This window comes from Vicia villosa, unplaced genomic scaffold (genome assembly GCF_029867415.1).
Source record: "Vicia villosa cultivar HV-30 ecotype Madison, WI unplaced genomic scaffold, Vvil1.0 ctg.000308F_1_1, whole genome shotgun sequence".
NCBI classification, from domain to species: domain Eukaryota; kingdom Viridiplantae; phylum Streptophyta; class Magnoliopsida; order Fabales; family Fabaceae; genus Vicia; species Vicia villosa.
In genome coordinates this window covers 368,761-512,939 of record NW_026705135.1, presented here as the reverse complement: position 1 = coordinate 512,939, position 144,179 = coordinate 368,761, and the positions used below count along the sequence as shown (strand labels likewise).

At 34.8% G+C, this 144,179-nt stretch overlaps 7 protein-coding genes and 1 long non-coding RNA gene across 24 annotated transcripts; 1 reads left to right on the top strand and 7 right to left on the bottom strand.

Annotated features, from left to right (window-relative positions):
- Positions 1-828: 828 nt before the first annotated feature.
- On the bottom strand, positions 829-2,870 carry LOC131626582 (transcription initiation factor TFIID subunit 13-like). The gene is made up of 5 exons (XM_058897402.1): positions 2,732-2,870; positions 2,607-2,644; positions 2,435-2,494; positions 2,262-2,336; positions 829-984 (listed from the first exon to the last, which is right to left on the bottom strand). The coding sequence occupies exons 1-5, from the start codon at positions 2,835-2,837 to the stop codon at positions 859-861; spliced, it is 405 nt and encodes a 134-aa protein (XP_058753385.1). The 5' UTR covers positions 2,838-2,870; the 3' UTR covers positions 829-858.
- A 1,629-nt stretch (positions 2,871-4,499) lies between these two features.
- Positions 4,500-9,195, bottom strand: LOC131626610 (kinetochore-associated protein KNL-2 homolog). 7 transcript variants are annotated; one of them, XR_009291237.1, is made up of 10 exons: positions 8,835-9,194; positions 8,684-8,757; positions 8,422-8,552; positions 8,148-8,330; positions 7,714-8,049; positions 7,007-7,588; positions 6,746-6,804; positions 6,472-6,572; positions 5,359-5,433; positions 4,500-4,957 (listed from the first exon to the last, which is right to left on the bottom strand). XR_009291237.1 is itself a non-coding variant. In XM_058897443.1 (9 exons), exons 1-9 carry the CDS (start codon positions 8,886-8,888, stop codon positions 5,427-5,429), a joined length of 1,524 nt encoding a protein of 507 aa, XP_058753426.1. In that variant the 5' UTR covers positions 8,889-9,195; the 3' UTR covers positions 5,080-5,426. The 7 variants fall into 7 exon arrangements, 6 of the variants coding, with proteins under 6 accessions (XP_058753426.1, XP_058753430.1, XP_058753425.1 ...); XM_058897443.1 differs by lacking the exon at positions 4,500-4,957 and having other exon boundaries at positions 5,080-5,433; positions 7,007-7,585; positions 8,835-9,195; XM_058897447.1 differs by lacking the exon at positions 4,500-4,957 and having other exon boundaries at positions 5,080-5,433; positions 8,684-8,703; positions 8,846-9,195.
- A 16,278-nt stretch (positions 9,196-25,473) lies between these two features.
- LOC131626608 (vesicle-fusing ATPase-like) lies at positions 25,474-38,719 on the bottom strand. 5 transcript variants are annotated; one of them, XM_058897437.1, is made up of 23 exons: positions 38,472-38,719; positions 38,135-38,224; positions 37,699-37,952; positions 37,413-37,509; positions 37,239-37,323; positions 37,082-37,132; positions 36,745-36,915; positions 36,214-36,368; positions 36,021-36,129; positions 35,310-35,409; positions 35,175-35,230; positions 34,056-34,121; positions 33,884-33,966; positions 32,498-32,631; positions 29,784-29,994; positions 28,563-28,694; positions 28,428-28,488; positions 28,262-28,321; positions 27,990-28,048; positions 27,821-27,908; positions 26,567-26,689; positions 26,338-26,403; positions 25,474-25,928 (listed from the first exon to the last, which is right to left on the bottom strand). In XM_058897437.1, the coding sequence occupies exons 3-23, from the start codon at positions 37,883-37,885 to the stop codon at positions 25,782-25,784; spliced, it is 2,241 nt and encodes a 746-aa protein (XP_058753420.1). In that variant the 5' UTR covers positions 37,886-37,952; positions 38,135-38,224; positions 38,472-38,719; the 3' UTR covers positions 25,474-25,781. The 5 variants fall into 5 exon arrangements, with proteins under 5 accessions (XP_058753420.1, XP_058753423.1, XP_058753424.1 ...); XM_058897440.1 differs by having other exon boundaries at positions 37,699-37,937; XM_058897441.1 differs by having other exon boundaries at positions 37,699-37,937; positions 38,135-38,193.
- Positions 38,720-67,530: 28,811 nt separating this feature from the next.
- On the bottom strand, positions 67,531-77,733 carry LOC131626606 (cycloartenol synthase-like). Of its 2 annotated transcripts, XM_058897433.1 has the most exons (19): positions 77,419-77,733; positions 76,896-77,104; positions 76,541-76,726; positions 76,377-76,466; positions 76,117-76,311; positions 75,949-76,033; positions 74,803-74,969; positions 73,974-74,162; positions 73,485-73,598; positions 73,170-73,292; positions 72,972-73,094; positions 72,797-72,895; positions 71,652-71,708; positions 70,842-70,888; positions 70,581-70,724; positions 70,260-70,437; positions 69,365-69,445; positions 68,143-68,226; positions 67,531-68,053 (listed from the first exon to the last, which is right to left on the bottom strand). In XM_058897433.1, exons 2-19 carry the CDS (start codon positions 77,091-77,093, stop codon positions 67,943-67,945), a joined length of 2,271 nt encoding a protein of 756 aa, XP_058753416.1. In that variant the 5' UTR covers positions 77,094-77,104; positions 77,419-77,733; the 3' UTR covers positions 67,531-67,942. The 2 variants fall into 2 exon arrangements, with proteins under 2 accessions (XP_058753416.1, XP_058753417.1); XM_058897434.1 differs by lacking the exon at positions 77,419-77,733 and having other exon boundaries at positions 76,896-77,401.
- A 142-nt stretch (positions 77,734-77,875) lies between these two features.
- LOC131626607 (ankyrin repeat-containing protein At5g02620-like) lies at positions 77,876-81,925 on the bottom strand. Of its 2 annotated transcripts, XM_058897435.1 has the most exons (3): positions 81,783-81,925; positions 80,882-81,695; positions 77,876-79,033 (listed from the first exon to the last, which is right to left on the bottom strand). In XM_058897435.1, the coding sequence occupies exons 2-3, from the start codon at positions 81,680-81,682 to the stop codon at positions 78,191-78,193; spliced, it is 1,644 nt and encodes a 547-aa protein (XP_058753418.1). In that variant the 5' UTR covers positions 81,683-81,695; positions 81,783-81,925; the 3' UTR covers positions 77,876-78,190. The 2 variants fall into 2 exon arrangements, with proteins under 2 accessions (XP_058753418.1, XP_058753419.1); XM_058897436.1 differs by lacking the exon at positions 81,783-81,925 and having other exon boundaries at positions 80,882-81,776.
- Positions 81,926-92,597: 10,672 nt separating this feature from the next.
- LOC131626604 (la-related protein 6B) lies at positions 92,598-97,116 on the bottom strand. Of its 2 annotated transcripts, none has more exons than XM_058897428.1 (10): positions 96,713-97,116; positions 96,549-96,630; positions 96,369-96,463; positions 96,218-96,289; positions 96,032-96,111; positions 95,569-95,668; positions 93,990-94,037; positions 93,818-93,886; positions 93,223-93,369; positions 92,598-92,946 (listed from the first exon to the last, which is right to left on the bottom strand). In XM_058897428.1, exons 1-10 carry the CDS (start codon positions 96,980-96,982, stop codon positions 92,701-92,703), a joined length of 1,209 nt encoding a protein of 402 aa, XP_058753411.1. In that variant the 5' UTR covers positions 96,983-97,116; the 3' UTR covers positions 92,598-92,700. The 2 variants fall into 2 exon arrangements, with proteins under 2 accessions (XP_058753411.1, XP_058753412.1); XM_058897429.1 differs by having other exon boundaries at positions 92,598-92,943.
- A 3,097-nt stretch (positions 97,117-100,213) lies between these two features.
- Positions 100,214-111,763, top strand: LOC131626603 (ion channel CASTOR-like). The gene is made up of 12 exons (XM_058897427.1): positions 100,214-100,639; positions 100,729-100,806; positions 100,884-101,486; positions 101,594-101,776; positions 102,552-102,611; positions 102,692-102,895; positions 103,490-103,738; positions 106,054-106,152; positions 109,777-109,971; positions 110,239-110,331; positions 110,829-111,092; positions 111,285-111,763. The coding sequence occupies exons 1-12, from the start codon at positions 100,358-100,360 to the stop codon at positions 111,501-111,503; spliced, it is 2,529 nt and encodes an 842-aa protein (XP_058753410.1). The 5' UTR covers positions 100,214-100,357; the 3' UTR covers positions 111,504-111,763.
- A 6,313-nt stretch (positions 111,764-118,076) lies between these two features.
- Positions 118,077-126,709, bottom strand: LOC131626605 (uncharacterized). 4 transcript variants are annotated; one of them, XR_009291236.1, is made up of 6 exons: positions 126,538-126,709; positions 126,292-126,463; positions 125,375-125,826; positions 125,220-125,290; positions 125,002-125,090; positions 118,077-124,904 (listed from the first exon to the last, which is right to left on the bottom strand). It is a non-coding gene; the product is annotated as an uncharacterized LOC131626605 (long non-coding RNA). The 4 variants fall into 4 exon arrangements; XR_009291234.1 differs by having other exon boundaries at positions 118,078-124,904; positions 125,163-125,290; positions 126,292-126,420; positions 126,538-126,707; XR_009291233.1 differs by having other exon boundaries at positions 118,079-124,904; positions 125,163-125,290; positions 126,538-126,707.
- Between the last annotated feature and the right edge of the window lie 17,470 nt (positions 126,710-144,179).

Below are 144,179 nucleotides of genomic sequence, written 5' to 3'. Positions count from 1 at the left end.
TATTCCTTTGAGCCATATGATTTGGGGTCTTAAGTTGTCCTAGGGTGTTCAAATTTTGGCTATCAGAATTTGAAAGTGTCACTGATATGCTTTTATCAACACTATTGAACCTAGACTTCTCTTTAGGAAACTCTTCAGAAGGTAGACTATTAACAAATACCCCCAAGACAGTTAGGATTGGTGGTTGTAGTATGTGGCTTAAAAAGACATTTACTAGTATTTGAGAACAAAGATGTGAACCCTTCCTTAAGACAAACTTCCCCATTGGTACGTTGTGACAACAAATCAAATATTGCAGCTTTTGTGGATAAAACATCTTCCTTAATTTTCATGTTTTTCCACTCCAAAGAAAGTGCACGCAGTTTCTGATGTAACTCAACAGATGACTCCGCACACTGCTCAAGATGCTACCGTATCAGGGAAGAGCTGAACAACTCGCCACATAAAAACTTCTCCCTGGAATTTTTTACTACTACGTTTTCGAGTAATCTTTGCAAGTTCCGAGACATATTCTATGGAATGTCTACCACCAATGCAAAATGGACAGTACCAATTTCCTTCAGGGGTCCTTGCAAGTGGAGGACTCAAGCAATATTTATGATTCTCAGCATCACAAGTATCACATAGTAGAACACTGTCATCGTCCCTGTCAACGGAACATACTTTACAAATTCTATCATCCCAAAGGTGGGGCCTTCGGAATATCATTTGTTTTGCAATGAAAACTTCAACTTCTTTTTTCATTTCTGCACTTAAGCATCCCCCATTTAGCATTCTCTGCAAACTTTTGGACATTGGTGACAACCTCATCATCATATAAAAGTTCCAAATTCTGGGATAATTTTTCCGCAAGTTCAACTAAATCTGGTTGATCCCCAAAATCAACACGGACATTGCTCCTCCGCTCACGAACAACCTCAAGAAAAGCTTCATAAGATCCATCATAAGCTCCAAAAGCCAATATTTCCACAGCTCAGGAACATCCTCGAGAAACTTGCGAGTAAATACAAATTTTCCTTTTTTTTTCCTACCATGTTAATTTGATTTTACAAGTGGATTTTGAAGAACTTTTAGCATTTACCAACTTAAAGGCATACTTTCTGCTCTTGGTGATTGTAATTTCTTGCACTGACAGTAAAAAAAAATGTAGCTCAGCCTCCAATTCCCTTTTTGCCCCTTCTAGAATATACTTTCCAAACTCTGGGACCACTAGAAGCATGGTGAGCTAATTGTTCTGGTAACTGTAAATTATTATCATTGTTTCTATCATAATTCCTGGCCACGGGAGGAAAGGTTTAAGCCGAAGTGTATTTGAGCTTTTGAGGAACGAGAAAACAATCCTCTACAAGGAGGCTGTAGCAACATGTTTAATCTTAAAGTGGTAGCACTTGATAACCATCAAGACAAGGTTCACCCCTAACCCCAAGTTTGATCAATGATAAGAGATCTAATGCTAATATGATAAATTGTCCTAGAGCTATAAAACTTATGGAAGAAGGGAGAGAAGTCTCAACAAAAATGTGGAAACAGAACCAAAGATACATGTACAGCATAATTATGGATAGATAAACGGTCCAAAGGAGAACAAGTTTCACATATGCGGACAACAGAAATGTGTCCAGCTATTAGAGTGCTAACAGTGGCCATATTCAATGTTAATGAATAATAATGCAAAGTAGTCAATGGTGGCCAATAGCAGCGCTATCCCGCTATAGTGGATCAGAGTAGAGGTCGGCTGCTATGGGAAGAGCCTTTGTAGCAGTGCATAACACTAGCACCACTATAGGGTAAACAGCGGGTAGTGGGGGCGGAGCGGTTCCCAGACTGAAATTGATTACTCTGTAATAATGTACCGTAGTAGAATACCCTGTTGATCCCACAAGTGAAGTGATTTAAGGCAAGACTATTATAGTTCCTAACCTCGTATTTGACAGATACATCAAATAACCAAATAAACCAAATATTGAACCAAGACAGGTTATTTCCTGGTTTGAAGTTTAAGTCTCATCAATACCAACTATGGCTTACAGAAGTTTACAAGTATAGTATTCTCCGTGTATAGAAGTGTTCATTAAAATTTCAGTTAGCTTCTTAGGTGATTTCAATTTAATTCATTTAATCGGTTTTGCATTTCTCTTCTACTACATGGTTCCCTTATGAATAATGACAACATCATGTATGAATGTTAGCATGTTCCATGTATGTATGTTAGCATGTTCCGCAAGGTCTATATTCGCAAGTTTTATTAAAAAAAACATTACCTTGCGAATCAAATAAAGGAAATCCTCAACTGATACCTTCCCCCTCTGTGATCCGATATCTTGTGCTTTATATACCTTGACAAAAACAATTTTGCACAAATAAGGATAAAAACCAACAGCTCCATGGCAATGAAACTGAGTTCAAAAACCAAACACATTAGAAAGATTCTTACCAGCTCTGTAATATATTCTACAACGATGTCATCCATAAGTGCGACACTTTCAGGAAGTGGCTAATTCAAGTGGAAACCAATAACAAAACCTCAAATTAAATTAGATAACCAAGAACATGAAAACAATGGGATAACCTAGAGAACATAAATTATAGGGGGAAACTAAAATTACATTAGGATCGTCTCCAAAGCCATACATCATGTGCTGCACTGTAGAAACCAGGGAAAAAGATTAGGAAGAGAGAGATGGAAAAATAAGTAGAGTGGAATTGAAAATTTGGGAAGAAAATTAGTTACATTCTCTTTGGAAAACTCCTCTCTTGCGCTTGGATGAAGAAGATTCTGAGGGTTGTGCGGAAGCTGCTTTGGATTTTGAGGAGGTTATTGCCGGGGGATTGCTCATTGTTGTTTAGGTCTGAATGAATCCTTCGGTGTGCTATTTCTCTTCCTTTCAATGGAGTTCCGCGCGGGAATATATATTTTTAATTTGAAAGGGAGGGTTCGAAAACATATTTATTCTGACTCAGAAGGGGGAAATATATTGGAATACCGATGTGTACCATGCATCCGAATTAATGTATAGTAATGTACATATCTTACCAAAAACAAGTCATTTATGGATAGTGTCAGAAAAGTCGTGCAGGTCTAATAGAATCGATTTTTTACTTCGCAAGGATCAAGATCAAGTTACCATGGATTCACTTTCTAATGGAAAAATAAATATTTCGAATCTTTTAGAAAGGAGGAATGATCAAGGAAAACATAAATTCAATACTTTTGGTATCAAAGAAAAGAGGATTAGCGATTCTTCAATATTGAATCAAATCATATATACGCATCATTCTTATTTAATGTATCCTGCTATTTTTCACGTTACTCTTTATTTCTTGGAGAAAAGGCGAAGAAATCAATTTCTTATTCCATTTCCATTCGAATCGATTCAAGAACGAAAGAACGAACTAATGTCCCCTTCCGATTTCTCCATTAAAATACCTATCAATGATATTTTTCATAGAAATAGTATTTTTTGCTTATTTCGATGATCCTCAATATAGAAGACATAGTTCAGGAATTACTAAATATAGAACTATAGGAATTCATTCCCTTAAATATCTTTAAATGAGAATTGAAATGACTTATTGAGACAAGTTTATTAATGGATTCTATTGTCAAAGAAGAAAGGAAGGTTATATTTGGTAAGCTTTCAAAGTCTTTATATTTCAACGCTCTTGGCGTTTCGATAATTGTCATATGTAAATCCAATGAAGATGGGGATATAATTCACCGAATGAAAATAGGAGTTTGAATTGTTCCAATGATTGCTAGTCTCTTTCGAGGGAGAACTGCCTAGACCCTCTTTTGAGGAAGAAATGCCCCGAGGAGGAGTGCTAGCAACACTCTCTTTTCAACACTCTCTCAAACACTCACTTTTTTATTGGTTGAAACATGTATGGGTCCCTCACTTTGAAAATAGGTCCCACATAAAGTGGTAGGACCCACACGTGTTTCAACAATAAGAGAGTGAGTGTTTGAGAGAGTGTTGAAAAAGAGAGTGTTCTTAACATTTCTCATGCCCCAAGACCTGCCCTTGATGTTGAGATTCCTGGTAATATTCGAAGGGGGTTCACATATTCTGGACCCTTCGGCTCCTATCTTCTTGGTTGTGTATTTCAAAAGAGCAACGGGGGGCTTGCATATATCACATTGGCGGGCGAGCCCTAGCCCATAAACTGCTCAGGGCAAGCTACTGTTGGCTCACCCTAATGAAGGACAGTGCGGCATTCTTCGGGAAACGTGGCAAATTATAAAAGCATACCAATTTACATCTTGTGTCGGTTGAGCTCTCGCACTTCGTCACAATGCCTTGACTATTCTGCTAATTTGACATGGACATTTTTGACCTTTTTCCATTGTATCTTGGTCAGCTAAAGGTTTAGATTGTTGGAGGTGACTATTTTACTTAATGGATAAAAGTAGAAGTTGCCTCTAAGATCAAAATAAAATATATAAATATTAAGTGTGTGTCTCTAAAGTACAAGATTGTACACACATTCTAAAACATTCTAAAACTTATTAAATTTTCATTTGTTAAATGCTAGAGGAATTGTGCACATTCTGATCTCGTCCCCTAAATCAAATGGTATACTACATGTACCATTATAAATACAATTTTCAATCAAAGGAACAAAGAGGAAATAAAAGCATTATAAGCACCTACGAATGACATGGAAGATTCAAATTCAAGGTCCCCACTGGACTGCAACTTACATAAAATTAAACTATTGTTATGTTATATGGCTTCTGGGAAACCGGGTGAGTATATTGCGACTTAAGAGAATGAGTGGCATGTTTTTAAAGGTTGTGATAACGCAAGGTTGATATGGAAGTGTCAAGGTTGATATGGAAGTGTGCAGATCTTTGAAACACCATTGCGCTGGAGCTGGGAGGTTTATTGACCTCCTCTCTGATTGATCTCAAATCTACAGCCCCCTCTTCTTCGAAGGAAATCCATGTTTGGGTGTTCTGGTAAAGTCAAAAAGTGGTAGTTATCATTTTTCATGACAACAATCCCAACATAAACTGAATAATAATTGATACATTGAAACATAAAAATAAACAAAAATAGAAAATAAATCTCCTATATAGAATAAATAATTTCATGTCTTCATTATACCGTTGTCATATATTCAATGATGAAATAAAGATAACATAATAAGGATATAAATAAACACCAGCAGCACATGTAAATGCTAATAACTTTAAAAAATAATAATAATGTGCCATTGAGGGGTCTCTAAATTTGATCAAGACATTCTATGTAAACCTAACTAAAGTAGCTGCAGATTTGATATCATAATCCAGGAGACAGAACCAAAACATGAGCAAGGAACAGCTGACCCGTAAATATTTTAAACAATATTTACATTTTTACTCTTCAAAATGTGACTGCTGTGATTTTCCAAACAATATCCAGAACTCCAGAATCAGAAGTTCAAAACCTAATAAAAAACAACAAATCATTAGTATATCCAACTTCACTGTTATGAAACATTTGTAAGGCTCTTGATCACCAAACAAACTTCATAGCCAAGTTAAACAACAATTCAAAGACAAGTCATACAAAAAAGCTAACTGACATTAAAATTTAAAAATAAAAAATCAAATTGGTGTGGTTTTAATATAAGTCGTATATAAAAAGCCATTGAAATCTATTTCATTAAATATTATGAATTTTAAAGTATAAAAGCTCACAAAATAAATCAATTTTAATATCAATGATAAAAGACATGTTTCAGAACTACGGAGCACACACCTGATATCCAAATACCAACATACTACTCCATATAAGATGTTAAAATTATCTTTCAATCCATGTGTAACAATTTTAAAAATTAAAAAAAACGCATCAACGATATTTCAATGTGTTGTTAAAATGCTTTATATTTGTAGGAGATAGAATAGTCAAAATTTAGAGGACGGACTCACTGAACAAAACTAATATTACTCACTGCTTTCTATTACTTTCATATTTTTCAAAAAGAATAGTAATAAGCAGATAGCCTTCACCATGTTTCAAAATAATTAAAAAGATTAAAAATAAAGCATTGAAACAGTATTTTTGAAACATCTGTTGCACCCATCTATACTTGGTCAATAAATATTTATAGAGATATTAAAGAGACTAATGTTTTGTTAGATACAAATTTCCAATTAAAAATATGGATTACACATTCAATTAGATTATAGAAATATACCAAATCATAGTTTATACTTCATATAAACAATGTGAAAAGAGAACAATAAAATCAGAAAAGTAATTCAATATAGGTGTGCACTGTGCATAGCATTATTTCAAAATTATAAGATCATCTATTCAGAAGATTAATTAACGCAGCCTGTGGGTTAAATGTTTGGAAGTGAGAATTATCAATGTTAGCCGGGCTCAGATAATTAAACGAAATAATCAAATGCCATTCCACAGTGAAAGTTCTAATCACATTTAACTAGAAAATGTTTCTCAACATAGAAATATGTACCTGCCCGGTGATGGCGAAAAGCCTCTAAAAGGTAATGGCGAAAAGCATCTAAAAGGTGATGTCAAAGTCGAGTCTTGCTGAATTTCTTTAATCCCACGGTCCTGGATGGTAACATGTAAAAAGAAACAGTTAAGAGAATGTAGGTGGTAAATCTTCGTACTTTATCATATCCTGCCTCAAAGAGAAAAACAAATCCAATGAATGATTGTGGTAGCAGAGTGTTACCAATGGCAACCAAGAAAAATCTGCACAATAAAATGAAGATATCACATACCGCATTATAAATGGGTATTTCATTGCGCCAAAACTCCATGGAAGGTAGAAGTAACCTACCTGCAACATGAACAAAATATAAACAACATAGTCCAAAGTAAATGCTTTTAGAACTACTATACAAAGAGTGCTCACAATAGCATTAGGTGTGAAGTGTTGGATAGCACGAATTAGATTGCATGAAAAATCAAATAGTGTATATTTTATCAGTTACCAAATAAAATTTGCTACTTCACGAATTAGCAATGATTGAAATATTTACCAGATCTGGATTTTTTAAGACTCAATGACTCTGGAGAAACCATGGACAGTCCCTGTTTACTTCCCTTGTTCAAGTGACTTACATCCCTTCCCTGTGGAGATTTTACAGAAGATGGGGGTTTCAAATCTTTTCTCTTGGGATTCACCGCTTCTGTTTCAACTGTCACCTTCTTTTTCTTATGATCCACTTCAGTTTTTGCTGAAGCATCAGTTTTTGCTGAAGAAGTTTTGGATCTGAATTTATTAGTGACCTTCCCAGACGGCGTGTTTACTATTCCACTTTGTGACTGAACGGGTGTCGATAGATTTTCCAGCCCTCCATCACTCTTTTCTATGGTTGCTGAGGCAGAGATCTGGTCTTTACCTCGACGTGTTGCTGGACCTCCAGTAGCAGGTTGCTTCTTCTGGAAGGATTTAACATTATGCAGTCGGGCACTACGTCTATGCCCGCCACTACCATGAACAACATTGGCCTCGTTCGTCTTAATTGACATATCTTCTTCACCTTCAGGGAATAACTTATTGCAATGTCCCATGGCCTTTTCTGGTGTTACCAAAGAAGTAGGAAAAGAATTTTCCACTGCTGCGACAACGATTAAAATATCAAAATATAGAGACTATAGGCATAGGAAATGATAAAAACATCAAACTTATAAGAAACGAGTAAACACACATGCGAATCATTAACAAAAATGTCTAAATATTTACCACGAGATGATATTTCTGGAAAATTTGCTGATACATTATCAAGATGCACAGTATCCGAATCACGATTCTCCACTACCTTGGAGGTAGAGCTTGGCTCTTCATGTGGATGCTTGAGAGGACCTCTATACGTAGGCTGCTGCTTCTCTATCTTCTTCTGCTGACAGACGTTAATACTATGCAACCTGGTACTACGTCTAATTACACCACCACCACAAGCAACATTTACCCCACTCGTCTCCTTTGAGACTTGGCATTCATCTCCAGGGAATGGTGTCTGGTTATTTTTTGGGGCTTCTTCAGGCAATTTCGACAAAACAGAAATTGATTCTTCCTCATCTGCAACAACAACCAAAACAACTACTTAAATGATAAAACAAAAAACAACTTGTTTAAGACATGGACACATCATTTACAGCTATCATCAAAACATTTACCGTCAGACAAAATGTCTTGACAAATTGGAGATACATTATCCATAGCAGCATTGACTGAATCAGTACCAGGTTCTACTTGTTCTTCTCTGATACAATGTAAAACCCAACAAGTTTCCCAGTTTGGAGGAAAGCCAATGTAAAAACTATTGAAAATCTGAGCATAAAGTAGAAAAGAAGGTAGCACTGAAACTCAAGATCATGAAATGAATAACATGTTGCAAGAGCAAGCAGCAAAGACATTGACAGTTATAAGAAGAAACCTGAGGAGTAAAACCTTTTTCGCGGGTGCGTTCCTCATTGATGATACCCCTAATGAAAATGTATATACCCTCGGCATTCTTAAGGGAATACACATCGTATCTTTCGACAATAGGAGAAGAATTAAACACGCGAACGGCTTCTCCCCTGAATCACAATATAAAATGTGAGTTTGTTAAAACATTATAAGTTTTGATATGATTTAAAACAAACCCTAACACAGAAAATAGTTGAATAATCAGACAATATGAAAAGCCAAACGTGATAGTGGAAGTTACTTTCTGGAAGCGTTGCCGGAGATGCATAAACGGTTATCTGGGGATTTAACGAGCCACCAGTCGAATAATGTAACCTAGAGATGGATTGAAAGTGAGATTAGAGAGAAGAAGAAGTATGAGAAGAGAGAATTAAAAGGAAAAGAGAGTAAACCGTTGGTAGGAAATGAGAGCCTGCGTTGGTGGCATTGGAACTCGAGTCTGCCATTGTTGAACTTCGCTCTTCCTTCCAGACGCACTGCGGTGTTGAAGCAAGATGAAGAAGAAGGCTATGTCGAAGCTCGACGAAGTGTCGACGGCGGTGTTGAAGCAAGATGAAGAAGAAGCTATGTCGAAGCTCGACGGCGGTGTTGAAGCAAGATGAAGAAGAAGGCTATGTCGAAGCTCGACGGCGATGTTGAAGCAAGATGATGAAGAAGGTGTTTCGGTTTGGGATAACTTAGTTTTGTTTTTTTATGTTTCATGTTTTTTTAATGTGTTAAGGATGTATATATTGAGAAGTTGAAGTGAGACGTCTGGGACTGAGTTTTCAAGTTTTAATTTTTTTTTACCATTTATTTCCATTTAATCATAATTAGAATTAAGTCAATGATGGGCCTTGGGCCATACATCTTCATTTTACTCCTCTAACTAATTTGTTTGTTTTAGTTTTATTAATTATATAACATATGATTTCTTCTAATAATTTATTTAATTAGGTTTGACATGTAATTAGTTTTATTTAATTATTTTGGTTAAGTTAATTAAAATGTTTACTTTATTATAAAATTAAAAGACCAAAAATATTTGTTCGATTATTATTTTTATTAATATAAAAAAAAGTTGTTTTAATTAGTAGTTGTTTAGAAATTAATATGTTTATTTCTAGATTTTATTTTATTAATTTTTTTAGTCATTATCTGTTCATATTTTTTCATTGTTCATATATCATTTTATGCATTGTTATTTTGCTAACCATTTTCTTGTTTTTGCGAGGTACTACCATCGTGAGCATACATGGATTAATCCAAGCTTCAGAGCCTGCAGTTCCACTGCAGTTCCATGGTGAACCTTCAAGATTCGACCACGCCTGATTCTAGCATTCTAGCATCCAGGTTTATCATCTACTTAATTATTTCTTGTGGTTTTCCCGCAGGCCTTTTTTGCCTTATTATGTAACTGCTCACGGGATGTAATAGTTTAATTAGGGTTTACTTTTTTGCATTTTATTTTATTAATTGCGTGGTTAGTAATTTAGGGAGTGCAACCTTGAATTGAACATATAACCACTAATTACAAGATAATATATCTGAACTTAATCACCTGATTGTGGCACACACACACCTTTAATGGTAACCCTTCTTGTTGCCTGTTGCATGTTACCTCTAATTATACTAAAAAGTAGTCAAGTCCCTCAGATACGAGGGTACCTTAGAAAATGTTGCCCTCAGTTCATTATCATTATTGAAGATCATAAGTCCCTTCGATGTTGCCTCCGGTTATATGATCTTGTCCCTTGAAGTTGCCTACGATATAATGATGATAGTTCGATTGCTAAGGTATCCTCATTGGTTGCCTAAAATGACTATTTTATCCTTCCCTTAGACTACCTGCCTTATTTATCGCAGGGACAGTCTTGTGGCGAATGATAACTTTGATGACCCTTTAAAATCCAATGAAAGGACTATCTGCCCTCTTTATGGCAAGGATATCCCTTTCCTCTTAAAGTCTTAAAGAACAGAACTTTTTAATTTAAGGGTAATTGCTCCTAATTGCTTGCTCTGGTTTAAATTCAAACTTGTCTCTCGTCAAAAACCTTCAAAAAGGCTACGCTTATTTTACAAGCTAAAGTCCTTATTCAAATCCTTTTTCTATCCACTTCAACATTTTTGAAAATTAAAGTGAGCTAAGCAATTAAGAGCCCATGGATAACCATGGATACAAAGGGTGCTTTAAACCTTCCCTTTGTATAACTTACCCCCCGAACTCAAAATCTTTTTTAAAAGGTCTTTTTCTGTTCTTTTAGCCTTTTTATAAATTGGATAAAAAAAAGTCAGTGGCGACTCTTGCTATCCGCAACATTTCTAAAAGTCAGTTCTCCCACTGTATTACAGGTATGATTCACACAAAAGGCTTAGACTGGTCTAAATTAATTTGGATACAACAAGGTTTATCTAAGCAGAATGTCAAGGAGGATGTCAGAACTTTGCCTTGCAACATCACTGGACATCTCTACATCAAATATTTTGTGGAGGACAAAAATATTACAATGAAGCATACAGCCACTGATATAGAGTTTGTGAATACTTTCACAAAGGGCTTAGAGGTGAAGGTTTCCCCAGTTCACAAAAGGATTCTTCAGTTCTCATCCCTCTACAACAACTATCGTTTGATCTCAAATTGCTCTTCCCCTTCAAAGTATTGCTCAAAATTCACTCACTTCATTGAGATGTCTCAACAATCATCTTCCTTCTCTTCCAAGGAAGGATCAAGGTATGTTCACAATGCCATTGCTAAAATTTTCATTCGTATATCGGATGAACACCATCAAGTCCCTGGGATATCCGTCCATCTGAACTCTGTAATTACTGAGTCTTCAAAAGATTCCGGTGTGAATCAAGATGATAGTTCTATGAAGGAGACTGAGGATGCTCCTAAAGATGATGATAATGTATCTAACAATGTTCCTGACAATATCAATGACATTGACACTGAAGGTTGTGGTGTTGATGCTGATAATGGTGGTGGTGGTGGTACAAGTGCGCCTAGTAAAGGTGATAAAGTTAACAACATGTCTGATGATGGCACTAAGACAAAAACTTTTCACTATACAAGCTACGTACCTACGCCTACGCCCCCAAATTCAATTTGAAGATTCCCCTACGTCAAGATTAACTTCCTTCTCAACAAAATTGGTATGCCCAAGGAGAGTCAAAAATCACCCTTTACTTCTACAAGTCAGAGAATTAAGGAGTAAAACAAAGGCATTGTATTAGCAAAGGAGATTGTCCATAGGATCAATAGGTTTTATCATTTCAAATTGTAATTTCTATGATCGCTAAGTGTTGTTTGATACAAACGTTGTACCTTTTGATTAATAATTCTAATAAAATAATCATGCATGTTTTGAAATTAATTCATCCGCTTCTTTATTACTACGATTTTCATTTTTCACCCTTCCATTCCATTTCAACTTGCCATTTCCATTATTAACAAACTTAAAGGGAGAATAACGAAATATAAATAACTGAATTTTGCTAAACATATGCTTTCAATATAAGACCGAGCTGATGATGTTAGGCATTGTTTCAAAATCCTAAACAGTGGAGAAATAAGGAGATAATCCGTAGTCAACCCCCCCTCGAGCCAGGAGTTGGAGTTTGTTTCTATTTTTCAAATAAACCTTAATCTTAACCAGGGGCAGGGTAGATTTAGATTAATTCAATGGTGTATTCTATTCTCAAGAGAATCAGTTAATCCAAGCAAAGGTTCAAGCACACCCATTCTCTCGCACATATCATTCAAGATCGATGAAGCACCAAAGTTGAAGCTCACAAACCAAATTCAATATGGCAGTCACATTATTCAAAATCCAAAAAGCAAAATTTTAAGAAAAGAGAGCTCGCTAAGTCAAATAGAAAATTCCATAAAAAAAATAAACTTGACTTAGGCAAAAGTTAGAGCATCATCCCGATGGACCAAAATTCAAAATAATTGGTCCATGCAAAAAAAAATAAGGGATCAAAAACAAAAAAACAAAAAGTGGAGGATAATCTTGTGACTGCTAAATCATTAAAGCTTCCCATCAACGCTTGGATCTTGATAACATTCTTCATTGGCGCTTGGATATTCACTAATGCTTCTGCTCATCATCAGAATAAACAAAAAAAAACTCTCTTGCAAACTGAATACATTTATTGGATTAATCAGATTTAGGATTGGAGAAAATCAAGGAGAATGGGGTGGGCTAAGTAAATTTTGAGCCATATATCATTTGTTTTCTTAAACCACGATACAACATTCAAAAGCCTTAATTGAAGCAAGGTTAACTTTGAAAGCATACTTGGCGTAAAATTGGTTAAACTAACTCCTATTGTTTGTTAATGACTCTTCACATCTTCCATCTCTAATCACCCATTTTTATTTGATATCAAACTACAATTTCCAAACTGGCATGTGCATAACTAAGAATTACTTTTCAAAGGGTACAACTTTACTTTCAAATCAATACTTAGCATCAAGGAAATTTTGACATTGATGAATTATTTCAAGAAGCTTCTAACTAGGGGAAAACATCTAAGAGGTTCTCCTAATCATGGGAAAAATCCCAATGATCATAGGGTCACATAATTAAAAGATCCTATTGACTAGGGGAAAACATCTAAGAGTTTCTCCTAAATGTGGACAAATCCCAATTATCATAGGAGCATATCACTTGGAGATCCTATTGACTTGGGGCGCGATCTTTCTACAATTCAATCACATTAGGTCACATCTCAATCAGGGGCATATATTTAAAAATATTGGGGCAGTTCAGATCTTAACGGTAGACCCAAGTTCCATTATGAAGCAACTTCGAGTACAAACTTTCAATTGATATCACACAATAGTTAGCCCTCCATATCCTGGAGATCGAGGGAAGACCTCTCAACTATCAAATATTGGGGCAATGCATATCAAATTCGTAAGATAAGTCATTTTAAGTCACACGTGTGGAGTATCTCAAAAATCAAAATAATGGACTAGACATCCCAAATGCATACAACAATAAAACTACGTCCAAGCTCATATCAAGACAAATCTCTGCAAATACCTGATAAACTGGGGCAAGACATACCGCGAAAGGGAAAGCTATCCTCATATTTTTTACAATCCCCAGTAAATCCCTCTCTTACATCTACGATCTTCGAGTTTAAAACGAGTATCAGGAAATCATGCTAGCATAACACCCTACCATCGTATGACAAACAACCTTGTTACATTAGTAACCTCTCTACACCTTCGTTATCCACGACCCATCATTGGGGCATCATTCAAACATACTTCAGTCATGCATTCATCAAAGCACTTCGCCCTTGCGTCAAGTCATACATATCATTTCATTCATCTGATATAGCATAAACCTAACTTCGTAGAGCCCAAAACTTTATCGGCACTTCAATATCCATGCCCAAGTCACGCATTACATACATTGGTTAAAACATTACGTACATCAAAACACAAATACAATTACATACATTGGTTGATACATTACTCCACACCTTTTTTAGGTAGTCTTCTTTAAGACAAATCTTACGATCCTTTCTAGGAACCTTTTCAGGTAGTCTTCTTTAAGACGAATTGTCATCCTTTCCAGGAACCTCTTCAGGTAGTCTTCTTTAAGACATTCTTTTTCTAAGAACCTTTCTAGGTAGTCTTTTCTAAGACATTCATCGTCCTTTCCAAAAACCTTTTTAGGTAGTCTTTTTTAAGACATCTTTCAGCCTTTCCAGGTGGTCTTCTTTAAGACAAATTTTATCCTTTCTAAAGAACCTTTTCAAGTAGTCTTCTTTAAGACAAATTTTCATATCTAATCCAGAAACCTTTTAAGGTAGTCTTATATAAGACGTTATTTCGCTCCACTCATTACATCAATCAACATATACATAAGCGTAAGCATTATCCACATACATAAACATTACCAAGCTGGCATAAGCATAGCCGTGGTATATGGGCAAATCATTACAAAGTCCAGTTCTTGTCCTGACAAATCCTTACAAAGTCCAGTTCTCGTCCTGGTAAATCATTACAATGTCCAGTTCTCACCCAGGCAAATTCTTACAAAGTCCATTTCTCGTCCTGGAAAATTCTTACAAAGTCCAGTTCTCGTCCTGGAAAATCATTGCAAAGTCCAGTTCTCGTCCTGGAAAATCCTTACAAAGTCCAATTCTCGTCCTGGAAAATCATTACACAGTCCAGTTCTCGTCCTGGCAAATCCTTACAAAGTCCAGTTCTCGTCCTGGAAAATCATTACAAAGTCCAGTTCTCGTCCTGGAAAATCCTTACAAAGTCCAGTTCTCGTCCTGGAAAATCCTTACAAAGTCCAGTTCTCGTCCTAGCAAACCATCAAAATCTAATTCTCGTTTAGTAGTCAGTTCTCGTATGACTGCTACGTCAAAGTTCAATTCCCGTTCAGTAACAAGTTCTCATATGGTTCAAGCACCTATTCACAAGTCAAGAGCGCCTATTCACAGGCTAAGCGCCTATCCACAGGCCAAAGATACCTATTCATAGGTAAAAGTACCTATTCACAGGTCAAGAACGTCTATCCACAGGCTAAGTGCATATCCACATGCCAAAAGCACCTATTCACAAGTAAAACGCCTATTCACAGGCTAAGCGCCTATTCACAGGCCAAAAGCACCTATTCACAGGTAAAACGCCTATTCACAGGCTGAGCGCCTATTCACAGGCCAAAAGCACCTATTCATAGGTAAAACGCCTATTCACAGGCCAAAAGCACCTATTCACAGGTAAAACGCCTATTCATAGGCTAAGCGCCTATTCACAGGCCAAAAGCAGCTATTCACATGTTAAACAGGTTAAAACAAAACATACACAACATGCAACTAAACACACGCATCATCGAGCACTTGCTATGTCAGTCTCTAGGATTTAGCAAGTTAATTCTTCATGTTTCCCCAACTCTATTGAACGGATTTCAAATGGAGTTCGGAACCGCGTTCCTTGCCCACTAGGTCGCGGTAAGAATGCAGAATCTTCGTTAACATTCTCGGCTCTATTATAAATATAGGGTCGACATTCATACTCCTTACCTCATAAGTCAGAATGAAGGAGCGAAACATGTGACAAACATATGTCGTGGTTATGATTGTCAATCTTATAGCGAAACGAATATGTCAATTCACAAACCTTGGTATGGATAAGTTAATCGCGTCATCTATGTCTATTTACTAGTCAAATTTTGGGGTCTTCCATTATTTAATTACCCTCCGATCTGAATGTACGAGAACTGCGCACTCTCGCACCCTTCAATTGAAGAATAATTAAATAGGGGCAGCTGGCATACCCCAAATTTGACCCACTAAGATTTGTCTCTTCTTATTGGCACATCGTTTAAAATACGTATGTATTAAAATATATATGTATATAAGTGTGATCAAAATTATAAAATGCATATATAATTCAATTCAATCTCTTAGACTTAGTATCCATAAGATGTGAGGTCATTATATTTTATTGATTAAATGAGGGTATGCATTGATTAAAAGTGTGTATTTAATTAGGCTTATTATTCATAAAATATGAGGCTCAATTTCAAAATTCAAAATTATTTTTAAACTTGGGTTTTATAAACTTCATTGGTTTATTTACAATATTTTGGACTTTTGTAGTTATTTGTTTAAAAATATATTAATTTACTTGTAAATTATTTATACTTTTTAAATAACAAATATTTGTTTGCCTTTCATATGCTTTCAATTGGGTTTTTGTTTCAAATAAACAACATAGCACAATTGGTAAGGAATAAGGCTTGCAAACAAGAAGTCATGGGTTTGAATCCCACAAGTGGCATTTTCACACTTTTTCTCCTATTTTTTTTACTAATTTTCAAAATGGGTTGTTGGACTTTTGGATATGGGTTATTTCCTTTTATGGATTTTAACCTAATTTCTAACTCTATAAAAAAGAGGTCTTAACAACCCTAAAAGGGACCTTTTTCCCACTTTCACGTACAATTTACAAAATTCACAAAAACATACTTTTAAATTTTTTTCTCTACGCTTTTTCTACTCCTCCCACAAACCCTTTCCCCTTTTCAAACTCAATCTCAAATTCAAACCTTTTGGCCGATGATTATCTATGAGGCCTCCCTTTTTGAAACTTTTTTTCAAAACTTTTGGCCAGTGATGATAGCTGAGGCCCCTTTAAAAAATATTTGATTTGGCCGATAATTTAACGTGAGGCCCCCATTTTATAAAAAATATTGTATTAGCCGATGATGATACTTTGAGGTCACTTTTTTATTTTTGCTATATTTGGTTTAGCCATGGTCATTATTGTCTCGATCTTACAATGACCTTATCAAAACCTTTGAGGTTTTGCCCTTTTTGCCATACATGGTCTTTGACCTGTAGTCATTGTTGTCTCAATCTGATAATGACTCTATTAAAACCTTTGAGGTTTTATCCTTTTGGCCAAATGCATTTATTTTTAATTTATTAGTAAACAATTGTTAAAAACCTTTTTTTTATAAAAAAACCTAAAGGCTAAATGGGTCCCCTTGAGTACAAGGGAGGCAAAGGGTGCCTAACACCTTCCCTTTGCCTAAATTACCTACTTACCCAAATCTCTTATTTTTTTAAGGGTTTCTCACTTACCCAAATAAAGTGGGTGGCGGCTCTAATTTTTAGGCAGGTTGCTACAGTATGATGTACTGTATTAGCTCTGAGTATGTATGGTTTTGTGTTTTTTGCTGAAAGTGTTTCTCTGATATGGTGTGACAGGTTGTTTTAGCCAAAAAATTGTCAAAGGGGGAGATTGTAGGTGTTTTCATGTTGGTTGCATTTATGGTAAAACATACCTGGGTGTTTAATGTCTTAACCAATGTCATGACATACTTTATATGGTGTTATGCAGGCTGCATATGTTTAAGCTAATACAGGTTTTGTTAGTGAATGTCATGACCGATGTCATGACATCCATGTCTAACAGCAGGAGTTGTTATGTTTTATTATTATGTTTCTTGATTTATCTCAATCTACAATTTAGCAAACATTTTATTGTGTGCTGAATATTTATCCTAGAAGATTTCGTTAACAACACATTCTGTAACAACCTGATGACGTGTAAATTAGGTTAACTTGGTCAACCCTAATTTGGAAAGCCCGAGGCCCAAGAGCTGCATATAAGAAGACTGCAATCCTAATTTGGAACGGAGAAAGAGATTTGTTAATTGTGAAGAACCGTAGTTCTGTGTCTGTGTGTTTAGTCTTTTATACTCCAAGCAATTGTCTTTTGATGATTGTATTAGAATAGGTTATTTTTGTACTTAATCACTATAAGCTTTTAAGCACGAGTGTGTGTCTCTTGATTGAAGCTTTTAAGCAGATCAAGGTGTGTTTTGAAGTGTGTCTTCTCTCTTATTTGTTTAATGTCTGTTTGTAATCACTGTTGTGATTGAGGGGGAGTTAGTGGAGATACTCAGGTCTAGGATTATATTGGAATTGCATTGGGTAGGTTTTAAGTGAGGAGTTGTAAACGGGGGAGTTTAACTCTGAATTAATACTGCTTATATTGGATTCCCTTCCTGGCTTGGTAGCCCCCATAGTAGGTATTGTTGTATACCGAACTGGGTGAACAATTTGATGTGTTCTTTACTATTTTTATGCACTTCTGTTTTAATGTTTTATTCTGTGAAATTATGGATGTCATAACATCCAGTACGACATCGCGTGTGAGTTACTAGAGTTTTCACAATGGTTTCTGAAGCTTGGGAAACTCTTAGGCTTTTTTTGGTGAATTTTCGCGGCATTCATGCAGGTGTAATGCCAGCTAGTTTTAAGGTTAAACGTGAGCCATGAAAGAATAGTGAGGCCATGGATTCTCATTTTGGTGGAAGTGCAATAGGAAGGGTTGCTCCTGTTGATTTTGGTTTTTGTTGGATTATTTTACTTCGAGCATACACTAAGTCTACAGGAGACACTTCCTAGGCTGATAGTGTTACGTGTTAAGAGAATGGGTCTATATGGTTATCCAATTGAAATTCAAGCACTGATTATACATGGCTTTAAGATGTGCAATGTATTTGCTTAAGCGAGATAAGCAAGGGAAAGAGTTCATGGAAAGAATTGTGTCACACTTGCATGCCTTAAGCTTTCTTTTGAGAAGCTATTTTTGGTTGGATTTAAAGAAACTTAATGATGTATACCGATACAAAACAGAAGAGCACTCACTAAACCACTCTCGTATACATCACTTCAGGTCTTCAAAAACAAGCTCAAAGTTGCACCTTGCTCCAACTATGATCTTGAGGGGGATATATATAGTATTGGTTGTGTATATATAGTATTATTAATTTTTAAACAGTCTTTTATTTTCATTCATCTCAATTTCATCCGGATCAAATTGAAGCAATAAAAAAAATCTCACATATATAAAACACTTCAATTGATTTAAAATTGACGTGAATTCAAAAACACTCAAAATATTAATTGGTTTAAAATTGACATGAATTAAAAAACACTCAAAATATTAAATGTAATTTAAATTCAATATTTATATTTAAATTTTATTTGTATTTGGTTTGCATTTCATTTGAGTGAGTGAACTTCATTTGTAACACAATTTAAGTTTGAGAAGAAGTTAGTTACAATTATCTCTCTCTCTCTCCTCTCTCTATCTTTCTCTATCTCTCTATATCTACCTATCTATCTATCTATCTATCTATCTATCTATCTATCTATCTATCTATCTATCTATCTATCTATCTATCTATCTATCTATCTCTCTCTCTCTCTCTCTCTTCATCTTCATCTTCATCTTCATCTTTTTTGGGTGTGTTTGTTTCAAGGTTACAAAAATTATTCCTTGGAAAGAATTTAGTTTTCAAGGAATAATGATAAAATTTCTTAAATTTAAAATTATAAAAAAAAAGAATAGTAAATGTGAGTGGGAAGCTAGAGTTGGTTGAATTTATTCCCACCATTTAAGCCTTGGAATAAGAATGACAAAATTATGTATAAATAGGAATCCTGGGAATAAAAAGTGTCATGGAATAATTATTTAAAACTTGAAATCAAACATGAGAATTTTGCATTCCCATAGTCTTATTCCCAGACATAATTTTTGTAACCCTGTGTCATACCCCAAAATTTTCCCTCCTATATTCAATCAAAGGTTCCTCATTTCATCTCCAATAACTCAAGGTTGTAAGGTTTTCTCAAGTCACTCTCTCATATCCAAAACTACGGTTTTACACTTTATCAAAGGAATTTGAATTTCTAAGGTCTCAAATGGGACCTCAAGGTGTCTCATATGTCTCAAGGCATCTACATTTCAAAAGTCAAGCTTCTATTCCAAGGACTATTCACTCAATGGCTCAGATGATCAATAATCGACTATGTTGACTTAAAAGTCAACTATAGTCAAAATACAGTCAAACTTCAAGATTTTTGGTCAACATCAAGTATGTGAGGTTATATCCATCATCTGATCAAAGATTGATCATGATCCATTAATAAAAACTCATAAATGAACAAATTCAAAAAGGTTCAAATTAGGGTTTTTTATCGGAGAAAGTCAACTCAACTTTGACTGACCATAACTGCCACATGGAGTATCATAAATTTCTCACTCAAGGCCTATTTTAAAGGAAATTGAATCCTCTACAACTTTGTCTCTCACAAGCCAAGGCCAGAAGTGCTTCATTTGGGAGATATGGTACAAAAGATTATAGGTCATTTTCAAAGGTCAACCAAGAGCAGTTTTTTGTAAAAGGCCATATCATCAAGATAAAATCTCCAAATGCAAAATGTGTTCCAAAGGGGCTTGTAAAGGACATCTTGAGGTTTCCAAAAAGTCCTAGAACTCTCTCATATCCTAAAAATTGAGGGAGATATGCCTTGTCAAAGTTGGGCGATTTTGAAGGAAATATGTGAAACAAAAGTGGTTCAAAATGATTATTTTTACAAATGGGCCTAACTTTTTAAGCTTTAATCTTGGTCCACAAGCTATCTAAGTTATCAAAACCAATTGCCACAAATTAATGAATTTTATTTGATTTTATATGGTTTTTTATTCATTTAAATAACGATTAAAAGTTATATAAATTAATAAAAGTCAAATATTTGGTTAGGGGATTTGTAATTATCATTCTAATCAATATTTATTCCATATTATCAAGCAAATTTCGTGAGCAAATGATTGGCATAAGATTAGTGCAAATTTGGCCAATTTTGGAAAGTTTGGAAGGTGATTTGTAACCAAATGAAATCTCTTGATTCAAGGAGATTTAGTTTAGTTATATTAACCTAATTTAATCTCTATATATACTTGAACATGACCAAATGCAAGGGGTTGGAAAAATAGGTTTGGTAGCCCTGAAAACCGTGAACAAAACTCAAAAATTTCTTGAAGAAAATTCCATTCGGTTTTGGTAGGGGAGCTTATTTCAAAGCGTTTTATGGATCCTATCATGTCCCCAGGTCCTATCTGAAGCTTTCCCAATCACTTCCAGGCCGCGCCACCTCGTGAACCACCACCAATATGCTCACGATTTACTCGATTTAATTTGGTTTCGTTTTCTTGAATTTATCATATATAAATGGTTTTTGCTTGCATATTATGGATTGGTAGGATGTTTAGGTTCTTTCTGGGTCATTAATTCATTGGTTTCAGGCGTATACGAAGAATCACCATTGTTAGGTATTGGAAGCTTTGTTTTGGGGATTTTCGAAAGGGGTAAAATTGGCCCGAATGATAGATGCTATCATGTTTAGAATGCAGTTTACAATTTAACCATGTGATTATTTGGAATTTATATTATGTATTGTGTGAGATTCGAATTTGCAGGTAATGGCTATGGATGGGTTTCGTAGCAAAATAGCAACAGTCTCGTAGCAAAAAAAACCAGGTTAAAGGAAGAAGACGATTGGGTTTGGCGCGGATGGTTTTGTTTGAATATTTCTTTTACCTTTTTTTATTCGTCAAGTCAGTTATTAATCACGAAGCGTGTCTGGTTGGGGTGGTGAAGTGGTCGCTTGGCTCTATGGATGTGGGTTCGATACCCCTTTCTAACATATTTTTTTTAAGTAACATGCTGCAGGATTCTATGTGCTACGCTTATCAAAGATCGTCGTGCACCTGCAAGTACCAACCATTGGATCGTCCCAGGCGCGAATCCAACGCTCTTGAATATGCACGATCAGCGTGGACACTCAGGAAGCACCCACATACAATCAGGCGCCCAGGTTTTATTATATGTTTTTCTATTTTATTATTTAATTATATTATTTGGATTAATTAGTTATGTTTAAGTTAATTTATTTATTTAATTTAATTAGAATATAAATTAGGGTCAAATTATAATTAGGATTAGAATTATTTTCCCGATTTTTTTTTCAATTATTAGATTTAATTTGTTTTAACTTTTAATTATAAATATCATAAAAAACCTAGGAAAGCTTATTAACCATGGCCATTTGGCCACAATATTAAGATTTAATTTATTATTCGCTTTGATTAAATGAATGGATCGCGGTGGGTAATAATCAGTTAATTATTTAATTCTTTAATCAAATATAATTCAAATAAACCTATTTTGCTAAATGGTTTTAACCAAATCTATTGGTTACGATGATTAGCATTTCCGCTTTAAAAATTCGTTATTACTTTTAATCAAAGCTATTGATTATGAGGGATAACGATAAAATTAAATTACTTAAAATACACACATTTGCTATTCGTGATAATTGAATCTATCGATTATAGTGGTTAGGGGTGTTCATGGATTGGGTAAACCCAATAAACCCAGTCAAACCCACCCAAACCGATCAAAAAAATGGGTTGGGTCGGGTTATTGGGTGAATACGGTTTTCAAAAATGAAAACCCATTTAAAATAATTGGGTTATGGGTAAACCCACACCCAACTCACAAAACCCATGGGTTATTGAGTGACTATATTTTTTCTCTTTTTTAATAATTTGACAAGTGATGACTTTGATGTTTTTAATTTTGCTTGCTTCAATTTCAACTTTTTAAACATCTTTTATTTAGTAAGTAATGATTTTAACTTATTTAGGATGCCACATTTTGATTATTTTGATGCTAATTCTAATAAATTACAAGTATTTTATGCAATTCTAGGTTTTACTATAGTGTAACTATGGTTCATACCAATATATGTTTATAATAAATTTCATTATACATTTTGTCATTTGATGTTTAAAAAAATAGTAGTAATAGGTTAAACTATTTATTAAGAAAAAATGTAACATATCATTAATAATTATATAAGGAAAAATAATATTGGGTAACCCAATCCAACCCACAAATTTGTGGTTTTACCCAAACCAACCCAATGATATTGTGGGTGGTTATTTTTCCTCACCCAAACCAGTGTACCATATACGGGTTGGGTTATGGTTTTGACTAAATTCAACCCAAACCGACCCATGAACCCCCCTAATATTGGTTAGCAATCCTCCCTTCAATCTGTTAGCCACGGTAATCAAACCTATTGATCATCGCAACTAATGGTAACAAATTAAAACCAGGGTTGTACGCCAAATTCCAACACATTCAAAATACTTTTCATCCCTTCAATACTGCGATCTTCAAAACTACGATAAGGTAATTCAAAATACCTTGCGAACTTCGCATTTTCAAAACTACGATAGGTAACTCAAAATACCTTCAAACCACCTCATATCAAATCCTAAGGCGTACAACTCTGTGCCCGAACTACGTTGACTCTGATTCTCCCTAAAAAAATACGTAGGCACTTGGTAACAAGGCGAGTCCCCTTCCCCAAAATTCTAATCAGGTTCAAATCTCACTTTTTCCCCTGTTCATTTCCTTAGCTATTAACCTTAATAAATTTAGCCATAAAACCATTGCCTTAGAGAAAACCTTAGGAAAGGGTTAAGGGTGCCTAACACCTTCCCTCGACCTGATTATAATAATCTTACCCCGATCTCTTAACTGCGTAAGGTTTCCTATTTGCCTTGGTAGAATAGGTGGCGACTCTAAATCTTTAATTTTTAGGTCAGGTTGCTACACCCTAAAATAAACACACCCTTTCTCTTGTGCATCAGAGCTTGGTTCTGGTTTAGGAAAACACAAATATACGTGAGGTGTGTGATTGATTTTGTTCCTTAAATTCACACTCAATTAAAGTTCGAAATCGGAGAAGAATCACATTTCTTGATTCTTATGGGAAACATATGTATGTTTTGAGATATTTGAGTGGTTTGCACAATATCGGGGATGAACGGCGAAACAGTAGCTTGATCACAAAGCTTACAGTATTCTATGGAAAGAATTGGACATTGCTCTTATCATCTTTCCTTTTTCCTCCTCTTCCTCTATTGTTCCCACATTGGTTATTGCTTGATCCTCTATTATAGTTGCTTTCACCCTTTTAGAATGTTGAACTGTTGGAATTTTGAGAGTCTCTTCCATTATGATATATTCATCTACCTTTATTCATGGACCACTTCCCTTCACTTTTTGTCTTTCCCAACAGTCCTCTCCTCTATTCTCTACTCACAGGCCTCAAGAAAACTCTGCAGTTCCTTTTTACTCACGGTTGAAATATCCTTGAACTCTTAAATTGCAACCACCACATTATGGAATCTTGGCGTTTAACGATCTCAAGAATTTACCAACTACATACTACTCAGTGATTGTCTCTCCACAAGCTTTCACTTGATTCACCAATCTTATGATTCTTGTAGTAAATTCACTAATGTTCCTTCTCACCAATCTTGTGAGTCTGTAACCTTGTCACCTTTGTTTTATCAGCTCCTACATAACTTTTCTCCAAAATTTTCCAAGCTTGCTTTGAGGATATGCAATCACCAACCTTCTCAAAGTTATCAGCATCAACACATTGATGAATGAGATACAAAACTTTGAAATTTTTCTTCTTTTCCCGGTGCACAATTTTTGTGCAGCCGTTGAACCTTTTACAAATGGATTAACACCATTCTTGATCACTTGAAGAACATTTTGATAATTAAACAACACCTTCATCTGTTTGCACCACTTGTCATTAGGCATGACAACAAAACTCGTACCCGCGGATACTCACCCGAACTCGCCCCGAAGTAGATGGAGAAAACTCGCTTTGATTGAATGGAATTGGGTTTGAATTTTCTCCAATTACAAAATATGAGAACGGGTCGGATAATGGGGATACTAATACCCACTCCAAACCCGCCCCATTTATTTCATATGTGCATTATTATTTATATTTGATAATTTATATTATTAAATATGTGACTAATGTTTTAATAATTTAATATGTCTTTATTATTTAAAATATTTGAAATGTATGTATGAAATTGTTATATTTTATAATTTATAATGTAATTTGATTTTGTCAAAAGTAAATATTTTTATTAAAAAATTAATTTTACTAAATAGATGGTGGTGGGACCGGAATACCCGAACCCAACCTGAACTCATTTGCGACGGGTTTGTATTTTAATTATCCATCCCTATTTGGGTTTGAGGCACGGAACGGAGATTATTTGAAAATTCGAGTTTGGGTTTGGAGAAGATAAAAACCATCTTTTACCTGCCTCATTGAAATGCCTACTAATCATGATTCTTCGCATCGAGAAATGAGATAGTTACAAGGATTCGTTCATTGGAGATGGAAACTATTTTTGCACACTAAGTGTTTGATCAAATAACCAGACTCTTAATGTCGGGACAAAACTCAATTGTGTTTGAGGCATTATTAACAACCCAAATTGGGGTATTTATACATCAATACATAATCATACAACTAACCAACTAAATGAAAAAAAAAACAAACTTTTATAACACATATCTCATTACATAAAACCTATAACCAATTACAAACGCCACTGACTTGATTGTGGCTGATTCTAGTAATGACTTGATTATGGCTGATTCTAGTAATATGGTAACTAGTTACACCATCCCTGTAATCGGTTACACCATACTTGAATTATGTTTTTCTTCAACAATTTTGTCCTACCAACCCCAATTATACTTGACACCCTCCTGAACTAGTAGTGCTCTTTTACCATAATATTCTGCGAATTTCTACCTTTGCAAATTTACAAAAATATTGCAGTGAGTTATCACAATAAGATATTTAGATAATGTTGAATACACAGGTTATGCTTATGCCAATTTTGTACGGCTCAATTCAAACTAAGCCATAACCACGTACAGATAACACCTGTCTCAAAATTACAATCAGCATAACCAAGCAACGGTAATTGATAAAGCCTCCTCAAAACTGAACAGAAGTATTATGCAACGTGATAATTTTATATATACAAAAAAAATGATATTCAATTATCTAAAACAATGATGATACAATGCACTCACTCTACTGTAAAAGCACTTGATGACACACAATTATATTAATCTGACAACATCTCCAAGGCAATCGAAGAAATGAGATATATTAATTTTCTCTTTGCCGGCATAGATAGCTTCTGCTGATCCACCTTGTGCACCTTGCGCTGCCATCTCAATCAACATGTATAGCTTCTTGATAGGCATCTGAGGATAACATTGAGCATGAAATTGGAGTTAGAGCAAGTACAAATATAGCAGCAAATGTTCTTGGACAACCACTAGTTTCCAGTAGGAAATACTATAAGCAGCTATAGCTAGTCAGCAAACAATTTAACTAGTGATTAGAAACATAGTAGGCTAGAAATACTAAGTTGAGCATACCACATTAGCAAAAAGATTAAAAAACTATCAACAAACAGACTACTATCACCTATACTACTAACAATCTGCACATGGACAGTTAAAAATTGACAATAATAACCAAACTATCAGCAATTTTTAACTGTCCACGTGCATATTGATAGCTATAACTAGTGTTTCACAATTAACTATCAGTGTATTACAAATAACCAAACTATCACAAAGAAAAAATAAACGGAGTAATGATACATACATTATCCAATGCCTCTGCGGCAGAATCAATATCGTCATCCGCAAAAACATTCAACTGTTCAAGGACCTGTAATTTTACAAATGAAAAAAAGTTGTTTAATATTTATTTTAAACTACAGTGTTTATAATATAAGCAACAGTAACAACTTGGAAAAAAAACTCCTGAAACAAATTAATTTGTTATTTCAAATATGTCAAATAGCATGTAAAAAGATCGGATATAAGTTTACCTTCTTCGCATCATTTGTGCTCAATGTAGGAACATTGTAAGTTATCGAGAAGTTATTACAAAAACCAATCGAGTCCAAGAAATCTACTTCACTAGTTGTTCCAATTACCATGAGTTTTTTACCCTGAAAACATGGTTAGAAATGCATATTATTAACGAGGTTTACATAACATCAACAAAAAATTACTTGCCATTGATATTTCTATTTTTATTTTGGTGATATTGACAGTCTGGTGATGAACTCTCAAGTCTCAACAGTAAAACATACTTGCATCAATAGCAGAAAAAATATGCATGCACTAAAACTTCAAATACTTAAGGTGTTGCATATTGAAAACCTAGTTACTCAGTTAACACAAAAAAAACTTGAATTCAGTATGTTTTAGGTGGAAAATCTGCCAAAAGAGCAATATGATCATAATTGTGATTTGATGATCTGAAAACCAGTTACTATATTTTGGTTAGTCAACTGGAACAGTAAAATATAGTAAGATCTAATAGCAGTAGATCTGCACTTCACGTGCCCAACTCTCCCTTCGGCTACAAAGAGAAACACCACCAACTCTCCCTTCGGCTACAAAGAGAAACACCAGTTTGCCAACAATAGTGTGTTATGAGTGTCATACGGGTACCAGACAAGATTCAAAGAGTGTCGAACAAATAAAAAAATTTGGGGACACTTGTTTAACTTTTCCGACATTTTTGACTTTCCGACATGTGTCGTGCGGGTGTCATACAATTGTTAGACACCGACACGTGTCATACACCACAATATGCCTACTCCTAAAGGTGTCTGTCTGTGCTTCGAACATATTGGAGTTGATTGGCATGTCATCAAAGAAAAAGTATAATGGCCTAATCAACACTCCATATGCCTACGACCAAGGCAACCTTGCAGATCTTATAAATAAGAGGATGAGCAACAACTTTGAAAGGACTGTTTTCAAGTTAGGACTGATAGATACTCATTCACCATGATAGATACTCATTCACCAGCTTGAGAGAGTGTTGTAAATAGTGTTTATTTGTAACTATTAGTATTAGTTGTATTTGACCCATTTACCAGATCCATTCACCAGCTTGAGGAAGAGTGTTGTAAATAGTGTATATTTTAACTATTAGTAATGGTTGTATTTGACCAATTTACCAGGTCCATTAGGTTAGAATCGCATTGGTGGATGTATTTAATTCATGCTTTTGAAATATATTAAGATATGATTTCTACAAAACTCAAAAGACAAGGACAAACAGAAACCTTTGGAGGAAGTTTCTTGAGCAAAACCAGTAGTGTCTGAGAAATAAGGTTTGAGAATCGAGGACCAATAGGAACATACTCCAATAATCTGGATCAATGTACAATGAAATAATTAATTTCGATGAGGAATTATAGATAAGAATGATAAAAGAACAATTACAAATCGTACCTCTCAATGTCATCAAGAACAATGACGCTCAAAGGTGACTTGTATGCATCCTCAAAAACCTATTAGAAATCATCAAATCTTAACTTTCATGACAAATTAGAAAATGTTAAAATAACACTATTGATGTAGTTGTTAATAGCATATATTTGACTGTCGATTCAATAAAACCTGACTTGCAAAATGTCTGTAATCTAGTCTACACTTTACAGAAAATATTTATACATGCAATTCTCGATAGGTTAAAAAGAATGGTTCAAAATACTATGACATACCTTAATAATCTGGGCACATTTAGAGCTCTCATGTAGACCAATCATTGTTTCAGCTGAAATCTATCCAATTACAGAAGGTCAAAGTTAAAATTTTGGCCATAATTGTTAAGTCAAAAGCATTATAGGTTTTCTAGTGTGTAATGTTCAAGATAAGGACAGAACTTACTATTTTGACATAAGCGAAGTCACTATCGATCCCAATAGTAGCTGCAAGTGCGGTTTTACCACTATAACGACAAAGCAGTTTAGAAACATGTCATCATAAAAGTCCTTTGACTGTGAAAATCAACACAACACATACCTGCCCCGATAACCTTCCAGAAGACAAGTAACAAGAGGGCTTCCTTTACTCACTTTAACTTGCTCCGCGACTAGCATTGCTCTCTGATAAATGTGCTTATGTCGATCACCACACTCCACCATGCCATGGAGTCTACAAATCAAATAACACAAAACCTTATAACGCAGCAAATTTTATTATTTCTATAGTAATTTCAGATAACCACATCATAAAACTAAATAAAAGCTTTTGAAAATAACTAAAACGATGAAAACCAGCAAAGCTGCAAAAACAACTATCCAAGGGAGCCCCGCAAACTACATTTGCAAAAAACTTAAAATACCTTTCAAGCCATCAAATAACTTGGTGTTTTGCATTCAAATGGTGACCAGAGGTAGCAAAAAATCATTCATATAATTTGAAAATTGTACTCTTTGATGTTTTACTTTATTTTTGTCAGATTAAAAGGCTGCACAGTCTTTTTGCTATAATAGCGAAGGAAGGAATAAAATTGAATAATAAACACTCGCATTTGGCAACTGTTAGCTTCTGTTTTAACTGCTTGTAACTATTAGCTGTTATTTGTTAAGAGTCTATTGAAGTAACAGAAGCTAACAGTTGGCAAAATGCTGCAACAGTTTCCTTCCCCTGTACAACAGACTTTGACTTTATGAACTCAATACTAGGTCGAACAAAATATGAATTGCAGAGTTTAGAGATTGCTCTCTGGTTTTTCCTCTCTTTCACTTTCTCAATGTTCCTAAAACTTCCCTTTATTTTCTTGCTTATACTCAAGTGAAGTTTGGGAGAAAAGGAATGCCAAAGAGAGAATCCAAGTTATTATTCTGAAATCCCAACTTTCTATCATTGAGCCTATGATGTTCTTATACGAAGGTATTTATAAGTTCATAACATGCATTGGTGATTCTAAAAGTACAAAGAAGAAATAGAAACTAACTAATAACTAACACAATTAAACTAACAATCAGAATAAGAGAAAACAGAATGGAAGACTCTAGAAAAGTTTATAACATGCGTTCTGAGTCAAACTAGAGAACACATGCATGCTTTGAATATAATCCAATCTGTAATGCAGACACTTTATTTTGGAATATTACTTTATTCGTGAAATCTCTTCTACATAGTACATTTTATGAAATTTCAGAATAACAATGGGCAAGAATAAATAGAATGAAATTGCTTAACCCATATCTAAAAACCATAAAGTTTTGTGACCTATACCTGCATCGCTCAAGATCATCAGTGGAAGCTCCAAATGCAGGAATAACTTCATGAAGTGCATTCAAAAAGTCAGCCATCGTAACCTTAATGTTTTCCTCCTCCACTGGCTTAGTGAGATCTTCAAGGCTCAATTGTCTATTTAAAGCATATGAAACGGCACTTTTCACAACACCTTCAAGTTCCGCACCACTGTAGTTTTTAGTTCGAGCAGCTGCACGAAAAAAAGAAAAGGTAAATCCGGAGTAAATCTTCCATGCTCTTCATAATTCAAAAGCCATGATTCTAATAATTTATTTCCTCTTTTTCAGTAAAATGAAAAACAATATTACCATAAATCATTTGTATCACTTCATACATTTACATGATTGTTAATAAAGAATTAATATGATCAAATAACTGATTACAAATTTTGAATATTTTTGTTATTGATTCATAAGAGACAAAGCAAACACAATCATATAATATTCGGATCAAATCAAAACAGAATGAGCTATCTAAGAAAACTAGGATCCTAACACATAAATCAAATAATAAATACAAAATATATTAACAAACAACATGAATAATGATTTTTCACTATCTTATTATCTTCATATTACTATGTATTTTTATTATCTGATTATCATCAGATTACTAGTTGAATCCATTAACCAAAAGAAACTCCTGGGTACGGAAACATTTAAGTGTCCAATGACAAAAAATACTGTGTTTCATTCAGGCACTATTATACTAACACGGTCAGGACACGGTTCTAGCAAAAGGGACATCTTTTTAAGAAGGTACCTATTTTTAATACCTTTGCTGCAGTAGACTGTAACTTGTGGAAATTTTATATTTGCTTTCGTGCATGTTTCTAATTGGCTGAATTTTTCTTCTAACTTTGATTATGTGAATCAGCAAATGTCACCTCTCTTCGTTCTTCTATAAGAAAAGCTGATAAATTACTGAATCTAATGTGTTTGTGTGTACACCCACATTTATGTGTCAGTATCCTGCATTTTGGAAATAATGATGTCTATGCTTGTGTTTCGTAGTTCATGAAGCATATTAAGGAATTATCTCAAAGCACAAGACTAAATTTAAGTTTTGTAAATAGCTTTGCCTCTTGAGACGATGGTTTTCATACTCAAACACATACATACAACCTATCAAGCACATGCACTGACATTGAAAGACACATTTATAAAGCATAAAATACTAGCAAATGACCACCAAGATGGAACAAAGATGAAGACCATACCAGGGAAGACCGGAGAAGATAAAAACGTGAGTATGCAGAAACACAGGAGAACTTCTCAAATTGTCTAATTAAAATACTACAATACTAATTTTTGATGCAGAGTCCACATTATATAAGATATCACATGAAAAAATGTTTACTAAGACATGGCAGATTTGGTAATGATGAGTTAGGATCAATCCATATGCCTAAGATGGTAATAGAGCTTATCAAAGAAATACGGTTAAGTTTTATTATTATTTGTCAGTTATGGTGTGTTAAGAAACAAATAGGGAAAGACAAAGGAAAAGTTGGAAGGATTATCAATTGGTTACTAGGAAGGAGTGATCAAGCTCTCTAGTTCTTAGAATGGAGAGACCAAAACTCTCAAAGTTCTTGGAAGGGCATAAACTTGTAACATTTCTATCCCTGTCTCTCAAGATTTTCCTTAATAATCTGGTGTGAGGTTGTTTCAGCATTATCAATGGTGGAAATTAACAATACCAGTATTTGATGAAAGTATGGATGGAGAAAATCATCAAGGGCTGGGAGGAGACTTAGGGAATCAAATTGGTTCCAGGAGTAATGAACAACAATGGAGGAAATCGAAAATTTTAGATTTTGAAGCTGCTTGGGAACCGGTTGCAACTACATGGAGCTATCTCCTTTATTTCACCTTGAGGGCGAGGTGATTTTTTTGGAAGGGAGTACTGTTAGACATTGTATCTGAAAAAATACAAAAATAAAATACAAAAATACGAAAGTAGAGGATATGAAATAACTGCAGCAGTTATTGTAGAAGTTATATATTATAGTATGTTAATGTTTGAAACAATAGGGAAAGATAAGGGAAGAGTTAAGTGGGAAATTAACAACTGGTTATTGGGAGGGAGAGACCAAGCTCTCTAATTCCTGGAAGAGAGAGACCAAGACTCACGAATTTCTTGGAAGTGCATAACCTTGTAACTTTACTACTCCTGTCTAGACAAACTAGTATCCAAATTCTAGACAAACTAATTGTGATTCTCAATGAAGCAAAGATAAATCAAGAAAGTCACCATCACCATGCTAGAAATAACGTGAGTGTGACACAAACAAATGTGTTAAGAAGTAATTGGACACCTAAAATCTGTTCCGTCACAAATAGAATGTCCAAGCCTATGTTAGGTGATTTGGAATCAGTTGAGTTAAATATTGCATAGATTTATAAACTGTTTTCAGTGAAAACATCTTTGAACCAATTTTTAATTTGCCAGACTCCACCTCAGTTTGCATGTGATGGATGAAACTAACAAACAAAAACATCTTAACAAATAAATCATGTTATAATACCCTAGTAAGGAAATATTCTGCTAATGCAATTAAGAAGCATAATCATCCAAAAACAACTATTACTTTATTGATGATAGCAGATATATTAAGAAGCATAGTCATCCAAAAATAATTATTACTTTAATGATGATAGTAGATATATTAGGCATCACTAAACACATACCAAGCTCTTGAAGATTCACATCAGAAGCTAGAAAAGAATTCTCTTTCATCTTGTTAGTATGAATTTGAAGAATTTGCAATCGACCATTTTCATCCGGGAGACTTATCTCAACTTGGACTTCCAACCGCCCGGGTCTACAAGACATAATAGTAGGTGATAAATGACAAGATGATATGTGGCATATAAACATAGGCATGTAGCAACTATATAAATCAATTACAAATTTCAGAATTAAGCATCGAGTTAAGCACATGCGTGGTGTTTAGCTTATAGGCTCTAAATTAAGAGATAATTGCTTCCCTTCATAACAAACATATGAACTCGGACCAATTAATTTAATATCTTAAGTTGGAAGGCATATGGAAATCAGTGTTGTTAATACAGATTGCAGAAAGTAGTTGTTCGTTATAATTCTGATATGCAGTGGTGCTATAGTGCTGCTGTAACGGCTATTTGACAACATTTTGTACTAAATAGCATATCATGGAACAATAGCGGTTTGTCCAAATTCCATTTTGCTAAAGAGGTATAACACCGCTATACCGGCTATTTAGCAACATTGATGGAAAAAAAAAATTTTAAACCAAATTGCTTTCAATCAAATCTTTCATGACTGGATCAAACACAGACTTAGCATCACTATGCTAGAGAAAAGGCTTTTTAAAGGAAGAACATTACTAATTTAGTCAACTTCAATGACCAATTAGCATACATACAGAAAAGTTCTACCGGGCCTTGGGTTGACTTTATTTATAACAATCTAAGTGCATAAATTATGACAAGTATGATCCAATTTGAGGGGGTGCATTAAAATAGTTGCATGCATAAAGAGTATTGTTATCTAATACCAACTCATGATTGGTACAGATTAGATTAAATTTAGGTTATTGCTGATGTATATGTGTGCGTAGACTAAAGCAACCAGTCACAATTTTTTTCAAACTGTAATAATTTTATGTTGGAGAATATCAGAACATTGTGAGGGGTTAACTGTACTGTATACTCGTATCATTTGCAACTCTTGACAGTTAGAAAATTTAGTCACGCTATTTGTTATTGAGTTTTGTTGTAAAAAAATTCAAACACCGGTAGCTGTCAGGCAGTTGCAGATCTAATAGATCTGTCACGTGCTCCAAAAATATACTTAGATGTGATCAAATTCACTAGTCTATTTTGAATTCTCACTCTCTGATTTATTTCATTTGCTATTATTTCATGCATTTCCTCATCTGCTCAACTTCTAACATTCTATAAAAAAACACTCAAATTGGAAGTAGATTTGACAAAATTATAGCATATCAATGTTAACTGTTAATATTTTTACTTTCAGGAAAAGAATATGTTAAGATCTAGAACAAGAGATAGAGGTATAATCATATAGATGACCTTAAGAGTGCTTCATCAAGCATGTCCTTTCTGTTAGTCATTCCAATAAGCAAAACATTGTTCAGTGATTCCACACCATCTATCTACACACAAAACAAAATCTCTTAGAATTACTGGTAACTACTATAGATATATATTTAAAAAAATTATAAGATTTAACACTTTCACGGACCTTAGTAAGAAGCTGGTTCACAATGCTATCATGAACCCCTGTACCATCTTTAGTTGAGCCTCTGGACTACACAAGACATGCAAAGAAACATATAGCACAGTGTGGATTAACTTCTGGCATATAGGAACTTCTCCATATAGATAATATTTTTTCTTTACTAACCAAAATTCCTTTATAAGCTTTTTATCAGTGGTTAAGAGATCTTCAAAAATGTTGAGACATAGAAGCTAGTTTCAAAGTATGCAAGCTATTAGTTAAAAGAATCATAATTATTGTAGGATTATTTTGATTTTATTTTTCATTTTTGTGCAAAAGATTATCCAAATTGGTTACAGCCAGTATTTTCATAGCCCCGCATTGAAGTGCGATCACGTTCTGGTACTCGTGTTGGATATTTTGGGAGGCCTCCTTTTCCTTCCCAGATAATTACTCAATATGTTTCTCACTATACGAGGGACGAGCAAAGTTTTCACCCCCATTGCATGTGTGCCAAATCAGAGGTGATGAATAGTTAGGAGACATCTAGGCATGGGTGGCCTCGAATAAACACGGATGGTCCCTCGAGTGGTAATAATCTGTCAGCTGGCTTCAGAGGTGTTATTGGGGTGATAGAGGCTGTTGGGTGTGGGGTATGCTAAGCCTTTTGGCTCAATGTGTACTTACACGGAAGAACTATGGAAGGCTCACAAGGGTTTAGATATAGACCTTCAGTGGTGAAGTTAGATTCATATGTTGTTATTAGAAGCTTGCAAGGTGGTTCTTTGGATAGTGTCCAAGAAAGATTAGGAGACTGCTGAAGGCTGGTTGGAGGCTGATTAGAGTGTTTGCATAAATCATTTATCAAGAGAAAAATACGGCCGTGGATTGTCTTCCCGCTTGAGGGTGCGAGTTTGGAGAATATTTGGTGAATTTTTTAGCATCCTCCTCCTCGGATTAAGCAGTAGGTGGCTGCTGATGCGTTAGGAGTTTGTACTTCTCGTTTGATTCTTTTGTAGTTTCTCTTTTTAGGACTTTATATATTCCACCAGTTAATGCAAATGTTGTGTTACTTATTAATAAATTGACTAGAGCAACACAACAGATAATTGATGTTGAAATAATGTTGGAGAAACCCCGTACCTTACAAATAGCATCGATTTCATCAAATATAATAACATGCAAATCACTTTCATCCCCTGAAAACAGAGAACAAGATAAGTGAATTATCTTATAGATTTGAACTTAAAGAACATGCAATGCATATATATCCATCACCTAGGGTCCTCTGATCCTGTTCGGCATCAGCAAAAAGGTCCCTTACATTCTTTTCAGTTTCTCCCACAAACTTGCTCAACACTTCAGGGCCATTTACAATCTAATACAGGTAAGAAAAGGAAAACTAAGATTCATCAACTACCAAAAATATAGTAACCAGGCATCAACCTATAGAAAGCAAACCATATATTTCCCATCCAATTTTAAAATTATTCAAACATGTCAATCAGTTTTGGAATCTAAAGCAAAGAAAAAATTACAATTTCCAAAAATTATGTTAGTGTATAAGGCATAAATGATAAAAGCATGGAGAGAACTGAAAATATGCCAAGAGAAAGTTACACCCACCAAGACTCGTGCGAGGCATAGTTAAAGAAATCGGCAAATGTTGACTGGAGTTAAAATTCTTAAATCAAGCCTATGTTTATGATGAAAATTAATTTGTGAGAACACATGGAAATGATCATGTTATGCCAAATATTTAGTGAAAAATAGTAGTAGGAAAGGAATAAAGTACCAAATTGTAAAAACATTCGAAAAACATATTCCAAGGCAAATACTCTATGAAAAACAATTAGGAGAGTAAACAGTATTAACTAAATAAAAGATATCACAAATATTCTATCTCTATTAACCATAGCTGATTGCATGTGTAATAAGTAATATAGATGCAAATCTATATTACACAAGTATAAGGAGTGGTTTCCAAACCTTTGGATCCTTGCCGTTCAAAATTTTTCCAATTTGACGTGCCATAAGAGTCTTTCCAGTTCCAGGAGGACCATAAAGCAGCATGCCTTTTACATGCTTGATCCCTAATCTGAAATCTCAAAAGCTTCCAAATGAGAACATGATATATCAAAAAACAGTGGGATTAAATGGACCGTAATATCAGATCTATTACTTAGATGTCACATGGGGAGGGAAAACACGAGATGCAAAAGCTCTTCGAAATATATCTGCAAACTCTGCGCCCAGGCCACCAATACCCAGAGACTCAAGGTTAAATTCTTTCTGCTTAAAAATGTTGCTAGTAGTACCTTCGCGCTGATTGATAATCTGCAAAGCACAACATATAGTAGCGTAGAGTTAGGAAGTTTTCCAAACAAGTGGAAAATACTTGGTTATTGTTTGTAGAGTGAAGTGAAGAAGTTAAAAGAACATGACATTATTTTACATGGCAAAGTGTTAACTATAACCTCACACGGAATACATGAAACAATTATCAAACTAACTTACTGGACTTCGTTACGGAATGATATATAGAAGATATTACCAAAAACTTCTGTATGAATAGTGAAAATCAAGGTTGGATAAACGTTACCCAAATCAGTGAAATTAAGCATCAAGGGATAGTTAAGCTGTGTAAGCATTTGTAATGTGTCGAAAAGAACTGAACAGTAGAGTATATGTCAAAGAAAATTAAGAAACTCACCTTAATTCCACTATCACGTGGCGCATCAAAAACAAAGAATGTGTCTTCTAAAATTATCCCTCTTTCAATAGAGTTGGACTTTCCCCGGCCCTCAACCGTAGCTTCCCGGACTGTAAAGCTATAATTATTTCCCTGAAACTCAAATAACACTTTCTGCCCTGCTGTCATTACCTGAATTAAATAAGACCCGCATTAATTTTTTACAATTGAATTTAGTATATCAAACAAGAGGAAGGTTACATAAGAATAACATGTCTATGTTCAAGTTTGTTACTTAAAAAGTAACCAACAATAGTAGTTAACTGAAGGGCACAAGTAGCCCTGTGAAAGACCCTACCTGGTTATTAAGTCTTCTCCGAAGTTGCTTGGCTAGTACAAGAGCATCAATCTACAAGACAAAGCAGCAACATCAATTTCTATCCCAAACTACTCTAATCAACAGCATATTATTATTGATGACAAGAAAATGAACTTTTTCAATTCACATAAAATACCTGTTCACTCCTGCTTCCAACCCTTTTAACGAAGTCCAATTCAACTGTAAGCATGGCCAGGTTGAAATTTTCAGGCGGCACGAATCTTGAACACCATAGCAAATCAAACAATGAGCAAAATGGAAGGTCAATACTCAATGCTAATCAGCTAAGTACACACTAAAACAAACTAACCGGGTCACATCTACGGATTCAGCTGCAGAAACTTTTGCACATCGACGCTGAATGGAATTCAAAGCAATGTGACCACCACGTATGCTTTCATGAGCTGTATTCTCAAAGTTAAGGCCACAATTACAAAATTAACATATTCGTGTATAAATTGTCACCTTCCAGCATTGCAATTTTCCAGGAATAACATTTTCAAAAATACAAATTAGTTCTACGCTAATGAATTGAACAACGCGATTTACATGAAAAATTAAAGGAAAAGTAATAAATGAAGTGAATGAAGGATATGAGAGAGAGAAAACGAAGACATCGCCGATGGAAGCGAGGTAGAGGTTGCTGTGACCGGGAACGGCGAATTTGGGAAGATCGGAGGCGGAGATGTAGGCGAGGTTGGTTAGGGCGAGTTCTTGGGAAGGCGTATTGGTGACGATCATGGCGATCGAAGCAGCCGAAGATCCGAAAAATCGACCCGCCATTGTTACAATCGGATCTAGCTTTCAGATCACAAGATAATGGAAATGCTGTTGCCTGCGCGGGAGAGTGCTAAGAATAAAAATTGTATATGATTAAATTTTGTTTGGGTTAAAAAAAAAAATAGAAAATGAGAAGTTTGGGTGTGAAATGTGGCGGATTAAAAAGCTATGGGCATATACTTTTATTATGTTATAGATTAAAAAGCTATGGGCATATACTTTTATTATGTTATAGATAGATATGTTATGGACCTGGATCTCATCTGCAGCAGCCTTTTGTCTGCTGCTCACCCTTCTGCTTTAATTTGAGCCTTTGGATTACATCCAATGCATATTAATTTTCTAAAATAATATTTGACACTATCTATCAATCATTGATTTGGAGCAGAATAGTGAACAGAAGATAATATATGTTATATATTAGTAAACCAAAAACTGAGCAGCAGGGAAAAGGTCAAAAAAAAACTAGACTAAATAGCAGAATCGGAAGAAGGGCAAAAGTGATGGTCTTCTGAAAGAATTAGCACCATCTCCGGCGTAATACTCAACGCCCTCACAAATCCCTAGAAGTTTCCTACAACAAACTCACCTGTCCCGGAAGAGCGGCAGCGGAGTCCAGATGTGATTGAATAAGCGATTAAAAGCAACCGTCTCCGGCGAGATGTGATTGAATAAGCGATTAAAAGCAACCGTCTCCGGCGAGATGCGACTGGAATGTAGAAAAAATGTTTCAATCTCGGATGTGCTGATTCACCCTTTTGATTTGATCCGGTTTCATCTTTCGATTGTGATGGAGAGGTTTGTGTAATTTGTAAAAATAGACCCACCGAATATTTTCATTCTTTTGTTATTTATATAAGAAAAAACTTTTTTTATATTTTTTCTGAGTTTAATGGTTATGCACCGACAGTGTAAAAAAGTTTTACACTGTCATCCAATTAGAACATAACGTTTTGTCATGTCATACAAGTTTTTTTAAATTTTCAGTCTGACTTATCTTGATTCATGATTGTCATTGGTTGACAGTGTAAAACTATTTTACACTGTCAGTGCATATCCTTTTTTTCCTTTTTCTATACTCTCCTTCATTTTTCTCTCCTTCCCTCTCCATTCTCTCTATCTCTCTCTCGAGTAATTCTTTCATGCACACGACCATAAATTCACATTCTTAGAAACAGCCAATAAGAGAGAGTATTTTTTAAATTTATTTTAATTTTAATTTTGTTTTTAATTGGATTCATGGGGTGGTTGCAATTACGAGAGAAAAATCAATACTTATTTTTTAATTAATTAAAATTTTGTGATTGATTGTGTGTAAAATAATTTCTTAGGTATGTTTTCACCTAAGAATTTCTCTCTCTCTTAATGTTACTCTCACTCATCATTAAAAAACAAAATATAATCAAGAAAAAATGAAATTAAAGATAGAGAAGATGGAGAGAAAATGAGAGAAAAATGAAGGAGAAAATTCAAAGTAATTTTTTTTCTAATTTTTATCACAACTTTTAAATTATTTATATTTTATTACAGGGTGAATCATAATCATCTTAAATGGTTTTTTTTCCTAAATTTTTATTTATAATTGTAACACTAGGTTTTAATTTATATTATAATAATTATTATACTTTTTTGATAATAATTAAATAGCTAGGCTTAGAAGTCACATAGCTAGGCTTATGTTGCCTTTGTAGGTGCTGTTTGTAACCGTTGTGGCTGGATCTTTTGATCGCCGTTGTTTCTTAACTGTTTTTTGGTTTATGAAATAAAATTATCATTTCCCAAAAAAATTATTATACTTTTTTTATTACAATGGTATTTTAATTTTTTACACATCTTTTTGCATTCTCAAAAATTTAATTTTAAACAATAAAAATTATAATTATATTCAGTATATAAAAATAATATTCAATTAAATAAGACAAAATTTTAATTATATAATTTTTGAGGATTTCTTAACCCATATCATGGCCTACTTATGCATCACTGATTTGACAAAATTGTCCTCGTGCTTCCGTAGATGCATCTTTGGAATGACCTTTTTTTGTATAACGTTGTTTTGTTTTGTAGATGCACTTACGGAAACTTACGGAAGACTTCCGTAAGTGCATCTACGGAAAGGTTTGGCGTTATATCTCGCCCTGACCTTTCTCCTCCCTCATTTTCTTCATTTCAAACTATCAAACTCTTTCAACCCTCATACTCTCTCAACCCCAAACTCTTTTTCCCTACCTCAAAAGCGATGTCAAGTTCGGCTACGTTGTCAACATCAACTTCAAATCTTTATCAAGTTCAAAGCGATATTTTAATCGGTAAGTTTTTGGAATTTTTAGTTATTTTAGAGTAGTTTTGAAATTGAATTAGAATGTGATATTTAGGTGTAGAAATGAATTGATAGGTTTAGCAATAGTGTTTAGAGACAATGTAGGGGTTGTTTGAGGTTTTAAATAGACGATCAAGCTACAAAAATAAAGTTTGTAGTGGCTGGAACAATACTCTGACGTCATTGTTGCGTTTCTGAGTTTTAGTTACTTCCGTAGATCCATCTACGAAAGAGATGTACGTTAGGGCATTCCGTAGATCCATCTATGAAAGCACCCAGTGTTTTTGAAACTAACATGCTTCTGTAGGTGCATCTACGGAAATAGTATTTTTTTAGTTTCTTGTTTATTTATAATTCATTGTTCATGTATAGTTACCTGTTAGCTAAGTAGATGTTTTTACAATGCAGACATTATGACTCACGGGCCGGATAGAGATATACATGGGAGGACTATGCAGCACGCATCTCTGAGTCGTGAAGGAGCGCGTGTAGTATATTAGGTGCTTAATGGAGCTGCTATTCCACCTGATACACCCGCTCCAACCGGGACTTCTACATTTGTCCCAGTTGAGGGGCTCCCAGCTGCTATTCCAGTTCATACACCCACTTCAGTCGGGCATTCTACACCTGTCCCAATTGAGGTGCCTTCCCCGTCTACTACTACTTCACGGAGGCCCCGGGATGATGCTGAGGGTTCCTCACAGATGCCACCACCCTGCAGACGTCGTCATGACACTTCTTCTACTTCTACTCATGTGCCTGTGCCTATGACACTCGATGCAGGATCTATTGTGCAACCTCTGGAGGGACACGAGGATGGGCCGGTGCCAGAGCCTATCTGATACCTTGGGGGTCCTATAGACGGATCCCTTTTGACAGGGTATGACAATCATGCAGCTATGCGTATATGGGATGGAAAGGTAAACTTTCTTTGTTAATTACTTTTTATTTTCGTCAATTCTTACCTTGCTTATTACTAACCGTTTGAATTTTTTATAAATTTCAGAGTAGGGATCCCCAGAGGTTCTACAACCATAGGCGGAAGATTAAGGATATGGCGCAGTCTAACGAGTCGTGGTTTCTGGAGGTACTGACAACTTCAGGCATGAGGGACCTCTGTATGCTCGGCTACCATACTATACATAATGGTATGTGTCATACCCCAAAATTTGCCCACTGTATTTCAAGATAGTTTGGCTCAGGTATTCTCCACGTGCTCAAACAATCTCTAATGGCAAGCATGATCACTCTTTTCCTAAGCAATGAGGACCAAAACTAGGGTTTTGATTCTCTCTAGGTCAAATCAAATTCTAAGACCTCAAATGGATCCCATGGTCTCTCATATGCTTTAAAGTATCCTCATACCAAGTTTCAAACCTTGGTTCATAAGGTTGCTCAGTCAAAAGCTCATATGGTCAACAGTCGACTAGTTTGACCTAAAAGTCAACTATGGTCAACATACAGTCAAAACTCTTGACTTTTGGTCAACATCAACATTATGAAGTCACATTCATCATTTTATCAATAATTGATCATGATTCATCAGGGAAAGCTCAAAAATCATCAAAGGAAAAAGTTTCTAAATTAGGGTTTTAAGGAGAAAAGTCAACCAAACTTTGACCAGCCATAACTTTCACATGGAACATCAGAAATTTCCCAACCAAAGCTCATTCTCAAGGAAATCCAATTCTCTACAACTTTCATGTTGGTCCCAAGGTCAAGAAATGCTTCCGCATAAGAGATATGAGTCAAAACATTACAGGTCCTTTTAAAGGATCGCAAGAAGCTGTTTTTTGCCAGGGCCAATAACTTCAAAATAAAATCTCCAAATGCAAAAAAGCTTCCAAATTGGCTTGTATTGGACATCTTGAGCTTTCCAAAAAGTCCTAGAACACCTTCATAGGATGAAAATTGAGAGAGTTATGACTGTCAGAAGTTGGAGAAATTTGAAGGAGAGCATAAAACCCTAAATGAAGAATCTTGTATTTTCAAGTAATAGGCCATGAGTTTTAGGTTATCCACGTGATTTTAAGATCATGTAAGGCCCAAAGTTCATTTGAAAATTATTTTATGATTTTTATTACATTTATTTTGGGTTTATTCATTTAAATTTAACTTAAATCAAATAAAATCAAAATCAAATAATGTGAAGGATACCATTCATTGAATCTGGACCTATTCCATTCAGCAAAGCCATAACACGTGAAAAAAGGTTTGGAAAATAGATGGAGGATCAAAATAGAAAGATTTGAATCAAAAATCAAATCAATTTTTTTCAATCAAGGCCAATTGATTCTTTCCAATTCTTTCAACCCTAAAATGATCTCCTATATAAGTAACACATCTGCAGCATCTAAGGTCACGAATGGACAACCTCCAAAAGCATCTCAAAGTTCGCAAAAAATATCAAAAAAAAAAAAGAGAAAATCATATTCCTCTTGGCAGCGCAATTCCAAGGCAAATAATCCTTCCAATCGCTTCTCACAGTAGCATAGGATAAGTATGGATCACGTTTGAGGACCCATAACGTGCATTATGATGGTACCATGTTCACATTTTTCATGCATTTATTTAATTCACGTTTATTATGTTTTGATAAGCTCCATTTGAATCTAATGCCTTACATGAGTTCCTGGTAGCATTTAAGACATGTCGGGACTTTTGGGACGAAGCTTGGGCGAAGAACCATGGCATCACCATTGTTAGGGCAAGCTTGAGTTTCTATTCGATTTTATAATTTCAGGACGTTTCAGCCAAAACGAATATCATATTCGTGATCAGGGGGAGTTTTTACATGGGCCTGGGTCAGTTTGATATCCTCATATTACTATTTTTCACGTATTTCAAATTGCAGGAAATTCGAAGGATTTTCCGCAAGTAAATCCGCAGGAAAATCCCTAACAAAATCCGCAGGTGTCTCCAAAGAAGGAGATGAACAGTACTCAGGAATTTGTGACCACACGCGTGGCTATTTTACGCACCACCATTGGCCGGTCAAAGTCAGCCTTTCCTCACTCCACTTCAGATTGGCTGCTAGCAGAACAGGGGCCCCACACGCTGACTGGGCTGGATAAAAGTTGGAACGGTGCATACACGCATACGATGCGTCCTCACATGTTGGTTGTCCGATCATCCTGGCAATTGATCCAACACATCTGGAGGCAACAACCTACCAGGGACCCTCAGAGCGCCTCCACACTGAATCAAACGCCTAGTTTTTTCTAATATTTTTTATTTTCTTATATTGTTTTTATTTTCTATTTTTTTATATTAATAACTAATTATAATTTTTTTATACTAACACATAATTGAATTAGGTTTTTATATAACAAATTAATTTTCATAGTTATTTTAATCAATTAATTTTAATCATAAAAAAATACCATAAAATTTGTTTTTTTAGGATTTAGGCAGAATAATAAATATTTGATTTAATTTAATAGTTAGTTTAGGTTAAATAAATTAGGATTTAGATAATAATTAATTTTTTATTTTATTTTTTCATTATTTAATTTAGTTTAATAATTAATTTAATCTAGGATTTAAGTTTTAATTTAATAATTAATTAGTAATAAGGTTTTAATTAATCACTAACCTAGATTTTTACTAACTTCAAATTTCTTCTCGCGATTCTTTTCTTATCCTAAACTCTATGATTGTCGCATGGTTGCTTGATTTTTATTTACTTATTTATTTATTTATTTAAATATTAGAAATTGATGTATAGGTCTGTCGCACCCCAATTTTTGACCTGCATATTTCATTCATTTTATATTATCGCATTCATATTTCATTTGCATTATATTGTCGCATATTTGAAAATATTGACTTTTCACTAAAGTCAACAAAAAATAACCTGCATTTCATATCTTTACATATTTTATATTCGATTTACCATTGTTACCAAATTGTTTATTTTTAGATGATTAGTTGTTTGTTTATTTTTATCATTTTAAAAATAAAAAAAAAGAATATATAATTAAACATCATTTTCATTTTACATTTTTATTAATATTGCATCTTTGTATTTAAATTCTTAATTAATGTTGCACTTTTTATTAATAAATTATTTTTTATTAACTTTATTATTATTATTAGATAGTTTGTAAAAAAAAAAAGAAGAAGAATATAACACAAAAAAAGAGTTTTTCATAGTTGGGCCCAAATTACACATCTTATTTAAGCCCATGTTTCTATTACATCAAAAATAAAATAAAAAAATATATACAAAAAGTGGATCTTTTTCTTGTCCTCTCTCTCCCAAGTTTGCTGCTCCACACAGAATACCCTGCTCCAAAACTACAAACACGTTTGTCCAAAATCTTGCTCTTTGCTGCACACAATACTCCAAACTTTGCACCGAAATTGCATCAACAATATTCTGCATCAAAAAAGACAGTAAAACAGCTTCCACAAAAGTTCAAACTTCATCCCAAATTTCCCCCCCAATTCTACATCTAAAAACCTAATCTCAGCCTATATAAACAGAGATTCATCACAACAGCAAGGAGGAGCCACGATTCAAAGAAGCTACACGAAAAAAACAGCCACGGGGGGACCGAAAATCAGAGAAGGATTTTTTCACTACAATCTCACAGATTCCAAACCTCTACCAAATTTTCTCTCAACTCTGCCCAGAAATTATGACTTCACAACCAACCTTCACACCTAGCAGCAACACTAAGAACTCAGTGTAAAACACCACCAAAACCATTTCCAGATTCACACCTTCAATGATCCATTAACATGTGATTTCACAACCTCCGAACCATTTCATCATCACCGTAAATCTTCATCAACCTCATATCACATTCCTGCATAAACCAAGCTCAACCTTCGCTTACTTCAAATACCGACGCGAAAACTCGCCAAAGTCAGAAACAACACAACACAACGTCGCAACGACACTCATTCAAACAACATCCACGCCACAGTTCAGGATCCACACAACAACCGAACCCTAATTTGGTTGCGACGACCATCTTATCCTTTCTTTTTATTCTATGGGTTTTATCGATATTTTCCCTTTCCTTTTGGAATAAATAAAGTTCGGTGGTGACTCTGCTGTACTTCGAGCGCGCGATAAACGCGTCGAGTAATTTTTTGCCGCTACAGAAAGTGGCGACTCTGCTGGGGAAATACAATCCTAAGAGGGTCAACCCTAGTTTAGTTTGTTTTATGTTTGAGTGTTTGCTTTTGTTTGTTTATACTTGTGTTTTTTATGCTTATGTTCTTTATATTTATTCTTGTATTATTTATGTTTCTTTACTCCTGTTTTACCGCTTTTATTTATTTCTGTATATACTCAATTGTGGATATGGGAATGATATTTGAGTGAAGCTCTCAACCCGAGCTTTTGAAAAACAAGAGAAAAACATAAGTTAGGAGGTGGTTGTGTAGTGCTAGTCCCCAAGGTGAACACCTTGAATGGCTAATACGAGAACCCCACTTGGAGGAGACTTAGTCATGAAATTTGTCATAAGATGGTTCGCCCATCGCATGGCAGAAATCTGATTTCGTCGCTAACTCCAAGGACCTTTAGAACCCGTTCCATCTATGGTGATGTAGACATCTCTACTATCAAAAACCTTAGAGCTAACCTTGTGAGGGGATTCTTGGGTAAAAGAACCTAGAACTGTCTTATTATAAGAAGCTTTCCTCAGTAAGTTCTGTTATCCATTTACATTTATCATTTTAGTTTAGTATATGTATAGCATCGTGTTGTACTCCATATCATATGACATTGCATCATTCCTGCATGTAAAAATAAAAAAATCATGCATTCATACATTCAAGTTGTCAATAAAAGACTCATTTCATTTGTCGTCACCCTCAAGTGGTCTGTCTACCGAAATGTTGATTCCTCAACACATTGAACTGGAGGCATGAATCTGAAGACTATGGAAGAACTTCAACGAGGCCAAGAATTGCTAAGAGTAGAAGTTATCCAATTGAAGAGCCAATATATCAGTCATGACATATCATCCTCGTCACTGATTATTCACTAGGCCTTGTTTCCTTCTGTTTGCAAATTCCTTGATTTGTATTGTGTACTGCATTGAACTTCGTTTGTTTCAGAATGTTAATTTTAATGAAATGAGCATTGCATATTTGAATCAATTCATTTACATCCACTATGTTTATCTTTATGCTTTATCTTTCTAAAAATTAAAAATATATCTCTTTTTCACTTTCTTTATCAAGCTTTTGTTTATGCAAAGATTGGAGGGAGGATGATGACAACAAAATACCCAAGTTGTTGAATTGTATGCTTTCAAATAGAACTTTGTTGATGATGTACAGGCATTGTTTCAATCCCCAAACACTGGAGATGTAAGGAAGTTAATCCCTAGTCAACCCCTTTGAGCCTTCGAAGTTGGAGTTTCTTTTTAAACGAAAAAACCCTAATCTTAACCTGGGGCAGGGTAGTTCTCAGTTAATTTATTTATGCATTCAATTCCAAGAAAATCATTAAGTACACCTTCCAATAAGGGTTTCAATCAAAAGTGACCAAGATGGTTATCGTTAATCATTATCAAGGCAGTCACTATCTTTCCAAATACAAAAAAAATATTTCAAAAAAAAAGGCCAGCTAAGTCAAAACCTACGAAGGAGACTTAGGCAAAAGTAGGGATATAAAAAAAAAAGGAGAAGTCAATAAATTCTTTGAACAACAATAAAACGTTGTGACTATCGAAAGGAAGAGGTGACTACCATCTCGAATATTCCCTTGGTCCTTAAACCATCATAGTTATCATAGATGCAAATCCGAAAGCCTCTTGGTGCCTGAATACATAATTTGAATTAACTGAGCGTAGGATTGGAGATCATCACGAAGAATGGGGTGGGTACAAATATACTTTTGAGCCTATATCTTTGTTTCTGAAACCGTGAACCAAGCCACGTTACAACCTTCAAAAGACCTAATTGAAGCAAGGTTTATTTTGAAAGCATACTACAACAAGGTTGCGTTAACCTGACTCCTAAAGATCTTTGCAAATCGTTTGTTTTACCTTTTGCTTTACCCGTCACTTTGAATGTCTGGACTATTTTGTTTGGACCTTTGATTCATTTTCTTTACATCATTCCAATAAATGATTTTGATTTCAAAATATGCTTTGAGCGTTGCATTAAAATTACCGTTTTTGAATGAACATTTTATTCGCAAGTACTAATCTTTCAAGGAAATTCAAACAGTTGAGAAACTTGATCAGTGGTCCTATCAGAGGCATGTTACTTCAAGATCCTGTTGTTCAAAATTTATGTTGGGGCAAGCATTCCCAACATTTATTTCAAGAACTGAAGCAAAAATCAGGTAACAATCAGCCAGTCAGGGGCATTCTTCAGCGATCCCCAAGCAGTTTAGCAGTCCTTCCCAAAAGGATTATCAGTGTGAACAAACAGAGTTGGCAATGTTCTTGTGTTGAGGAATCAGAGTCTCAATCTTCCCTCACAAAAGAGTCTACCTCAGTTGTCGTAATCAATTGCATTACATTCATCATTCACATATCATGCATAGAAAATTCAAAAAGAATCATGCATCTAAACAAAATTCATACTCATTTACGTCTTTACCTTGAGATCAAAGCCCAACTTACTTGGCATCTACCAAAACATTGTTTGTCCCTTCATCCAAAGCTAGTCGTTGGATTTATAACCTCTCTTTCATCTGAAGCCTGTTATCGGATGTCATGCTTCCTTCGTTGTCATCCGAAGCCTGTTATCGGATGTCATTTTTTCTTTCTTCCATCCGAAGCCTGTTATCGGATGTCATGCTTCCTTCGTTGTCATCCGAAGCCTGTTATCAGATGTCATGTCATTCTTTCCTTCATCTGAAGCCTGTTATCGGATGTTATATCCTTGTTGCCCTCCAAAGCCTGTTATTGGATGTCATAATCTCTCCTTCATCTGAAGCCTGTTATCGGATTCATAATCTTTCATTGCCATCTGAAGCCTGTTATCAGATGTCATAAATCTCCATTGTCATCCAAAGCCTGTTATCGGGTGTCATTGCCATCTAAAGCCTGTTATCAGATGTCATAACCTTTCTTTCATCCAAAGCCTGTTATTGGATGTCATTGCCATCTGAAGCCTGTTATCAGATGTCATAACCTTTCTTTCATCCAAAGCCTGTTATTGGATGTCATAATCTTTCATTGCCATCTGAGGCCTGTCATAAATCTTCATTGTCATCCAAAGCCTGTTATCGGATGTCATAACCTTTCACCGCCATTCAAAGTCAGTCATCTAATGTCATGTTTTTGTTGTCATCCAAAAGCGAGTAATTGGATGCCACGATCCCTAGTAAAGTGTTTTCACCTCATTCAATGCCACTCTCGAATTTATCTGATTATTGATGTCGTCTAATGCCACCCTTAGACGTTCCTACTATCTTTCTACCCAAAGTTTTATCCCCCCTTTCCAAGTTTCTCCATCAACAGTTTGCCACCAGTGGCACTAGTTCCCCACAAAGTTCAACATATGTCTCATATCATATTGCATTCAAAATAACAAAAAAAAGAGTCCATGCATTGCATTCCATTGGCATAGGAAGGACAAAAATTGTGTACTTTGTATTTAAGTCTCTTCACATCTTCGATAAAAGAAACTTAAATAGGGGCATCTGTCGCACCCCAATTTTTGACCTGCATATTTCATTCATTTTATATTATCGCATTCATATTTCATTTGCATTATATTGTCGCATATTTGAAAATATTGACTTTTCACTAAAGTCAACAAAAAATAACCTGCATTTCATATCTTTACATATTTTATATTCGATTTACCATTGTTACCAAATTGTTTATTTTTAGATGATTAGTTGTTTGTTTATTTTTATCATTTTAAAAATAAAAAAAAGAATATATAATTAAACATCATTTTCATTTTACATTTTTATTAATATTGCATCTTTGTATTTAAATTCTTAATTAATGTTGCACTTTTTATTAATAAATTATTTTTTATTAACTTTATTATTATTATTAGATAGTTTGTAAAAAAAAAAAGAAGAAGAATATAACACAAAAAAAGAGTTTTTCATAGTTGGGCCCAAATTACACATCTTATTTAAGCCCATGTTTCTATTACATCAAAAATAAAATAAAAAAATATATACAAAAAGTGGATCTTTTTCTTGTCCTCTCTCTCCCAAGTTTGCTGCTCCACACAGAATACCCTGCTCCAAAACTACAAACACGTTTGTCCAAAATCCTGCTCTTTGCTGCACACAATACTCCAAACTTTGCACCGAAATTGCATCAACAATATTCTGCATCAAAAAAGACAGTAAAACAGCTTCCACAAAAGTTCAAACTTCATCCCAAATTTCCCCCCCAATTCTACATCTAAAAACCTAATCTCAGCCTATATAAACAGAGATTCATCACAACAGCAAGGAGGAGCCACGATTCAAAGAAGCTACACGAAAAAAACAGCCACGGGGGGACCGAAAATCAGAGAAGGATTTTTTCACTACAATCTCACAGATTCCAAACCTCTACCAAATTTTCTCTCAACTCTGCCCAGAAATTATGACTTCACAACCAACCTTCACACCTAGCAGCAACACTAAGAACTCAGTGTAAAACACCACCAAAACCATTTCCAGATTCACACCTTCAATGATCCATTAACATGTGATTTCACAACCTCCGAACCATTTCATCATCACCGTAAATCTTCATCAACCTCATATCACATTCCTGCATAAACCAAGCTCAACCTTCACTTACTTCAAATACCGACGCGAAAACTCGCCAAAGTCAGAAACAACACAACACAACGTCGCAACGACACTCATTCAGACAACATCCACGCCACAGTTCAGGATCCACACAACAACCGAACCCTAATTTGGTTGCGACGACCATCTTATCCTTTCTTTTTATTCTGTGGGTTTTATCGATATTTTCCCTTTCCTTTTGGAATAAATAAAGTTCGGTGGCGACTCTGCTGTACTTCGAGCGCGCGATAAACGCGTCGAGTAATTTTTTGCCGCTACAAGGTCGCAAGGTTTTTTTGTAATAGCCTAGTTTTTTATTTTCTCGCACTTTTAATTTCCGCACTCCCCTCGATTTTTGGTTATGTACCCCCTAATCCCGAAGCCCTGTATTAACGTAGGAACTTTATTTTTCCGCATTTTAAATTCTTGTAAATATTAATTGCGTGGTTAGTAAATAGGGAGTGACAAGATAATAAATCAACTGTTAGCTCACTAACTTCAAGATAAATAAATACTCGAATCTAACACACTCGCACTCACTCACCTTTAGGATACTCCCTCTTGGTTGCCTTTCGGAAAATAACAGTCAAGTCCCTCAAAGCGTAAGGATACCTTAGCACATGCTGCCTACGATTCAAAATCATCATTGTCCCTTCGGAATAAAGATCATAGTCCCTTCGAGTTGCCTACAATGAAATGATCTCGTCCCTCGAGTTGCCTTCGATTAAATGGTGATCGTCCCTTCGAACGCTAAGGTATCCCTACATGTTGCCTTTATGACTATTCACTATTCACATATCATAGGACTTCCTACCCTCTTTATGGTATGGATAGTCTTTATGACGATTCGATGACCCTTCGATGACCCGCACATCCAATGTATAGGACTACCTACACTCAAATGGTATGGATAGTACTATCGCCCAAGGAAAACTTTAAAGTATGGGAAAGACCTTACGAACTTAGGGTAGGTAACTCTTAAGTACTTGCTCACAACAACTCGAATCAAATGCTTTTCACACCTCGTTTTCTAACATTGTCTTTTTAGACATTTTCAAAATCAAATATTTTCTAAACACACACGACACTTCAAACATTTCAAACAAACAAAGTGAGCTAAGCAAATTAAGAGCCCATGGATAACCATGGATGCAAAGGGTGCTTACACCTTCCCTTTGCATAACCTACCCCCCGAGCCCATCTCTTTTTAAAGAAGGTCTTTCCTGTTCTTTTATATCTTTCCTAATTGGATAAAATAAAAGTCGGTGGCGACTCTTGCTCACCGTAACATTGTTTGCGAAATAAAATATAAAGTCAGTTCTCCCACCGTATTACAGTATGCTTGCGGCCTTTGCGGAGATATGACATCCTGAGACATCCTCATTTCATCTACCCCACAGTGAGATTACCATCACCCTATATGATGTGGCATGCCTACTTCATCTACCTATCAGGAATACCCTCCTTTGTCACAGTAGGCTGAAGAAGGCGGAAGCTCAGAAAATGCTGATTGTTGAGCTGGGGGATGATCCCAATGACGCTCTTGAGGAGGTGGAGAGACGCGAATGGTCCATGTCTAGTTTAGCTTCCTGCATAGATAGTATGCTGCGGAGGTCGTTGTGGCACGGCAAACTGAGGGGATGAGTTGGAGCAGGCTACACACAGAGAGCGGGCGCTGAGATGTTACTTCCTATATTAGATAGGCACTCAGCTCTTTGTGGACACGAGCTCGTAGTGCACAGACGTCGTCTACCTGACATACTTATCGAATATAGCATGTATTCATGAGTACAACTAGGGAGCGGCTGTACTGGCGTACAGTTACCACAGACCTGGAGAGGGATGCATGTGGAAGGCAAGCTCAGTTGTGGGAAGCTGTACCATTTTTGTACCGTCGACATCGGGCCAGGATCCGTGGGACATTTAACGCTAAGGGTAGAGTCAGCAAAGCCCTTGGTGGACTCGGAGGCGGAGGTAGAGGAGATGCGCAGGATGGTATGCAGGATGACACCCCGCATACTCAGTAGTTATATTAGATGATGTATTTATATTTCATTTTTGTATGTATTTGATGATGTACTCGACACTTTGACCGACATTATTTATATATTGTATTTTTATTGGTCTACATAATGTTGTATTTTTGTATGTATTTGATTCTTTGTGCGCACCTACGGAACACTTCTATCTGTCTATTGGTTCCATGGTGTAACTCGGTGAACTGACTTTATCGAAATGTCGCGGTAAGCAAGAGTCGCCACCGACTTTTATTTTATCCAAATTAACAGAAAGGCTAAAAGAACAGGAAAAACCTTTTTAAATAAATTTTGAGTTCGGGGGGTAATTTATGCAAAAGGAAGGTGTAAGGCACCCTTTGCATCCATGGTTTTCTATGGGCTCTTAATTGCTTTGCTCTTTAGTTTTGAAGCCAAAAGTTTTAGAAATGTAGAAGAAGAGAAATAAGGACTTTAGCTCGTAAATGAGCGTAGCCTTATTGAAGTTTTTAAGAAGAAGTGTAATAAAAGATTTTTAAACCAGAGCAAAGCAATTAGGGGCAAATTACCTGGTTAGATGAAAAATGTTCTTTTAGCCTTTTAGGGCTATCCATACCATAGGAGGGTAAGGAAGTCCTTTTATTTGGAGGTTGAAGGGTCGTCGAATTATCGTTCGCCATAAGACTGTCCCATGCCATAAAGGGGCAGGTAGTCTAAGGGAAGGATCAAAATAGCCATTGTTTTTAGGCAACGGAGGATACCTCAGCACTTCGTAGGCAACTTCGAGGGACGAGATCATATTAGCGAATCGAAGGCATCATCATTGGGATCTATGATCTTGAGAATGAACTGAGGGCAACATTGCTGAGGTATCCTCGTATTCGAGGGACTTGGGTATTCTGCACTGAAAAACACAAGGCAACAGGCAACAAGAGGGGTACCATAAAAGGTGTGTGGGTGCAACAATCATGTGATTAGATTCAGAATAAATTATCTTGTAATTAAGTGATTCTAATTCAATTCGAGGTTTGCACTCCCTAAGATTACTAACCACGCAAATAGCAAACAAATAGTTATAGCGTGCGGAACATAAATGTGGAATTTAAAGTGAGGGAAATTAAAAGGTCCTAATTACTATTACATCAAAAAACTGAATAAGCGACCTATACACCTTCTAGAATTTTAAAAGGCAGAAATTAAATAATTAAATAAAGACAGAAACTTAAATAAATAAGTAAATTGACAAATGAGTAAAATAAAAAGGAAAGATTAAAATGAAGGCAGAATTTAAAAAAAAAAGCAAAATTAAATAGCGAGCATTCGACAATCAATGGAGTATGGGATGAGAAGAGAATGCGCGTTTGAAGAAATTTAATGTTTAATTACAAAAGAGCAAACCTAAACCTTAAAGGTTAATGGCTAAAAAAACCTTAATGGGTAAAATAAGCCTACAGTTAATAAACAACTCTTACATTGTTGATATTAAAAACCTATGATTTATTAATTAAGGCTAAACTTACAAACCTAATTATTTAGTTATTTAACCTAATTAGTTAAAAATTAAACCTAAGATTAAATCCTAATTTACCTAATTAATTAATTAATTAATTAATCCTAAATTATTAAATTAATTGACTAAATAGAAATTGATATTAAATTAGACTAATTAATAAATCAAAAGCAAATTAAAAAAAAGTAAATCCTAATTATGCCAGTTAAATTATCCTAAGTGTGTAATTCACTAATCCTATTTTTAATCATTAAAAAAACCTAATTATTAGTTAATTAAACTAAAAAAAAACAAAGAAAAAGAACAAAAAACAAAGCTGAAGGAGAAAAAGATACCTGGGGCGCTGGATTTAATGAGGCAGGTCTGTGAAGGTCCACGATGGAGTTGCGCTTCCCGGGCCATTAGATTGGTCTTCCTGAGGATCTTGTGGTGGACGTCAGGGGATGCATGGTGTATACCTGCGTGTGAGACGCACCAGATCTGCAAATTAGGAAAATCAAAGAAAAAAACTGTAGAATGCCTGGGTTCGAACCCAGGTCATTGAAGTCACAAACCAACACTTTCCTCTAACTGCGCTAGAATGATGAACCGTTAGTTATATGGTTGAAAATTATTAAATATAAAACTAAGTCACTTTTAAAAGCAGTCAAAGAATCAACGCTAGGGCCCATGTTGTCACGGACTACCAATGGGAAGAGGAGAGAGATGTTGCCACTGTTGACCAGCGAATAGCACAGCGCCGCGTCATGGTCTCCCTTTCAACGTTGTTGTTCATCATCTTCTCTCTTAGTTACCTGTGGATTTTGTTTTGAAATTTGCTGCGATTTTTCTTGCGAAAAATCCTTCAAATTTCCTGCAGTTATAAAAACACGAAAAAGCATAGAAGCAAAACATTAGAGAGACCTTATCCCCCTAAATCGAGGTCCCTGAATCCATTGGTGCAATCCTTTTGGCCATTAAACACCTGTAGATGGGAGAACGAAAGCATAACTTTCATAAACCCTAGCCATGGTGCTTTTCATCCCACACGTTCGAACTTCATTCTAATGATCTTAATCCTCTACAAACATCAGCAGGAACTCAACCATGTGATTAAATCACGTTAGGATACATTAACATAAGAGATACGGAATTTTTGAAGCTTACATGAATATGCCAAGCATGGTATGTGAATCCTAGGCACTTTCACGCGTTGGGACTTACCTGGACTTACCTTATCTTACCTCAGGAAGAAGATTGGAAGGTTTGTTTGGATTAAAAGTTGTTGCAACGAGTAATACAAATTTCACATGATTCTTTGATTTTTTGCAATATCCAAACCCTAGTCCTTGGTCTAGTTTTTTCGTCCCCTTCATGCTGCACATGTAGTATCCTTTTATAAGAATGTATTAGGGTTTAAAACTTGGGCTTGGACCTTTTATTTTTAAAGAAAAGAAATTAGTTAAAAATTAAACTATTTTTCTTCTATTTTAGGATAAATTCCTTCCATAGCCATGAAAACGAAATTTGGATTTCCTTGGAGTATTGTATGGGCCCTTGAATGATTAAAAATAAAACCATATGATTTAATCACATTATCTTCATATTTTATTCAATAAATTTGGTTTTTTTAAATAAAAAAAAAACAGATAAATTAAATAATAATTATAAAAATAACTGATAGGACTTATGGGTCTTTATTCATGCAATGGAAGTGTTTGTAACTCAAATCTTGGACCCATTAATCTAAAAACACAAAATTACTCAACTAGGGTTTTATACTTTTCTTGAAATCTGACCAACTTCTGAGCCTCATATCTCCTTCATTTTTTGTCATATGACCAAGTTCTAGGACTTTTTGGAAACCTCAAGATGTCCCCTACAAGCTAAATTGGAAGCTTTTTTTCATTTGGAGATTTTATCTTGAAGATATGGCCCCTGAAAGAAAACAGCTTTTTGCGAGCTTCTAGAAGGACCTATAATGTTTTGGCTCATATCTCTTATGCGGAAGCATTTCTTGACCTTGGGCCCAACATTAAAGTTGTAGAGAATAAAATTTCATTGAGAATGAGCTTTGGTTGAGGAATTTCTAACAAAGTATGAGAGAGATAAGACTGGTCAAAGTTCAGTTGACTTTTACCTAGAAACCCCAATTTAGAAATTTTGAGTTTTGTTGATTTCTGATCTTTTCTTAATGGATAATTGATGAATGATACTTCAAAATATGGATGTTTTCCAAAAATCAGGAATTTTGACTGTACTTTGACCATAGTTGACTTTTAGGTCTAACCAGTCGCCTATTGATCATTTGAGCAGTTGACTGAGCAATCCTATGCATCAGAGCTTGAAACTTGGCATGAGGACCCTTTGAAGCATATGAGAAGCCATGGGATCCATTTGAGGTCTTAGAACTTGATTTTACTTTGAGAAATACAAAACCCTAGTTTAGAGGCTGTTGTTTAGGAGAGAGACTGCATGCTTCCTTCTTGTGTATCTTTGAGCATTTGAAAGTCAGATGGACTGAAATATGAATAAATATGATTGGCAAATTTTGGGGTATGACACATGGCTTCATATATCTAATCATGGAAGATAATATTGCCACTTCTATCTGTCTCTTGGTTGTTTACTGGAAAGAGACGAGTGTGATGTCTCTTTTGGACCACTACAAAAGTAACTTTAAGTAGATACCCTTCCTCTATTGAGTTACAAGTCTGATAAACATATATAGAATTTAGTGGGGTATTTTTATGAATAATAAAATAACAAGAAAACATCTTTGAAAAGTCCTTAATTCCATCTACAATACATTTAAAAAATAGCAGACTGTTCCGTAGATGCACCTACGGAATACTCTATTTTCACCATATTACGTAGATGCATATACGGAAGTATTGCTAAACTGAAAATAAGGTGAAATTAACTGTGTTTTCTTTTGTTTTATACGCTTCCGTAGATGTATCTACGGAAGGAATCAAATTTTTTCAAAATATGGGGTGCTTCCCCATGTGCATCTATGGAAGTTGGAAGCAAAAATGGAATTTTGTGTGGTGTTTAAGAGATCCATGGAGTTGGTTGAGAAATGGTCTTAAAAGAATTTAGTATTAGAATTTTATTTTATTTCAAAACAAAAATATTGTTATCGTTGAATTTTGATTTTTGATTGAGAATTCACTTTTAAACGTTAAAATTTCAGATAAACTAAATTTTCGGTATGTTTCAATTTTTTGTTTTTTAAACGGTTGAGATTTTGCCGACACTTTGGGAGGGTCCTGATTGCACCGACACATTTGTATACCTCCGAAAACACCTTTCATATACCTTTTCCCTCCTTCATTATTTCATTCATTTTCCTCCAAACAAAAACTTAAACCCTCTCCAAAACCTCCATCATTTTTAATCCATTTTTTATCTCCAAATCAAGTTTCAAGTGGTTGATCATACCAAAGAGGGCATACAAAGCTACAATTTGAGGTAAATAATCTTCATTTTAGCTCTTACTCCACTACATTGTTACTGATTTGTTGTTGAAGAAAACTGCGTCATTTCGGAAATGCACTTCCGAAATACACCACCTAACAATTTTTGGAAGTGCACTTCCGAAATAAGCTCTAATGCATAATTTTAAAAAACTATTTTAACAGCATTAATGTTTTTTTTTCATATGTTAGGTATGGTGCATCCGGACAACATTGTCACTGGTGAGTTAGTAGTCCCGGAAGAGGTCAACGTAAATGATAAGCCTAATGAGTCGGTTAACGATGTTAAAATCATTACCGGTGCAGTGGATGTTCAACCACAATTTACAAATGATATGACTTTCGCTTGTCGTGAACATTTGCTAGATTGGGTCCGAAACGTAGCTAGTAAATTTTGATTTGGCATTGTGATATTAAGGTCCGACAATGGAAGTAGTCGAAGGAAAGTTTTTGTTGTGTTGAATTGCGAGAAGGGTGAGAAGTATGTATCTACAAACCGGGTGTTAAAACACGATGACACGGATCAAGAAAGTGTGTGTGTGTCCGTTTAAGTTGCGCGTAACTCGTAGGATTGATGATTTGTGGCGTTTTAGCGTCATATGTGGAGTTCATAATCATGCATTTGAAACTAAGCTACACGGGCATCCAATTGCGTGTCGGTTGTCTCGCGAAGAGAAGGATGTTATTTCAGAATTATCGACAATCAAAGTTGCGCCGAGAAACATACATGGATTTGAAGCGAAAAAATCCAGATAGTGTTTCAAATATCAAGCAAGTATATAATGAACGACACAACCTTAAAGTCATGAAAATGGGCCTGAGGTCAGAAATGCAACACCTTTTGAATCTTTTGGGTGATAACCAATACGTTTCAAGCTTCAAAACTTGTGAGGACAAAGTTACGGTGCGCGACATATATTGGGCTCATCCCGAAAGTATCAAGTTGTTCAACACATTTCCAACCGTACAAGACCAACAAGTATAGGCTTCCACTTCTAGAAATTGTTGGTGTGACCTCCACGGACAAGACATATTCGGTTGGATTTGCTTTTTTGGAATGTGAAAAGAAGATAATTTTACATGGACTTTGAGAATATGTAAGACTTTGTTGGTTGATAAAAAGAATATGCCTAGTGTCATCGTTACCGACCGAGATAATGCTCTAATGAATGCGATCGGTACCGTCTTCCCGATATCAAACTCGCGGTTGGCACGAAAGAAAGACAGGATGACAAAGGAAACATCATCAAAGCCGGTGTTATGGTGGATAAGATAATGGCCGTATGGAGAGAGATTTTAGAAACATCCACTGATTGCAAGATAAGGTTTGTTAGGTCATTATTACTCCAAGAAGTCTAAAAATAATGCACCTATACACTTTTCATCAATATCAAGCCACAAACAACAATGACACAAACCTACCCCCACCTTGCTTTTATATACTTCAGCAGTGGTTACCCGATGCCGTTCCAATTTAGGTTCTCGCGCGACACGCCATTTACGGAATTGATATCGTCGCTTAACTCTCTTTTGTAATACCCGGAAAATCAGAAGGTTGTCAAGCTTGAGTACTACTCGCCTTCACTTGACGACGAGGGAGACGTCCAGTTCACCCCATTTGAAGTCAAGAATGACAGAGATTTAGCGGTTATGTGGACAATTTTTGACAGATTTTCTTCGAAGGGTCCGATCGAGTTGGATGCGAAAGTTCAAAGATCGGGAGCCGATGTTATCAAAATGTTGACCCATCCTCAACTACCCGTGTTTAACAATATGTAACTTTAATTTCATGTTTATCTATCTTTGTAATTTCAATTATTTATAATAAATCGAAGCTTTGTTCGTTTGTTTTTTATTTTCTGCATCAGACAATATTTCAGAAGTGCATCTCCGAAATAAGTGTTTTCGAAAATGCAACTTCAAAGACACATTTTTTTCTATAAAAAAAAAAGTGTTTTCGGAAGTGCACATCCGAAATCAGATTTTTTTCTGAAAAAAATACATTCGGAGATGCACTTCTGAAATATAGGAATGTTTTTGGAATTTCGTTGCGGGTTCCTAAGAAGGTATGGGGTCCATAAAGAAATTGTCATAAATTAATTTATTTTATTCACTCATTCATGTTTTTAAATGCCTAAAGTTACAAAGTTACAATAATAGCAAAGTTACTGAATCCTTACCCTTTGAATTGGGATCGTGAGGCTTTGAAATATTAGTAAACTCATCAATTTCAAAATTGAACATATTATGAAGTTAGAACAAAACATGGAGTTCAAAAAGCTGATAAGTTTAAAATATATTGCAAGCTATCTAAGTTACATTTCTTTTCTTCCAAATATGAACTTTAATATCGGTATCTGAAATTGCCTATATATCTATACATGATATTAATCTACTTTACATATCCAATACCCATATATTTTCCCTACAACAAGGAAGTACTACTCATAGGATTGGCCAAGAAATGCTCTGCGCAAATCCACTTGTGTTGACTCAATTTGCTTCCAATAAGATTCTTTAACATGGAGGGGCCTCCGCCAAATTTTCTTTGGTACATTTTCCTCACAATTGGGTGCTTATCCAAAGCTATCAATTCCAGAAGAGTTGTGTTAGAATTTTTTAGGGTGATACATGTAATAAATTAATGTGTTAGGACCATTATTTAATTAGCCAATTTAAAGTGATCTATGTAATGTAAAGTTTATGGCTAATGATGTAATTGTCATGAAAAATATTGTGTAGATACCAAAAGTCTTATTTCTATTATTTGTGATGGGTAAAATTGGAATAAGAAACCTTGAATAATCATGACCCTTCATGGAAGGGCATGAGATTCTAAACTTGAATAAACATGACTCTTCATGAAAGGGCATGTAATTCATATAAATAAGGGGTTATGGTCCCCAATTGTAGACAACTAGAAAAATATGATAGAATATTTATTCTCTTTATCCCATTGAAAGAGAAACTAAGGAATTGAGGAATCTACAATTGGAAGGTCATTTTCCTATCAAGATCATCTTCTTCTCATCAAAATTTCATGGATCTTAAAGGTACGCTTCCGCTTAATATTTCATCGTGAATTAAGTATGGGTTCATAAAGTTTTAATTAATTAAGAAGATTTCCAACAAGTGGTATGAGAGCCTCCCATACTTGATTATGTGTGAATTTTAATAATTATTGATTTTCAGCATTTTAAAATTGGGTTATTAGAAATTATAATTCATCACACAATTTTGTTTTTTGTTTTTATGATATAAATGATTTTACGGATGATTATTATATATATGATATATACCATCATGGATGTATACTTGGATAGCACTGTTTCGTACAAGGCAACGTTCTTATCCTTTAAATTGATGTAGATGGTCTTCCACTTTCAAGTGACAGTGGCGATGCTAGTCCTTAAGGCTATGTTTGGATTGATGGAACACAGTGGAGCGGAGCGGAATGGAACATGACGGAGCGGAATGGAACGGAGCGGAATGGAATATAAATCCCACTCAATTGTTTGGTTATTTTATTTAAAATATCTCATTCCATCCCATACACCCCAAATTGGATGGAACAAAAAATGGGGAATTGGATGGAATAGGATGGAATGCATTCCATCATGTTCCGCTCCATTCCATTCTCTTTTTATCAATCCAAACAATGGAACATTATATTATTCCATTCCATTCCGCTCCACTCCGTCGTGTTCCATCAATCCAAACATAGTAATTGAATATATCATTAGAAATTTATTCTAACCTATGGTATTTTAGAATTTTGCTTTCATGATAATATATATGAAATTTAATGCTTGTCTCTATCAAAGAAAGTTTAGAATCGTACAGAAAATTGTTTCTAGTGTTACTGTTTCTCTTACTTATTGATTTGTTTAATCTTTTTTGGACCATTATCATAATTGCGATTTTCATTTTTTCTTAAAGAAAATAACACGGGTAAGTTGTGTTGGTTTGCACGACTGTGTGGCACACAATTATATGATCCATAAAATTTATGTTCAAATTTTGGTTGTGGTTTATATTTTATAATTACATATATAATCTCGCTAAATGATATGTAGTTTTTGGTGTATAAAGCAACACGTAGTGCCACTTCTTCAATTTTAGTAGATGAAACATATTCATCTCTTTGGTGCCTGATATGTGAATGGGTGTGGAAGTACATCATAGGTTATAACGTTACGTTCCTTTCTTTTTATTTTTATTTTTTTAAAAAAAATTATTAATAATAATAAAGGGAAATAATATATCTCAATTTCAGAAATTAATTTGATTCAACTTGTCATAATTTTAAATTAAAGTTATTTGACATTTTAAATGATTCTATTGAGATTAGAAATCACCAAAGTGACTCTTCTTTTATGGATTTGATCATGAGAAATGTTGAATGTTAGTATGCGTTTCTATGTAAGTATTAGTTGGCCCAAAGGAAAACTGATATTTGACATAATTATATACACACCTGTAATGACAAACATGTGATAATTTTAAGGCTTCACATGTGAATGATAAATCAATCCAAAGAGGGGTTTATTATTTGACATGTTTTATTATCAATGTTGGATTGTTATAACAAGAGTATCACTAGCAATTAATATTATTGTCCAAAGACTTGATATTGATGGTGCACTAGATATCTTGAGATGAGTTATGACATTATTTGAGCATATATTATTTAAGTTTATTTATGATTTATTTCAAATTGTTAGTTCTAGTTTTTAATGGTGCCAAGTTTAAGGACCGGAAGGAAAACATTTTAATTGTTTTTTTGGCTGCATGGATCTTGACCTTGTATTAATGATAAATCGACCCCTTCTCCTATAGACTTCAGTACCTTTAATGAAAGGAAAATTATGAGAAGCGGGATCACTCTAATCGCATGAGTCTTATGATCATAAAGTGCAGCGTTCCAGAGGCATTCAAGAACACTATATTTAAAGAAATAACAAATGCTAAAGATTTCCTTGCTAAAATTAAAAAGCGCTTTGCTAAAAGCGATAAAGTGGAAACAAGCACACTTCTTCAAAGCTTGATTTCTATAAAGTATAAAGGCAAAGGAAACATAAGAAAGTATATTATGGAAATGTCTAATATTTCTTCCATAAAATTTATGGCACAAAAGCTTGAGTTGTCGGATAATTTACTCGTGCATTTGGTATTAATATCTCTTCCTGCACAATTTGGTCAATTTAAGATAAACCATAATTGACAAAAGGAGAGAGTACAAAGTGGACAATTTTTTATAGAATATTTAAGGACAAACTCCATGATAGCGGATCCTATGACAAAGGGGCTTCCACCCAAGGTCTTTCATGAGCAGACTGCTCACATGGGTGTTATAGAATTAGAGGATTCTTTGGTTTAGTGGGAGTTAGTCATTGTTATCAATTATGTTCTATGTTTGATAGTATATTCATATTACGTTCTGATCAGAAATAAAGTTTAGTTATTCAGTTTATTGCACTTTGTATGATAATATGGATTTCATTAAAGTAAGGTGGACAAGTTGAAAATTGACATGTATTGATCACCTTCATGTGATTTTCATGCTACATATTTCATGATTAATCTATGTCATTTAGTTGTGTTTATATTTGTGATCATTGATGGGTTTAATTATGACTGATATAATGAAAACCGCTTTGATCCTATATATTGATGTAATTAATGGACGAGATGGAGATATGTCCAATGTTTATAATGGAAATTTTTGAGCTCATAAAGCCTAACACATTCATAAGGATACATATATGACCAGTGGGATTAAGTATTTCATCGTGAATTAAGTATGGGTTCATAAAGTTTTAATTAATTAAGAAAATTTCCAACAAGTTGTACAGCTGTGTGAGAAAACAAAGAAAATGCATAAGTAACAACAACGATAGTGTATCGAAATCGAGGTTCACAATTGAATCAGCATAACAAAACAATCAATAGAGTACACAAATTGAAAACTAGAAGGGTGTAGTGGCAACTGATAAGTTAGTGGTAACACTAGAAGTGAAGATGAATATAATACCCCAAACCAGATCATCGAACAGATTGCAGGTGGTAACCACTATTTCTCAAAATATAATGTGAAATGAATGGCCAAAATTTCATAATAGAAAGGATACCTGTGGATTTAACACATGCATCTGACGTAGAATATCCTCCTAGCAGAAAGAAAATGAAATTGTCAGTAAACTTTTTCTTTTCTTATTGGGTAGCTGACCACCAGACTTATTTTCAATTGCCAGCCTCTGCAGTTGATTCAATATTTTCTCACTTTACTAGATCAAAATTGCCAGCCTCTGCAGTTCATTCAATATTTTCTCACTTTACTAGATCAAAATTGGAAAAAGGAGGCTTGAAGAGCATCAACAATCAATTAGGTATTTCAAAGCATCAATTAGCTTGGGAAATTTCTCCCATGCTTAATCCTTGGTCACCAGCCTTTCTGAACCACGAAGACCTCATCACACACAACGCATTCTTGTTCTTGATTGGAAGGTCCCGTCATCAAACGACGTACATACTCTGCCCAGGGTGATTCAATGTGATTTTTATTCTCAACTAATTGGATTTTTATATTGACATGAAACATTCATAAATATCAATCAATCAATCAATCATTTAGTATTTAAAAAACATTCAATTATTTAACATGATCTAAAATTCAGTTTAACAACCACTTTTTAATTTTCCCCTTGTGTTTATGCTTTTGCTAGAACCCTATGGAGTCATAGATTAACAAACTATCAATTTCCTCTTCTATAAAATAATTATAAGAGAATCTCTTATCTCACCCATCTCATTCCTTTGTAGCTTCATTTGTGCCTATGCGTCATATTCTCCAAAAACTATAGTGTGTAGATTCAATGCACCTATGTGGTCGTATTCTCCATTGTCATATCCATCAACACCATCTTTTAGGATAAGTGTTTCTCTGAAAGAAAAAACGCAAAACACCTTTATTCAACTTGTTTTCGAATTTAATTTTCACATCAGCGCCATGTGAATAATATGTGACCGTAAAATTTGACGTTGACTGACAAAGCTAACAAAAAGGATAAATGTTACTACATAATTTGAAAAAATAAGGGACAAAAGCAGTAATTTTAAAATTTAAAAGATCAACTAAATTTCGAATCAAACATAAAAGACCGAAAAAGTATATTAACCTTAAATTCTAATAGTTATATTTTTTATAATTCTTGGTGAATTTTAATTAATGAATAATGTATTGAAAGAAAACTCTTAATGCATATTAATATAGTTTTTCTTTATTGTCAGTTTGATTCTGATGTAGGAGGATTGTGCATATCAAAGAAGAAACCGCGCGTCGGAAAGCATTTTAATATTTAATTTTAATATTTAAGCAATTTCTGTTTTATTTGTTTTATTTAATCTTGTTTTGGATTAAAGGCCCATAAGGCCCAATAGGATTTATTTGTTTTATTTAATCTTGTTTTGGATTAAAGGTCCAATAGGGTTTATTTGTTTTCAATATTTAAAGACCTTTGGCATGGCCATAAGGATTATCTCTTTTATTACAATAGAATCCAAAGTTTTCTTTATCCCTGGTGGACTCTAGAGCTTATCTATAGGGTTTGCGCTTGCAACCCTGTTTTCATTCAAGGTTTAGCGCTTGCTATTCCTTTGAGCGGCTTCCGACTGCGTTAGTTGGCATCAGAGCAGGTTTTCTCCTGTTCTTTTCATAGCTTGACAACTATGGCGGATCAACCGGTGACCAAAGAAGATCTTGAGGGAATTACCACGGCTTTTACCGCGGCTCTAACTGCTTTGACTGAACAGATGGCGAATTTAGCAAATCAGGCGAATTTAGCAAATCAGGCGAACAACGCCAACAACAATGGGAATCGGCGAAGAGACAGGAGAAAGGAACCGATTAGAGTTCTGCGGGGTGGAAACTGTGTCGAAGATTCGAGTTCTGATGAGGAAGAAATTTATGATGAAGAGGTTAATCGTAGGAATCTACAGAACAACTATGACTATCGAGTGAAGGCTGATATTCCATTGTTCTACGGAACTATGGGAGTGGAGGAGTTTCTTGATTGGCAGATCGACGTCGACAGGTTCTTCGACGTTATGGGTGTCCCTGAGAACAAACAAGTCAAGATGGTTGCGACCAGGCTTAAAAGTACTGCAGTTGTCTGGTGGGATAAACTTGTTGTTCAAAGGCAGAGACAAAGGAAGGGGCCAATCAGAATTTGGAGAAGAATGAAACAATTGATGCTGGAGCGGTTTTTACCAGAGGATTATAAGCAGATTCTTTATAAGATGTACATCGAGTGTGTTCAGGGCAAGATAACCGTGACTGAATACACAGCTGAGTTCCTGCGGTTTTCTGAGCGCAATGAATTGGGAGAATCAGAAAGCCAGAAAGTGGCTCGATACATCAGTGGCCTAAAGGGATCCTTGCAGGAGAAGGTGGGTTTACATACTGTATGGACCGTAGCTGAAGCATCCAGTTTGGCTTTAAAGGCAGAATTGATGGAGAAATCCCCTCGAAATTTCTCGTCTAGTGAAAGGTACTCACCCAAAAGTAACTGTGAATCAGCAGGTGATAAGAAAAAGAATGCAACATCCCGAGATTCCAACTTTGGGAATAAGGGGACTAGCAGCTCTAGCAGTGTGCAATAGGGTAAAACACCAATTCAGAGGCCGAATAATCCATATGCTAGACCCGCTATAGACACATGTTATCGTTGTAATGGAACAGGCCACAAATCGAATGTTTGTCCAACAAGGAGAGTCGCTGCTGTTGTGGAAGAAAGGGAGGAAGATGAAAAAAGAGAAGATCCTAAAGTTAAGAACGATGAGTATGCCGATGTTGAGTTTGCGGTGGAAGAATCTGATGAGAGGGTAAATTTTGTGTTGCAGCGAATGTTACTAGCATCCAAAGACGAAGGGCAGCGCAAGAATTTGTTCAAGACACATTGTTCTATCAAGAACAAAGTGTGTAATCTAATTATGGATAGTGGCAGCATGGAGAATCTGGTGTAAAAAAAATTGGTAGACTATTTGAAGTTGTCCACAAAACCACATGAGAAGCCATACAACCTCAGTTGGGTAAGTAAGGGCTCCCAAGTTCGACTAACACTAACCTGCAGAGTTCCTATCTTCAACGGAAAATGTTATAGAGAAGAGGTACTTTGTGATGTTCTTGACATGGATGTTTGTCATATTTTACTTGGTAGGCCTTGGCAGTTTGATAATGATATCACTTATCGAAGACAGGATAACGTGATGATGTTTGCATGTGGCACACATAAAATTGCTATGGCTCCTGTTTTGCACTTTGATACGAATCCAGAAGGAAAGAAGTCTAGATTTTTGATGATGATGCAGATTGAAAAGGAGCTTGATGAGGCTGTAAAAGAAATTGAATGTTTCTGTCCAGTGGTGATCAAAGGGTTGATGAATGTTGTAAAGGAGGAAACAACAATTCCAGAAGAACTGCTAGGGATCCTAAAGGATTTCAAGGAGTTAACCGCAGATGAGCTGGCAAACAAATTGCCTCTTATGCGAGATAAACGCATGGAAGTTAAAGTTTTCAATGTGGGAGAAGATGTGATGACATTTCGGCGTAAGGAGAGGTTTTCAGTGGGTACTTACAATTATAGCAAGCTGCCAGATGAAGTTCTTTATCAAGAAGAGAACTCGGGGTCGAGTTCTTCAGAAATGAAGGAGACTGATGTAGGAGGATTGTGCATATCAACGAAGAAACCGCGCGTCGGAAAGCATTTTAATATTTAATTTTAATATTTAAGCAATTTCTGTTTTATTTGTTTTATTTAATCTTGTTTTGGATTAAAGGCCCATAAGACCCAATAGAGTTTATTTGTTTTCTGTATTTAAAGACCTTTGGCATGGCCATAAGGATTATCTCTTTTATTATAATAGAATCCAAAATTTTCTTTATTCCTGGTGAACTCCAGAGCTTATCTATAGGGTTTGCGCTTGCAACCCTGTTTTCATTCAAGTTTAGCGCTTGCTATTCCTTTGGGCGGCTTCTGACTGCGTCAGATTCTGTGAGCAACCCTTCCAAGAGTGCATGAATTTTTTGTTTTTAAATGAAAACCACCATCAAATTAGACCAACCAACTTATGACTATGAATGTGTATTAATGTATTTAGAATAGAATCACATTGTTTTTATAAAGGTAAAATTTAAATAAGTTATTTTTAACAAAAATTATTTATATAGATAGTAGACAAAGTTTATTTATTATCCTGTTATAATTTATGATAGAAAAAAACACAATTTATGAGTATATAAATCTAAATTATAGATAATTGATTTTATAATCCCTATTTTTTTAGTAAAATAAATAATAGCAATCCTTTTTTCAGAAATTAAACAATCTAAGTTTTGATAAAGCATAAACTAAAAATAATTATAAATATTTTTTTAATCTTAACAAGTTATTTCCATCAAAATTGTTAATAATATAACTTTAAATATCAAATATATGTATATAAAGATAGTGAACAAACTCTACTATCCCAATACAATTTATGAAGATTTTTTTTTATAAATATATAAATTTCGAATTATGAATAATGAGTTATGTAGTCCCTACTTTTTTAATAAAAAAATGACAATAATCCTTTTGTAGAAGCTAGAAATAATTATAATTTGTAATTTACCTTCTCTTTTTAAAATAATTACAATACCTATAACTTATTCCATGCAATCTTGTACATCGCACATATAGATGGACTAGTTTCCAAGAAATGAAGATAAACAATAAATTTAAATAAAGTAGAAAGAACATATAATTTTCCTTTAGACCTCCCACATATTTCTCAGAAATTGATTCGTAAACAACTATATGAACATGACAGAGAATGCATAACCGTGCTCCTTGTTCTAAAAAAAGGGCGACACGAGAAAATTCACTGTAAATTTAATTGCTCTCTGTTTAGCCGGATGCCAAACTCAGAAGTTATAAATCTTTTCGAGAAGAAAACCGTGGAGGATGATAAAAGGTCGAAATAAGTCTAATGGTGTCCTAACTAAAGCGATATTAGCAGGCCTGCAATACACGACGGTATTCTCCCAACGCCCATATGGGGAATATGCATCTGTATCCAGCATAAGTGATCATGCAATTCTTGTTGAAGACTCCCATTATTTCCTGAAATGATAAAATAGTAACATGATTTAAAATACATGCATGTGTAAAAAGAGGGAGTAAAAGAAGAGTTATATGGTCTTCAACATTACCTCTTGTGGAAAATCACCATTCTCCAATTGGGAATTTATCAAGCATACGGCTGCACGGTGCAGTGGTGTTGGATCTCTCTTAGCCTGTTTCATTATATCGGAAAAGATATCATTTTTATTCTTCTTCAACAGAATCAAGATTAGAATCAAGATTAGATGTTTGGATGTAATCAAATACAATGTGTTGACTACGTATTCAATCATTTGGGAAAACGTCAAATCATATGACTGGTATAGAAACCCAGAATTTAGTAGCAAAAAGCAACGCAATCGTCATCATTGGGTGGCAAAGCTTGACAGAAAAGCGAAAACCCTTGATTGTCATATAGTTACCATCATGAATTAACCGACACTTGTATCATGTTTGAAGTTTAAAGATAGACGATTCACCACTAATCTCCCTGAATTATTTAGCCTATAGACTTTTGTGTTGAAGTTGGTATTTGTGTTTGTTAGAGTTTGTTTGAAGTCCCAGGTTTCCGGACTGTTGGGTGTATAAATATGCGAGGGCATCCTCACCTCTTGAGCTAGTTTTTGGGGTTGAGATCCAAGCATATTTAACATGGTATCAGAGCCGGGTTAAGGGACTGTAATGTGGGCATTTGACCCAGGCCTACACGCTAGGCGTGAGGGTGGGTGTTGAAGTTGGTATTTGTGTTTGTTAGAGTTTGTTTGAAGTCCCACATTGCTAAGGTTCCCGGACTGTTGGATGTATAAATATGTGAGGGCAACCTCACCTCTTGAGCTAGTTTTTGGGGTTGAGATCCAAACAAACTCTAACAAACACAAATACCAACGTCAACATTTTGGTCTCTCTGTACCTATAAATATTTTACTATCCTGTATTTGGTCAACCCTCTGCACAAGTGTTTCATTGATTTTTCTCAAAACATGCCCAAATCACCTAAGACGAGACTCTACCATCTTTTACAATAGGAGCCGGTGTTATCGAATATTAGCCATGGCGGCACCATGAGGTATACAGTAGTGGTCTTTGGGCACGCCGCAATGGATTGCCATCTGTCATCGACAACATTGATAGGAGCTACCCTAGTTTTCTCTCAAATGATTTCATTAAATTGCAGAATGGTCCTTTGATTTAACCAGGTTGTTAATATGACTAAATATCCTAAAACAAATATAAAATGCTTTTGTGCAACAATAAACTAAATCAATATAGGGGCAGGGCAGCACTACAAAAGTTGCAAAGTTTGCTTTATACCTGTTCAGCCTCGATGAGAGCCAGCATAGCCCACCCAGTGTTTACTACATGGGACTTGTTGCTTTCCAAATTTGAATACACCTGAACAGAGAAATTGCTAAAGAAATGACTCAAGAAAGCATTTACGTAGTCAAAAGTAATCAAAGATTCTCACTCAAGTGTTATTTAAAATTTAAAGATTTCGTGCAAAAGTACATTTTTTAGAACCAACTTCCTAAATACTCTTGGGTGTAGAGTGTGGTTTAAATCAAACTCAGATATTCTCTGAAAACAGTATAATTAATTGATCATTAAAAGGATAACAAAATACTAAAATAAAATTTTAGACAAATCCTAATTGGATGCATAATCTTAATAAATTTGTACCTTTCTTAAACTAGGTGTCTTATTAAAGGTAAAATTCCTAAATGAAAGATATCAATGTCCTAAACCACTTAACTATCAACTTGCGAGAAACTCTCCTCCAGAATGTAAAGAATGTTATCTAAACAAGCCAGATCTAGCTGGAAAAAATAGCCACATGATCAATATAGCATTTGATACAGGACTGTAAGTTCATTATACTAGGTAGCAATGAAATGAAGCTGTGGAAGAGCCAACATACTCATCATATATTAAGTAGGATATATAATGGTGACAACCATGCAGGACAAAGGGAGTAGAAGAGTACAAAGAGGGATCAATTGTGATTATTTCAAGAAAAGAGGATCCAAAAGCTGACAATTCAAATCATCGCAACCATGTTTGCATGTTAGAGATGCCATGAGAACATACAAGTTCCAAGGTATTGATTTTTTTTTAAAACTTTGGTTTAAATAGATCAACAAACAGGTGCTTATTTATAGATTATGCTATATAAAACGGTGATCTTGACATTCGGAACAGGAAATTTGACCTTGTTTTGACATGACAGATAACTCTCTGCCCAACCACCAGATGGGAGCTGCTTAGACAGCAGAAATTCACAAGCTTTACGGATGCTTAAGCAATTACTGAAATTCTTTCCAGCAGCAATCAGCCCTTTTATCCCAAACCAAGTGCCATAAGTAAAGCAAACTCCCCAAGAACCATACCTGTTAAGCAGCTTGAGTAGTTAGTGGTCAACTAAACCAAGTTCAATTCCAATCCAAAATTGAAGCTGACAAAAATATGCTTTACACATAATATCAATAGAAAATATTATTAAAAAAGTGGTTTCCCAAAAGGGGGAGCAAACCATGAACCATCTGAAGCTTGAATTTTTTCAATGTAGGCAACAGCTTTTTCTATACAGCGTTGTATTTCTTCTCGACGATGCCCGGGATATAGTTTCCCAAATGCTGCTAAAGCTTGAATTGCTGCTGAGGTACATTCCACATAACTATAGAGCAAAGAATAAGGAAATACAAAAACAAAACAAAATTAAGATTTGAAATGATGGAGTGGATGAACGGCAGAGGTTAAACATCTGATATTCAACAAGTACTTGATAGCTTACGGATAATCAATAACAATGTCGCCAAAAGTTTCAGCAGGATTGATTATCTGACAATAGAGAAAGCATTAACAACATCAACAGTGTGTATTAATGAATTAAATTTGATACAAAAACACCATGCCAATTCTCAGGATCAATTAAAACCCTGATCTGAAATGTAAAAGTTATCCCAATGAAACCACAAAAGATTTGTTCTTAAATAGTGATTCAACATGCAGCCACTATTGAAGCATCAATCCAAAACATGTGCTTGACAATCGGACAAATGAATGAATAGAAGTAGTGGTGGTTCTAATCAAAGTTAGTTCATTTCCACTTTTTAATGATAATTGATTTGTATACAAATATTTTATAGCCAACCCAAGAGCACTTGGTTGAGATGGTAAGAGTCTCTTCCAGCTTAACCAAAGGTCCTGAGTTTGACTCCAGCCCTGGGCATGCAGCAGTGTTAAATCTCTTGAGAGAGAACTTTGCCGCCTATTATAGTCCTACCCGGCTCGAGGGTTAGTTTCTGCAGTTGCGCGCAGAGGATACCCGGTTTATACCAAAAAATAATAATAATTTATAGCCAAACTTTAAGTGAAATCAAATGAAGATAGATTATACTTAAAACGTATCTACGATGTAAGACATTTATGACATATAAAGGGAGCTCAAGGAGCGTTGCTTTTAAATTAAAAGAATGAAACAAAAACAAGATAGAGATTCTGTTCTTTCTAAAACATGTGCCGTATGCCATCACATGCTTCACATTTCAAAGAAGATAAACTAAAACGAATGAAAACAGTCCTATTAATGAGAGAAGGCTACCTCCAACCAGGTATAAGATCGTGTGAGCTCATATGTTGCAAGGCCACCATCTTCATTCTGCAATGATTGGAAAAAAAAAATACATTTTACACATAAACTTGGTATTGTGTACATCAAATTGATAATCATCTCAAGTTGCAGTTAAAATCAATTAACTTATTTTATAAGAATTAACACTAAACTTTTTAAATGTTATAAGAAAAATTGTTCCCGCAGCCCTTTATCGTACTGGACTAGTCTTTGATGTTTTTTTTCTGAAGTAGGTCCTTTAGAAAAAGCTTTTTCTCAATTTTGTTTATCCATTAAAAAAAGCTCATTTGGCTGTAATTGTGCATGTGTGTCTGTCACCATTGCTTATGAGGAGACATATACTTGTTGAGTCATTATTTTTAATTAATTTTTCATTTTAAAAAAAAGAAGTAAAAGACACAGGATCTCCTCTTTAACAGAAAATCAAGGTTCTTCAAAAAGCCTGGAAATCCCATCCATAAGAATATTAAAGGAAGCGTCTAGTGATTTTAGCAATGAGAAAGATGAAGGCGGTGATAAAAAGAAGGTTGAGGTTCCACTAAAAAGAAATTGTTTGGGTGAAAAGGATTCAAATGACGATGATGGGGAGGCCTTTAAAAAATAGAGGTGGGTGCATTCTTGGTTTTTTCTATTAAAAAATACTGCAAGCAAAGGAAAAGTTAAATCATTTTGCTTGGTCTTTTCTTAACGAAATCATACTAATATTGAATACCACATGTATCGCAAGCATGGAAAAGCTAAATTACAAAAACTCTAATTTTACGGTAAAGGAACAATGAGAAAGTGTCGTTGAAAGAGAAGAGTGAGGGTCAACAGGGTAAATTGTTTGACAAAAGTTCGCTGATGCTTTTGCCTGTGGTTAACCAGAGTAGTTTGGTTTGTTATATAAAAAAGGAGTAGTTTGGTTTGTTCTATAATGAAAAATATCTAGTTTAAAGGTCGAGATGCACCCGCAAACATTTTTCGGGATTTACAAATTGGTATTTATAGGTTACTTGAAGAACACTAATTCATGAAAAGTACGGACAGAATCAATAGCATAAATAATCTCCATGATTTATTTTCTAGGTCAAGCATTCAGATAATATGATTTAAATCATGAGGAATCTAGCTACCTGTAATGAGAGAATAACATTTACAGCATCATATAATCTCTTTGCATCCAATGGTTCACCAACAATCCCAGGTGCAATTTTAGATAGCAATAAAGCAGCCTGAAAAATGAAAATAGAAGTTAAAATAAAATAAAGAAATGAAACAAGCAAGTCTAGTTTTTTCAGAAATAATTACTTTCAGTCCTTCTGCTGTGCAGTCAGATATTGGCCATCCATGGTCTGCAGTTGAAAAAGGCCAAGCACCTTTTGAAATGTGACGGTACCATTTATCAAGATCCCCCGGACAATCTTCTAAAACCTTTTAAGAGGAGGGGAGATTCTGGTCAACACAGGCAAACCGATGCAACTTTTAATGATAAATAAAAACAATTACCTGTGAATTCTTAATGAATGCATGAGCCTTTTTTAGAGTTGGACCAAATTCATCAATTAGGTTAGTTGAAATAATTGCTTGTGCAGCAAATGCAGTATCCCATAGTTGACTTCCATTGTAGCCCTGCAAACAAAAGTGGTTATGCATAAATTTGCAATATTAATTTATTTTATTAGACTTTAACTTAGAAAAGCTTGATTATAATGTGACACTGGTTCCACATAATCATAACAAGACAACAGTTATGTGCAATTAAATGAAAAAAACCACTGGATAACTCCAGCGAAGAGAAAATAAGTCGACTTGTATGTTAACCTGCATTTTCATGCCATCTTCAGCAACCCATAGATAATCATAGATCCTTGGAAGATGCAACTTGAAAGCCTCTGAATTGGGATCTTCCACCCAGCAGCAAAGCATATTTAACACCTAATAGTAACCATTGGGAATAACAATAACTAATTATTATTAGTATTTCTTAGCATCTAATGGTTTGGCTGGAAACATAATATATATATATATATATATATATATATATATATATATATATATATATATATATATATATATATATATATATATATATATATAAGTGGAACATCATGCAAGGGAAGCTCACACATAAAAAAAAAAGTATAATTAGTACAGTAAAAGTAAATAAATGGTCAGCACTCAATGAAGGAATACTAGCAACGATTGAACAGTATGTTAATTTTCTCATTCTCCTTCTCTAAGAGTGGAAAGTAATAGACAATGAATAGTTGAAGGGTCTTCCATAGAAGCTTGCCCCCTCTCAAGAATTACCTTATTTACAGGACCTATGCAAATATAACGAGTATTCTCATCTTCATAATGTATATGCTCAATTACAGTCTTGATAGCCTTTTCTCTCAACTTTTTGCCAGGCCAATTCATGAAAACAGGCTCAACAAACTTGTGTAGAGTTGCCCAAAGAATATCTTGCACGAGCGGATGAGGATAGTATAAGTCTTCCTGCAGAAAAACAAAGGTAATTCTTTTGTAGCTCTTACTTAACAAAGGTAACTCTTACTAAATAGATACTTGAATAATAAAGAAATTTAATGCCAAGTCCAATTTGTTAGAGGTGCGAAATTATTCCCGAGTCTTCACTTAATAGCTCAAGCTTTTGGAAGAGTTAGTCCATGACATTCTATCAAAGCCCCAAATGAACAAGTGATCGACGCTTTAATCATGAATGCCCCAATTATTCTAAATAAATGTCATTATTGTGTGTATCCGTTGTCCCACTTGCAAGCTTAAAGGGCTCTTCATAAGAGAGCAAATTAGAGATAAAATCATTTGAGTGTTTTCACTAAACAGCTTAAGCTTTTGGACAAGTTGGTCAATGACACTAGATATAATTGTTTAGAGTGATGGATGGTTACAGAGGGAGCAACTTTTGTACCAAGGATATGACTACCATTGCAATAAAATAGAAATCTTAGTAATGAATTGGTTGTGCAATAGAAAAACAAAGTAATGTACGAGAATGTGGTAATATCAACAACATTCAGGTTCCGCCTATTCTAGTTGGTCCTCATAAATTATAAAATCCAGGTGAAACTATATGTAATTAAGGTTTTCATAGGACCAGCTAAGCAGTTTCACTAACCTTTGCACACAAATTGCGAGCTTGATTCCAGTCTATATCATGGTATGGAATGGTAAAAAGCTCTTTTCTCAAAGATAATACTATTGGTGTGATTGGACCAACAAACCTCTTGCCATACAAATAAGACATTGGCAAATAGACCATCCGGCAGTGACACCACATCCTTCCTGTAATGCGTAAAATGTAATTTATTTTCTGTTGTAAGTAAAGAATGAAAGGTATAACAAACAATGTTTAAGAGAAATAAAGACAGACAATGTACCAATAAAATAGTATATATGAATTTAAGAATATTAACTAAAAGCATATGCTACATGAAGTCACAAACATATGATGCACTCTCAGAAAAATGTATATAATATTTATTATCTTATGAAGACAGTATTTCTTGTTTCCTTACAGCATAAAATTACACATCAAATGATAAAAGATTACCGAAATGATTGAATAACAAAAAATTATTTTACCTCTTAGTTGGATTTTCTACATAGAGCAAATCGTGGTGGTATAAATTATAATTCTTTGCCAAGGCACAAAGTTTATTTATTAAAATTCTTGCAATTTGCACACACTTAAGTAAGCCACTTTGTTAGGCCTAAAACTAACATAATCTTCCATCATCAACGCACTTGAGTTTCTTTATTAAGTTGACACGACTTTATCACCGTTCTTATTCCATAAAAAATCATTCTTTTAAACTTGCCTGATTTGGGAGGGAAATGTTTCAAACAATGATGCATAAGCTGATTTTGTTGATCAGAACACTTACCCAATTGTAGAAAATATTAACAAGAAAGTAGAAACACTCAAATGTAAGGGATTGAAGTCTCTTTTGAACAGATTAAATAATTAAAAAAATTACAATAAAAAATGTTGTTGAAATTTTTTTTTTATAACTTAGAAAATAAACAACTCTAAATGATCCGACAAATTTTATAAACCCTAGGATCTCTTATTTTACCCAACCTTGTGAGAACAACTTTTGTTGCAAGCGGTGCAGTATGACTCATTTACCATTATTAACCACTGAAGTGGCTAGTATTTCGAACTCTAAATGTTTTTTTAACAAAAGATTCTTTCTATTTAGTAATATTCTGTAACTAGATATATTCTCTCTAAACAAGTTGAAACGAAAGGAGCAAGAACCTGGATGAACTGGAAGCGCGTATGGAAGGAGCCATATTTCAGGAGGCAGGGGATTATTTCCAGACCACTCAAACACTCCAAGTACCTACCAACAATTAGATTATAAACATATAAACCACAACACCACGTCTCTTAATAAAATCATCAAAATAAGGGTAGGATCTTAACTGATAACCACATTTTCCCCCACGAAGTTATATAAGTAGCACCACCATGCTCAAGAATCCAGTCACGTCCCTTCTCCATATCCCCATCTCCATCATTAGGTCCCTCCCCTAGCAACCTTAGAGTAACATAACACAAGACAGAGCCAAACATTGTGCTTGGACCTTCAATATGCAAACCCCACCCACCATCCTTGTTCTGCAGTTACATCAAACTAATTAATTACGAGATGATTAGTGTGAAAGATAGAGTGAAGTTGTTACCTGATGATTATAGAGGTAACGGCGCATTTCCTTTCTATGCTCGTCGGTTAAGACTGCATTCAAAGCCCCGGTGACAGACAGAGTAATAACCTGTTTAATCATCATTATGAATGAAAAGTGAAAACACACAAGTTTTGAATAGGAGAAAAGTGTAAAAAAATTACCAATCCAGGCATAAGAAACATGGGACCTCCATAATCTCCTGGCCAGTGTCCATCATGACTCTGAATAGTTGAATAGAAATTCAATGCCCTTGTTAATGTTGTTGTGACAGCCTCTTGTGTTACATCCTCGATATCTTTCACTTTGACTTTGGGTAAAACTTGGCTGATAGGGTTCTCTTTTGCAAACTAAATTGGTGAAGTTAGAAATTGGTACTAAAACAGTGAATATGAGAAATAATGACATAAAAATGAAACTAGAAATTCGTACTAAAACAGTGAAATAATGACATAAAAATGAAACTAGAAATTCGTACTAAAACAGTGAAATAATGACATAAAAATGAAAAATGAAAACCTGAAGACGCGTAAGTAGATCGTGACTGTGTTTGTGAGTGAAGCGATTATCGTGGAAATTGCGGCGAGCGGTTTCAATATCGTGGAGATCTTGTGGCGATCCGGAATGAGGATCGAACTCCCATATCTGTCTTCCGACGTGATTGTTGAGTGTCCGAATCCATGGACTACCTCCTTCGGCAACCTTGAGCTTCCACATTTACTAAAAAACTGTATTACGGATTTGAAAGAGGAGACAGAGAGAACAGGAAAAAATAGTTATAATAATAATAATAATAATAGATGAGAGTTGAGAGTGTGTGTGGATTGAGCAAGTGAGAGATCGTTGCAGAAATGGGGAAGGACGGAGGTCGCCAAGTGCCTAGCTGGCTCTAAAACATTTACATTTATTACCGGTAAATATATTTTATGACATTGCCTCTCTCTAAAGTACACTCCTAACTAATTGCATTCACTTTTATGGTCACTTACCACGTAACTAATATTTTATGAATTGTGCCAATTTCTTACAACAACAAACTCACCTGTCCGGCGAGATGTGATTGAATATGCGATTGAAAGCAACCGTCTCCGGCGAGATGCGATTGAATCTTGGATGTGCTGATTCACCCTTTTGATTTGATCCGGTTTCCGATTGAATGGCGTTGGGAGAGAGATTCTTGTATCAAGAGGAACTGAGAGAGCGTCAGCGGAGACGATAGTTAGAGAGAGACTGAGTGAAGAGAAAATCATTAGGTTCTTTTAATGTTTGTATAATTTCTTATTTTAATGTTTGATATTTATGTTTATTTTAATTTATTTCTTTCAAGAGACATAAACTTGACTCTGAAATACCCTTGAGAGTGGAAAATCTCCTGTATTTTCTACCACCTCAACGAAGCCTTCTAAAATCTCTTCAGGCACGGGCTTGAGTGGATTCTGTTTTCATATTATTTTGGCATTTTCTTAACAAAAAATAATAATAATCTCGTACAGAAAGAATTAATCTGAACAACTTTTTATACATATAATCTCGTACTGCATTCACAAGGACGATGCACATTTTACAGATTGCTAAAGTAAAGTGTTGGTATCATTTCACTAATATCGTACTATATTTGACAACACACGATCCTTTCTACTTTATTTGTGGACAGTTTCTGTAGTCTAGCATACATCATAGTTTGTCTTTGCATAATCTGTTATCGCTTGGTAGCAACCAACCACTCATATTACACAATAGCATATATAATCCTATAGTGCATACATCCTCTTGTATTCACCAACCACTCATATGACACAATAGCATATATAATCCTATAGTGCATACATCCTCTTGTATTCACCGTTTAAAATCTCCTGGTCTGATGCATGCGACATGGAGAAAGATCGGCTCTCAGTCCTCAATTTTGTCTCGTCTATCCTATGCAGAATCACACAGTAGCACATGGAACCAATTGTAGAGAGCATTATGAAGCTTCCAATCACTGTAGCATATATAGCAAGCCATCTTGAGTGTGATCCTACTACCACGTAAGTGAGAGAAATAAATGCAATGGAAATGAAAAGGCAAGCCAGCCACATGAGTTTGTTAATGACAAAAACAAGCTGCTTCTTTGCCTTTTGCTCAATCACAACAACTGAAGTTTGAACCACCACTACAGCCAAAGAGATGAATAATGCCAGGCTATCAAACACAAAAAATATCAGGAAAGCTGGATTGTTTGCTATATTTGCTTGTCCAAGTGAAAGGCCCTGCTCTTTCTCTTCAACATATTGACCCGGGACAGTGAATATGGCTGCAAAAGCAACTGTAGCAATGAGAACCGCAACAATAGTAGCAGAGTTTATAGCATTGTTCAGGCCACTTATGTGGAGTTTTTTCAGCTTCTTTGCAATTTTCTGGACTCTCATGCCCGTCTGCCGTGTCTGTTGGAGCTGGGATTGCACATCATGCTTTATATCGCTCACAGTCTGCTTAAGGTGTTTTGCTGCATTTGGAGGCTTCCCTTGGTCAGTGGAATTAACAGCCCCAGCATCCCTCATTATGGAGACAAGATCTGGACTTCCAAATTTTTCTGCAATGTCAAGAGGAGTCTCTCCCGCCTTGTTTGTAGCATTGATGTTAATACCCTCCGTTGATAACAAGCAGCGGACATTCTGTAGTTAATAATGACCACTTTAGAATAGATATTGCAACCAAAATTATCTCCACTATCTTGGTGTCAAATTTATCTTTCTATAAAAATAAAATATAAAATCAGAGATCAAGGTGATGCAAGACAAGGGGTTCAGTATGGGCTGCTGGTGATTCTTCACTTACTGAAACAACAGTATTATTCATGTTAACAATCAACTATCATTTAAATGTGTACCATCAAAAGAAAGCGGCCAGCAATAAATAATTAATGTAAGCAAAGGTAAAACAATCTAAGAACTGAACATAATGTGGCTAACAAAAATTATTGATCTGGCAGGAGATGAGTAACCACGCAAATTCAAGAGTCCGGATTTAGTACAGCAGAAACAAAACTAATCAGACAGCACAAAGCTATTAACACAGAAACAGAACTGGCTAATTAAAGGAACAAAAAGTGCTGTGTCAATAGATTGCCAAAGTAAGGATACTAACTGTTAAAAAGTCCCCGTCGAACAATATATGGTTTGATCATATTTTTATAATCCTCACCTTTACAAGCCGTTTTGTAAGGTTGAGTTAGGTCCGTCCACAATTCTGAAGGGAGAGATGTTGAGATACAAGCGTGAATTGGAAGTCCAATATTAGTTGGAAAAGTGGAGGAAGAGCACTTTATAAGTGAGACGACCCATATCCCTCATCACAACCAAATAGGATTCGGTGGGTCACCTGCAATCAAGTTTCCACTATCGGGCCACCCACCAATTATGTCCACGCTCCAGATGTTTAGTCCTGGGCGTGACGGTGTCTTGAGTTAGGCCCACCCACAATTCTTAAGACTAACAAATAATCAACTTTTTCCCATTCATACGAAGCATTATCATTTTTAACTTGGTCCTTAACCAAGAAATCAAACTTCAACAACATAATACCGGTATAGGCACTTTTCTCTGAAGTTTTTCATAGGAATTGATGACTCCTTGCAGAAACCAAAATGATGGGACCTTTTTTTACTCTTAATCGATTAATGCCATAAGTAAGAAATTTAGACTGAAACAGCAAGCTACATGAACAAAAAAAGAGGTAGTAGCGTCCATGGAGCTTAGACTCACTCCTCAAATAGACTTAGGAGAGGCTGACAAGCAGTTTTGTGAAGGCACGACTAAAATCTGAAGATAGGTTGGTGGTGTGTGACTTTCATGTACCTAATGAAGCAGAAAACTATTGTGGTGAGATTTGCTTTCCACTGATTAGACATCAGGTGATAACCAAGTAGGAAGAGGTGAACTTGAAGGTGCACTTTTTGGTTGAAAATTCAATAGTCCCCTGATGGTGGCTGGAAAACTGACTGACAGTTGCCAAAAAAGTATATTAGCAATGGCCAGAGAGAAGATACAGCCAAGACATACCATGATAGGGTATATGGTTCTTCCACTTGTTAAAGTGAATTTCATATACAAATACTTGTTAATCCTTTAGTATCGATGTTTGATTCCTATCAAATTGGGTTCCTATCATAGGTGCTGCCATCAACACGAACCCAAATTCATTGATGGTTGGGTGGTTAATAAATTCTACGAAACCAGGAATTGAAAAGCGCGAAAGAAGTTTGGATGCTGTAAAAGATACAGACTCTAATATTCGAAATCTATGTCATGTTTATGGTCTGAAATCTCATACACTCTAATATTGAGAATTGCAATCTCTTGTTGTGGTTCATTTTGTGTAGCATATTTTGTATATTGTAAATGAATATGGCTTACAAACAAACATACTTGTATTTGAGGATTAGTTGAAATCATAAGAACAAGTTTAGACATCCCTAAAGAGAAACAAAGAATGATAGAATAGAAGTAAAAAAAAGCAAAGACCTGAGTACGGCCCTTGTTTGCGGCAATATGCAATGCTGTATTTCCTTTATTATCCTCTAGATTTAAAACAGCGGGGTCAGGTTTGATCAATTCGAGCAAAATGTCTTGATTTTGGCCTTTGACAGCCATGTGTAGTGCAGTTTGACCTTTCTTATCAGTCCTAAATCCAGTGCTAGGATCCTTGGTTAGTAAGGCTTTGACAACTTGTAAATGACCCATTCTGGCGGCAGAGTGAAGGACAGTCTTACCATTGTTCCTGGCTATTTTAGCAAGATTAGAATCAGATTCCAAAAGGAGATTGACGACATGAATATGACCTTGGGTAGCAGCTGTGTGTAAAGCAGTTGAATTGGCCAAATCGGTAGTCATGGCCAAGTTGGGAAAAGAGTGAAGCAGCTCCCTGAGCACCTCAAGATGACCCTGCTTAGCAGCAACATGGAAAGGATCGTAGCCATTTCTGGCAACAATAGAAGCAGTATGCAAGTCCAAGTATTTAAGTATCTCGGCAACGACGAGATGATGTCCGTTTTCTGAAGCCAAGTAAAGAGGGGTCTCCCCCTCAAGGTTCTGGTTTGACAACAACAACAAAGCAGCAGCAGCATCATCATCAAGTATCTCTTTGACTCTAGTCAAGTTCCCAGAGCGAGCAGCTAAATGAATGGGTAAGTCACCGCGTTTCCCAGGTGACTCCTTACTCTTCTTCCTCTCACTGGGTCCCATGAAGCTCAGCTGTCTCTCCATCACCACCCGAAAACTTTTCTGTTTTTCCATAAATCCACGAAAACTCTTCTGTTTTTCCATTCTCTTTCTCTCTCTACACAATCAATCAATCAATCAAACTTAATTAGACAAATACATACCCAAATCGCATCGCATCGCACACAGAATTCATTAATAATACCTTCTTGATCAACGGAGTTGGACAGATCGCCAAAACCCAAATAAACACTTCACAAAAGTTGATGAACGGAGTTGAACGGAGTTGGACAATCATGCATTGCCTTCCTTCGCCGCCTGCTTTAACTCCACACTTATCTTAACAAAACATAAATTATAACACTATTATTATTATTATTATTATTATTATTATTATTGGCGTCTAAACGGGCACCTCCGTGCCCGTCCGTACCCGTTTGTCCGCTTTTTTTTAATGCGCGCGTGTATATCTTTTAATCACGTTTTATTATAAGTCATCTTAAATCAGTATAATTAAAATCAAGACAAATATAAACGCGTGTATATCTTTTAATGACGGACGCAATTATTATTATTAAAATCAAGACGATAAATACATATTTTAATTAAATTTTAGTGAATTTTTTTTATATATATATATATATATATATATATATAGAGGAGGGATCAAATTACACCCGAAGTGTTACACCACGAATTACACTCGTTCAATAACTACATCTCGAAATAATATTTTTTAAATTCAACCGTTGGATTGAAACATAATATCATATAGATCATACCTATAAAGTTTGAGCTTAATCTATAATGATTTACTATATCATCAAGATATCCAAAGATTAACGTCAAAATGAGCTTTCATATAACGTTAATTTTGATGTTATTCAATTACATAGTAAATCATTATAGATTAGGCTCAAACTTTATAGGAATGATCTATATGATATTATGTTTCAATCCAACGGTTGAATTTAAAAAATATTATTTCGAGATGTAGTTATTGAACGAGTGTAACTCGTGGTGTAACTCTTCGGGTGTAATTTGATCCCTCCTCATATATATATATATATATATATATATATATATATATATATATATATATATATATATATATATATATATATATATATATATATATATATATATATATATATATATATATATATATATACTAATTTTCCTATATATCTAATTCTAAAAACTTAAAAATATTTTTCTGTGTATATAATAGTAATTTTTTCTTTCTGCTTGATTAATTGTGATTTATTCATACTGTAACCTTTTTTCTCGTGATTTGTCTGGGAAAAAAATTAAAAAACACAAAAAAGTGCGTAAAATTTTAAATTATTATTTTATGGATTCAAATTTTTAAAGTCAGCATAGGGTTGAGTTGTCCGCTTTTTTAATGCATACAGCAGAGTCAAAATATATAATTTTATTTCTTTTTTAAGCGCATTAAATAGGAGTTTTCCGGCGGCAAAATTTCAATTATGTCTCATGTTTTTTAGATGCAAATTTGGTTTTTTCTATAAGTACATATACGGAAGCGTTAAAAACACACTAAACGTTGGGACAATTCAAATTATTTCAGTTCAGCAAATCTTCCATAAATTTATCTACGGAACATGTTAAAAATAGAATGTTCTATAAATGTACCTACGAAACATTCTGTCATATTTTAAATTTTCTACATTTCACTACAAAATCCCATTTTTATAACAAAAATATAACATAAAATTATAGTACATTAAAGTAATGCAATTTAAAGGCAACATAATATAGTACACCAAAATAATACATCTTATAAATCATCGAATATAATGTCAAATACATAATCAAAATAAAAGTACATAAATAAAATAAAAATGCAATCATCAAAACCGTCATAAGCATCACTATTGTGTGTCGGACATCATCCTCCGCCTCTCATCTGCCTCTAGCACCGCCTCCGCCTCTCATCTGCCTCTAGCACCGCCTCCTCCTCTCATCCACCACGCCGTCTGCCGGCTACTCTGTCTATACTCTCTATCGTCAAGTGTCCCACCTGTCCTGGCACAATGTTATTGGTGCAGAAATGCCTCCTCTGCCAGCCAAATCATATAATCCACTGGACGACTGCCATCAGACCCCTCGAGGAAGAAATCATTGGCAATGTATGTCTGCCACACGTCAGCTATCTGACGACACTAAGGAAGAATATCGCTAGTATGGTCCAACTAAACTTGATGAGTCCGCAAAATCTCCCTCTGGGCTGATCTAAGTGGTGATCCCGGTGTAGTGGGAATCATGTTTGGGTGTGTCACCATGTAGTACCAGTTGATGTACCCGTTGACGCAACTTCAGTCTACCTCTGATCTGCAAATACATAATCTATCTACCAACAGGTCATGGAGATAGGAGCAGAGACAGTAGGGTGACGAGGTATTGTCTGCTGGTAGTCGAACTTCCGCATGACGCGCTCTGGAAGATAACGAACAAAATGGAAACCAACCATACAGAATATATGGCGATGTCATCCCACGGAACCGTCTCGCGGTGAGAAGCATATTAGTCGTATCGGACGTCCTCGGCAGCCATGCGGTCAAGATAACGCCTGTAAGGATCCGACACCTCGTTCCCCCTAAGGAGGATGAAGGCACTAGCATGTGGCATGACTTCAGTGTACTCAGGCACCTCTCCCCAACCAATAATGTTTGGGAAGTGTTGTATTATCCAACCTTGAAAAAAATATGGGGATCAAACACTATCACAAATATATAAAGAACAACTTTACCAAAAAGTAGAATGATGCAACTTTCTTACCACTAAGTGGGTACAGCTGCCAGCCACAGTTCTTGTCATCCACAAGCATCCATCTCTCAGTCAATGGTAGTTATACGTCAGTATAGTCGCTCCCCAGTTGTACTCATGGACACGTGCGACATCCGATAAGTACCTCAGGTAAACGAAGTATGTGTCTGACGAGCTCATGTCCACAAACACTTGGGTGCCTAAAAAAAATAGGAAGTAAAATCTCAGCACCCGCTGCCTAGTTATATCCATCTCTGCCTCGTCACCAGCACGAGCATGTGTCGCAAGGAGCTCGGCCTCGTACTGTCTCGTCAAGAAGTGAAACCACCCGTGTGCCCCGCGGGTCCTCTCCACCTCCTATAGCGCGTCCTCCGGATCAACCTCCAACTCCCCCATCATCATCTTTATTGATTCCTCCTTCGTCAGCCTACCGTAACCAAAGAGGGTACCCCTGATAGGTATATGCAAGAGGCACGTGACATCGTCAAGAGCGATGAAACCTCACCGTGAGGAAGATGAAATGACGAAGTCTCTGGATGTCACCTCTCTGCAAATGCCATAAGCATTTGATTATGTATCGTCTAAAACCCGACCTGACTGAGGTCCCTCCGATCAGAAGTTGCGAGGACATCCTGGAACCAGAGCTCAGTAGGCTGCACGAGAGCGGAAACCTTACGGGCGTGGTTGTAGAACTTCTTGGTATCCATATCATGAAGTTTTCCAAAAGAAACATTGTTAATAATAAGCAAAGTTAGAAACAATTAATCAGAAGAAAAAAGTAATAAGTAATATCCAAAGAAAATTTACCTCCCCGTCTGAAATGTGCCTGGATGAATGATCTGCATACCCTGTCAACAGGGATGCATCTATAGGACCCACCGAGTACCACACAGGCTCCTCAACCTCATCATCCTCGTGCAGCTCATGAGGTGGAACCGGAGATCCTGCATCGGCCGTCACTGGCATAGACACAGGAGTAGAAGAACTGCCTCAATGATGTTTGCGGGCGGATGGCATCTGTGAGGAACCCTCACCATCATCTCGAGGCCTCCGTGATGAAGTAATAGACGTGGAAGACCCCTTAATTGGAACGGATGGAGAAGACTCCTCTTCTAGATCGGGTGTAGCAGGTACATTTCTTGGAATGATAACTCCATCTGTCACCTGTGACACTGCCCGCATCTGTGCATGTCGCACGGAGGCATATTGTGCAACCCTCCCACATATAAGTCTGTCTGGATGGTCGGCCATAATATCTGCATTGTATTTCAAATAAAATCAAGTGAGATACAATTTAGTTATAACAAGAAAAGAAAAAATAATAATTCAAGGACCCAGGTGGAAGAATTCAGTAGTTTTATTTGTGTTTGTTGTTTTTGTTGTTTATGTCATCTTAAAAAAAATTGTGTTTCTTGTTTTCTTCTTTAGTATGTGCCTTTGCACACTCACTCACTTTTTGTCAATTTTTGGCTAAAAAGGGGGAGTATATGAGAAGTAGTAGTAATCTTTTATGAGATGAGTAGTAGTATTTTTATGTAATAGGGGCAGTAGTAGCATAGTTTAGTATTTGGTTGCTTGTTGAATGCAACCATTTAGGGGAAGCACTACTGGTGTTATTGCTGCTACTAATAGCACTACTGATGATGTTGCTGGTTCTACTGATGGCACTACTGATGGTGCTGGCACTACTGACAGTGTTGTTGTTTTTGCTTATGTTGCTGAGTACAGGGCGTTCTGCCAGATGTTCTAACATCTTAGATGTTGGGGTCTATAAAGAGTCTTGGCTACTATGCTCTGAGTTATGACTGTTTCTTCAGTCTCATGTTCTTCTAATATGGTGAACTTGGTTAATTCAAGCCTGAGCTCAATTTGGTCTTCCCAAGCTTTGGGAAAAGTTTCTTCTTCCGCTTAAGGGGAAGAATTTATTCTTTGTGACAAGAAGTGGATCTAAATGATATAGGGAATATTTTTGTTTGAGGATATATCTAAAACAGCATGCAATCCTTGAAATAGGATTGTAAATTGTTATACAACTATTAAGTTATTTTAAAGAAAATATCTAATTGTGCAAGCTATTAAGTTGTGTTAACGTAATTATCTGATTACAAAATTTACAAGTTTATCATGAAAGCTTATGTTGTCTTGAATGTGGTTTTATTCCTATCTTCAGGTCTAATTATGCTTTGGTTGTTTTAGACAAAATCTTCCAAAGGGGGAATTATTAGTTTCATGGTTTTGTGTATGGCAAAAAATTTGCTAAAACATGGTACTTGACAGATGCTGAGCAATATGTCATAACATCTTGACTAATACTAATATAGCAAGATTGAGCTTATATTGAAGACATGTGTTCTAACAAATGTCATGACATTCTTAACTAGAACATTAGTACATGATGTTTTAAATCTTGACAAATTATATCTTATTTTGTGATATGACTTTTATGATATATCTCAACAATATTTACAAGTCGAGAAGATTTAAATCTGGAACTTTAGAATCAAATCACATAAGAATTAAAGTTTCAAAAATGGTTGATTAAACTATTTAGGAAACTTAAAGATTTGTTCCAAGATTCAAAAAGAGGCTCTGCAGATTTGGTGCAGTCTCTAGCGTATGGATTTAGTAAAGATTAGGGTAAAGTTTACGAAGCCCATGGACTGCGTGAAGACTATTTAAAGAGAACCTAACCTAACGGAGATGAAATCTGAAGAATTACAAATTAGGGGAAGTCTTAGGTCTGTTGTTTTTAGAGTCTCTTGTGCTTCAAGTCTCCCACGTATCTTTTGATATTGTGTGGCCGACTGTGTGTTGCTTGACTATTTTTCAAGCTATCTGTCCTCACTTAAAATCCTTTAGGTAACGAGTTGAGTATTTGTTCTCACTCTTTAAGCTTTAAAGCAAGAGATTTGGCTTTTTTTCCTGTCATAGCTTTTAAGAAAGATCAAGTATTGTTCTTAGTTAGGGTGCTTAACTAAGTTCTTGATTAGCAAGTATGATATTTATATTTTGGGTTCCCTTGGTCATAAGGTGTGTGACAGTTTTATCACTGCGGTGATTGGAAGTGAGATGGTGATTTCTTAGGTCTAGATGTCGACTTCTTGGCAAAAGTAGCGATGGGTAGTGATTACGCGATAAGTTGTAAACTGAGGTGTTTAGTTTTGAACTAATACTGCTGATAATGGAGTTCCTTCCTATTCCTAGCTTGGTAGCCCCTAAATTAGGTGTTGTTTATACTGAACTGGGTTAAAAATTCCTCAGTGTTATTTACCTTTCTGCTATAGTTCTCTACATATTTTTTGTGGTAAATATGTGTGCTATCAGAATATGATGTCGAGACATCTGTCCTGACATTATTGTTTGAGTTGAGATATCAATCTCAAACTATTATTTGTGCTGGTTGTCACTTTGTGATTTATCTACGTGCAAAGGTTATAGATGAATGTTATTATTCTGTATCAAGATCAGATGTCACATCATCTGTCTTGATGTCATGTTCTGATATTGGAACATTAGTGTTAATATGTTGTATCTGCCATTGTACCAGAGAATTTCATCTTCCACCAGGAACCCACTCCGTGACGCTTTTCTTGAGGCATAGCCCCCATGTAGCATGGATCTCGCCGTAAAGGGAAAAATGGGCCATAATGTTTACTCAGCCCATAACTGCACGTACGAAGTCATGCCCATAATTCCCTTAGAAATAGGTAGTCAACAGCTCCCCTAATCAAGATGGAATGATTATTACTTCTTAGGAGTCCCGTAAACTTAGGCCCCTAAAGCCTCTATAAATATCACATTCCTATGCGAAAAAGAACAACTCATAACATATACAAAACACCATGAGAATACATAAATTCTCATGTCACATGAGTTTTCTCTCCCCATAGCCAAAAACACCACCAAACAAGGTTTCTCACCACCATGAGCAAGCCCTAACTCACAAAAAATTACTAAGGTCTTTTTTCACGCATTTTGTACTTATTGACAAGTACAAACTCATATTTAGTTTTTATCTTATATCTGTAAAGGGATCTTCGTAACTATGAAACATAAAAAAAGTCAAAATATTATTTGAAAAAAACCTGCGAACCTAATAACTTGTAGGTAAGTTATTCGGTGAACAAACTGAGAACTAGATAACCTTAATGTAAATATTCGTGTGCACATATAACATAGAGAAAAACTTGATTGCAAGTTATTCGGTGAAGAGAAATTACATATCATAACACATTGGGCTAAGTTATCTGATATACAATGGTAGAGATGAAAAATTCTTTAATTTTTGAATACCTAGTTGTGATGGTAAAAATTGAATAATAGAATTATTTGATAAGTAAAAAAAGGCATAATTAAAATATTTTAAAAAAATGTAAGAGTGGGATATAATAGTAGAAATATATGGTAAAATTATGTGCTGGAAAATAAATAAGTTTTATATGTGATCGTCTTAGTCTTATTAAATAAACTTGATGTATTTATATGTCTTCAAATGTATTCTAGTGTCGTTGTATATTCATTGCAAGACGCATTTACACATACTCACTACTAACATTTCTATGTGCCGAAACATAAAGAAAATAGTAAAATAATATTATATGACTAAAAGAAAATAAAAAAATTCGTCACACAGAGGAGGCGCCACTCTGTGTGGCGCATGCACTCAAATTAAAGAGGATGCGCCACACTACATGGTGCATGCTTCACTGTCATGTCATGCAGTGTGGCGCATGCATTGTGTCTGTAAAAAGGAGGTGTCATTGAATGTGGCTACTCAGCTGTTTTTATTTTTTTATAACTACACTCATTCATCCCCACCATTTACCACACATCTTCTCATTCCACTCTTAAATATTTCTTCTAGAATGCTTTCAATGTTTCCAATTATGAAAAGAAATATTCAACTTATTTTTTTCCAATAAAACCTTTGATGAAGATCCCACTTTGGAACACCGAGACCTTCGAGCAATTTTAGAGGAGCTTGATTCATTGGTTAGACTGAGACATTTCTGACGATGAAGAAATCAAGAGAAATAATAGGATTGTTACGGTGTCCAACCAAGATGGAGAAACTCGTTCCTGGAAACCAGTTAAAACCGACAATGATGTCCTTATAATGATGCTCGGACCAACTGATATTGTCTTGGTGGTTATAGTCTCATAATTATGTTGATGTGTTTAATTGTATTATTTGTTTATTGTATCGTTGTTTTATGCGTGGTTGTTTTTTATTTTGTTTTACCCCAATATTCAAACAATTTTTTCAATTGTGTCCGGGCTGACGATATGTACTGCATAATCTTATCATTTTGTTTGTCGTATCCATTTTGGTTAGAATACGTGTGCTGTTAGGCATACCATTTTTCTTCCTTCGCATTTGCTCATTGTGCCAAACAATCTCTCCTATATAAGTAGATAAATAATCCTCCTTTGCTACCACTGAGAGGGTATTTATATACACGCTTAATAAGTTTTCGACTTTGTAAATGGGGGATATATGTCCTCTAGGGTCCAGGCGAGCATGTGAACATGTTGCTATGACATGAATGCAACACATACTAAAGGCTTTAAACATTCCACAAACGCACCAACTTCTATCTAGTTCGACCCGATAGAATCCCCTTGACCCCTCCACATTATGGTCCATTGCCTCTTGTACACTGAACCAATCTTTAATATGTTCAAACATTGTAACACCATGTGTGTTAGCTTTGGCAGTTTCCTCCTGAATTAATTTCATAGCGCTTTCACTAAACAATTACCCTAATTGTAACACTGACCTCCATTTTGAACCTCTGGTATTGAATAGTGACCCCAACCTAAAATATGTTGCTCTCACCAATGCGGTTATCAGTAGGTTTATAATGCCTTTGAAGACAAAGTTCGTTGATTCCACTAGATCTGTTGTCATGTGGCCCCATCATCGACCATTGTCAAATGTCCGGATCCACTTCTCCATTGAACATGTACATGTTATTGGGTATACCTATGAATGGTAAGGTTATTTATGGTTGAGTCAACTAAGACAACCATATGCTAGGAACTTTTGGGTGCACCTTTATTTGAAGAAGGATTAAGGGGCCAAGATATTAATCTCAAGTTCCTTAAACAACATTATTCAAGAATGATAGTAACAAAAAAATTCTACCGGGCAAGAAAAAATAATGAAAACTCTGTGTTATATTATGATATTATTTGGTCACTTTTTATTTTCTGAAACAACGGATAGTGCTGTGAATATTATGTATATACCTTTGTTAAGAGATTTCGATCAAATAAGCACATATTGTTGGGGTTCAGTTGTTTTGTCTCGTCTATATAGTTATTTGTGTAAAAACGCATGGAATAAGACTTGTTCATTTTATTCCTGCACTTTTTTTCTCCAAACATGGGATTAGTCAAGAATGCTGAGACTCGCCCCCTACAACGACATACCCTTCATGTTCCTCTACGCGACCAAGTAAGTTTACAAGATTATTCAATTTACTTACATTATACTATAAATATCAATAATTAATTTATTGTCACTTTTAGGTATAGGTGATTTGTTCCAGTGATGAACTACAACAAAACTCCTAGACACGCGACAATAGTCTATCGAAATCTTCTGAATCATGTTGGACCCGATGAGCTATTACAACTAGACACCTAGTTAGTTTAGTTTAATATTACCATGAGATTAACTTATTTTTCCTCTACAGTTTGTTTGGAGGCCGTATCTGGGTCTCAATCATGAGATTAACCCCAATGATGCTACAGTTTGGACTGCAAAAACAACAATCATCAGGTTCACTACTTTGGAGATGCACCAGAGTGACCATGTGAAGCTCCAGCTCGGCATCCAACAAGGTATCCCAGATCCCCCGACGTGTTTGGGAGAATGGCACCAATTAAGAGTAGATGACCAATAAAGATTTACTTATTTGAGAGACTTCGCAAGAGATGCATGTCGTCCATGGAGGCAGCGACGTGAACTAGCCATAAATGAACCAATCTTGCAGGAAGATGTTAGACCAACTCGCTATTATATGAACTGGTATACATCAGTTTCAACAAATTTGTTTCTGTCTCCGGTGACATATTTGATCGACACACGCCAAAGAGTTTCATCATACGCCCAACAACCAACCCCACAACAATACCAAACCCAACAACATTGTCAATCCACCCAAAATGATTCATCAACCCGGTTTTACCAACCACCCCACGCACACATAACCCAACCAACACATCCTAACTTCAACAACATGGACACCGATCTCTTTGGAAGCACCGCAAACTGGGGAGAAATGGTCGACGAGTTGTATGATCAAACTGTTGTCTCGGGGCCATCGCATCAAACACCTATGCCTCAAGCGAATCAGAACATACCCCAAACACTTCAAGGAAAACATAGTCAGAGACCTCAAAAGCAAATACGAGGACGTTATTATTTTACCAGTGGACGTTCGGGTGGATGAGGTCGGTAAAAATATATGCAATCGCTGTGCAATTTTTTTCTAGTAATATTATTATAAAATAATTTTTTATTTATTTATTTTTTAAAAAATAAATTAAAAAATAAAAAATCCTAAACAGCTGAGTAGCCACATTGGATGGCGCTTCCTCTTTACAATCACACCGCATGATGCATGCTCTTCTGCCATGTCGTGCAGCGTGGCGCCTCTTCTTTAATTTAAGTGTATTGGCGATTTTATTTTATTTTTTGAAAATTGGTTAATTTGACATATTCTGAAATAATGGTTATTTGATTTTTTTTAAATGATTATTAAAAAAAACATAAATAAACTATAAGCTCGTGAAAAGACAGCTACCAAATAGATCTAAATTATATTATAATCTATTTATATTTTTCTGATTTTTAACTCTATTTCTTTTACATGGAAGTGGTGATAGAAACTGACCCCTTAAAACCCATATTAATTACAAATGTAGAATTTTAAAATTGATTAATATTTTGCTTGCTCGACCCATTTTAATTACAAATGTAGAATTTTAAAATTAATTAATATTTTGCTTGACGAGCAATAGTGGAAAAAAAGATTTTATTACATAAAATATTTTAGATCCTTCAATCGCATTATGTTTTCAATTTATTTCGACTAAATTAAACGTGCCGAATTTGATTAATTTAAAATTTTTTATTTCTGTTTAAACAAATTAGTTGAATTTTAGCGCGTATGTTGTGAGTCTTTTAAAAAGAAAAAGAAAAAGCAGGAAAAGAGCAGAATAAAAAGAAAATATCTATCTGTTTGAGAATTGGCGCAGGCCTCTTAGTAGTACTAGTACTATCACAGCTACCGTTCCAACGTTAACTTGTTCAGCAAACAAAATTATGCTATATTAACAGCTACTGGCTTCCCTCTACCCATTGAAAATCCTCTAGTACCATCTGGCATGCGGGGACCCGGAGGTTGCTTGGCATCACTCAAAAATGAATTATTTGAAGGGAGAGTTCCCAAGTGATTTACACGATTATTTTGATGACAATGAGCTCGCCCACGTCCCTTAGCCCGCACCCGACTACGCCCCCCCTTCTTCTGTCCGCTCTCTTTCTCATAACTAGCCTCTTCTCCCTGCTGTCAAAATATAAAGGAAACCAATCAAACAGCAGCGTATTACTGGTGAATGATGCAACAATACACTTCACAACCTCTATGATTTTACTCATGGAGTTAACAAGGGAAGGGATGACAGAGAGCACATAATACTCAACCTTGCATGCAATAGTAATACCCTTTTGCCATAGACATTGATGGAATCAATCATTCTGGTCAGCTAAACCAATTATTTCATGTTCCAAAACAAAACTCTTATATCATATAAACAGTCAGCTAAAGAAAGCAATTACTCACCACATGTTCATGCACCAGAGTATCAGGAAAGGAAGCATCCTCTAATTCTTTCTCAATTGTCTGTGGCTCTGACACAGAAGCATAATCCCCCTCACAGCTAACTTCAACATCAAGTCCCTTCCCTCCCCGTCCTTGAGTAAGTTTTGACTGGAAATAAAACATTTGTCATAAAACCCTTTATGACACATGAAACCATTCTGCCAGACTAGAGATGTTTTTTTTGTCCTTGTTACACTTATTTTAAAAAAGAGTGTCACTATATGTAGCAAACAGAAAGATCACGAAGATGTCATGATCTAATAACAATCGATGGATCTTGCATTTGTAGGAAAACATAAGGAATCTTTGTTGCGCTGACATTCTCCTATCATGATATTCTCATGAGTGATCTTTTTGGGACAAGTAGCATTTTCCTTCAAAAAATATAATATGTATTGTTTTTTTACCAACAAACAGAATATGCATTTGTTAACAAGGCCGTAGAGAGCTTAATGACACAAACTCCAAATTAGCAAACTGGTTGTATAACAGAAGATCATTGGAGAAACAGTGAAATACTTTGCTAAATAAATGGAGGAAAATAATTGAGATATACCGTGTGTCTAAGCATTAAACGAACCCGGAGGCCACTCCGCCAATTTCTCTCATCATTTAGTTCAGCGACCTGCCATTATTTCTCAATCTTATCACCATATGGCCGAAAGTATCAACTAAGATGAAAAGTAACCTGAATTACGCTGTTACTCAGAAAAGGCGCTGTTACTCACCGCTCTCTCAGCCAGCTCGACAGATTCATATTCAACAAATGCATGCAACTGGAACAAAAAGTTACATTAGATCAATTACGTTACTTTATCTTTAGTCTTTATTGATACTCAAAAAGAGAAGAGAGGCAACTTGCATGCTTAACCAGTATAAATTAATCTCCATTAAATTGCTAACAACATAAAATGGTAGAATGCAAGTTGCAACACAGGTGGACATGTCTATACTGCATATCATAAGACTACCAGTTGAAATAAGAGCGAGCCTAAAATCTCAGAAAATGAATTATTGAGACTAGGAATTGAGAGCATATATTTACATTGAGATGGTCAAAGCAGCAAATTGGGCCTGAAATATATTACTATTATTTGTAGGCAAGCTCTTTGGATCAGATCTGAAATACCATTAACAGCCCCAAGGCGATATCATCTATGGAGTTAAGGCAGTGTTAGAACATAGCTTGATATTAAGCTAGAATGTCTTAGTTTATCACATAGGGTCAGTTTCCCCATTATGTTTTGTTTCCTAATATATCTACTATTTAGGATTATGAGTCTCATATCCCAGTAAAAAGGAGTTTGTGTTTAGTCTTATGAATCAAGTTAGTATCAAATCATTATCAATCATATTTCACCATAATTATACTTATTATTTTTCCTCGTTTCTCTAAAACAAATAACTTCCCCACCTAGTGGGATAAGACTTAGTTGTTGTTGTTGTTGTTGTATCTAAAACTCATAACTTCAACATCGCATCAGAGTAGTGTCAACCATCGTGACCTGTTTCGTTACTATTTAATTGGCCGATTCCGTTAAGTATGAAGGAACTCTAATAATCTGTTAAACCTTAAGAATTACTAAGAACCGAAACTGAATGTGACAGTTTCTATCCTGTCAATTACTAATTATTAGCAATTACTGTTTTAATATTAACAATTAATAGCAGTTATTAACTAGTTATTTGTTAATGCCGGTGTTTTATTCCATACAAGCTTAAAACTAAGTAAATTTTAGCTTGAGGTTTGAATATGACAAAATATTGTTTAAAAAATAGCTTGATATTAAGCTAAATTATCTTAGTTTATCTTATAGAATTGATTTTTTATCAGAGTATCTCTTCAGATTACTTTCTATATTATGTAGTTATTATTATGATTTGTTTTCCGAGTTTCCTAGTATCCCTATAACTAGGGTTTAGTGTTTAGTCTTTTGTATCAAGTTAGCATCAAATAGTTATCAATCATAGCTAACTATTATCATATTTCTTTTTACTATTCTTCTTATATCTAAAACCCATAGCAACAGACAACAATAAGATCTCTTCTCCATGATTCAAACAAAAAACTCAAGCACACTTAAATAGCTGTCCAATAAAAAGCCTCATAGAATATCACGTAAAGCTTGGAAACCATCCCATGGAGTTCAAATAAATGTCAATTTCATAACCAGGACAGAATTCCTGTATACATTGGATAAAGTCTTATCTACACGCAGAAAAAGTTAAGGAAAAACAAAAAACAGATAATTATAAGTCTAAAGTGGAATATATAGAACACGAGTTCATGCATGCACAAATACATACCTTGTTATATAAAGGTATGCCGTCAATTTTTCCTAATCTTGAAGCAGAAGAAGTCCCATTATTGGAGATTTGAGGTGGACAGGTACGGATAGTCTTCACACTGACACATAAAATATAAGATGATTATAATTCAAAGTTTTGCTGAGAGTAGTAGTGTCTTTAGATTCACAGTGAATAGCTTTGATTTTGCTTCTATCAAGTCAAATGTGATACATCTAGATGTTCCCTTAGTTTGAATCAAAATTGGTTTTGCCCCCATACATTAGCTTATAAAATAAAAACATCTAAACATGAATAACATTACAAACTCAATTTTAAGATCAATTTTATAAAATTAAGTACATACGTTTTCATGGAAGATATGAAAATACCATGCTGCATTTCAATACCATGTGTATCAAACGGTCACCCGAACATACTAAAAACTAAAGACAAGAAGTTTGACGAAAAGCATCAAGAATACCTTCCAACAGAAGAAAAAAGCTTCAAAAGATTCTGATGGCAATGATCCTCAGGTAGATTTTCAGCTATAACAATGCGAGACTGACAAAAAAATGTAAGATGAAAGAGGGAGTAACCATCCTGAATAAAATATTTGAAAATACAAGCCATGAAACCCATGAAATGCGAGTTAGAAGTAAGTAATTACTTGTAGCTCTTGAATATCAGACTCTGTTAGGGAATAGTGGCGTTTGATTTTCTTTCCATCTTCACTAACTAGCTGGAGAATTAAGCGATGATGTAAATAAAAAAGAAGTGAGAGGAATAAATGATGAAAAGATGGGAGTAGAGAAAGTTACAAGTTTTGACGAGTTCTTCAAAACATTAGCAAGTTGAGAGTGGGTGGTTATGAGGGACTTAATCTTCTTGAAAGATGCAACAACAGATATTGGCACTGTATGTATAAATTTAGAAAAGCATTAGAAAAGACATACAGATTCCCTTAGAAAGGAGGGAGGGAGACGAGAATATTATCTTACCAAAGCCTTCTGGGTCTTTGTTGATGAACCTGATCAAATGATCGGTAGTAGCTAAGTTTAAATCACTAAAATAATACTCCACCTACAATTATTTACAAAGATATGATAAACAGAAACATAAACTCAGAATGAAGGATCAAATTCTCCTTAAGAATGCTTAATACCTGATTGAGAATTTTCTGATCAGCTTCGTTGGTTTTGGAAGAAGGCTGGGGGTGATGATGGCGGACAGATGGGGGTGGCGGCGGCGAGAAAACTACTAGTCTGGGGTGCTGCAGCAAATCGGTCCGTGGAGTGGGAACAAACGCAGGTGCCTTAGCGTTCCGCGGAGTGGGCACAAACGCAGGTGCCTGAGCGTTGAGGCGGCTCTTAGAAAGAGATGGATCTGGCGTACTAGTGGTAGTAGTCGAATCTGTGAATGACTCGTGAGCCATTTTCTTTATTGATTACTCGGCGGGACCAAGATCGTTAATCGGGGATTAAACCTCAAACTCAAACTATCGTGGAATCGATTCATTCATTCATTCCTGACTTTTAATACACCAAGATGGACGCGCGGGCCACAAACACTACGTTGGCCCATCCACCTCTCGCCTTTTATATATATATAATAGTAAAAATAAAGTAATAAATAATAAAAAATTAAAACACAAACCCTAAAACTAAAAAGATAGGTTTGACTCTCTTTAGGAAAATATTTCCAGTAGAGTCGTCAGCTGTCGCGAAAAATATATTCGAGTTCATCGCATACTCGAATATAACATAGTCGCCACCAAAGTTTTAATTGAAGGAAAACATCGATAAACCAACAAAACATGGTCATCGCAAACCAGTTTAGGGTTCATAATCGGTTATATAAGGAGAAGGTGTTAGACACCTCTCAAATCTATTGTACTCAACGGGAACTTTCTAATAGTTTAGGGTTAAGTTGTTTGTTTAAAGGTATGTTTGTCTAACTACTCGTTTCTTACTTGTGTGCTTTCTGTATTTTATTTCCTACCTATTCACATTGTGTAATAAAAAGTCACAGTCTTCGTAGTTCGACTATTTTTTTGGTTAGTTGATTTTAGAGAACAATGTTAGGTAGCATTTTAGCTGGTAAACATTGGCTTGTTGCTAGTACGATAGAGGCGCTAGTTTGTTTTGCGTTAAACAACACAACAATTCTTTTATGAAAAAGTTTTTTTTGAATTAAGTTAGTGCTCGGGAAAAAAGGTTAATTTGATGAATTTTAATTATTTTGAAAAAAAAGTGTTTTGGTCTTTTATCTGTAAAATTGATGTTAATGATTTAAGTACAGGTTGTGAATTATCTGCAAGTTAGTATATTTACAAACGGTACGAACTTTATTAATCAAGGATATAACCCTAATAAATATGTATAGTCTAAATTAATTTTCTTAGTGAAATAAAAGTCTACTCTTTAGATTTTTGTATTTGGTTAATGATAAAATAAAGACAAAATTTTAGTCTCTTACCTATACTCTTGGGTTTAGATTGGTCCATTAATTTTTTTCGTGTCATATTAACATTGTCATGTTTGTCCTTCCGTTAGTGGACGTTAGTCAAAGTCAAAAAATAGCTTTCAGGTGGCATGTAACGTGATGACGTGGATATAACACCTTACACATTGTTTAAGTCTCTTGATAAGATTCATCATATTCTCTTTTTTTTCCCTACAATTCTGAAACACAAACCATTATTTCATCTTTTCCATCAACAACACCTTGATCATAAACAAACACATTGTTTCATTCACCGCCACACTACTCAGATTCTCACAGCCAGGGCCGTCTTTGAGGGCGTGCAAGGAGACCTACAGCACAGGGCCTCACACTTTTTCATGTTTAAGTTATGGAAAAAAGGCCTCAGATTATATATTTCACTGCTAATTTACGCTAAAATAGGGCCCTTTAAAAAAATTCTCGATTCAATTGAAGATAACTTCAACTTCTTACACAGGACCTCTTCAAAGTTTGAGACGGCTCTGCTCACAGCCACTAATAATTACACTCTTCAACACATCTTTAATCTCCAAATATCCATCATCATGCATCACTCCAACGAATCTGACCGTAAAATCTAACGACTCCGTACAAAAAGAACCGCAGCTGGCGGCGGTGCGCCTTGGTGAAATTGCTTCTAGAGTTGTGAACCTTGGTGAAATTGAAGTTGAGGAGAGGAGGTAGTGCAACACCAGCATCTGGTGGGTGTGTTGGTTGGGCAAGGGTAACAAGATATTCCATTAGGGAAGAAATATTGGTGAATTAAAAAGTAGCTACATATATCACTACCAAACACTTTTAAACATACACACATTTAAAAGACACACAACCATATAACAATTTTAAAAAACACACAACAACCATATATCACTTTTAAAACATATATGGTGTATGGTGTATGCACACTTGAATGCTTGGAATCACTCTTTGCAAGCTAGCATTTTCCAGGCCCGGCCCTAGGGGTAGGCAAACAAGGCCTTTGCCTAGGGCCTCAACTTTTTCTTACCTATACTAATGGAAATGTGTTCTTTTATACACTGAATCAATACTTTTTTTTTATCTGATGCACTTTTCAATGCGTCGTGTGAAACTATCAATGTGTTTATGTGCAACAATTATTGAGCTTTATTATACTTTGTGTCTTCAAAATACAAGTAAGAACAACAATTTAACGTTATTATTTGTGATTAAATTATTTTAATTGATAATAATGATTATGGTATCACGTGAATTTTTATTTTGAAGTAGATGTTTAATTTTTTAATTATATTAATTCTTCAACAATGTTATATTGGTCAGAGTAACTTTATATGAAATAATATCTTAACAATTAAGTTGTATTTTATTTTATTTTTACATTTTAGCCTTAATTTATAATCTTTTATTTTATTTATTTATTTGTATACTTGGAATTTATTTTAATTTAAAAGTAATATCAACTAGAATATTTAAACAAGTTAAGCTAAAACTTAAAAATTTGTTTAAAAATTAAAATTTTATGATCCCACAATAAAATCAAATAAATTAATTTTAAAATAATTTAATAAATAATTTTTTTAGAACAGAATATAAGTTTGAATAAAATAATAATAATTTTATAAAATATCTTTTAAAAATCTATTTTTTAAATTCGCCTTAGGCCTCGACATGGTTTAGGCCGGCCCTGACATTTTCAATTCCATGTAAGCTACCATATCCAACTTTGTGCAAGCTATCATATCCAATTTCATACAAGCTATCATCTCCTTGCAAGCTACATTCCACATGCTCAATCTTTCAATATAAAAAAGTCTTATTTTTATAAGATATGTTTCTACCATATTAAATTCATACTAGTATCATCCTCAAATTAATATCAAATTCATGCTAGCAACATACTCAAATTATTATCAAATTCATGCTAGCAGCATACTAACACAAGTTCCAACAAGTTTCAACAAAAGCCGCACACTCTAATAAAAATATGTAAACTAACAAAGCATATTATTTGTGGTTTAAACTAACAAAGCATATTACAGAAATACATTTTTGGACCCAATACAAAGATATCCAGATCAATTTTTAATAAATTAAAAATGTCTTAGCAATTTAAACTAGCGAATGCATGAAAAAATTGCGGTATGTTGGAATTTTAGAACAGTTGTGAACAAATTCGATTTTAAAAATAGAAGAAGTAAAGAAAACAAAAAATGGTTTGGCGAATCATTATTGAAGTGTTAACATTTCCAAAAGAAGAAACATTTGTTAAAAAAGTATAGTACTCCGTTTTATTTTGGAAGTGCTGGCTAAGGTGGAGAGGTTGAATATGTCCCTAAATTCGGAAGTATCAGCTTCCAGCAGCTCTGGCAGAGATTGGTTCTTCCCCTCGCCGTCTTTCTCCGCCTCTTCACAACAACACGCCCGACGATTATACTCTAAATCAAAGCCCCACCCAAGCCCTACTCCCACCTCCCAAGGCATTCGCCGTCGCCGCATTAAGTTCCCTCGGACTAACGATAAACCTCAGATTGCCGATGATGCAAAAAAGATTTCTGTCAAGAATAATCTTATCTTCCTCCCGCAGTTTCGTTTCCAGTTTGCCCTAGCGGTAGGTTAGGTTAGGTTAGGTTGCTCTCCCTCTCTCTCTCTCCCTCTCCCTCTATGTTACTGTTTCTTATGCTCTTTGTGTTGCTGCAGATTTTGACTGTTGCGTTTTTCTTGCTTCTTCTGCTTCTCCGAAATTCACACCTACAAGGCCAACTAAATAAGTTGCAGGTAACTAACTCCAATTCACTACTATCTTTCAACCTTCTTCCTAAAGGAATTAACCAACCTCTATTTTTTCTTTCAAGGATGAGATTCTTGGACTTACTCTCAGATTACACGCTTGCCATAACTTGGACACCTTCAACGTTACTAGCTTCACAACCCAACCTGCTTCACCTGAAAACTTGAGGAGAAACCTTTCTCTTACTTTCTCCTTCACACTTTTACTTATCCCTCTCATCATTTTTAAGTATGTAGACTATGTATCTAAATCAAGATGTGCCGACAATATATCAGAACAAGTTTCTCTAAACAAGCAAATTGCCTACCGGGTTGACGTCTTTCTATCAGTTTACCCATATGCTAAACCCCTTGTCTTGTTATTTGCAACACTTTTACTTATCTTTATTGGAGGCTTGGCCCTTTTTGGTGTAACTTCTGATGATTTACTGCATTGCCTCTGGCTCTCTTGGACTTATGTGGCTGACTCTGGCAATCATGCCAACTCAGAAGGAGTTGGTCCAAGGTTAGTTGCTGTTTCAATTAGCTTTGGAGGGATGCTTATATTTGCAATGATGCTTGGACTTGTGTCGGATGGAATTTCTGAGAAGTTTGATTCACTGAGGAAAGGAAAAAGTGAAGTGGTTGAGCAAAATCATACTTTGATTCTTGGTTGGAGTGATAAATTGGTATGATTCTGGTCTCATCACATGACACCATCTATTTATTGCTTATCTTGTAGTTGTAGACATCCCCATCAAATTTTCAACCACTGATAATGCGATTGAACGTGCAGGGTTCATTGCTAAATCAACTTTCCATAGCCAACGAGAGTCTGGGTGGAGGAACTGTTGCAGTGATGGCTGAGCGAGACAAGGAAGAAATGGAGCTTGACATTGCAAAAATGGAGTTTGACTTCAAAGGAACATCTGTCATATGCAGAAGTGGCAGTCCCTTGATTTTGGCTGACCTGAGAAAGGTGCAGTTTTCATTGGAATCCTGTTTAGGTGTATGCTGCTATAATATAATATGATAAATCTACTGTTAACCTATATATTAATTGATTTTCACAACAAGTTCATAATTGCATGTATGGATATATATTTCCACATTATGTCGGGGTTTGCAAGGAATTACAAGGAGGAGGAACATTCCACATTTGCTTAAGAGAGTCTGTTTGGTTTATTCTATTATGTTTGAAATGATTAGACATGATTTATTGTTGGGTAAAAGTTTAGTAGATCCTTGAGCTATTAATGAAATGAAAACAAGGGAATAAAGTTGTAACAGCAATGCTCAATATTTTCCCCTACAGTCCTTTTATGCTTACTTGTTTGTCTTTTTTTTTTTTGTTGCTTTTAGAGCCCCGACTAGCTGAACTAGTATGCCAGTTCTATATTTTAAAATGATTGGTTTGATTGGAGTTGCCAAAACTGAACTAATTAAACTTGCTATCGGTCGGATGCCAAATTGTTCTGTTGCTGATGTGAAAACTCACACAAATTGCAGTTTTGAAAAAAATAATGAATTTAGAGTTTTCTCTGCTGTACAATCTGTTCATAAATCATTCTCACATCACTTTGATCAGTTACTTGTATAAACATTTTTCTTAGTGATGTATTATTTTTCGGTGTCTGTTACAGTATCATTATGGCATTACTGTCCCCTTCTGATGAAAGATTTTCTTAACTTCTATTTCATCAGTAATCTTTTTAAGCCTGTTAATTTGTTTCGTCACACTATGTGATATACAGGTTTCTGTTTCAAAGGCACGCTCCATAATTGTCCTTGCTGAAGATGGGAATGCTGATCAGGTCTGGTTGAGTGATGATGTGTTCCAAGTTTAACATAACCTGGGTGCATGGCCGTTAACTTGTTTTTTTGTTTGGTATAGAGTGATGCCCGGGCTCTGAGAACAGTCTTAAGTCTGACTGGAGTCAAAGAAGGATTACGAGGGCACATAGTAGTTGAACTTAGTGATTTGGACAATGAGGTCCTTGTTAAACTTGTGGGCGGTGATCTTGTTGAAACTGTCGTAGCTCATGATGTCATTGGTCGCTTGATGATTCAATGTGCTCGGCAGCCTGGACTTGCACAGGTCAAAATCTATTATCTCTTTTTGATATAAATTTAGCTGCATAGTTCATGATGTTAGTAAAGTACTTGACAATTTTTTTTCAAGTTAATAGTTAATAACAATTTACTTGGATAATGTATAGGGTTGTCTTTGTGCTGTCCTGGTAGCGTTTTGTCCTTGGTCTCTTACGGTATTGGATGGAGGGTTTTAGGGGATTTTAGTGGGAAGAGCTTTGTAGGGATATAAGTCTATATTCTGGTATATATTTGATATTTTCTAAAAAATGAATGAGTAGCATGATACACGATCACATGACTTTCAAGTTTTAGTCTGTACTTGAGATTAAAAATAAATAGAAAAAAATAACATGATACACGATCTTATAACATTTCAGTCACATTGCATTTTTTTTAGAACATTTTATAGTTTTGTCAATTTAAAAAATAACATTAAGTCTCCTCCTCCATCCAAACATACTATTCTTTTCTGTCACAGTTTTCAAAAGTGATTGGAGACTTCTATTGTGTTGGCCCTGTTCATTTCCTTACAGTTTTCCTCCTCTTTTGTAATCTTCTCTTTTCCTTATAATAAAAAACTGACACCATTCTTTGGCAGATTTGGGAAGATATACTTGGTTTTGAGAATTGTGAATTCTACATCAAAAGATGGCCGCAATTGGATGGCATGCAGTTTGAGGATGTATTAATCAGCTTTCCTGCTGCAATTCCATGTGGAATCAAAGTTGCATCATATGGTGGTAAAATCATTTTGAACCCTGATGACTCCTATGTTATGCAAGAAGGAGATGAAGTTCTGGTGATTGCAGAAGACGATGATACCTATGCCCCGGCATCCTTTCCTACGGTGCTTGTCACATAATTGATGTTGTTCTGGTTTTTCCCATACTGTTATTTGTTAATGACAAATGCTAATCTAAAATGAAGTTTACTTGAGCTAATTTGGAATGCAACAAGAACTTATGAATCTGTTGGAATAAAAGCGTAGAAAAAAGGGGACTGAGATAGTTAGGATTTTCTAGGTAGTTAGATGAGAGTGAACTAGGTAAATAGGGGAAAAGGTAGAAGGGATTAATACAGAAAATTAAATAGTTTGTGTGAAAGGGGGAATCCTTTGTGAAGGAGAAACTGTTGGGAGAAAACTCTTTCCCATTTTATGTTTAGATTTCATTCAGGAGAAATTTGTTGTTATTATCTTTAGTTATACTCTTCAACTCTGATTTGTGGACGTGTCACAAAGTCTGTCTATCCAAATCTTTATAGGGGGAATCTAGCGTTATTGAATTTAAGTTGCTACTTGGTTGTGTAACGAAGGAAGGTGGATACTTCACATTTGACATCAAGGAGACTGCTTCTTATGCAGATTAAGGAAGATCTTATATGGGCTCAAGAAATCTCCTTGTGCATGGTATTGGAAGTTCATTCAGACTATGATTAAAGATGACTATGTGTTCTATATAAAGGCATTCTAAGGAAAGAAAACTGCTTCTTCTAGTCTATGTGAATGATATAATTATTGCAGGTGATGATGACAAAGTTGAAAACGTGTCTTACATGTCCTACACGTGCTGCATGTCCAAGGTGAAGAAGAGTGTTGACAATATTGAAGTGCTTAAGAAGATGTTGAAGCAACTAACGAGGATGCACATACTCAATTGTAGTGAAGGAATGAATAGGCACCACCCGCTGGCATCAAGAGGAGTATTGAAAGGATGGGAGAGATCATACAAGTGTTGGGTCTAGAGATGAAGAAATAGTTACAATCCAAGATCTCTCAATCTTCCCATTGGCTCTAGTTTAGCTCGGTGCTAGCTAAGGGGCATCAATGAAAGTTTAAGGAGGTCCAATGTTTCCGAAGACTAACATAACCGCTAACTTTAAAACATTTGTCTATAAAAAAAATGTTCACCTAGGACTTCAATTGATTCCCAAGTTGAAGTCCCATTTTTGTGATAATGTGTGAGCAGCTATGGTCTATAACTTTTCTGGTTTCAACCGTCTAGGCAAGGTTGCATTTGAAAGAGGTTGTATTAGCCTATTAGGATAGAAGGGTAGGATAAATGAGTTAAAGTAATTAAGATTAGTTATGGTAGTTGTTTAGGGGATACCCATTAAGATAAAGGGTATTGTGGGCACATGTTAAGTAGTCCAAAAGTAGAAGTTTGTATTGAAAAAACAATTTATAAACTTCTAAGAAATTGAATGCATAACTTTTAAGAGAATATATATAGTTCATTAACTTGTGTCCATTTTCCTATGATAAATAGAAAAAATAGTAGAAAGGATTCATTCAGGAGATTATAAAGTTTATGTGAAAGGGGAAACTCTTCAGCATAATTCTCTCATTTTCCGTTTAGATTTTGCTTAGTAATAACAAATTAGTCATTATTGTTATTATTGAGCAAAATCTAAACAATATCAAGAGCCTCGTTTTTTAACCACATTTCTTAACATGGCATCAAGAGGCTCGTTTAAGATCCTGTGGACAACCTGTTATCAGGTTTCCGCTATCGAGCCACCCACCATTTATTTCCGCACTCCAGATGTCCAATCCTGAGCGTGAGGGAGTGTGTTAAGAGTTCCACATCGCACAATATATGACCTGAACTTGTCCTTATAAGTGGAGGCAACCCTCACCCTTCAAGCTGGTTTTGTGGGGTTGAAAAAACTAGATAGTGGCCTAATCTACTCTCCGTATTTCTCCTCCCAAGTCAACATTGTAGATTTTCTAACTAAGGGGCTGGTCAACAACAATTTTGAAATGATTGTTTCCAAACTGGAAATGATAGTTATATGCTCACTAACTTGAGTGGGAGTTTTGTACATCGTGTATATTTGTAATTATTAATAATAATTGTATTAAGGCTACTAGCTACGCTCAATAGGTTGAGAATAGTCTATTTAAACATACTAGTGCATCTACTTTATTCATAACTTGAAATATATCAGTTTTTTTCTACATATATGATTTTCTATTGTAGATTTTAAGCAAAGAAAAATTGATAAACTAAGTAAAACAAATTTGTTTATAAAGGTCTACTAATGATTACTTTTACATACTGAAATAGTTGTAAAGCCAGAGAAATCAATCATTTTTTAATGAGGATGGAGGAGGCAGATTGAATGATATGGTTTCTTTTCCCCTTTCCCTGTTGGTTTCAGGTATGGAGGGGAAGCTTACCCAAGGATTTTGTTTATCCAAAGTCTCCAGAGAGAATACTTCTTTGCGGTTGGAGGCGTGATATGGAGGACATGATCATGGTAATGCTATTAGAAATCTCTTGCTATGGTCTCTGGCTTTTTTATTTTATTTTATTTTTTATGTTTTTAAATGCCATTGCTTGTAACTAGATTTGTTATTATTCTTGCCTTATCTTTAGGTTTCCTAGTTAACTTAAGAGATATTTGATTTGAACCCAAAATTATAAGATCATGAGAGGATCAAATCTGTTAGTTTATGTCTCTCATGTATATAATATATAAATAAATGCTTGTATAATCCATGTTATTTAGGTGAGAAATATTTAGATCAAATTTATGTTGGTTGGTATCTAGAGCATAGTTTGAAAGAAAAATCATAGTTCTTAGAATTTGGGCTGAGTCTGACTCATCCCTACAAAACCAGCTTGTGAGGTGGTGATTGTCCCCACTTAAAAAAGTGGTGATTGTCCCCACTTTTTTAAATGTCATTGCTTGTAACTAGATTTGTTATTATTCTTGCCTTATCTTTTTAGCTTTCCTAGTTAACTTAAGAGATATTTGATTTGAACCAAAATTATAAGATCATGAGAGGATCAAATCTGTTAGTTTATGTCTCTCATGTATATAATATATAGATAAATGCTTGTATAATCCATGTTATTTAGGTGAGAAATATTTAGATCAAATTTATGTTGGTTGGTATCTAGAGCATAGTTTGAAAGAAAAATCATAGTTCTTAGAATTTGGGCTGAGTCTGACTCATCCCTACAAAACCAGCTTGTGAGGTGGTGATTGTCCCCACTTATAAACATATGTTCATGTCACATATTGTCCGATGTGGGACTCTTAACACACTCTCTCGTTCTCAACACTATTGGGCTTGGTGCGTGGATATAAATGGTAGGTGGCCCCGATAGCGGAAACCTGATAGTTTGAAAGAAAAATGCTTGAAAGAAATATTTAGATAAATGCTTGTATAATCCATGTTATTTAGGTGAGAAATATTTAGATCAAATTTATGTTGGTTGGTATCTAGAGCATAGTTTGAAAGAAAAATCATAGTTCTTAGAATTTGGGCTGAGTCTGACTCATCCCTACAAAACCAGCTTGTGAGGTGGTGATTGTCCCCACTTATAAACATATGTTCATGTCACATATTGTCCGATGTGGGACTCTTAACACACTCCCTCGTTCTCAACACTATTGGGCTTGGTGCGTGGATATAAATGGTAGGTGGCCCCGATAGCGGAAACCTGATAGTAGATGACCCAACGGATCTTGAATTGGGCCATGATACCATTTTATAATTATAGTTTGACCTAACACAATCTTACAAACTGGTTTGTATGGTGGGGATTGTCCCCACTTATAAACATATGTTCAAGCTACATATTGTCCAATGTGGAACTCTTAACAAAGAGTCTTGTGGGCTTAGCGCCGCCAAATGGGCTAACCCCAGTTTTAGTTTTGGTATATGTTATCGAAGGAGGAAACCATAATCTGGTCCGGAGGCTGTCAGCCAGGTGGTCGTTTGAGGATTGTCACCGGATTCCGTCTCATGCAGCACAATGCGCAACTTGTTTGTCTATGTTCGGCAGAACATAGGGCCCACGTGCCACCCTCTGACCACTGTTTCACCGTGCCGCCAGTCACATTTGGTTTTTTTGTTGACAACTTGAACCTGATTTTCTGTTTCTTGATAACCGATGGTTGATTTTTTCTCTCGGTTGCCCTTTTGCGGCAACACTGTTTAAGGTTAGTACTAGTTATAATTTGAAGGTTGCCCAACAAGCTTCCACTATGGCCTTTCTTGCCCATTTTGCCAATTCTACTGATTACCTATATCTGATCGTGTAATCTTGGTACACCTTGAAGAAAATTCCACTGCATTTTCTCATGAAAATCCAATTCTTGGTTATTTCAATTTCCCCTTTTTCAAGTTTAGTTTTCATTTGAGTAAATCAAATTTCTCCTTTCCAGTTCCAGTCTTCCACATTTTTCTTGGTTCGATTTTCTGGCAAACATTTTTTTAACATTGCATCTCTTGTCTATTCAGATATATTTCTTCTTCAGTTTTAGTTTTCTGATTTGTTCTTCTTTTTCTGTCTAATCAATCATTCCTCCTTCAATTTCTTGTTACCACACTCTCTTGTATCCCTTGCATGTTGTGCCTCTTTGTGTGTTAGAACTCTTTATGTTTTGTTTAGATCGTTCTCCTGGTTGTGGTAAATTAGCTGCACTAGTTGTTAAGTGTGTGTTTTTAGGGCATTTCCATAGTCCCATTGGAGAAGTGGATCGATGGAAGGCTCTCCTAGTGTCAAAAAGGTATACTGAGGCCTATGGTCAGGATTAGGGTGGTACATTCTTACTCGTTGCGAAGATGGCCTTTATTCGCCTCTTTATAGCTATGGCTACCATGTAACACTACTCCTTATTTGAGTTGGATATCAATAATGCCTTGTTGCATTGTGATTGGAAGTGGAGATTTATATGGAGCAACCTCCTGGAAGTCGTACCTATACTTTTCCAATTTTGTTTTGCACGATTGTATGGTTATGATTTGACAGTGAATGCTATGATATGGAAATTAAGTTTGCATAACAAAGTAGGACAATCATCTACAATATTACATTTGTAGCAATTGTACTATATTTTTGACAATTAGTAATGAAGTTACTTAAAAAGTTATTTTATCTTTATGAGTCTAAAATTTAATTACCAAATCTAAAGTATAACTTTGCAATAGTAGCAATGTTACAAAAAATTATTTTACATATTTTTTTGGGTCAGTTCAGGTTGTCTCAAATAAATCTGTCTTGATTAGACCTGTAAATCATTGGGTGCGTTTGGGTTAGGGGTGTGTTAGGGTTTTTAAAATGGCCCAATCAAAATTTTAGACAGGGTTAGGGTTGGTGATAATCTGTTTTGCCGCTTTCCTTGGTCACCCCTACCTGAAACAATCATCCCGCCCATGGTTTAGTTGAATCAGAAAAGTTCTGCAGTCAATTGGGATGACCCGATCCTAGTCAGATCTTTCTGAAATGCTTCTCACCAAATAAATATATCCATCTTGTGGTTTATGTTGATGACATTGTGATTACATGTGATGACTATGAGGGTATCAAGGCATCGAAGCAACACTTATTTCATAACTTTCAAACCAATGATTTGGGTCCTCTACGTTGCTTTCTTGTTATTGAAGTAACTTTATCAATGTCAGGAATTGCTATATCTCATAAGAAATATGCACTTGATATTTTTAAGTAGTTTGGTAAAATTCCTCCCTGGTCAGGGGAAGCCCTATCCTGGTCCATGTAGATATCCAAGAGTAGCAAGAAAATTAAATTATATCACCCTAATCGGACCCGACATTTTTTTTAATAAGTCAGTTCCCTAACTCTCCTCGTGACAGTCCCTGGAATGCTGTTGTACGAATTCTTAAGCACATTAAGAGGTTACATGAGAATTTTACATTTAATCAAATGATTGAATTGAATGACATATTGGGTCATAACTCATAAGTTATCTTTTGTTGAGGTAATATGTAAATTTTTAGATAAAAGATTGTGCATATGTATATTCAGCAAGATTTTTAGTTCCGTGGCAAAATCTAGTCCTCCCTTCGTCCCCACAGCAGTTTATTTGCTCTGTGGATACTAATACCTTTTTTGGCATGTCCTGTAGGTTTTGGATGCATCTCTAGCACATGGGTCAGAGCTCTGGATGTTCAATGATGTTCTAGAAAAGGAGAGGGAAAAGAAGTTAACCGATGGTGGCCTTGATATTAATCGGTTGGAAAACATTACACTAGTTAATCGTGAGGGGAATGCTGTTATACGTCGTCACTTGGAAAGCCTTCCGTTGGAATCATTTGATTCAGTAAGTGACCATTATCAGTTTGTCCTCTTTACTTGTATTACTAGATTTCCATTCTTCGTCATACATAATGTAATGGAACCACCTATGGCGTCTGCTATATTATTTACTGTATTGTTCTTTCAGCAATAATATATTATACTGACTAGTTGGTTGCAAGTTGGGGATAAAATTACAATTAAATTATGATCTGGTGAAGTATTTAGGACTTATCTTTAGCAATTATAATGTCTGCAAGTTGATGATGATGGAAATTCTTCTTTTTTGCAGATATTGATTTTGGCAGATGAATCAGTTGAAGATTCAGCCATTCAAGCTGACTCTAGATCTCTTGCCACTCTACTTTTAATCCGTGACATACAAGTGAGTTACCAATCTACAAAATTTGAGCTTCGATTTGATATGATGGCTCATTATTCTGCTGTCCTATAAACATAGTCATGCACATAACATAGCATCTGATATCAATTATGAATGAGGATGTTTTTTCAGAAGTCCATTGGTGATTCTCTATAGTTTCATCTTTGCGCTTTTGGCAATTCTGCTTGTATGCAAATGCTGGCTACACAATAGATGCATGTATTGTACTGAAATCTCATGGTGTGGAAGCCAATACACATTGCATGATTTCATAACCCTTTGTTTATTTACAATTAGATGATATTGTCACGTGAATATTATGAGGGCAGTATATTCTTGATGGATTTCTTTAGGTTTTTCCTTTATTTTAAGCCTTATTATTAGTCATTCTAGTTTTCTCCAAAAGTTTCTTAGTTGTATAAATGATTTCTTTCCTGTGATATTCAATTTTCGTCTTTTCATGTTATACTGTTTCAGAAGCTTTGATGTTTGGATTTCAGGCTAGGCGTCTTCCTTATGTAGCTATGGTCAGTCAAACTCATGGAGGAAGCTTTTCAAAAGGCTCATGGATTGGAGAAATGAAGCAGGCTTCCGATAAAACAGTTATAATTAGTGAAATTTTGGATCCTAGGACAAAAAACCTTTTGTCCATGTCAAAAATTAGTGATTATGTTTTATCAAATGAACTTGTCAGCATGGCTTTGGCGATGGTTTCAGAAGATCGGCAGATAAATGACGTATTGGAGGAGCTCTTTGCGGAGCAGGTACTGCTCTGCTCTTTTAAATAAACCGAAGGGACGGGCATCACATGTTTTGCAATTGCATGCATCACATCTAACTAAACGGTTCTTACAGTTTCAAGTATCCTGCAGGAGAATTAAATAATCAATTATAACTAAACGGTTCTTTTCATTTCATGCTTCATACTGATGAATTTCGTTCTGAGTTTTTGTCAGGGAAATGAAATGCATATACGACAAGCAGATCTTTACCTCCATGAAGGAGAGAAATTGAGTTTCTATGAAATAATGTTACGAGCTCGACAAAGGAGAGAGATTGTGATTGGATACCGTTTAGCAAATGCAGAAAGGGCAGTTATTAACCCCCCGGCAAAGAGCGACAGGCGGAAGTGGTCGCTGAAGGATGTTTTTGTGGTGATTACTGAAAAGGAATGAGGCATTGCTGGACAAAGCATACAGGGTAAAAATAATTTGTCCCAGTCTACCACAACGGAAAAGTTTGCTTTTAGGATTGATGTCACTTGTAAATAACAAGGTTGTTTGCTAGAAATTGAAAGTTGGTAGATGTTTTTCTTTTGTCTTTTTTAAAACATACCAAAGGCAGGTCTAGCCAAAAGAACAAAAACCAAAAATAAACAAATTGTTTACTACAGTTGAATATGAAAATAAAGGAGACGTATAGACATATTGTAGAAGTTACACAGTAGGTTAGAGAATTTGAAAACGGTTACAAAATACAGGGATCCCTCCATACCACACTTCCACATAATAAGAAGAGAAACCGCTGTTCATATAAATTGAACAATAACTATCACAATTTTCATTGTTTTCGTACATGCGGCAACAACGGTTTCTTTCCCATAGTTAATTGAATTGAAAAGTGAACACAATCACTTTCCATTCTATAATATTTTTAATTTATTCCATTTGATGATTAGTGATCTTTTTTGTTACTGTTAATTTTATTTTTAAAATATTATTTTTGATGTTTGATTATCATGAATGCAGTTAAAGTTTGCAGATTTTTTTAAATAAAATGATGTTTATCATGAGTGCAGTTTACTTTCAAATAGATTTTCTGTTTTTCTTTTTTAGTGTGTTTGTCTATATGGTTTATGTGTTTTTTTAGTGCAATTTATAATGTGTTTGCAAACACTGCTTGGTGGTGGATGGTGTATGAACTATGAAGACATAGTTTTCATCCGGTTTTGTATCCAATTTTTTATTTTGTTAAATTGTTCTAATTAATATAGTGATTTATTTTTATCCAATAAAGCACAATCATTTTTCATTCTCTACAATATATGAAACTAATATATACAAAATCAAAACATGTACGGAAAGAGAGATCGAAGAAGGTGAAAGACAAAATAGAAATGACATGATAATCATTCGGTGTGTGTATTAATTAAATTGAATCATTACGAATATGCTAGACATTATAATTAAAGATAAATTGTTTCTAGAAGCCTCCTAAGCAATGAGGGACGTGGGTTCGAACCCTGCCTCCTACATGCTTTTTTTTCCAAAATTTTCCACCTTTTCTATTTTTCCTTTATTTTAATTAAATCACTTTAATTAATTAACCACTAATTATTTCCTAACCAATTAACTTTTTTAATTAACTTAATTATTTATTTTTAATTAGGATTTAGTTCCATCATTTAATTAGTTAGGTCATTTAAATTATGTAATTAGGTTAATTGATTTTTTTCTTTTTTCTTAACATTAATTTTTTAATTAACTTTTTAGGATTTGATTAGATTTTTTAGATTTAATAATTAAAACTAATTTTCAACTAGAAATTTAATTAGATTCAATTTGATTTAATTTGTACATGATTAATTAATTAGAATTAGGTTTAATTTTCATAATTAATTTAGATCTAGATTTTAATTAACTTATTTTTTCTCCAACCCTAATTTCATCCTCCCTTCTAAAACCTTCATCCACTTCTGGATTCTTCGACTCATTCACTATTTAATTATTCGCATTTTCTATTATGTAATTGCTCAGAGTTTGTAATAGCTTAATTAGGGCCCTGCACATATGAAAACGAAAGCAATCTCCTTTCGTGCCCTAAAAATGGTGTAATGCGTTTTGGGCCTCAAAACTCCTCACTAATGATTCAATCCTTCTCTAAATGACACCAGGAGCTCAAATATGTAATTAGTTTGAATCAAAACACAAGGAAACACAAGTTACGAAAATCAAGAATATGAATAATAATGAGGAATGTGACATATGCATTTAGGTGTTATGGGGCTTAGTTAACGATGCATTCTTATCTTATATTACCTCGAAAGTGAATATGGATGGCTGGTTAACCTTGAATCCCAGATACTCTGAAGCTCTCTATCAGATATACATTCTGGAAGCATGTCCCACATATATTCTAAAACATTTTATCGGATACACATTCTGGAAGCATATCCCCTAGATACTCCGAAGCTCTCTATCAGATATACATTCTGAAAGCATGTCCCTCAGATATTCTGAAACACTCTATCGGATACACATTCTGGAAGCATATCCTCCAGATTCTCCGAAAATCTCTATCAGATTATACATTCTGGAAGCATTGTTAGAACAAGATTTGTTCTGATCAATATTCATAATTTTGATGATAACAAGGATATGAATTTTGTGTGTGATAATGTGATACTCTAATACATTGCAATTTCCCTTTCAGAAAATATATAAAGAGTATGCACAAATCAGCGCTCAGAAGCTTTGACTCAGAAGGTTCAGCATGCAACATCAGAACATGGTCTGGCAAGACATCAGAAGATGGTCAAGGCAGAATCAGAACATGGGTCTATGGAAGCATCAGAAGAACTTGAGTTCAGAAGCAGAAGCACTGAAGTTCTCATGGTATCACGCTCAGAAGCACTTCAAGGTCAAAAGACAAGAAGATGTTATGCACCAAGCTGTTTGACTCTGATGATATTCAAACGTTGTATACACAAACATCAGATCAGAAGAAAGTACAGGTGGCAGGCTACGCTGACTGACAAAAGGAACGTTGGAAGCTATTAAAGGCAACTTCAGTAGACACAGCGTGAACAAGGCTCGAGGTAGTTGACAAAAGCGTGAAACATTAAATGCAATGCTGTACGGAATACGCAAAGCATTAAATGCTCCCAACGATCATCTTCTCAAGTGCCTATAAGTATGAAGTTCTGATGAGAAGCAAGGTTACCAATTCTGAACGAACTTAATCTGAAAAACTTGCTGAAACGTTGTTCAACTCAAAGCTCAGAAACTTCATCTTCATCAAAGCTCACTACATTGCTGTTGTAATATATTAGTGAGATTAAGCTTAAACTTTAAGAGAAATATCACTGTTGTGATTATAGCTTTTCAGAAGCATTGTAAAACTCTTATTTGATTACATTAATTTGTAAGTAACTAGAGTGATCAAGTGTTGATCAGGATACTCTAGGAAGTCTTAGCTTGTGTCTAAGCAGTTGTAATTAGAGTGATCACGTGGTGGTCAGGATACTCTAAGAAAGTCTTAGCTTGTGTCTAAGCATTTGTTCCTAGAGTGATCAGGTTGTGATCAGGATACTCTAGAAGACTTAGTCGTGGGCTAAGTGGAAAACCATTGTAATCTGTTGCGATTAGTGGATTAAATTCTCAGGTGAGGTAAATCACTCCGTGGGGGTGGACTGGAGTAGTTTAGTTAACAACGAACCAGGATAAAAATAACTGTGCAAATTGTTTTTATCGTTCAAGTTTTTAGACTACACTTATTCAAACCCCCCCTTTCTAAGTGTTTTTCTATCCTTCAATTGGCATCAGAGCGCCGGTTCTAAGGTGCAAGCACTTAACCGTGTTTAGAAAAGATTCAGGAAGAGAAAAATGCTTCAGTAAAAGATGGCTGGTGAAATTCCAACAAATCCACCTGCATCTACATCTGGCTCTGTTGAGCAATACAATGGTAACAATGGTTATACTAGACCACCAGTATTTGATGGTGAAAACTTTGAATACTAGAAAGATAAACTGGAAAGTTACTTTCTTGGTCTAGATGGTGAACTATGGGATCTTCTGATGGATGGTTACAAACATCCAGTGAAAGCTAGTGGCGTAAAGCTTACGAGGCAAGAAATAGATGATGATCAGAAGAAGCTTTTCAAGAATCATCATAAATGTAGGACTGTTTTGCTGAATGCTATCTCTCATGCTGAGTATGAGAAGATATCTAACAGGGAAACTGCCTATGATATATATGAGTCATTGAAAATGACCCATGAGGGAAATGCTCAAGTCAAGGAGACTAAAGCTTTTGCTCTAATCCAGAAATATGAAGCCTTCAAGATGGAGGATGATGAAAACATTGAGAAGATGTTCTCAAGATTTCAAACGCTAACTGCTGGATTAAGAGTTCTGGATAAAGGCTACACCAAGGCTGATCATGTAAAGAAGATTATCAGAAGCTTATCCAGAAGATGGGGTCCAATGGTGACTGCATTCAAGATTGCCAAGAATCTGAATGAAGTTTCGTTGGAAGAGCTTATCAGTGCCTTGAGAATCCATGAAATAGAGCTGGATGCAAACGAGCCTCAGAAGAAAGGTAAGTCTATTGCGTTAAAATCAAATGTTAAAAAATGTACTAACGCTTTTCAAGCTAGAGAAGAAGATCCTGAAGAATCAGAATCTGAAGAAGAAGATGAACTGTCCATGATCTCCAGAAGGGTAAACCAACTCTGGAAGAGCAAGCAAAGGAAGTTCAGAGGCTTCAGAAGTTCAAAGAGATTTGAACGAGGAGAATCTTCTGGTGACAGAAGATCTGACAAGAAGAAGGCTGTCTGCTTTGAGTGCAATGAGCCTGGACATTACAAGAACGAGTGTCCAAAACTTCAGAAGGAGAATCCCAAGAAGAAGTTTCATAAGAAGAAAGGTCTTATGGCAACATGGGATGATTCTGAATCAGAATCAGAATCAGACTCTGAAGGAGAGCAAGCAAACTTCGCGCTGATGGCTACAGAAGATGATGGATCAGAATCTACATCAGAATCAGATTCTGAAGAGGTATTTTATGAACTATCTAGAGAAGAATTAGTTTCCAGTTTAACAGAACTTCTGGAACTCAAGGCTCATCTTAGTATCAAATACAAAAAGCTGAAGAAGCAGTTTGAATTTGAAACTAAGAAGCTGGAATTGGAAAATTCTGAACTGAAGGAAAAAGTTTTAAATCTATCCAAAGATAGTGGATCTCCTTCTGAAACAGAAAAATCCATTCCTAGCATGAATCATATTCTGAAAGAATATGACTCGAGCTTCAGAAAGTTCTTATCTAGAAGTATTGGCAGAAGTCATCTTGCTTCTATGACATATGGTGTTTCTGGAAACAGAAGGTTTGGTTTTGGCTATGAGGGTGATACCTCACATAAATTTGAACCTATTGATGATCTGAAGATCACATACAAGCCATTGTATGATCAGTTCAAATATGGCCATGCACATGATATTAGGCTCACTTCACATGCACAGAGCTTTAACACTGTTCACACCAAGAAGCATGTGACACATCCTAAGAAATATCATGCTGACAAACCTAAAGAATATCATGCTGTTCCTCCTGTTAAATATTATGCTAAACCCAAGTTCAATCAGAACTTGAGGAGAACTAACAAGAAAGGACCCAAGAAATTGTGGGTACCTAAGGAGAAGATAATTTCTGTTGCAGATATCCTTGGCGGCAAAGAGGACAAAAAGCAAAATGTCATGGTACCTGGACTCTGGGTGCTCGCGACACATGACGGGAAGAAGGTCTACATTCCAAGACCTGGTGCTTAAACCAGGTGGAGAAGTCAAGTTTGGAGGAGATCAGAAGGGCAAAATCATTGGCTCTGGAACCATAAGTCTTGGTAACTCTCCTTCCATAACTAATGTACTTCTTGTAGAAGGATTAACGCATAACTTATTGTCCATAAGTCAATTAAGTGACAATGGTTATGATATAATCTTCAATCAAAAGTCTTGCAAGGTTGTAAGTCAGAAGGATGGCTCAATCCTATTTACAGGCAAGAGAAAGAACAACATTTATAAGATTGATCTTTCAGATCTTGAGAAGCAGAAGGTGACTTGCCTTATGTCTGTTTCTGAAGAGCAATGGGTCTGGCACAGAAGATTAGGACATGCTAGTTTGAGAAAGATTTCTCAGATTAACAAACTAAATCTGGTCAGAGGACTCCCTAATCTGAAATACAAATCAGATGCTCTTTGTGAAGCATGTCAGAAGGGCAAGTTCTCCAGACCTGCATTCAAGTCTAAGAATGTTGTTTCTTCCTCAAGGCCGTTAGAACTCTTGCACATTGATCTGTTTGGCCCAGTCAAAACAGCATCTGTCAGAGGGAAGAAATATGGATTAGTCATCGTAGATGATTATAGCCGCTGGACATGGGTAAAGTTCTTGAAACACAAGGATGAGTCTCATTCAGTGTTCTTTGAATTCTGCACTCAGATCCAATCTGAGAAGGAGTGCAAGATCATAAAGGTCAGAAGTGATCATGGTGGTGAATTTGAGAACAGATTCTTTGAGGAGTTCTTCAAAGAAAATGGTATTGCCCATGATTTCTCTTGCCCTAGAACTCCACAACAAAATGGAGTTGTAGAGCGAAAGAATAGGACTCTACAAGAAATGGCCAGAACCATGATCAATGAAACCAATATGGCTAAGCACTTCTGGGCAGAAGCAATAAACACTGCGTGTTATATTCAGAATAGAATCTCTATAAGACCTATTCTAAATAAGACTCCTTATGAATTGTGGAAGAACAGAAAGCCCAACATTTCATATTTTCATCCTTTTGGATATGTGTGTTTCATTCTGAATACTAAAGATCATCTTGGTAAGTTTGATTCTAAAGCACAAAAGTGTTTCATTCTTGGATATTCTGAACGCTCTAAAGGCTACAGAGTATACAATACTGAAACATTGATTGTAGAAGAATCAATCAATATCAGGTTTGATGATAAGCTTGGTCTTGAAAAACCAAAGCAGTTTGAGAATTTTGCAGATATAGATATTGATATATCAGAAGCTGTAGAACCAAGAAGCAAAGCTGCAGAAGCCGAAAGTCTCAGAAGCAATGGATCAGAAGATCAAGTTGCTGCATCTTTAGAGAATCTCAGGATTTCTGAAGAACCAACAGTCAGAAGATCACCTAGACTTGCATCAGCTCATTCAGAAGATGTGATCCTTGGAAAGAAAGATGATCCCATCAGAACAAGGGCATTCCTTAAGAACAATGCACAATGTCAATTAGGTCTTGTTTCTTTGATCGAGCCAACTTCTGTTGATCAAGCTCTAGAAGATCCAGACTGGATAATTGCCATGCAAGAAGAACTAAATCAGTTTACAAGGAATGATGTATGGGACTTGGTTCCTAGACCAAAAGGATTTAACATCATCGGCACTAAGTGGGTGTTCAGAAACAAGCTAAGCGAGAAGGGAGAAGTGGTAAGAAACAAAGCCAGACTGGTTGCTCAAGGTTATAGTCAGCAAGAAGGGATTGACTACACAGAAACCTTTGCACCAGTGGCCAGGTTAGAATCTATTCGTCTATTAATTTCTTTTTCCACTCAACATAACATCACTCTTTATCAGATGGATGTCAAGAGTGCCTTCTTAAATGGTTATATAGATGAAGAAGTTTATGTCCATCAACCTCCTGGTTTTGAAGACTCCAAGTCTCCAAATCATGTTTTTAAGTTAAAGAAATCATTATACGGATTTAAGCAAGCTCCTAGAGCTTGGTATGAACGTTTAAGTTCTTTCCTTCTAGAAAATGGTTTCACTAGAGGAAAAGTGGACACTACTCTCTTTTGTAAAACCTTTAAAAAGGATATTTTAATTTGTCAAATATATGTTGATGATATCATCTTTGGAACATCTAATGGTACACTTGGAAAGGAGTTTGCTGAGTCTATGCAGGCTGAATTTGAAATGAGCATGATGGGAGAACTCAAGTATTTCCTTGGGATTCAAATCAACCAAACTTCTGATGGAACCTATGTTCATCAAACGAAGTATGTGAAAGAACTTCTGAAGAAGTTTAATCTTTCTGAAAGCAAAGAAGCCAAAACTCCTATGCATCCAACATGTGTCCTAGGTAAGGACGAGGTAAGTAAGAAGGTAGATCAGAAGTTGTACAGAGGTATGATTGGATCTCTTCTATACCTAACTGCTTCTAGACCTGACATTCTCTTCAGTGTTTGTTTGTGTGCTAGATTCCAATCAGATCCAAGAGAATCTCATTTAACTGCGGTTAAGAGAATTCTGAGGTATCTGAAAGGTACTACTAATGTTGGTTTAGTTTACAGAATATCCAAAGATTACAACTTAGTAGGATTCTGTGATGCTGACTATGCTGGGGATAGAATAGAAAGAAAAAGCACTTCTGGAAGTTGTCAATTTCTTGGAAGTCATCTGATCTCATGGTACAGCAAGAAGCAAGCTACAATTGCCCTCTCAACAACAGAAGCAGAATATGTTGCTGCTGCTGGTTGTAGCACACAAATGCTCTGGATGAGAAGTCAGCTAGAAGATTATCAGATATATGAGAGTAACATTCCTATTTTTTGTGATAATACTTCTGCTATATGTTTATCTAAGAATCCTATCTTACATTCAAAAGCTAAACATATTGAGATTAAACATCATTTCATAAGGGACTATGTTCAGAAGGGTGTTATATCTTTAAACTTTGTGGATACAGACCATTAATGGGCTGATATCTTTACAAAACCCCTTGCTGAAGATAGGTTTAAGTTCATTCTGAAGAATATCAGTATGGATTTATGCCCAGAATGAGAAGATGAGAAGATGAGAAGATCTTATGTATGAGTATCTTCTGAAATGAGATTGGATTAGTCTTTAATAAGAAGTTCTGATTGTAATAAATTAGAAGTAGTGATTTTGTTATTACTAACGTTTCATTGTCTAAGTTAACTCAGAATCTCTTTAAAAGTAAAACAGGTGTAACTGGCTATCCAGATGGTAAACACGTGTTCACTATTTCTGGACAAGCGTGCATGCAGTTGAGGGGACGCCTACTTAGGTAACTGTGCTAATCACATCTTTTGTCATTATTATCTCTCCTCACGTCACGTAACATTAAATGCTATCCATCATTTCCTTTTATTTTTTTTTATATTCTTCAAACGTTTCTTTTCCCTCTATTTATTTCTCTCTCTCTCTCTTTATCTGCATTTTGCATAAACCCTAGTTTATTCATCTTCAACCTAGCATTCACCATGAATCCTTTTTCAAGTTCCTCCCAACAAGCATTCAACAGACAAGAGGTTTCTCCACTGAAAACTTGCTCCATTCCTCCATCAGAAATGGAAGTTTTGTGTAAATCTTCTGTGGACTCTGATGACTTGGGTGCTTATGGTGTCAAACCAGAAACGAAGACGAAGTCTCAAGGGTGGTCGATCTATTTGAATAGAACGGTTGGAAGGGTTGTCTGGTTCCAGGTTGAGAAACAAATCTCGGGGATCGCTGACATTGATTTCAAGACGGATCTCTCAAGATTCCAAGAAGTCTCAAGTCATATCTCTTCTGTGATGTTGTTATCAACATTTATCCAAAGGAAGAAGACTTTCTTGAGATATTGGATGAAGTTAAGCATCATGTTCTTGACTTCTATGTTAAGGGAAAGCCCCGTTTAAGACATTAGCTCTTTTCCTGTGAACTGTCTCTCACTTCCTCCTTGGATTCATGTATTCTCTTCCAGTGAAGCTTCTCGTCTGGACAGGCATGCAGAGTTTCAAGATTTCAGGGCTAGACAAACTGAGAGCACCGCAGGGATTCATGATATGTTAGCTAAGATTATGTCTAAGCTAGGGTTGTAGTCTTTAAGTCCTTGTAGTTTTCTTTGTTTGTTGCATCTGCTTGTTCTGCATACATCTTTTGTAATTCTGTTTGTTTAATCAATGAAAAATTATTCTGTTTCTTTCTTTTGTCGTTTTCTACATCTGAATCTTTTATATTCTTTTTTGATGTTATGACAAAAAGGGGGAGAAAATATATGATAAATGATCTGATTAATATTATCAGTTACCGGGTAAAAAGGCCTCACATTACTAACAGAACTTGCAAAGTTCTATGCTTTAAGTTGTGTTGTTGCAGGAATTGAAGATTCTCTTTAAAAGATCAACACAAGAAGCAACAAGATGAGGAAAAGCAATTCTATAGAGAATCAAGCTCTTGGATTCTTGAAGCAAGCTGAGTGCTATGAAGCTTCAGGATCAGAAGCAAGAAGGAAGAATGTTCAGATATTCTAATGATAGAATATGCTCTGAAACATTATGTCTATGTGTTCTGATACATATCATATGGCTCTGATACATATTATGTGTTATAAAACATACTCTATGTTCTGACTCATTCATGCTGACTTTTGTCGTTTAGTTTTGTTCTGTAACATTTCAGGATGTACAGATGCTCTGATGATGCTCTGGTACATTCAACAATGTTCTGATACAATCTAGCATGAAGTGATGTAAGAAGAAATTCAAGCTCTGAAGCTGTTCTAATGGAAGCAGGAATCAGAAGCTGTGAATGTTCTGAAGATCAAAGAAATTCAAGTTCTGAAGCTGTCCGATGGAAGCAGAAGTCAGAAGCTGTGAATGTTCTGAAGCTCAAAGAAATTCAAGTTCTGAAGCTGTCCGATGGAAGCAGAAGTCAGAAGCTGTGAATGTTCTGAAGATCAAAGAAATTCAAGTTCTGAAGCTGTCCGATGGAAGCAGGAATCAGAAGCTGTGAATGTTCTGAGGATCTAAATAAATTCAATGTTCTGAAGCTGTCCTATGGAAGCAGAAATCAGAAGTCATGAATGTTCTGAAGATCAAGCATATGTGAACGTCTCTACTGAAATACTCAGGGAAGTCTTTTATTTATAAAATTCTTCTAGTATTAATTTCAGGGGGAGATTATTCATCTCAGGGGGAGATTGTTAATCTCAAGGGGAGACATATTCACATGCTTATGCTATAGCTGGGTAAATTTTCTTTAGCCATCTGCTCTTTCTGATCGCAAATTCATATCATATATATATGTTTTTGTCATCATCAAAAAGGGGGAGATTGTTAGAACAAGATTTGTTCTGATCAATATTCTTAGTTTTGATGATAACAAAGATATGAATTTTGTGTGTGATAATGTGGTACTCTAATACATTGCAATTTCCCTTTTAGGAAATATATAAAGAGTATGCACAAATCAGCGCTCAGAGGCTTTGACTCAGAAGGTTCAGCATGCAACATCAGAACATGGTCTGGCAAGACATCAGAAGATGGTCAAGGCAGAATCAGAACATGGGTCTATGGAAGCATCAGAAGAACTTGAGTTCAGAAGCAGAAGCACTGAAGTTCTCATGGTATCACGCTCATAAGCACTTCAAGGTCAAAAGACAAGAAGATGCTATGCACCAAGCTGTTTGACTCTGATGATATTCAAACGTTGTATACACAAACATCAGATCAGAAGAAAGTACAGGTGGCAGGCTACGCTGACTGACAAAAGGAACGTTGGAAGCTATTAAAGGCAACGTCAGTAGACACAGCGTGAACAAGGCTCGAGGTAGTTGACAAAAGCGTGAAACATTAAATGCAATGCTGTACGGAATACGCAAAGCATTAAATGCTCCCAACGGTCATCTTCTCAAGTGCCTATAAGTATGAAGTTCTGATGAGAAGCAAGGTTACCAATTCTGAACGAACTTAATCTGAAAAACTTGCTGAAACGCTGTTCAACTCAAAGCTCAGAAACTTCATCTTCATCAAAGCTCACTACATTGCTGTTGTAATATATTAGTGAGATTAAGCTTAAACTTTAAGAGAAATATCACTGTTGTGATTATAGCTTTTCAGAAGCATTGTAAAACTCTTATTTGATTACATTAATTTGTAAGTAACTAGAGTGATCAAGTGTTGATCAGGATACTCTAGGAAGTCTTAGCTTGTGTCTAAGCAGTTGTAATTAGAGTGATCACGTGGTGGTCAGGATACTCTAAGAAAGTCTTAGCTTGTGTCTAAGCATTTGTTCCTAGAGTGATCAGGTTGTGATCAGGATACTCTAGAAGACTTAGTCGTGGGCTAAGTGGAAAACCATTGTAATCTGTTGCGATTAGTGGATTAAATCCTCAGGTGAGGTAAATCACTCCGTGGGGGTGGACTGAAGTAGTTTAGTTAACAACGAACTAGGATAAAAATAACTGTGCAAATTGTTTTTATCGTTCAAGTTTTTAGACTACACTTATTCAAACCCCCCCTTTCTAAGTGTTTTTCTATCCTTCAAGCATATCCTCCAAATATTCTGAAACTCTCTATCAAATATACATTCTGGAAGCATATCCCCCATACATTCTGAAAGACATCTACTTCAGATTCACATTCTGGAAAGCATGTCCCTCCAAATCTTCTGAAAAGCGTCTACTTCGGATATACATTCTGGAAAGCATATCCCCAATATATTCTGAAAAATATCTCCTTTGGATGACATCTACAAGCCCATCCCCAACAACATTCTGTCAACTCCCTGGATGGCATCTTTAAGCCCATTCAAACAGCCAACAATACTACTTCCTGCAGCAGCGAGTGCAAATTTTAGGGCACCTAAGTGTTCAATCACCTTCCACCTTCAGATCACGATAGGCGAATAAGCCAATCTACTTCTTTAGGTTTAAGAAGATTGAATAGGGGAAGTTGTTGCACCCTCAAATTTGCCCTCACAATATTTAAGGTAAGTTGGCTCAAGCAGTCCCCTCAAGCTCATAGGATCTCCAAAGGTTGGACATACCTACACTCCTCCTAAACAAAGGACCTCCAACTAGGGTTTTGATTTCCCTCAAGGAAATGGAACTCCCAAGGCCTCTAGTGGACTTCATAGTATCTCATATGTCTCCATGTCAAATTTCAAGCCTTACAATGCAAGGTTACTCAGTCAATTGCTCAGATGATCAACAGTCGACTGTATTAGGTCAAAAGTCAACTATGGTTAATATACAATCAAACTTCAAGATTTTTGGTCAACATCAAGGTTTTGAGGTCACATTCATCATTTGATCAAGGTTTGATCATGATTCATCAAGAAAATCTCAAAGATCATCAAAAGTCAAAATTGCTAAATTAGGGTTTTCTAAAGGAAAGTCAACTGAATTTTGACCAAGCATAACTTTCACATACTTTATCATAAATTCCCAACAAAAGCTAATTTGGAAGGAAATTCAATTATCTACATTTTTGTCGAACCAAAGACATGGCAAAAAATGCTTCATTTTAAAGATATAAGCTAAAACATTACATGTCATCTTGAAAGTCAACAAAAACACATCTTTTGTCAAAGCAATTTGCATAAATATGGAAGCTCCAAATGAACAAATGACCACCAAGAGGTTGTAGTAGACATTGTGAGGTTTCTAAAAAGTCCAAGAACACTTTCGTAGTTGAGGAAGTTATGGATTGTACAAGTTGATCAAAATTCAAGAAATGCATAAAAGTAACTTTGGAAAATTATGGATATTTTGACTAATGGGCCTAAGTTTTGGACTTCAAAAATGATTATGACCTAAATAAGGACCTATAAATCCATTCATTTATTTTTTTAACCTTTATTTATTTTATTTGGATTTTATTCATTTAAAAACTAAATAAATTAAGTCAAATATAAAAATAATTGAATTAATTCATATGGCAACAGCGCCTGAAAGCAATTTTTGGGTTGGGGTTTGTCGTCCCGTATCAGAATTAGAAGTGCGTGAGTAACGCTAATACCGAGAGCTTAATTGGCTGGAAACGGTAACCAAAGAATCATTAGGGATACTGCGAGAGACAATGATAAGTTAAAAATGACAGCTAACTTGAATGTCAATGTCAAAAGATTGAATACGCATGAGTCAATACAAATAATTCTACGTACTTGTCTATGAAGTTTTGATTTCCGGAAAATCCTCATTGATATAGAGCCTCGTAACATGAAGGTGTTGGTAACCGATAATGGATATTGTCCTACAATTACAAATTCATTGTCAAAGTAGCGTATATTGACATAATAAAGTAAAAGTGTTTCAATTGTCTAACCCTCTTCTTTAACTTTTGCATATTAAAGAACCAGAATGGTTAGATTAGATGCATCACCCCGTTCCTAGTTAAACTTAAAGAATTGAGCATCATAGGCCTCCCACAGGGTGCAATTCATCGTGTTGTTGCTGGGCATAATAAAAGGGAAGGATTAGAAACACAAAATGGATATGGAGCCAAACAAACATAGGGTGCATATTATGAAAAATTACCTCTCATCCCTAAGGACCAAATTAACTTGCAATTTTTTGCCTCCGCTCTGTGTCTGGGCATATCCAATAGACTCGACCATACCAATAACATCTGCAAAAAGCAAAACAACGAACAACATAAGTAATATGAAGGAAACATTCAAAAAAATGTGTAACATGCTGCAAGTCATTAATATTATATTATCGAGCAGCAGATCTTTCCGAAACTTGCCGATAATAATATTAGCGAAACTGGTAAACTTCTGTTGCTTGGGTTGTATTTCGTGTTTGTTAACATCAAAAACCAATGTTCCTCCAGTAAACTTGACCGGATACTTGTGTGTGGATGGTTTAAAGACCAAGTTATTTGGATGTACTTTAAAGTTTGACACGGTGCAGGTCAAGTCCAAAGCAAACTTCTCGTAATATGCAGCCATGTTCGCAGGCGGAACAACAACATGGACATCGCACCCCTGACCAAGATATTAAAAGTCCATGAAGTTATGAACTTTAAACAATATTCTGCAACTGTTATGACCAAAGTTATCATTTGCAATTATGTAACACAGATTATGAATCCAATATATCACAATAAGCTTTGTCATATATAAAGCTATAAAATACATAGACCTTTTGAAAGTTACATCCAACAATTTTGTTTTTTTATCTAACTACTAACAATCAGTTTCACCCAACAGATACGCCCATTTGCAATTTTTGCAATATATAAAGCTATCAATAACATACACCTTTTGAAAAATATGATTGAACAAAAAACAAACACCTTTTGAAAGCTACCAAAGAACATACACCTTTTGAAAGCTACAAAAAACATACACCTTTTGAAAGCTACCAAAGACCTCTCAAAATATGACAGAACAAAAAACAAAAAAATAGAATCAGAAAAATATGAAACTGTAAAGGGATGTAAAACCTACATCCTTGTCAATGAAAATAATTTCAAAGTGTTCTTTGTTGTTGGAAACGACACTCCATTTATGCTCAACTCGAACCGCCACCTTCCATAAATCCTTACCGTCGTTATGTCGGCAACGCGCTCGAACGATCTTGCCGTGAGGGAGGAGGAGAAATGAAGAAATGAAAGTTTGGCTATGAAAAGAAGAAAGACTTTTGAGAGAGAGAGACAGAAAGAGTTGAAAGAAATGAAGGAGAAGTTGGTTTACCTTTTTGAAGGAAAATAAAGAGAGATATGGTTTGTATTGAATGGAGCAAAACCATAGTTGCAAGCAATCTGAAAAGTTGAGTCTGCATATTTGAAAAGGTGAATAGGGCTTTGCGAAAAAAGAGAAAGAAAAAGATGGGAAAAATAGAAAAGTTTAGTGAAATTGGAAAGAGAAGGCAAGCTGATGCAAATAGAGTGTCCACGTGTGTAGTCTAAATGAAGAGGAATTTAGAAAAGGGCGTTAAGGGTATTTCAAGAACAATTAACTTTCTTATATGATAGATAACTTCTTACTCCTATTTTATACTCCCTCCGGCCTTATTTATAAGCAAAGATTCTCTTTTTAGATTCATTGAATAATGAATGTATCTTGTCTTTTATGTAGATTAGATACATTCATTATTCAATGAACCTAAAAAAACATTTTTGCTTATAAATCAGACCGGAATAGTATCCAACAATTTTGAATTATATAGTTATCTATAACGCTACCCATGGGTTACCAAAAATACACACGGTTAAATTATTTTATGTGGCAGTTTGTTTTATATTTAAGAAAAATGAGTTGAGTTTAGCAGATATGCAAGAATAGATAGATTATGGCTCTGTTTGGTAAGACATATTTTCGAGCTTATAGCTTATGTCTTATGTCTTATAAGCTCATATGATAATTTAGACCCGTTTGGTAACAGTCTTTTCATCACGAGCTTATAGCTTATTTTACCAGCTTATAGCTTATTTTCTAGACGCTATTTCAAATAGCGTTTTAGCTTATGTCTTATAGCTTATTACTTTTTCTTCCTTTTTTATCCTTATTATTTTAATTAAAATCCATTTTTAACCCTTATAATTTATTTTAATTTAAAATAAAATAATTATATATTAAATATCTTTTATGTCATTTTAAATTTATAAGTTAATTGAACCGCTAATTTTACCAAACACTTCAATGAGCTTATAAGCTATCAGTCTCAACCATCCGCTATAAGCTATAAGTCATCAGTCATCAGCCATCAGTCATAAGTTATAAGCTATCAGCTAGCTTATCAGTCAACCACTCTTTTTACCAAACAGACCCTATACCTATTATTTTACCAAATCTGCGAGGAAACACTCCACACTTTGTTTTTTTTCACAAATTTTTTATTTTTAAATGTTAATGATGATTAATTATACCCGTAAGTCCATAAAATTTAGAATTTTTTCAATTTGTTAATTTTCATTCTAATTATCTACAACCATAAGTGTTTTCAATATTTATTCTTAAAATATATGTCTATCTCGATAACAATCTATAAATTAATAAACATTGTTGTTTTTCTTTAATTATGTAAACTAGTACCAACGCGACACATAAAATCGATATAAATATTAAATAAATATTATATAGTTATGGTTAAGAAATATATATATATATATATATATATATATATATATATATATATATATATATATATATATATATATATATATATATATATATATATATATATATATATATATATATATATATATATATATATATAAATTAAGAGAAGAAGATTGTCACATAAATATTAATTTAATTTATTAAATTGTAGTAATTATCAAGATAAATATAAAAATTATGTTCAAAAATATATGAGTATATGCTTTAGTACACTTCACACATATATAAAATTGATTACCTACCCGTTGGACATGTCTATTTTGCTTGCATATTTCATAGGGGGCATATGTTTGATGGGTAATAAATTTAATAGAATAGGTCATTTTTTAATAGAGACTAAAAATAAAATTTGAAATATTTATAGAGAACAAAAACATATTTAACCCTAAAATAAATAAAATAAAATTTTATACAATACTAATGAATATAAATTAAAAATAAAAACTATTTCACATTGTATCAAATAAATTATTAAAATAGTTTCTTTTATGTGATATTACACTTTGTCGGCTTAAAACTTCACATTAAAAAATTAAAATAATTAAAACATAAATTAAATATCACAAAAACTTAATCATCAACCTATTATTTGGTTATAGTAAATTTAAATAGGCCAATGAATTGAATTAATATCAGAGGTAATTAATTATAATTCTTACTATAAGGAGTTAAGTATTTTGATATAATTCGTATTAAAAATTAAATAAATGTTTTTAATCTATTAGTTTGAAAATATTAAATTCTTATTATATGGAGTTAAGTATTTTTTTCTTGTATTATGTCATAATATTAAATATAATTTTTTCATCAAGTTTATGAAATTGTCTTAAATAAATTAAAAAAATATATATATTTAATTGATTGAATCAATTTTTGTACGACCAAAACTATCTTATCAAATTTTTGGATTCAACTATCATTATTGTCCCGTGTTTTTTTTATCAATAACAAATATTTGTAATATTTTTTTGTATGAATGATTACATTTAATAAATAAAAAATAAGATAAGTTTTTTATCATCGTCCAATTAAGATTTTCCCTTCTTATAAATATTATTTTAATTTTATAAATAAACAAAAATAAATTAATTATTGAAGTAGAAATTAAAAAATATATATTATTGAAGAATAAATTAATTATTGAAGGTAAAATTATATGTTTTTTTAGGTAAACAAAATATATATTAAAGGGTAAATTAATTATTGAAGGAGAGATTGTAAAATAATATAGTATTGAAAGATATATCATATTAATTCTTTAAGTATACATTACAAAATAATGTAAAAAATATGATGTTTTTTATTTTTAGTAAATATACTATAAATATATAATTAAAATAGTCACATTTATTACTAATTTTTTTTATTACTATTCAAAGTAATATTAATTTCCAAAATAAAATTTAGAAGATAAATTACTACTTTTAATAAATTATAATAATTTTTACAAAATCAACCCATTTAATTGAAAATAATTTTTATAATTTTTTTTATAAAATCAACACATTAATTAAGATTTCCATTTAAAAAAAAGGCATTAAATTGACAATATTTTTTTAATAAAATCAACATTAAATTAACAATCACATTAAAGTTATTTAATATATTAAAGTGAAAAGATTGAAATACATAATTATCAAGATTTTAAAATTAAATTTTTTCTTTATGTTAAAATATTTTATTTATTTTAAAAAATTTATGATGTGAATTGTTTGGATAAAAATTTTAAAATATTTATTTTCATGTTTAAAATTAATTTTAAAAAATAAAAGTTATGTTAAATAAAATAAAAATTTAGTTTTTTTTAATGAAAAACGACTATAATTGTTTTACAAATAAATATGACCTCTTGAGCCCATAATTATTTTACAAATAATTATTAAATTACAACAATCTTCCTCCTGATATTCTTAGAATCTTTTTGATATCGGAAAAGGAAAAACCTCATAGCAATCAATGGTTTAGGAAAATGAGGAGAAACATTAAACATAATTGGGATAGGTAAGAGATTCCTACCGTTTCCAATGTGCTGCAACTGATAAGGCAAAATTAAAAACAACATACGGTAAAATTTGGCAAAATTTGGCAGAGAAAGAGATTCATCCATACTGAAAATATTAACAGACAGATATAAGATATAAAAAATAATGATATCTCTAAAATTATGGTTGTTAAACCCGTTATCCAATTTTACACCAGTAATGTGAATGCAAATAAACTGAAGAGAAATTAAGTATAACTTGATTAATATATAGTTTCCTTCGAAATAAGTTTTGTTTCTTCACTATCTAATCTTCTTGGATCCTTTTTTGATCAACTTATTTGTCTTTTGTATTATTGCAGCCTTGCAAAGAAACCTATTCATTTATTTCAAAATTATATTAGACTATAATAGATAGATACTAATAGATACATGTAATAATCATATAGATAATTTTTTCATCCAAAGAGATGGACATAAACTTCCGATTATGCTCTCTAAGTTAATGAGCATTATTTGAAAAATCCACAACTATTTTACAACCATTCAATTAATGAAACCTCTTAATTGAGTCAATTAACAAATACAATGTTTATTTTCGGTTATATGAAATTAATATACGTGAAATGATTAAGGAAATAATTTATTGTTCTAATAATTAAGGAAAAAAAGGTGATTGTTATGAATTTATTTTAAAAAATTATTAATAAAAAATATGAAAGGTTTTTCATTAATTAAAAAAATTGTTATCATATAAAAATGTGTCAAGCTTTTAGTTGATTAACAACAAAGAAATTTAAACAGTATCATTAAGTAGTCGATTAGTTTATATTGTTATGACATAAAGAATTAAACGAATCAAATATACTAAAACTATATCAGTTGGATGCAAGTGATTAATTTTATTATCGGTAAATTATGGAAGGCATGACTGGTGTTGATATTATAAATGAGAGACAAACATACTTCAAGAAATATTAGTTTGTCATATTTTTTAATATTTTTCTCATAACTTGATGATGCAAAAACATTAGAAGTAATTCAGGACAAGGAAAACAAAAGACAAACATACTTGAAATTAAAATCTTACCATCATAGCTATTTAAATCTATGTTGATGGCTTAGATAAAAAATATAAGGTTACCAATCTGAGCCAGTGAAGTTGAAACTGGTAAGATTGTAATGAACTTGTTATGAGTTATTTTTTTTTACAAAAACTTGTTATGAGTTTTTTTTTTTTGAATAAAAAAACTTGTTATGAGTTTAAGAAACTGAAAATGTGCATCCGTCGAAACACAGTTATAACATTAGTTCAATACTAAACTTGTTTTGTTATTAATAGTAGATCACCAAAATCGATAACGCAAACCGTGAAATTGAATGGACTAAAAACCAAATCAAATAGAAATATTGTAATGAATTGAAAAGGAATGGATTTATAATCTTAATCAACAAAAACTAAAAACAACTCATTAAATCAAATCCCATAAAAGATGAGATTGATAGATGAAGAAAATAAAAAATCTTACCTTTTCTCCTTTTCAATTTGAAACCCTGACACACAAACTCACTGATAGATGAACAAATCAACTGGAATTAAAATTGAAAATGAAGGGATTGTAATCAACCTAAACCGATTTGAAAAGTTATACACCATTCTACTTTTGATTTTTTAAAAAACAATGAGATTCATAGATGAAGAAAATAAAAAAACATATTTTCTTATTTTCAATTTGAAACTCTGCCACACTAATGCAGTGGATGAAAATTGGTTATTATGGGAGAATCAAAGAGGTTCGTGGTTAATGAAAATAGTGAAAAACATTGGAAGCATAAAAGAAAAGGTAAAAATAGTGAGAATTATTGGAAGCGTAAAAATATTGTGATTGTTGTGTTCAATATGAGGAAAATTGGAATGCAATAAACAGTGAGTGGTAAAATAGGTCGCAAGATGCATGAGATTCGGAAGGACCTTTACTTTAATGTTTTATATAGTAATGGAAGGAGTGCATATGAATGGAAAGGGAATTGTAAGGGTTCGGAGTGTTTCAAAGAAAAAATGAAAATCATTGGAGATTATCATCACATTATTGTAAATCTTTTCCCTAGGCTCTGCTAGGGTTTTGGTGTTTCTTCTCTTTTGAAAAGCTTTGTTTTTATTTATTTTTCAGATTTATCTTATGGTCCTTTACTAGCATTAGTCCTCTTAGGAAGAGGGAGAGGAAGGGTTTTGCTTCGAGTTGGCAGAGGAAGACGAGGCTTTGGCATATCTCCGATGGTGTTTGGTGGGATGATTTCTCACCAATCGGCCCATACATGTTAGATCTATGAAGGTTAGAGTGAAGGATATGTGGAGGCCGGTGAAGGGAGTGATAATCAAGAAAGCATCGAGTGAGGGTTTGTTCTTATTTCAATTCTCCCACAGTCTCAACATGGAAGTAGCTTTAAAAGGTTGTCCATGGACTTTTGACAGTCAACTTTTGATCTTGGAGAAAGTGAAGATAGGAATCTGAATCGATAATATCCCATTATTCCCCGTCGATTTTTGGGTTCAGATTCATAGTCTACCGACTGACCTTATGATGGAGAATGTGGGGAAGATGTTGGCGAATTTAATAGGAGAATTTGTGGAGTACGACAAGAATAATAACTCGAGTTTCTAGTGGCAATACATGAGACTGAGAATTAGAATAGATGTTAGGAAATCTTTGAAACAAACAACTAGAGTGAAGAACAAAGGAGAGTGGTGCATGGTGAATTTTAAATATGAGAAATTGTCTTTGTTTTGTTTCGTGTGTGGAATCCTAGGGCATTCAGAACAAAGATGTGAGGTGCATTTTTCTAATGGAGAAGATGACGGGAGAAGGGGATGGTCCAACGAGATTAGGGCAGAAACCAGGAGGGTTGGCGGCGGAGCAGGTGCATCTAAATGGCTGAAGGATGAACGAACTAGTGAGGGTGCAGTAGCAGGAAAAATGGAGAGTAATCCCTTGGACTCTCAGGCGCGTGTGGTTCAATCTTAGGCCAATGAGAGTGTGATGTGTGAAGGAGTTGTAGTGGAAGAATCTTTGGTAATTAAGTCACAAAGTCTAATGAATCTGGTGACATTAGTGGGGAATCATGGAGAAATCATTGAAAATTATGGAGAAATAAATGATGTTAACCAAATTGTCCCTTACCAAAACGGAAACACCATATGCCAGCCTACCTACACAAACGTCCAAATTTTCCCAAAACAAGAAAATAATATTTCCTTAAATACCCATACTTTTAATCCTATGCATAACAGCATGTTCCCCATTTCATTCCCTAATACTAGCTGCAGCATGTTAGGGCCCACTAGCATTCCAGCCAATAGCAAACCCGGTAACCCCATGCAACCTCAATTATTGTTGCATGAAACAACATACGATACTACCCTAAAAGCGTTAAACCTTGTTATACAATTTAGCTCTACTCCTATCAATTCCAAAGCTTCCCACATTAAACACGCATCAGCCTCACAAACTGTTCTAACCCCAAAACTGATACACTTTAACACAAAAACCTAAACACCAAACAACACACAAACACCAAACAACCCCTTATTAAACAGAAATAATCCATCAATAAGACCAAGCTTAGTATCCCCTTGAATTTGCCTGATTGCTCTTCATAGTCAAACTTAAAGGGACAGTACAGTAAGGATGAGTAGGTGGATAAGAAGCGAAGAAGGGAGCCGGGTGCCACAGTCGAGAGTAAGGAGGAAGAGAAAGAAGCTACCCAGTATTTTTTAATGGCAAGTCCTGGCAGCCAGGACTACCGGGACTAATGAAAATACTTAGTTGTAATTGTCGGGGTTTGAGCAATCCGAGTGCAATTCCTTACCCAAGAAGTTGGCTCAACAGCAACAACCCGATATAATCTTTTTAGCTGAGACACTTTCTAATTCTCGTAAACTGTAGACTATTCGGGTTCTGCTGAAGTTCGATGCTTGTTTATCAGTGGATGTTGAAGGAAGAAGTGGGGGGATTGCGGTCTTATGGAAAAACACAGGGAGTTGTAGTGTGCTAAATTATTCCAGAAATTTTGTTAACATTATGGTTACTGACGACGAGAAAGGGGTGTGGAGGCTTACTTGTTACTATGGTTTCCCGGAAAGAAGTAGAAGGAAACTTGCTTGGGATATGCTACGTGAAATCCGAGACATGTGGAATTTACCATGGTGTGTTATTGGAGATTTCAATGACCTTCTATCTCGACAAGATAAAAAAGGCAGAAATCCCCATCCAAATTGGTTGTACTCGGGATTCCGTCAAGCGGTGAGTGATTGTAACTTATCGTATATTATGCTTGAAGGATACTAATTCACCTGGGTGAAGAGTCGGGGAACAAATCACATGATAAAAGAAAGACTTGATCATGCTCTTGCGAACTCCGACTGGATGACGACATTCCCTAATTCTAAACTTACAAATCTTATTGCGTCGCATTGCGATCATAGTCCTATCCTCTTATCTTGTGACCCAGTCCAACATAATAGTAAGAGATATCAATTTCGATTTTAGAATAGTTGGTTAAAAGAAAATGGTATTAAGGATGTGGTGTGTTATGGCTGGAACTGTGAGGAACAGGTTAAGGTGGTGAAGAGAATTTCTTCGTGTGATGAGCATCTAGAGAAATGGAGCAAAAATATCAAGAGGAATAGGAAGGGTGATATGGAAAGATACAAGACTACAATGGAATTGTACAGGGGAAGTCAAGATTCTTTTTCGTCGGATCGGTACCTCAAAGCTCTCTATGAGTTTAATAAGGCATTGATTACTGAAGATATTTACTGGAGACAAAGAGCTAAGATGCATTGGTTGAGAGATGGCGATATGAACACGAAACTCTTTCACCTGTCGGCGAGTGTGAGGAAGAGTTTCAAGAAAATCCTTAGCTTATCCCATGAAGATGACAGCGTAGTAAAATATCAGCAATGATTAAGTGATATTGCAAGAAAATATTTCGAAGAGCTTTTCACGTGTAATAACAACAGTGATTACGAACCAGTAGTGTGTAGGACTTGACAGCGAGTGTCGGTGAAGAATAACAATGAATTGATTTCTCCTTTTACTAAAGCTGAACTGTATGCAACATTGATTGATATGCACCTGTATAAATCCCTGAGACCAGACGGTTTCAGCCCCGATTTTTATCAGCACTTTTGGGAGATCTGTGGCGATGATATTTTTGTGGCAGCATCAGTGTGGTTAGAAAGAGGATATTTTCCTAAATCTCTCAGTGATATTGCAAGGAAATATTTCGAAGAGCTTTTCACGTGCAACAACAATAGTGATTACGAACATGTATTGTGTAGGATTCAACATCGAGTGTCAGCGGAGAATAATGCTGAATTGATTTCTCCTCTTACTAAAGCTGAACTGTATGCAGCATTGATTGATATGCACCCGAATAAATCCTCGGGACCAGACGGTTTCAGCTCCGGTTTTGATCAGCATTTTTGGGAGATCTATGGCGATGATATTTTTGTGGCAGCATCGGTGTGGTTAGAAAGAGGCTATTTTCCTGAATCTCTCAATGATACAAATATCTGCTTGATTCTAAAGTGTGTTCACCCCAACGGAATGCAAGATTTTCGACCCATATCGCTATGTAATGTTATTTACAGATTGATCTCTAAAGCGTTGGCAAATAGGCTGAAGCCTTTCTTAGATAACTGTGTTTCGGAGGAACAATCAACATTTATAAAGTGTCGTTCTATTTTACGTAATGCTATGACCGCGGCCGAAATTATTCATACCCTTTAAAGAAAGACGAAAGGCAAGCGAGCCCATTTGGCTTTTAAAATCGATATTTGTAAAGCATATGATAGGGGGACTGAGGGTTCCTAAAATCTATGTTGTTGAAGATGGGTTTTGCTGAGAGATGGATTCATTAGATTTTGACGTGTGTTACTTCGGTTCACTATTCTCTACTGGTTAATTCGGACAATGTAAGACCTATTATGCCAGGAAGAGGACTTAGGAAAGGCGACCCACTGTCGCCTTACCTTTTTATTCTTATATCTGAAGGACTTTGGGTGCTTTTCAAGGGGTCTGTTGCTAATGGGAATATCCACAGGATACAAATCTGCAGAGGGGCACCTAGTGTATCGCATATACTTTTTGCTGACGACTGTTTTCTATTTTGCAGGGCCAACATGGAGGAAGTAACACATCTTATGGAGATTATAGATATCTATGCCAAAGCATCCGGTCAGGAGATTAATTTAAATAAATTTGAGGCTTTCTTTAGTCGTAATCTGAGTTTGCCAGCACAGGAAGACCTAACCAAAATCATGGGAGTTCGTCATGTCTTAGGGATGGGGAAGTATTTAGGATTGCCCTCTATAATTGAGAGGAGTAAAAAGGTTACTTTCGCATTCATAAAATATCGTATTTGGAAAAGAATTAACTCTTGGAAAGGTCGGTCCTTGTCTAAAGGTGGGAAAGAAGGCATGATCAAATCGATTCTCCAGGCAATCCCGGCCTATGTGATGAGCATCTACATCCTCCCCAATGCCGTGATTAATGATATTGAGAAGATGATGAATGCTTTCTAGATGGCTTAGGAGAAGTTAACTTGTTCTAAGAAGGAAGGGGGGTTGGGTTCAGAGATTTTAGAGCCTTCAATATGGCTATGGTTGCAAAACAAGGATGGTTCCTCATGAATAATCCACAAGCTTTGGTGTCCAGATCCTTTAAGTAAGATATTTCCCTATAACATCCTTCTTTGATGCTAATATTAGTTATAACCCTAGCTTTGTTTAGAGGAGTATTTGCAAATCCAGAGAGGTTCTAACTATTGGTTGTAAGTGGAGTATAGGCGGTGGTAGCAAGATTAAAGTAATGAATGAATCTTGGATTCGGGGAAAAGCAGAAGGTTGTGTGCAAGGGATGCAACATTAAGGTATTTATAATATGGTAGTTAAAGATTTGATGTTACCTAATGTTAAAAAGTGGAATATGAGGGTGATTCGAGATTTATTTGATTGTGCAGGGATGTAAGAGATCATTTATGTTCCTTTAGTGGAGGGTGTTACCGAGGATAGATTGGTTTGGAAGGAAGAGAAAGATGGTCAATATAGTGTTTGTTCAGGTTATCGAGTTTGAAATAGTAGAAAGAAATTCTATACTCCGGAGATTAATACGGACAATTGGAACGGTTTGTGGTCTATTCTTGCTCCCCCCGAGTGAAACATCTTCTTTGGCAGATTTTCATAGGTTGTTTGCTATCCCGGGTTCGGCTTAAACAACACCATGTCTCTTGTCCTACTACCTGTCAGTTTTGCGGAGTTTCAGAGGAGGAGGATTGGCATATTTTTTTCGGATGTTCTGAAACTAATTCTTGTTAGAGGGCAACAGGTTTGCAAAACACCGTAGCACCTCATCTTATTCATTTTAATGATATTAAATCTATTATTTTGAAAGTGTGTAGAAAGGAGGATAGAAAGGTGGCTGGGCGCTTTGCGATCATGCTCGAAACTTTATGTCAAAATAGAAATAATTTTATTTGGAATAATGAGAAAGAGGAAGCATCAAGACTTGGTCGGTTAGCTTCTCATAAGTGGCAGGAATGGTTTTTGGCAAAAAATACTCATGATAGGGAAGTTGTTCCCCCTAACAATCAACAGTGGATCCCTCCCCCTTTGGGTTGGTTCAAGTACAACGTCGACGCGGATTTTAATCGCAACCAAAGAAATACTAATAGAGGTTGGTGTATCCGGGATAATATAGGCAACTTTATTAATGCGGGTGTTGCTTGGGATGTTGGTACTTTATCCGTTCTAAAAGCAGAGGCGTTGGCTTTGAAAGAAGCTATCCAAGGTGCTTTAGACCTTCATCTTGATCATGTAGCGTTTGCGAGTGACTCGCAAAAGGTGGTGCAAGCCATCCACTCCAATGTTACCGGAGGTTCCAAATTTTATTTTATTATTCGATCTATTAAGCTGTTGTTACTTGATTTTCCAAACTTTGCGGTAGAGTTTGTCAAGCGTCAAACGAATATGGTTGCTCATTGTTTAACAAAGGCGGCCAATTCTTGGTCTCAATGTAGTTATGTTAATGTTATACCTCCTTGTATTTAAACTATTTTATTGAATGAAAGAAGCTAGTTTTGCTTTGGTAAAAAAAAGCAAAAATGAAAATGATAGGATTCAGTAATAAATGTGTAACATTTTTAAGGCAAACTCTTAAAAGTTGGTTGTGACAATGTATTAATTACTCTACTGCATACCATTTAAACCACCAACTAATAATTAATTACAAATTTTGGTTATTCAAAGTAATTGTAGAATTCTCCGACAAATAATTTTGATATCTTATATGTTTTGGAACAATGAAAGAAATAGATAGACGGTTTTTAATGTTGTTTAATAGCAATTTTCAAATATTTATATTCTTATATGACTAAAATATTTTTTTGACACAAATACAACAATAAAATTATATATATATATATATATATATATATATATATGTATATATATATATATATATGTATATATATATATATATATATATATATATATATATATATATATACATATATATATATATATATATATATATATATATTACAAAATTTAGGACAAAGTAAAATGAGAAAATAGGATACATACACTTCAAGTAAAATAATAATTTTATACTTTCAACGAATCAGTCACGTGTATTCTCTCCCAAATTAAATAAGAGAGACTTATGCTTTCTTGAGTGCATGTTAAAAAAAAAAACAAACAAATGAGCACATAAGTATATATCACAAAATTTACACACAAAAATATCTGTTTATATTTTGACACGTAAGCGAACTAAAAAAAGCGGATAAACGGGCACTGATGTGCCCGTTTAGACGCTAGTAACTAATATATATATATATATATATATATATATATATATATATATATATATATATATATATATATATATATATATATATATATATATATATATATATATATATATATATATATATATATATATATATATAATTTTGACAAAACGCCTACTGCTTTGAACTTTGAAAATGATAATTAAAAAAATTGTTCAAACAATAAATACTTCCAAAGAACGGAGGGATTATAATATTAAAAAACATGTTATTTCTATATTTTCACAATATAATATTTAATTTAAATATCAAGATAAAGCATATAAATTAAATTTGAGGCTCATTACATATATAATCAATTTTAGGTCCTGGCTAAAATAAATTTTGTAATTATGTATGTGAAAATTGAATATTATATTTTTATTTGGTGGCTTTGTTTGCAGCACCTTTTAATTGCTATAATCTCCGGAGGATGAAAATCTTAGAAAAAGATGGTGCTATACATCCTAAAAAAAGAAAATTCTTAAAACACACTCACTAAGATCATGTGAATTTTTCGCCTTCATGGGTGAAAGTGAGAATGCATCTACATACGCACTTATTTTTTTACCTACTATTATAACTCAGTCTACTTCTCCCATTACTTCTCCTAGTGATGCTCTTACCAATAAAAGGAATAAAAGAGCCAAAAGTTTGATTGTGGATGCGGACAAGGATAAATAACCTCCCCATATCTGTTTAAAATAGTTATTGACGGTTTTCTCAAAAGATATGTGCATGGGAAAGAAGCACACGACATTTTTTGGCACTGCCATAACTCAACTTATGAGGGACACAATAGTGGAGAAAAGACAACAACAAAGGTTTAACACTGCGGGTTTTGGTGTCCAATGTAACATCCCGATTTTTATTAGTTATTTATTTAATTATTTTATTTGGTGTCTTTATTAATTATTTACTTATTTAAGTATTAAGTGGTATAATCACTATTTAATCATTTAATTGTGTGTTATTGTGCTAATTAGTTATTTGAGATACTAGTAGAATAATGAGATAATATGCTGTTGGGCCTAATAATTGAGAATAGAAATAATAGGTGAATGGGTAGCTAATCCCATTAGACTTAAGAAAGATAGTAAGAAGGAAATTAGGTTTAGTTGTCATAATTATCATTTGAGAGAGAGAGAGAGAGAGAGAGAGAGAGCTCTAGAGAAGAGAAGAAAAAGAGGAAAAAAGGGAGAAAAAGAAAGTGTGGAACTAGAAGAAGAAGAAGGAGATCTAACCTAAGGTAAGGGTTTGATTTCATGTTGTTATGGTTGTATGTAGTCTTATGCAATGAGTAGGATACATGTTTAAGATTGGGTGTTTCAATTGATGGGGTTTTAGAATAGTTAGGGTTTTGATATAAACTCTTGAATTGATGATGAAATAGGAGAAATTGATGTGATAGGTTAGTAACCAAAAAGACTAATGCATTAGGTTATTATTGTATGGTGATAATCTGGTGTTTGATGAGTGTATTTTGGACCTATAACATGTAAACTCATATTTGGTTTTGTGTTGGAAGTGCTGAAAACGCACAATATTTTTCTAGTTCCGTATTTTTCTGGTGTTTGTGAATTTTCTAAAGGGCATAACTTTTGATCCGCAACTCCGTTTTATGTGTCATTCGAAGCATTAGGAAGCTAATGAAACTATCTTTATGATATAACTAAATTTTTTGGCACTTGATGACTTAATTATGATGTGGTTGTATAATAACATGTATTTATGTGAATATGTGTTATGGCTTGATGGAATGTGAATACTAATTGTTAGTATGATATATTGTATATGATTCATGATTGCGTGTAAATGAATATATGCTATTTTAATGTACCTTGTTATGGATGATTACTTAATGCATGTTGTGCAACTTTTGGTGAGTAATTCATATGAGTTGGATTATTGTGATATGCGTGTATGGTTAAGATTGAGAGATGATCTTAATTTGCATATGTTGTTGTTGAGTTGCAGATGCATCATTTGTGTCAAGAGACAATGGATTCTAGTTCTTGCGGAGACTAGTGACTTGTCCCAAGCTCAGAGAGGGGGCTTAAAATCTTAGAGAACGAGCTTTTTGCAGGTTATTTATCTAGTAGATGAACTTAGTATGTCCGAAAAGGATAACAAAGTTTGTACCACATGCATGAGTTTACATGCATTATGATTTTCTTGATGTTATGCAATGACGTGATTTGTGATAATTGTGTTGGATGCTATCTTGAGCTTTGTTGCATATTTGACTATGTGAAGTAGATTTGAGAAATGTTATTTACATGATTATGCAAGGTGTGATGAATTCTTGTATATGTATGCTATGCATTGCTTATTTTTACATATTTCTATGATAATGTGAATTCTCACCCTTCTGTTGGAATAATGTTCTATGTGACATCGCTCAGGTACCGAAGATAGTGCTGCTTTGCACGAGGATAACAGAGAATCCTAGTTGGTCTTCTTTTCCATTTGATTAGGTAGTGAGTCAATGCTCTGGTCATGTAACACTCGAGGGTTTTTAGTGTCGAACTCATGTTTTGTTATTGAGATGTATTATGATACTTATTAGTTAACTCGTATCTCTAAGATAATTTTTGTTGTTGAGCGACCTTATTGCCTAATATTCTGGATTTGGTATTTGGTGATAATCCTGATGAATATTTTTGCGACATGATTATAGTATGGGATATGATCATTTTGCTAATACATGAGTTATGCTATTTTCACTGTTGTATGCATTGTTATGAGAAACGTAATGTTTAATATGTGTTATGTATTTATGACCAGGGTTATCTGTTCTCTGGGATATATGTTGTTGGTTTTTTGAAAGCTTTTAGTTTTTGGGACCGTCGGTGTGACACCCTGTGTATGTATGCATGTTAATTTACTCTGATTATATGTTATATTTTTGGGTTGTAGAAAGGGGTGTTACACCCAACATTGTTCAAAGATAGTTTTGAGAATGTAACCAAGTGTAAATAGTGTCAAAAAAACATGTAGTATCTTAAAGAGAGACAAATTGCCTCTTCGCGACATGTTAAAAGTGAAACCTTTTGATTGTTGGGTATTGATTTCGTGTGTTCTTTCTCACCTTCATACTTTAATTTTCGTATCTTAGTTTGTATTGACTATGTTAACAAATGGGTCGAAGTGATAGCTTGTGTTGCTATCTCCCCCGCTTTTTAACAAAACATATTTTTGCTAGGGTTGTAGTGTCAACGTCCTAGTTAGCGGTGGAGGAAAGGATTTTTGCAACAACTATCTATAGAGAATACTAATAAAATAGAGTGGGGAATACAAGGTGTGTAAACATATCATTTGCAAACAAATGGACAAGTTGTGGTATCAAGCATGCAACTTAAGCAATGGAATAAATAATTAGTTCATCTTGGAAAGGTTGAGAAAGGAAACTAGACGATACACTATGAGCATACCACACAACATTTAAAACTCATTTAGGGTTGTCTCCTTATCAATTAGTGAACGTTTAAACTTGTTACTTATTAGTTAAAACTTAAATATAAAGTCTACTATCACCAAAAAAACATAAGGTCTATTGGGCTATCAAATTTTTAAATTTAGACTCAGGTACTTCAGGTAAGAATAAAATACTAAAATTAAACAAACTAAAAGAAATGAGGTTATAAAAATACAAAAATACAGTAACTTATAAGCTACAGACAAAACAAAAAATACCATGAAAAGTATTTAGTCAAGAAGAGTTTGCAATAGGTCAATAATTGCTACTATTTAACTTGAGGTTTAGCACTTTTTCAAGTTAACTGAAGTTCAAATGGTCAGGGTCATACATGGTAAAAGTTGTATTACCACATATAGCAATTGAATTAGTTGATCCACGCATAAATACCACTTTTAAATTAAATGAGCGTATGACAAAAATGTATCATGGAAGAAAGCTCCCAGCAGAAGAAGTAGAATTAGACTTAACATACTGGTAACTTTCTTGTTGGTCAAAATAACGATGTTAAACGAGCGTTGGACGTGTCCCAACTCACCAAAACCAACTTATAACTTTTATTGGTTTAATTTTTTTTTGTATTGGAGGTAAAATAGAACTTATTTTGAGAGAAAATATAATAAGTTTGGGGTATGAAGGTTGATTTTAAAAGGAAAAAGGATTTTTTTTGCGAGTGATAGCATTGCGCCTCTTGTGACAGTGGTGTGATCCAAACTTTCTATTTTGTAACGCGTCGCTCTCTAATTGAATCCATAAGGTGATTTTTTTGTTGCAATATAAAAAAATTATTTTAAACATTGCTATTGCGCGACTCACCTATATATTCCAGTGCTGCGATTTTACTCGACTATATATACATTATTCTAGTTAGATCTTTTTATATCTTTCATTACTCAATTTTCAAGCATCTTAGATTAACAATGCAGAAGTCATTGACTAGAAGGTGTGTTAAGATGAAGCTTAGAATATACTACTCATCGACCTATAGAGATTTGATTTGTTATCTTCATTTCCTCAATGTGGTTCTTTGGATCTGACATATAATTCAGGCATTTCACGCAAATATTTGTTTCTCCCTATTATTTTTCTTATTGCTTGTTCCAATCTCTCTATTAAGTTCTTATTTTATTATTACATGTGATAATTTTTAATTTAGTTTACTTTATCAGTTTTATTTAAACTATTTCTAACACTTTAAATTAGGTATTTAATTTCAAATTTTCATAAAATTGATGAGTAATACTCACGACACTAAATTTGTATCAATTTTCATTATTCGATAATGAAAGTGTAACACCATATAATAAGTATCTAGAATTATTATACAATGTTAGTCATTACAATTAGTAGTGGAAATAGGCCAGACCGACAATAGGGGCCTACAGGCTAGTCTATATAGACTCAGGCCAGGCCACACATTTTTTGAAATAGAAAAGCCCTATACTTTTTTATATGTCTATTTAATTAAAAAGGCTAGGCCTCAGGCCCAAACAAAACTTTTAAGCCTATTAGGCCGACCTATTTAAATAAATATGAATACTTTTTTTATTATCATTATGTTATGTTTTGTACTTTGAATTAAAATACATAAATAAAACTTTGTTATGTTGAATAACTTGTGAAAATAAGATGAAAACACCTTATGAACATTGTTCTCATAAGTTCTCTTAAACAAAGTCTCCCATAACTTATGCTAATAGGTAAGTTAAAATAAGTCAATGCAAACAAATTTTTAGTCTCTTGATCTTTTAGTTAGTTAGTCTATTTAAATATTATTTTAATTGCTTATTTATATATGTATAGAGTGTTTCGTAGAAACATCTACAAAACAGTAAAATGTAATTGATTTAAAATATAACATAA

Excerpts from the sequence above, each read along its gene's own strand:
- LOC131626607 (XM_058897435.1), bottom strand. The coding sequence starts at position 81,682 with ATGGAAAAACAGAAGAGTTTTCGTGGATTTATGGAAAAACAGAAAAGT. Across the intron at positions 79,034-80,881 it reads CAAACAAGGGCCGTACTCAG|AATGTCCGCTGCTTGTTATC; the intron begins GTCTTTGCTTTT and ends TATTAACTACAG.
- LOC131626604 (XM_058897428.1), bottom strand. The coding sequence starts at position 96,982 with ATGGCTCACGAGTCATTCACAGATTCGACTACTACCACTAGTACGCCA. Across the intron at positions 96,631-96,712 it reads ATCAGAAAATTCTCAATCAG|GTGGAGTATTATTTTAGTGA; the intron begins GTATTAAGCATT and ends AAATAATTGTAG. Across the intron at positions 96,290-96,368 it reads TGAAGAACTCGTCAAAACTT|CTAGTTAGTGAAGATGGAAA; the intron begins GTAACTTTCTCT and ends TTAATTCTCCAG.
- LOC131626610 (XM_058897442.1), bottom strand. The coding sequence starts at position 8,888 with ATGGCAGACTCGAGTTCCAATGCCACCAACGCAGGCTCTCATTTCCTA. Across the intron at positions 8,758-8,834 it reads GCTCTCATTTCCTACCAACG|GTTACATTATTCGACTGGTG; the intron begins GTTTACTCTCTT and ends ATCCATCTCTAG. Across the intron at positions 7,589-7,713 it reads TCCAGAAATATCATCTCGTG|CAGTGGAAAATTCTTTTCCT; the intron begins GTAAATATTTAG and ends TCGTTGTCGCAG.
- LOC131626582 (XM_058897402.1), bottom strand. The coding sequence starts at position 2,837 with ATGAGCAATCCCCCGGCAATAACCTCCTCAAAATCCAAAGCAGCTTCC. Across the intron at positions 2,645-2,731 it reads AGGAGTTTTCCAAAGAGAAT|TGCAGCACATGATGTATGGC; the intron begins GTAACTAATTTT and ends TGGTTTCTACAG. Across the intron at positions 2,337-2,434 it reads TAGAATATATTACAGAGCTG|GTATATAAAGCACAAGATAT; the intron begins GTAAGAATCTTT and ends GTTTTTGTCAAG.
- LOC131626606 (XM_058897433.1), bottom strand. The coding sequence starts at position 77,093 with ATGTGGAAGCTCAAGGTTGCCGAAGGAGGTAGTCCATGGATTCGGACA. Across the intron at positions 74,970-75,948 it reads CGCGCTTCCAGTTCATCCAG|GAAGGATGTGGTGTCACTGC; the intron begins GTTCTTGCTCCT and ends TACGCATTACAG. Across the intron at positions 73,095-73,169 it reads CATTCATTAAGAATTCACAG|GTTTTAGAAGATTGTCCGGG; the intron begins GTAATTGTTTTT and ends TCCTCTTAAAAG.
- LOC131626608 (XM_058897437.1), bottom strand. The coding sequence starts at position 37,885 with ATGGCGGGTCGATTTTTCGGATCTTCGGCTGCTTCGATCGCCATGATC. Across the intron at positions 37,510-37,698 it reads TGTCTTCGTTTTCTCTCTCT|CAGCTCATGAAAGCATACGT; the intron begins CATATCCTTCAT and ends ACTTTGAGAATA. Across the intron at positions 35,410-36,020 it reads TGAACGGCAAGGATCCAAAG|ATTGTAAATGGCCCTGAAGT; the intron begins GTTTGGAAACCA and ends TACCTGTATTAG.
- LOC131626603 (XM_058897427.1), top strand. The coding sequence starts at position 100,358 with ATGTCCCTAAATTCGGAAGTATCAGCTTCCAGCAGCTCTGGCAGAGAT. Across the intron at positions 101,777-102,551 it reads TTTTGGCTGACCTGAGAAAG|GTTTCTGTTTCAAAGGCACG; the intron begins GTGCAGTTTTCA and ends TGTGATATACAG. Across the intron at positions 103,739-106,053 it reads CCCCGGCATCCTTTCCTACG|GTATGGAGGGGAAGCTTACC; the intron begins GTGCTTGTCACA and ends TGTTGGTTTCAG.